The sequence below is a fragment of the Calonectris borealis genome, chromosome 3 (genome assembly GCF_964195595.1).
Source record: "Calonectris borealis chromosome 3, bCalBor7.hap1.2, whole genome shotgun sequence".
NCBI classification, from domain to species: Eukaryota; Metazoa; Chordata; class Aves; order Procellariiformes; family Procellariidae; genus Calonectris; species Calonectris borealis.
The window spans coordinates 111,170,204-111,314,382 of NC_134314.1; the positions used below are offsets into that span (position 1 = coordinate 111,170,204).

Below are 144,179 nucleotides of genomic sequence, written 5' to 3' on the forward strand. Positions count from 1 at the left end.
GATATCTATTTTGGTGGGGAAAACAACCGGTGACTGTTCTCTCAACAGCCAGTTGAATTGTGGGAGGGTGCTTAGCACCGAGCCAGTCCTCAGCCCAGTAATCCTATAAATCCAAAGAAGTTAATGGCATAAAGAGCTTTTTTTTATGACTTGGGAGCCCCCTGTGGCTGCAGATTTGGCAGCAGTGTCTGGCTTCATGTTCCAGAAATCTCACAAAAAGCTTTATGGTGGAAAAACGAGGCATATTAGATCTCTAAGCCTTTGACATGTATTTTTCATCATAAACCCTAGTATTTTTTTGTCCTCTTCTACGGGCTTGTGGATTAGTTTTGGATGTCTTACATAAAGACTCTGCAGCTTAGTTTTCCATATTATTGTGCCCTCAATGCATACTTGGTTTTATCTCCTACAGGCAGCATTGGCACCCCATAGGCAGTCAAAGCATCTGACATCGTGGGACGGCTTTTACACCAAGAAGGGAGGTGTCTTGTGCCAGCCCAATCCCTTTCCACTGGAGTTACTCATCGTTATTTATTCAGGAATCAGTACTTTTCAAATTGGCTTCCACAGTTATGAGCCTTTCCAGCACAATACAGCTTTGAGCTATCATTTGGACAGGACTGGTGACTCAGACAGGAGTGCGTCTTTCCTAATTCTCAGTTTATTCTGTATTTAAAAAAGCACCACAGAAGGGACTGCCACTGTCTCCAAGAAGGGACTTCTGAGACGTGACAGAAAGATTCACCCTTTATAGTGAAAATGAACATGATCAAACTACTCACTGTCATTCCATGACTTTCACACACAATCTCAGTAAAAGGCTTGTTCTCACCGCTATAAAATAAAGGCAACATGAGAAAACTCTAGACTGTGTCCAGCTCCCATGTGGGAACGCTGTGAAGGTAAGCAATTACCAACTCTATTCTCCTCCCTACTTGTAAACCCCCTTAGTCTGGTACCAAACCCACCCTGCGCTGGGGTGACGGCTCTACTAAGCTACTTTTAGTACCGTAGGAATTGACCAGCCCATACTTTACTGAAAATTAGGCATATAAGAATATAAAAACATCCCTCCTGGGTTCAGCTGTTAGGACCATCCAGACCAAAGCTTTGTCTCCAGCACTGGCAATAGGAGAGGCTGTGTCAGGAGAGCACCTGAGCCTGGCCACTTTCTGCAGCACGTTCCCTCAGTATCCACAGCTGTTGGACTGGGGATGTTAGAGGGTCTGTCCCTCTAGTGTCTGCTGATGGAGCTGATGACAGTTTGCCTGTGCTTTTTTTGAGCTTGCTGAGAGCATCAGAACCACAATGTCCTAGGGCAGCAAGTTCCAGAATTTCAGTCCTTGCTATGTAGAGCAGTACATCTTTCATCTCTCTTAAACCCATCTCCTACTAGTTTCGTTGAGTGACCCTCAGCTCTCACATTGCAAGCCTGGGTGAACAACCGTTCCCCATTCCCCTTATAGTGACTTTGTAAACTTCAGTTACATCCCGCTCCGCCTTCTCCTCTCCACATCAAACAGTCCCAGTCTTTTTGGTCTTTCCATGCAAGGCAATGGCTCCATCCTTTGAAAATTTCTTTGCCATCTCTAACGCCTCTCTGCCCACGTTGAGGTGCATGGGAGCAGATCTGCCTGCACGCAGGCTGCAAGCTGTGCGTTTGCCGCCGTCCTTTGCGGTGGCCCCAAGATGTCATCTGTTTTCTTGCCAGGACCCTTTCTGATGGTGCCCTGCTGGTGTTTTGTTGCTTTTCCAGCTGCCAATGATTTCGGTGACCTGCCAGCGATGGCTGCAGGGAGCCCTTTCCCGAGTGCTCTCACTGCCTGTTTTGAGCTCAATATCGTGTAAGCGTGACTTAGATATACTAACTATACTTTTACCTGCACTGAAGCATATCTGCCACCTTTTTGACCCCTCACTCAGTTCCCCATCATCAGTGCATCGTTTGACTGCTAATCTCCCGAACTCGGGGACTTTGCTGTCTGCCGCCCTCTCCAGGTCACTGGTGAAGATGTTGAATGAAACCCACCTCACATCTAGTTCCTGAGGGGCACTACTGTTGACCCTTCTCCGCCCTGAAAAGTTACACTTTCGCCGTTCCTTTTCCTTCTTATCCTGTAATCAGATTTCAGACCATGAAAGGACCTTTTCTCCAATTCCATGGAAATTTAATTTCTTTAATAGCTTTTCATGAGGAGTCTTGTCAAAGGCCTTTTGAAAATCCAAGTGTATTATGCCACGAGCAATCTTTCCTATAATTCATGAAATCCTCCTTGCCATTGTAAATCATCAACATATAGAGATACCACACAAGAACTAAGCACACTTATCATTTGGCTTCAGAATTAGAAGCACCTTTAAGTCGAATGCTTTCGTTCCTCAATTGCGTTGTGCAAGGAATAGTCCAGAATCCCCTCCCATGTGATGTATCTGCTAGCTAGAAGGTAAGCGATAGAGCCTAATTCAAGCTGCATTTTGTATATTGGTAGCTCAGAGCATTTTCTGAAATGAAATCTGAAGAAAGAAATATATCCTTCATTTAAATAATGTGATTTTTAAAAGCTAATTGTTTAAGGTCTACTCAAAAGAAAAGCCTGGGGTTTCATCCTGATCAAAATGGAAAGTAACAATGATTGCTAGGTCAAACGAAATAGTTTTGAAATCCAATATTATTATTTCATTAGATTTTAATATACTTTCACGCCACCTTAAATAGTTAATTCAATTTTGAAATAAAATATTACTTTAAAATGAAAAAGAGGCACACCTCATTATAAAATATTATATTAAACCAAACTGTTTCACATTTTAGGGGGTTTTCTATATTTGTTGGCTGAAGCTTACTGGCCAAATTCTGGTGCGAATTTGCAAGTAGTTCCAGTTGATCCAAAATTGCATTATCAGCAAATGAATTTTTTGTACGAAAAATTTCAGCTAACTTTATATATAAATCTCTCCATTTGCAATCGTAAAGAAAGTGATATGTACTACAATATCATGTGTTCTATTACTTGACTGAATATCAAAGTAGAACAGTGTAATTAATGCACAGAGAAGTCTAGTTTGAGAGTAAATCACACTTCTTCCTTCTAAACTGCATAAAGTCAGACTTTCAAACTGCTCGTCTCACATACTTACTGACATATCGCTCATGTTGTTTCCATACTATTAAACTGAACTAAACTAGAATCTAACTTGGTAATTTGTGGTAATTCTCTTTTAGATATCAATCCTCTTAAAAGCATAATTGTTTTGTGCCATACCTTTTTTCCTGTCCTTACATCTTAAAAGGCCTAGAGTGTCACCTCTGAATACGCCCCATATTGCATCCATCTTTTGATAATTTTTGCTTATAACCTCTTAGGTGTCCAAGTTCCGAAAGGTTATTGTCAACACGCAGACCAAAAAGTCAGTCAGAAGGGGGATTTGCACAGGATGTAAATCTGGTATGAAATCATGCTCAACTATGTATGAATCACTCTTTCAAAAGACAAATGCAGGTACTTAGTGATCTAACCACATGCCTCAGGGAAATTTACATGCCAGTGACGTACTCTTCAGAATTTAATAATGCACACGCATCGTTAATGTGCTACTTAGCAAACTTAGGGAATATCATTTATCAGTCAGGCAGAATCTCCTAGCTTCATTTTTTTCCTGATACCTTGCTCTACAATTCAAAATGAATAATCATCTAACTTTTACTTAAAAAAAATACATTTAAAAAAAGATCTTTAGTGTTGGTAGGGGAGCTCTTGTTTATCACACAGAATTTTGGAGATATGTTGAACAGTACAAATATTAACGGGCCTGCCTTTCGCTAGGAGCAATAAGACTAGGGAAAGTGGGGACAAAAAATTAAGGGTGTTAAAATGTATAAGCAGGGAAAAAGACAATTTCAGCACGGCAAAAATGAAAAACATTTATAAGAACCCACTACTGACCGTACTTACTGGCAGGATTTGAAAATACTATCAACTACACCAGGGATGCCCCCCCGCGCATATTTCTTTACAATACTATATAAACTTGGAGTTTTCCTAAAAAGTGATCTTGTATTAGAGCTTTGTCCAATTTTACAAATGATCCCAAAGGTTGCAAAATCTGCAATATTACTGGATTTTTTTTTGTTTGTTTTAACTTAACAAAAGCTCTGGATGAAGGGAAATAATGGGCAATCAGGCTAACCAGATTCTGTAGTCTCAATGTATTATGTAGGGGTATAAGAAAGTACAATTTATAAAATCATGTAAAGGATCTCAAAATCATAACATCTTTCTAGCAGTAATTTATTGTAAAAGTTAGGTTCAACATACAGGTAGTAACTATTTTTAAATTATAACAATGTCATCAGAATACAAGCAAACTCACAGTGTGACTCCCTGCAAAATCTGCAGTGTGACTCCCAGTGACTTAAGCTTTTTGTTTACATATCTGATATACCACCTAGGATACAGTTATAATCTGTTGGCTTAATTTAATTTTTAACAACAAATTATTTTCTTTTCCCTTTGAAAGTTAAATAACCATCCTGGGTCCAGTTTATCTAACTTTCAAGCATAAAACCCAGAAAGCTGAAGTAATCTGAATTCAATTATACTTTTAATGTTAGGCAAATATACTTCCTCCATCCCTTTGATACTGAAACAAATTAGTCCATCCTGTGCATTAAGCAAAAGTGAAAATTGAACAGCAGTGACATAAAATATTATAAAAACAACATAAAAAAATTAGGGAGTCTTGAAGCAATAACAGTCTGCAACCTGGTTTTAAAAGATGCTTATTTCCAGGCAATAAAAACAAACTCTAGTAAAACCACTTCAAGTACAATTTAAAAACATGTGAGTGACATGTAAGTCTATGTCCACAAGCGAGTGGGCAGCCTTAACAGAAGCCCTTTAAGAAACAGATACATACAGATATGAGAAAGCACCATTTGACCCTCCTGTCTGTATTCTTTGATCTTTAAATGCCTTTAGAAGTCTGGCTCTTGAACATTTAAAAAAAAAAACAAACAAAAAAGCCTTTTTCCCTGAAAAACCTATCAGGTCAAGATTCAACAGGTTACTATGTTAAACTTAATTTGCTCTGTCTGTTGTAACAAAGCCACGATTAATATTGTGTTAACCTGTCACAGTTGCATTCAAAGACAATAATGCCTGGTGGTGATGCTAAACCTTTAGCACCTGGAGTTAGGAATTGTTTTTCTAATTGGGTTATTTCTTTCAATTTATCTTACTGCTTGAAGGACATGGAGGTATCCAGTGTCCTAACACGCAGAACATCACATTACTGGAAGGTAAGAGATTAACAGAAAAATCACTACCATGAAACCAATACAAAGCATGCTATGTACTCTTGCAATTATTCCTTTTTCTTCAGAGCTTTGGTCATTACAGCAGACATGCATATTAGGTAAACACAACATTGCTGGAAGTAGTTGAAAAATGTATATCTAACCTATTAGCTGAGGCAAAATGACCCACAACCATCTAACAGAATAAATCCTTTTGAGCGGGGTTCTGTGTACTGACTTTCCTCTTTGATTATATTTCTTACTGGGACAGCTCTGATTTTGTATTGGTTAAATAAATTGGTTCTTTGTAGTGACGGAGGAGGCCTGAGCGTTCAGTACACATATTTCTTTCTATAGATCATTTTCTACCCAAGTAAGTGAGAGTTCACTTGGCTGACAGATGTTCACGGAGGAGCAAGGTAAGTGCAATGCACTTACATTATCGATTATGGATGGTGATGATGTGGCTCCCTCTACTGCAGTTTCCTAGATGGTGTTGCTGGTCCCTGTAGGGTTCTCTGGATTGGCTATGAGAAAAAAGAAACAGTCCTTTTAAATAAAAACAAACCAACCAGCCCCAAAGATTACACTAATAAATTTGGCTCACTAAGAAATAGCTTTTTGATTCTCTAGAGTAAGTCACGAAGATATACCTCATTTCAGATAGTAGAGCTGGCAGAAAGGCAAAACACTCCACCAAAAGAGATTCAGGTGCAGTTGGGGAGCCTTGTAGCTCCTTTTAAGGCAGGGAGGTGCCTTAGGGAGCTGGGGTGTTCCTCCAGAAGGGCTCCAGATACAGTCTCATGTCTCTTAGGGTTCCTTTTCCTCCTGCTTCCATTGATTACTCTTCTCCTTTTTCAAGTACTTTTCTTTTTCTCTCCTATGCCCTGATCCTTGTTATCTTCTTTTGTTTTTTTCTCCCCTTATTGTTTTAGGCTTATTTTCTGTTTTTGATCTTCTTTGCCTCACCACTTCTTTATAAGGCAAAATGCTTGAAAAGGAGTTGTTGTTTTTTTCTGACAGTAGCATTGACCGTTGTCACAAAATCCTTAAAGTGGAGAAAAAGGCACTGGCAGCCCAGAAAGAAACTGGTTCAGCACCCTGATGCTGCAGTTATTACCATACATATTACTATATTACTATACTACAGCGCACCAACACCATGCAAACTAAGCGTTAACCACCTTCTGCCACCCACACAGCCACGAGAGAAGTATGCTGGGGACCATGGGGCAGGTCTGCGTTTCTACATGTGCCCCGTCTCAGCGTGGTATGACAACAGCGTGACCTGTCATCCCTGTGCTACACAAAGCTGGTCTGCTCTCAATTACTCAAGAAGAAACAAATTACTGAGGACTGGGGACTACATTTAGAACTGATGTGGAAAATGGTTGAATGGCAATTTGCACGTATTCTAAGCACGCTTATTTGAAATCAAGATGTAAATTTACATCTACTTTGCAGACACCTGGAATGACTGTGGTGCTTGTGCAGGAGGTCACTACCTGGTCTCCCAGCAGCAGAGTAATGCTGTGTAAGTGTTATTCCTTTCTATCTTTGCAATATCAGTGATCACCTGTGATTTGACCTCATGTCTAACTTTGCAGTGGAATTAATTAGCACTGAAGTTTTCACACGGTCGCCTCCATCTGAAGCAGATGCAGAAGGTAATGTCCAGTGGTAGATGGCTGCGAGTACTTAGCTCTTGTGCCATTTTCAGCCACTCCAGCGAGGTCCATTAAAAGATGTACAGCTACCCCCTTAGACTCTCCCTGCTACTAACAGATACTTTCTCCTTCTCAGTGGACAGTTCATGAAAACGGACTATCCTTCACTGGAAAGATGATCACTTTGGGAAAGACAGCTTTCCGAATTTAGTACCACATGTGTCTGCGCACGTGTATACCCATACCCATGGGCACACGCACTAGATGCACTCTAGTCGGGGTGCAGAACTGCCCTGTTGTGTACCGTCAGCCGCACAGTTGCAAGTCCCAGGGTTTTTTTCTGTGAAATTCACAACACATGGTACCTTTTGTGAAACCCCAGTTTCCAAATCCCCAGGATTACATGAGAATTTAAGTTTTTATTTGAAAGGAAGGCAGGTTCTTAGCTTTCATCCTTCCAGAGAAATATTTGAAAATTAGACCACTTGGAGCTTGAAAAATCACAAGGCAAATTTAAAAGTTCATTACATTTTAAAAACTTGTTATTTTTTAATGCCTGAAGCTGGCAATATAGCATAAGTCCTATCCTGCTGTCAGCTCACAGATTTTACTTAAATTAGATACTAAAGGAGTTCAGCAGTCCTCACCAAAAAAATACGGGGCCATCTGTTTCCAAGAGTTTCTTCTAAAATTATGAATCCCCGTTGCGAGTGCTGCCCAGCTGTAATTGGCTGAGAGGTAAGTAAGCCACCGCCTGAGGGGAGAGAAGAAGACAGTGAACAGAAACTTTACCCAGAAAATTAACAAACTATACTTCAGCTATTTAGTAATTTTTCCAATACAAAAGAGTTTCAAAATAATAAAGTGTATTTCCCATTGACAGAAGAATAAATGTGTTTAAAAAGTGCACCAATTTGATGAGCCAGTTTAACCAGGAAGCAGGGTTTTCTTTAAGAGACCCTGTTTTAAGATTTAAGGAAGAATGTGGGAGGAGATAGCAGATGCTCCAAGACAAGTGAAAATTATTTAGGTGTACTTCTATTAGTACAAAAGCTGCACTGTATTATTACTGTGAACGCAGGATATTCAAGACACATGGTAATAGACAGGTCAGTGATGTGGCAGTCTTCCTGCTGAAGTTACCTTCCTGAAACTATGAAGAAAAAAGAATGTGTCAAACAGAAGATCATTAAATGTGAAACAAAAAAACAGCAATGAAAAGGTAGTGTGTAAAATGAGACGCTGTCTCCTGGTAACCCTGTGGAAAAGTCAAATTTAGTGATAGAGATTATACCTTAAATTATGCATGAATGAATGTCACAGCTAGAAGCTTTGACTTCTGAAGTTCAGGCACCACTGATAGCAGACTTGCCGTGCAAGTCGTCTAACCTCTCAACTGCTCAGTGTCAAATTTGTGAAAATGCCAGTGCCTACAGAATGAGCAATATAGATACTTTCTGTCTGGCACAGGCACATGAACTCACATTTCTGATGAAAATCACAGTTCACAGATTATAGAGTCACATAGGCCAGATACTTATCATTCATGGCTACAGCAGTTCTGTTCAGAGATGGATAATTATCCCACTACAATTTGACAAAAACCTCTAAAACCGTGCACTTTTCCAGTATGCCTTTAAAATCAGAACTGTTTACTTTGTATGTTTTTGACACCTGCGTTACACGTAAAATGAATACAGGTGGTGTCCATCACTTTTTAACACCCGTCAATGTTCTAACATAAGGGTTAGTTGGACTTGGTTCTGCAGAGCAATGTAGGAAGCCCATAGGCAACATAGGAAGCCCTTGGATAAGGAAGAGTACCACCACGGTCATCCAGTATTTGAGGAGGGGGACCAGCTACAGCCAGCCTGCATGTGCTCTGGATCACACAAAGGGTGACTGATGGTCAGTCTCACGATGAGCAGGCGAGAGCTGGCTGCACATCCTTTCCATGACTCCATGTAGCAGGCTACCTGCTCCATCCTGGCAAAAAGCCTTATGCACATCTCTTCCAAATTCTCCACAGGAAAACAGAGAAGAAAATACTGCAGTGATCTAAAAATGAAGCTTCAAATAACGTTCTTGCTCAGTGCAGACCACCAGGGTTGCATCAAGTCCCACTGCGATCAGCAATGCAGGACTGTGTAGCTCCATGGCAATACAGTTGTCACCGGATCGTGACTGAATTGTTGGCTTTAGCAGGCCATTAAAGAAAGGGTGGAGAAGGACATCTGTATATAGTAGCCTATTTTAGATATCAATAAATCTTAGGGTTTTTAAAATTAAAATAGAAATTTGCTTGAGAAAGGAAATAATTTTTAGAGCCTGATCAATGGAAAGAATTAGTATATTTGGCACTATCTCTGATTTGTGAAGATATACCTCTGTCTTTACCTGAAATGTGTTTAGTTTTAAATCCCCTGCCTCTCCAAGGTGCGGATGCCAGCTGCACAAATATATCTAATAATTCTGTGCTGTAGGCAAATTGCCCCTATATCACTCCTTGCCTGACTGGTTCCCCAGCTGCTTAATTGCTATATGGTGTCATGAAATAGTATGCCATTTAATGTATCTTTATTTTCTTTTAACAACTACAATAGGAGATTATTAAACTGATTGCAGGTTATATTATAATTTATCAGCAAATAAACTGTGTACCAAAACAATTATACTGGCAACTGATTTCAAGATAACTATTAGGTACCCACTAGAAGACCAGTACCGGTTGTATTATTTGATGCTTTGACAATATTTTGCCCTAACTTTAAAGCAGTATCAAAAAATAATGAACTGGACTTTATATCCAAATGTGGTGGTATTTGTCTGCAGGGTTTGCTGCTGTTTCTGTTCAGTTATGGTGGTCAAAACTTTGTAAAAACTAAGAGGGGAATGAGGACAGATTGATAACCGCCTACAGATCAACACCTTACAGCATAACATTGCCCTTACGTATGTCAGTTTTGAACAGCAGCTTGGTGGAGCATATAGTATTAGCACCCTGCATGGCTTCCTTCTCAAAGAGAAAGAAAAGAAAAACAGCACCAAGTGGAGCTCTTGGCAGGGATTGGAGATGCCTGTAGAGAAAAGGAAGGCTTACAGAAAAAAAAAAAAGAATGGGAAATCTTGTGTCCCCAGCATGTGAAGAGAGATATGGTACACACAGCAAAAAAAGCAGATAACCACAGAGAGGGTCCTGAGCTTGTAAGGGATGGCAAAAATGGTATGGAGAGGAGCAAGTGAGGTGACACACAGAGCCACTGCCACGTACGGGAAGGAGAACAGCATGGCACAGAGAATCTTTGCCATCAGGGCGATGAGTGGGATGAGAGCCCTGGTAACTTCAACGAGAGCTCCCAACCTCCGTGTTTCCCCAGGTTTATATTCCATCACACATACCAGGGAGTGATCCCTGCTCTACCTTGGGCCAAGTACGAGCTGTTTCTCCGAGTTTAAAGAGAGGTCATTACTGCCATCTCAGAGATCTCAAGCCCTGTCTCCCCGGAAGCTTCATGTTACGTGGCTCCCACGTCTGGCTGCTGAAATATAAAGTGATAGTGAAAACCAGGCTACATTAAAAAAGCAGTGTTCTAAAACTGAAGCATCTTACAGCGTGAACTACTAGGTTACAGGAATGTGTATTGAACCAGCTCTCTAGTGCAGCCACAAGCATACAGGCAGTGATTTTCATGAAAACGAACTCTTGTTAAATGTTTGAATTCATGTTTTGAGTCCCTCAGATCCTTTGTGCTACTTTACTAACCTGGCCGTTACAGGGAAAATTAATTTCTAGACTCACTTCAATCAATAAACTGTTGACTGTCACAAACTCAATGTATGCATACTTTAAAAATAAATCCACATAAATACAAAGCTGCTAACAAAACACAAACTTCAGGAAAGAGACCTCTCAGAGCATCTGTGTTAGGCAGTCTGCAGAAAAGGGCTCAGAGTAATAGTCCTAATAAGCTATTAATTCCCAGTAAGCTGACTGGTTATTATTTCCTAATAAAAGCATATTCATTCAGCAAAGGTTCATATTTAAACTACATCTCTCTCGCTAAGAAAACCAGTTGTCAGCTGAGGTCTGAGTCGGGGGATGGATCCAGCATGGACAGGGCTCAGTGGGCACAACCCTCCTCCAGTGCGAAACACACAGCACCGGGTCACAGCAGAACAGGCCACCTCGCTCCATGTCACCTCATCCTCGTCCCGATCTGCACCTTCATCAGAGAAACAATTTTTGGAAGACATTTCCCAGATTTAGTGCCAATGTCACTTGGCAGGAAATTAGCTCCCCATAGGGAAAAAAGTTATAGATTTAAGAAGGAAATCAAGAAGCCTCTTTTTTTCCCCCGCATTTTAATTAGTAGGAACCAATCTTCCTTTGGCTCTCCAGGCAGTATCTGGCATGGATGAAGAACTGAAACATTTAATTTTCCAAGCAGTGACCATACTTGTTCTTCATCACCAGGCTGCTTTCCCTTTGCCTCTCTCACCCATCATCAATGCTGACAGGTGATATCTCTGAAGTAAGAGAACATCAGTCACACAAAATACAAATACTTTCTTTTTGCAACACTGATTTGCTAATTCAGTGCTGGGAAAAAAAAAGGAACTTGCTTAACCCTATCCATCCAGCTCTAATTTATGTTCCCTGCCTCAACAGCTGCAAGTATCTCATGCTACTTTTTTTTATTAACAGACCATTGCCATGATCTGTCTTTGCAAACCTTTAAATCAAAGCTGTTTGTTTTCCACAAGAGATTATCTGATTTAAACAGGGATTGATTCAGGGAAATCCAATGCCCTGTGCTATGCGGGTCAGACTGTTTGATTACAGTTGTTTTTTTCTGGGTTTATGAGTTATTTTTTCTTTGCTTTTCTTTGCTTTTCTAATTGAAATTAGTAAACTGTATCATCGAAAAACCCACAAGCATTCATACTATTAATAGAAGCACAATAGAACAGAAGGCAGGAAGCAGGATAACTGTGGGTGGCTACTACACTTTCAAAAAGCAGGAGCATCTTGAACCCAACGAAATCAGCAGATGAATGTTCCTGCTCTGTGGGAGCAGGATGGAACCATGGAGAAGAGTTTGATCATCTTCAGCCCCGGCTCATTTTTCTTTTTTTTCCTGTGTTTTTTTCTTTCTATTTTTTAGCACATTCTATCATTATGCACGGATCTATACTGTATCACATGAGAAACATCTAAGTTGGAGATGCAGCTTGTTTGCGGTTTTGGTTGCGAATCAATTTCACAGATTACGTTTAGACTTTTCTTATGATTTTTGAACTCTTGGTTTTGGTAGTTCTGCTACATGCCACTCCGGCAGCTCTCATCTCACTTCAGACCTGCATCTAAAAGAAGGCACAGTGTAAACAAAACATCGTAAAATGTCATTTATTCAGAAATCTTACAGTTTCATCTCTTGTATTTGCTGCTTTGTCATGTAAGGAAAATAGTAAAAAGGTTTTAGTCACAGACTGTGTAATTAAAGGGAGCCCAAATAAACACGCATTTCTTACTTCATTTCTTGCTGCTATACAAGCTCTTCTAAAGCTCGTACAAGGAAGCTGCATGACTGCAGACATGCAAAAAACATGCAAAGAGGAAATGAATTCTCTTCTGTTACTAAAATAAAGATGGTTTCTCAACCTAACTATGGAACAATGAGCTACTGAATAAACAGCAGTCTCTGACTTATTTTCATACTCTTGCTTAGCCCTGTAAGTATGCTAGATGCTGAGGAAGAAACTGAGAAGTAGTAAACTTAGCACTGGGGAAAAAATGCCCTTTAAACACACTTTTACAACACCCTTACATATTCTTTTTTCCAAGCCTGCACAAAATTAGTATATTGGGATATCTGATTCTTACCAGCCTACTAGATCAATTATGTTTAGGTCAGAATGACCTCAGTACTCATTAACATTTTGTCATGGTCATATTTTTCTTAAAACTTCTCCTTTCACTGGTTACCTTATTTACAGCGTACATCTCATGCTTAAATTCTCCTTTGGGGGAATTTCTGAGAAAGGTCAACATTGTCTTCAGTCCTGTCTATATTAGCATGATGAAACTATTTCCGTAAATTGTTTCACCTCACAATCTAAGATTGGTCTAGCACCCTTTGTCACCAAGGTAAGGCCCATAAAGCATTTAGCACTGCTTTACGGTTATTTCTGATCATCTCCCTCTATGGGTATAGAAGCAGCTTAAGCCAACCTCAGAGAAAGGACACACATTAATCGAATGAAGCAGTGAACTCTTCTTTCCACTCCCCATTAAGCTATTTGCATGCCACAGTTATTTCACTTGGTTTTGATAGAGTTGCTGGATATTTGCAGCAGTCCTATAAAAACAGTTAAGACTCACGATCTTCCTCCATAGTCATGTCTTGTGCCAAAAAATAAAAATAAAAGATATTAAAAAATTTTCAGAGAATGTGTTTATACTAAAGGGGAAAAGTGAAAACTGTTACATTTGTCCCAATGGGACAACTGCAGAATATTGGGATGAGAAAATCTCAGAGTTTTGTTCAAAATGAAAAAATCCTACCTATAATAGCCAGGTTTTTTTTTTCTCACTTCAAGAGCTTTCTGTTAGCTCTGGAAGACAAATTTGTTACTTTGCTCAGCAGACACATAAAGAGGAGTAGCGCACATATCTTGTATTTCAAACACCCACCAAAGTGAAATTTCCTAGACTGCTCTTGACATTAACTATCATAGATATAGCTCTTTTGCTAATGGTTTAGCAACTTTTGCCTGAAGAGCTTTCAAAAGTTTGTTATCAACAATTTGCCCTGGTCACCCAGCCCCTGCCTGAGTGATGCTCACCGCAGGCATGCCTGCCTGCAGCCCTGCCTCCCGGAGGGACCCTGGATCTGACCCACCCCCTCGCCTTGTCTGGCGCTGTGGTGGTTACCAGCACCCTGCTCTGCCCACACAATCCAATGTCCAAGTGGAAACCAGTGATGAGCGGTATCCCTCAAGGGTCCGGACTGGGACCAGTAGTATTTAATATCTTCATCAATGACATAGACAGTGGGATCGAGTGCACCCTCAGCAAATTTGCAGATGACACCAAGCTGAGTGGTGCGGTTGACACGCCAGAGGGACGGGATGCCATCCAGAGGGACCTTGACAGGCTTGAGGAGTGGGCCCACGCGAACCTCATGAAGTTCAACAAGGCCAAGTGCAGGGTCCTGCACCTGGGTTGGGGCAACCCCTGGTATCAATAGAGGCTGGGGGATAAGGGATTGAGAGCAGCCCTGCAGAGAAGGACTTGGGGGTACTGGGGGACGAAAAATTGGACGTGAGCTGGCAACGTGCGCTCGCAGCCCAGAAAGCCAGTTGTATCCTCGGCTGCATCAAAAGAAGCGTGACCAGCAGGTTGAAGGAGGTGATTCTGCCCCTCTACTCTGCTCTGGTGAGACCCCACCTGCAGTACTGCATCCAGCTCTGGAACCCTCAGCACAAGAAAGACATGGACCTGTTGGAGCTGGTCCAGAGGAGGGCTATGCAAATGGTCAGAGGGCTGGAATGCCTCTCCTATGAAGAAAGGCTGAGAGAGTTGGGGTTGTTCAGCTTGGAGAAGAGAAGGCTCCAGGGAGACCTTATTGTGGCATTTCAATGTATAAAGGGGGCTTATAAGATGGAGCTAGACTTTTTACCAGGGCCTGTAGTGACAGGACAAGGGGCAACAGTTTTAAACTGAAAGAGGGTACATTTAGATTGGACATAAGGAAGAATTTTTTTACTATTATGCTGGTGAGCCACTGGAACAGATTGCCCTGAGAAGTTGTGGATGCTCCATCATCGGAAGTGTGCAAGGTTAGATGGGGCTTTGAGCAACCTGATCAAGTGGAAGATGTCCCTGCCCATGGCAGAGGGCTTAGACTAGATGATCTTTAAAGGCCCCTTCCAACCCAAACCATTCTGTGATTCTAGGATTCTATGATTCAGCTGCTGTGGGTCTGCATCATGGTCAGCGAGGGCACTGCCTGTGCCAGGAGCACCCTTGCTCCTGCTGCTCCCTAAGCCTCACCAGTTTGCTCTTGGCTGTACCTGGCAACTTCAGGAACAAGATCCCTCACCTGAGGAATGACTATTCCTTCCTGTCAAATGTTTCTTCCAAAGAATGTCAGAGTTAGCAAACACTACAAAAGATAAACAAGCAGGCACCTAACCTCAAGCGTACTTTGCTTTTCTGTTGTGGTTATTGTTCTAGATATCCTTCTTTATTTACATTATTTCATTTTTCCAGAAAGACCTCAAAATTACCTGGTTAGCATTTTCCTTATTCCAGCATCTAACAAGATAGAAACGATTAATTCCAAACTCTAGAGGAAAGCAGAGAGTCACTGCATTGCAAGCTAGCTCTTGGATCCACTATTAACACAGCAGTCCATCATCCTTTTCTGTATCAGCTGCAGAGAAGGTACTGTACAATCTAGTAAAGCAAGGTATATCCAAAGTTGTTTCAATTTCAAAAATTTTGAGACATTACCTTGAAAAAAGCCAAATCCTTGCCATTTCCAATGTTCCTAGAATGGAAATTGTTCAAAACCACTTAGGGAGCTAAAAAGCACAGTTGAAGGCTGTGTGGGAGTATTTGCGTATGCATTGGCAGGGGGAGAGGGAGGAAAAGAATTAAGATAAATACAGCACTTTTCGGTGTTCAGCTGAGCTTGGTGTAAAGTCTGCACTACAGTAACTTAACAATTCCCTCTGGTTCTCTCTTCAAAAGAGGATATTCAAAAAAAGGGGGAAGGACACAGCTGTTTATAATGTTTTCAATAATGTCATCTTTTATAGCCTCCTATCAAACAACTTCAAATACTTCCATGTTTTAATTATTCTATAACCTACCCTGCTGACACTGGTAGAAAAACAAGTAGAATTATATATTTTACCAGAGAGAAACTGAAGACCATGTCATAAAAGCCCCTTTTGTGTGAGTTTGTGTGAATGGCTCTACCAGGTATACATGGGGATGGAGAAATAGGTACCAGAAAACAGCAGGCTGAAGAGAGAGAAAGCGCGTGCCAAGCGGTAGCATGCAAAAGTCTGCCAAGAACTGATGAGCTCCAGAGACTAGCAGTCCTGCTGAATCCACAAAAACTGATAAACTCTGAACACTGAGCCTCTGCCGAGTCTCTCCAAATCCACTAGCATCAACCATGGGTCGTACAACCCAGGCTACATCCAAGAGGGCTGCTATATGCAAAACTACAAGATTATCTATCTATCTTCTATCTGTGTGTATAAATATATAAAATATACACACACATATATATACGATGAAACAAATCATCTGGAGGGACTTCCTGAACACCCACCTCACAGGCCCTGGCACATCAATACATGCCTCTTCTTTTAAGTAGACAGCTGGGGTTGGTCTCCCAAGTCTTGCTCCATCCGGGTACCTGTTAGTGTGCACGTTTGTGAAGTGCGTGAGGGAGTAAGTGAATGCAGTGTGCGATGAGTCCCTTGCTATTAATAACAGCATGATAAAAGGCTATCTGATAAATACTGGTCTGATCTGTGTCTCCCCCAGCCTGATCCCACCAGAGAAAAGGGGATGTACAATAATTCACTATTGCAAATTTTAACTCCTACATTTTTGTGGATATTAAAGTGCGGAGCTACCCCACCTTGGGGAGGGTGCCCGACATTGGATCCAGACTTTCTAAAATACAAACTTAGGTATGTTTCTAATGTGACATTTCTTAAGCGGCTGTCACCATGTTATGGAGGAATGCTCAGACCCAGACACGGGGACACCACAGGCCTGGAGAACTGGTATCATTGCATGGGACAAATTAAAAAGCTGCAAACCAAAGTATTAATCTTCTCACAGGTGCATACTCCAGGCCCCTCGCTCAAGCTTCTGGACCACGTGGTCCGTAAAAACACCAAAGTGACTTCTGTGGCGCTCATACCATGTTGGCTCAGGAGGCCACCAAATTCAGATGACCATTCATGTTTTTCTGTCATCTCCATTCCTCATAGGAACTGACAACAGTCGTCTCCAGGGAGAAGCTACCAGGATCTATCAGGACTCTGCTCAAAACAGGCTTCGTCTTTAAAGACTGGGCCTGCTTTCAGCATCCTCCCAAGTTTTTCTCCTCCCTGCCTCAGCCCATCTCCCTGCTTCTACCTGCCAGATGGATGATCAGAGTGCAATTTTCCAGACAGTTACAAATTTAAATAGGGTTGCCTATTTCCTGCAAACAATTGACAAAAATGTGCTGCCCAAACATTTGTGCAGGTACCAGTCCTCGTGAGTGTTTTTGATAGGAACAGCAACAGCTGCCGAGGGGGTTATCCTGCAGCGTGTTCCACTTCCAAGCACTCCACAGTCCACGTGCTTTGGAATCCCCTGGACTATTCTCAGGAAACTAAATGCAGTTGTTTTTCTACTTCAGTTTTAGGTGTGTGTAGCTGGGGACACATCAGATTGTTTATGAAAGCAATAGATGATAAGTTAAATGGAAATTATGCTTTGAAATTAAACGGAAATAATTTTTTTAGAAGGATAAAATCCTTCAGTACCGTTTGGGTTTGCGTGACCTCTTGTGGTGAAATCCCTACCTTGCAGTTCCACTTTTTCACTCGCGGTGGGAGCGCGCCTGGGACATTTCTGGCTACAGTTGTGCTGAACGGTAGCTGAGGTTTTGGCTTGCCATATTAAACGGCAATTTTAGTGAAAGACAAAGCTATGCTAACAGTTATCTAGTGACAGTAAGTAATTTTTCTCTGAATTCATGCTGATAAAAATAAGTTCTTATTTTTGCTGTGTAATACTACAGTATTAAGCACAACAGTTAAGAACCATGAAACGGACTGCCTTCTAATGACCAAAAAATTGCTTTTAAAGGACATAGCCTCACCTATGAATATGAAACAAAACATGTAGGAAGAGCAGACGAAGAGATCCTATGGTTTTAGCTGCCATTTCTTAGCTTGCATCTGCCAGTAAAGCCGGCTGAGAAGCACCATCTTGCCGCCCGGCAGCAGGGCCGGCAGCTGTCCGAGCTTCTCCTCTGGCCACGTACCGGCTTCTCCTCTTCCCACCAGGCCGCTGCTCTTGCCCTCCAGCGCGGAGGCGGGAAGGAAGTTCTCCAGTGTGGGTGCCACGGCTCCTCCTTCCCTGAGGATGTTTTTGTGGGAAGGCCCCAGCTCATCCCGTCTCAACATTAACGGTAGCACCCACCGTGCCTCACTGCAGGCTCAGACTCAGCAGGTCGGAAGGCCTGTGGTTAATACGGAGAGACCGAAGGCCCGCCCGCGGCGCAGCAGGCCGCGACGCTGCCACACGGCAGCCCCCGAGGCGCCCCAGCCCCTCTGCCGGCGGCGGGGAGAGGGAAGGCGGGACGAAGGCGGAGGCGCCGGCAGGGAGGGCTGGGGGAGCCCCTCCGGGTGCCGGAGTTCAGGCTGCCGGGGCGGGCGCGGGTGACGGAGGGGGGGCCGGGCGGGGGGGGGGGCCGGGCGGCACCGCGCGAGCACCGCAACGCCCACACGGCGGTTCCCGCCCGCGGCGGCTGGTAGCGCGCGCGCCGGGGGGCGGAGCCGGGGGCGGGGCGGGGCCGGCCACGCCCGGTGGCGGGTTTGGCGCGCGCTGGCGGCGGGCCGGGGTTCCCGCCGTGGCCATGTCTCGCCAGAGCACCCTGCTCCGCTTCTTCCCCAAGGCCTCCCCGGCACCGCCTCGGGCGGCGGCACCCGCCCCCGCCCCTCCGCAGGCCGGCGCGGGGACCCGCCGCCGCGCTTCGGGGGAGCGGAATGGCCGCGAGGCCGCCGCCGGCGCGGCGAGCAACGGCGCACCGGGCAGAGCTGCGGCCCGGCGCAAGGAGGCGGCGGAGAAGGGCGGAGGGGACGGCGCGGCCGCCAAGGCCCCCAGGTAACCGGCGGGGGGAGAGGAGGCCGCGGGACCGCGGCCTGCGTGAGGGAAAGGGAGGGGGGATGGGGCGGGAGCGGCAGCGCGCGCCGCGGGGAAGGCGGGGGGGGGCAGCGCGCGCGGACCGTTGCGGGAGGGGGGCGGGGCGGGCGCTGTCGCCGGTGGCTGTTGGAGCGGGACCCCTCGGGGCGCAGAGGCGCCGGTGTCACCCCCCGCACCCCGGGAGACGGTGGCCGCCCGCCGCCGCCTGGGCCGGCCTGGGCCTTCCCGGCGCGGGGAGCCGGTTTGCAGCGAGCCCCGCGCTTTTGGCCGCCTGAGGCAGCGGTCGCTGGCGGGAGCCGTGCCGCCCGGGGCGAGTGCGCGTTGGGGGGCGCGGGAGTGCCTGTGACCTCCGCGCTGGAGGCCGGGCGAGCGGCCGCTGAGCATGGAGCAGGCGCTCCCAGAAGCGGCGTGCGGTGATGCAGGCCAGCGGCCTTCTCCCCCAGGCGGGGTTTGGGGGGGCGGGATAGGGCTGCCGGCGGGGTAACGCCGACATCTGCAGAGAGGGGGTCTTATCTTCAGTTTTTCCTGTTTTGAAATACATTTTTTCACTCGTGCCTAGATTTCCTTGCTGTTCTCTATCAGGGGGGTAAGGGCCTCAAACGTCAGCTAATCGAATGTCGCAGATTGTTTGGCTACAGCCTACAGGAATACCCGCAGCCATCAGCGGTAGAGTGGCAGTGGCTGGGTTGAAAGCTCGGGGGAGAAGGAGACAGCGAATAAAAGCTGCATCAGGTGCTTTGCAGCAGAGACCGAGTTTTTATTTATTCATTTGGTTTTTTTGTAGCTTGAGGGTTTTTTGAAATCTTGCCCATTTCCTTTAGGTGCCCTGTTGAGAATTAGCCTCTATAGGAAAACTTGTCTTAGTTATGTAGGTTGACAATGCGTAATACGTAGTCTGCAATCTTTTTCTTTTAGTTAGTGTCTGGTTGGACGCAGTTACTCTCTCCCCTTCCCTTAAGAAACCCATTCAGAGTCTGGTTACACATAGCTCTAAATGGCTGTGCTTGTGCTAGGAGCCTTCCAAGACCTTCAGAGGGCAAGGTGCTCAGAAGCAGTGTCCAGTTATGTTTATGAAGAGAGCTGTTTTAAATGTTTATGTTCCTTAAATTACACATCTGTTGTCTTTGCAGTGTCTCCTGTGAGTATTCGCCTGGTGACTTGGTCTGGGCCAAGATGGAAGGTTATCCTTGGTGGCCGTGTCTCATATACAACCATCCGACTGAAAGAACAATAGTCAGAGGAAAAGGGAAATCCACTCGTGTCCATGTACAGTTTTTTGATGACAGCCCTACGAGGGGCTGGGTCAGTATTAAATACCTGAGGCCATATAAAGGTAAGAAATATAAATAAAACTTCTTGAAATGGAAATATGCCACTTGCTTTGGAAAAATAGGCATGGACTATAGGGTAGGGTATTCTCCATAGAGAAAGAGCAGCAAAACCAAGATTAGCGTTGAGTGGGAAAGCATGTTTTGTACTTTGTAAGTTAGAGAAAGCTTTTGAGGGTTACAGGTGCATTTATGGTTATACAGTTCATTAAACATAAACACTAAGCCCTCTTGTTTATTAGATTAGAACACAAACTTAAAGCTTGCTTATGTTTTAAACCTTTTTCCTTTATTTCTCCCATCAATACAAAAGATAAATCCACTATTTCAATTTTTAGCACTGAAATCCTTAAAATACTAGGAATGTCAAACCCAGTTTTTCAGCAGCTATTTGGGAACTGCAGTTTGTCCAGAAACAAAAGACTAGGCATAGGATGTTAGGTAACTAAAATTAATTCTACTGCGGTGTTATTTCTTTCAAGCAATTCAGTATCGTTTTGTTAATAAAATACATAACTTTAGAAGTCAGAGTGTTTGTTAGGGTAGTGCTTGTAGTTATAGAGCAGGGTTGGTGTTTGTCATCTTGAAGAAATGACTTGGCTAACTAATGAAAATGAAATTTAATCAAGAATTAAAACAACATTTTGCATAATAAATCTCACCGTACTAATAATGATCTGTTTTCCCCTTGTTTTGTAATTTTACTGTTGCTGAAAACTCTAAATCATTGGCTGTAAACTGTCATGTGTAAATCGTGTTGCTGTAAACTGTCTTGTTGTTAGTCAAACAAATACTTTGGGTGTAATACAGTATTTTTGATACACTGTAGAGTTTGCTTATGATGTTAGTGAAACAACTGACTTTAAACAGTTTCTTCCTTTTTACAAATCAGAGTTCCATCTCATGTGATCATGTTGTCATCTTTTTTTGGCTTGTTTATACTTAAATGTACTGCCCTTAAGCCATAGTTAGTTTTAAGTTAAAATGATAATGCTTTTACCATAAATGTTAGCATAACTTAACACAAGTGAATTGGTTCTTGGTTTATATGTATCTTTCCTGAAGGTATTTTAAAAGAATCAAATATATTTTAACAGCTTGAAGTTATACTTAGAAGCAAATACAGGAGTACAGGTAAGGAGAATTGATCTGTTTATCAAAAGAAAATTGCAGAAAAATAATAAGTGTTCAAAATGTTTTAAGCACAGAAACACTGGTCTATCTACAAGAAATGTGATCAGTGCAGAGCAGAGTAAAAATATTGAAAATACATGCTTTGCTTTTAAATTCAGACAAAAAGCATCTTTGTGTACAAAGTAAGTATTGGAGTCTTTGGGTAAGAAAATGGAGAAATTTCTTACATTTTGTTATTGTTTGTAACTGACAGCACAGGGCTAGACTTCTAACAGTTGGGCATGCAAGAAGTGGAGTTACATACAAGTTGGTTATGTGAATATGCAGGTGTTGCACACTTGAGTATGCAGTTAAATTATATGATAAGATTTTTCTCCTGCCATTGTTAAATTGTCAACATTAACCGCAAAATATTTTTAGATTGTCTCACTGCATTTGCAAAACTAAAATGGAGATCTGGTTTGTTAATGTGTTGCATCTGTGCTGTAGAAGCAGCTACTTGTAGCTCCATGCTTTGCTACTGCAAGCTCAAAGAAATGAATGTGAGAAAGAATTCTTTTTGGCTTATTTCTGAGATAGTTGGCCTCCTACAAGTCCGCTGCCTTTTGTCTACCATTGGCTTAGAGCTGAAGCTTCAGTTAATAGCAGCCTATGAAGGGATTCACAAGAGCGGCTGTAAGGACCTATTCAAGCAGATCCTACTGTCATATGCAGCCAGCTGAACTTCTAAGAGCAGAGAAGGGAATCGCCCTTCCCCATCTATAGCGTACTCTTATGTCCCCCTTCTTTCTTTCCCCAAGTTGAATATATAATATGTAATATATACCATGCGTTTCTTGAGCATGGCATTCAGATGTGTCTCAGCATCTTTGGGAACCCTTTCTAGAAATCAGTCTGTAGATTGGTTGGCTTTGTTTTTGTGTTTATGTGCAGCTAGTGGAAGGAGGAACTGTGGTGCTCAAGAGATACTAAAGAGGATGAGGGAATGGTGCAGTTATTAATAGTAGGCTTTGCTTGATACCCAGCAGCGTCAGGGTGAATTGCCAGCATGATTGATGGTCAGCTAATCTGGCTAATAGGTTGGTGTTGGGTGTGGACACCCTGCTGCGCTTACAGGAGCAGTTTGAACGGCCAGCAGAGCTTTAGCCAAGAGGTCTATGTCATAGATGACTGATGCTCATAACTTGAAGAGAACTTTATGGTTGAACTTAACCTATCATTGCTAAAATAGCCATGTGGTCTCAGTCAGGTCTGCTGTGCTGCTAGTATAAAGTGTTGCTTTTCAATAGTAACTATAATTAGTGTTTAGAGCTTAGCTTAGAAGTATTCAGATGTGGTAATGAGTTACAGAAATAGAAACAATTCTTCAAGTGTTCATGTACTAGGTAGGCATTTCATTTGTGAGTGTTTAGACTTTCTCTAGGGATAGTTTATAGCCTGAATGAGTGATGGGTTGCTATATTTAAGACGTGGTGGGAATGACTGGTAACAACATAGAATGTTAGATAATTACACTAGTTGTCTAAACACATCCAAAAGTGGAATATGAACACTAACTAAAGGACTGGCTAAATGCTAGACCAACTTGAGTTTCTGACAAATTATTTGTGGTTTTATAGGTTCATCAGATGGGGAGACGCTGAAGGGAGGTATGTTTTATAGTACAAAGCCTGAAATTAAAAGAGCAATGGTGCTAGCGGACGATGCAATGAGTAAAGATAAAACTAAGCGGCTTGAACTGGCAGTATGCAGTGAACCTTCAGACACAGAGGAGGAGGAGGAAGAGGAGGAAATGGAGGTAAAATTTTTCTTACTTACTGTCATATTCAGAAATAGTGCTAGAACTTAGAAGCTGTCTCTTGGAACTAAGCATGGAATATCCTGCAATTCTCTGGTACAGTAATCACAGCTTATCTGCTCTTTAATCATGCATGCATATGTATCCATATGTCTTTTTTTGTACTGCTTCTGTGTTGTCAGGTCATATGCTGGTCTCTCACCTTTTCTAGTTGGAAAATATCTCTTTGATGTTCTGTATGGTAAGGACTGACCTCAGAAATTACTTAATTTCTCTAACTCTCTTTGATCACTCCCTGGGTAACCCAGGTAACCCACTTTCTCACTCATAAAGTACTTCTTTTCTGGTGCATCTTTTTGTCTTCTGTATCTGCTATTCATGTTCCAAGTTCCTCTAAGTTCGATCTGAAGTTTTAATTTGTCATAATGTAGAAATGTCTAACTTTTTGAGTATTCATCTTAAGGCATTAAATTGGATTTTTGGAGTCTGCCCTTGTTTTGTGCAGTAGCACTAAAATACAAATTCTTGTACTGTTAACACCAGTCTGTTGGTGGGGTAACTAAAAAGAGATCTTTTATTGTATTGTATTCATGTTGTATTGTGAATGATTCAAATATTATTTCAGTACCATCATATGCATTGGAATAGATTTTGTTGGAAAGGAATGGTGCGAGGAAACTGTCAATGGGATAGTGGTTTTCTGTCAGCATGGCCCATCTGCTCTTTCTCCAGAGTGACATTGCCCTGAGGGACAGGTGCCACTCCAAGCATTGTGTTATGTTTGTGGCAACAGTGCAGTGGGCACTGGCGCTTCGTACTCATTACAGTCCCTCCACTGCTGTTTTTTTCCACCACTGGCGCTGGAGTTCTTGAAGTTTCAGGCTGAAAAGGCAAATAATGGAGTTTGTGCATATCTAGGAGAAAGAAAACAATCTTCTTGAAGGTTGTTATAAGGTAGTATGTTTGTAGGTGGAAATAGGTAGTTAACTCAAAAAAAAAAAAAAAAAAAAAAAAAAAAAAAAGGCAAAACTCACATAGGCTCGTACTGAAAGGCTGCAAAACCCAATCGCATTTCTGACATAGGCCAGTAGGAAAAAATTACAGCACAGAGTTGGCTTATGGAGGTGTTCCCCCTTTGTGCCGAATTTCATATACCATATGCCTTTTGTCCAGTTTAAATGTTTTGTTCAGCATCACTTACGCAAAGTAACAAATAAAGCTGTAAAGAATACAAAGAGGAGTAATTATGCCACTGGCCAGTAGCAGTTTGTTACCCAGAAAAAAATTAAATTCTGTGAAGGTAAGCGGAATTGGCTGTGGCTCAGCTTCTTGCTTGAAGTATCATAGCTACTGCATTATTGTACATTTTTGCACTTCTTTTTGCAGCAGGGATACTTTACTTTGTAGCCAGAATTTTCTATAGGTAAACCAGTTTATTTTTCCAGCAGATGAGTGAAAGTGCATCAGGCAACAGTGATGACTGCAATAGTGAGGAGGATGTGAAGAGTAATAAGCGAGTAGCGGGCAGGGAAAGTGCCATAAAAGCCAAAAGAAGAAGAGTGTTGGATTCTGACAGTGATCATGATGGCTCTGACGTAGAGTTCAAGCCTGATGTGAAAGAAGCGGCCAGCAGCGAGGAAGCTAGTAGTGGGGTGGATGAAAATGAATCTACTGACACAGAGACAGATGCAGAGAGTGTTGCAGAAAGTCCCATAAAAGTCCCTTCTAAACGAAAGAGAAAAGAGATAAACAAGCCTGCTAAAAGGAGTAGCTTAGAAAATGAACGTTCTGAAACGCCCAAAAGAGCAGCAACAGTTTCTTTAGAAGCCAAGTCTAAGCTGACATCATTTGCTGCACCTGAAAGTTTTGAATCTCAAGCAAATACTTGCAGTGGAGGCATCGGTGGCTTCGCAGTATGGGAACATGAAAAGCTTGATTGGCTGCAGGAAGGGAAAAAGAAAGATGCGCACAGGAAACGGCAGGGTGACCCCGATTATGACCCATGTACTCTGTATGTACCTGAGGACTATCTCAACAAGTGTACACCAGGAATGCGGAGGTGGTGGCAGCTGAAAAGTCAAAACTTTGATGCTGTGATTTTCTACAAAGTTGGAAAATTCTATGAGCTGTATCATATGGATGCAGTCACTGGCGTAAATGAGTTGGGCCTGATCTTTATGAAAGGTACTTGGGCCCATTCCGGTTTTCCAGAAACTGCGTTTGGCCGATTCTCTGATGTTCTAGTGCAGAAAGGCTACAAGGTAGCCCGTGTTGAGCAAACAGAAACTCCTGAAATGATGGAAACGCGCTACAAGTCAATGGCCCACCCAACAAAATTTGACAAGGTTGTACGCCGAGAAATATGCAGAATCATCACCAAAGGAACTCAGACTTACAGCGTTCTGGACTGTGATCCCTCTGAGAACCATAATAAATACCTTCTGTGCATTAAGGAAAAAGAAGACTCCTCTGGACAACGTGTTTATGGGGTCTGCTTTGTTGACACGTCGGTGGGGAAGTTTTATGTAGGCCAGTTCTCAGATGACCGGCACTGTTCGAGGTTTAGGACTTTAGTAGCGCATTACACTCCTGTGCAGGTACTGTATGAGAAGGGGAACCTGTCTGTGGACACACAGAAGATACTGAAGGGCTCACTAGTTTCTTGCATTCAGGAAGGGCTGATCTCTGGTTCTCAGTTCTGGAATGCATCTAAAACACTAAAAGTCCTTCTTGAAGAAGGCTATTTCAAGGAGAAACAGAACTCTGAAAATGGATGTTCTCTGCCGTCTGTAATCAAATCTCTGACTTCAGAGAGTGACTCGCTGGGATTAACTCCTGGTGAAAACGGTGAATTAGCTTTGTCAGCTCTTGGGGGATGTGTCTTCTATCTCAAAAAATGTCTGATTGATCAGGAGCTGTTATCGCTGGCAAACTTTGAGGAGTATGTCCCTGTGGATATTGATACTGCAAAAACTACGAGTTCAGGTAGTTTCTTTGCCAAAACTGACCAGCGGATGGTGCTGGATGGTGTCACCCTGATGAACTTGGAAGTCCTGCAGAACGGAACCAATGGGACCACAGAAGGTACTTTGTTGGAAAGGATTGATTCCTGTTGTACGCCATTTGGGAAGCGACTCCTGAAACAGTGGCTCTGCGCTCCACTTTGTAATCCTAAATCCATCAACGATCGTTTAGATGCTGTTGAGGACCTTCTGGCAGTGCCAGATAAAATGTCTGAAGTTAGTGAGCACCTGAAGAAACTCCCTGACCTTGAAAGGCTGCTCAGCAAAATCCACAGTATTGGATCGCCACTTAAAAGTCAGAACCATCCTGACAGCAGAGCCATCTTTTATGAAGAAATCAAATACAGCAAAAAAAAAATTGCTGACTTTTTGTCTGCACTGGAGGGGTTTAAGGTAATGAATGAAATTGTCGATGTCATGGAAGAAGTTGCCAGTGACTTCAAATCCAAAGTCCTTAAGCAGCTAGTCACGCGCAAAGCCAAAAATCCAGACGGCCGCTTCCCAGACTTGAGTGCAGAGCTTAAAAGATGGGATACTGCTTTTGATCATAACCAGGCTCGAAAGACAGGAGTGATTACTCCGAAGGCGGGTTTTGACCCCGATTATGATAAAGCACTACAGGATATTAAAGCTGTTGAGGAAGATCTTCACAAGTACCTGGATAAGCAACGCAAACTGCTTGGATTCAAATCCATGCTGTACTGGGGGGCAGGCAAAAACCGATACCAAATGGAAATACCGGAAAGTGCAATATCACGTAATTTGCCTGAGGAATACGAGTTGAAGTCAACCAGGAAGGGATATAAACGTTACTGGACCAAGGAGATCGAGAAGATGCTGGCCGCCATGGTTAATGCTGAAGAGCGCAGAGATGCAGCACTAAAAGACTGTATGCGGCGTTTGTTTTACAACTTCGACAAAAATAGCAAAGACTGGCAGACAGCTGTGGAATGCATTGCTGTGTTAGGTAAGAGGTTTTCTTCATTTTGACATATAGTAAAAATACTCTTGTATAGTAAATGATGAAATCTGCAAAAAAGCAAAAAAGGCTTGTTGCCAGCTCTTAATTTGTGGTTGAAAAACTCTGATTGTGATAACAGCATTGATAATTAATAGTGATCACCTGTTTCCTTCCTGTCAGTAAACGGCAGAACAGTTGCTGGGTCTTGATGTTTGCAAGCTCTTTCTTCATTCCTGTTGTGTGACTGTAGGTGTGCAGCTGAGTTTTTCTCACAGTTCAGTGTAGCCTGGTGGGTCTCTCACTGCTTCTAGGATTCTTGGGTGTGGATTAGTAGCTTCTTATTAAATGAAGGCAGTATAAAAATCTAACCTGCTTAGTCATCTCCTTTCCATCTGAGCAGGCTGCTTGCTCAGCAGCCTTTAAAAATAAAAAAGGGGTCATTGTCACTGCCTTGAAGAAGGTAGTCTAGTAGGAAGACTTCCCCAAATCTTCCTTAAATTTCTGGGGTAGAACGGTCTCCTGTATTCCCTTCTCAGGACTGGCGTACTCTTGTACTGTGAATTTTCTGCTAGCATGAGGCACTTTGGGATGTCTTTGTTCCAGGGAAAAATGAAAGCACTCTGTCAATGCCACTGGGGCAGAAAAGGGAGGACAGGCCGGCAGCGAGTGTTGTCTGGGAACAGATTCTCTGAGTGGGCCGGGAGAGCTGGGAAGCAGTCACATTAGCTACACCACACTACCAGGGCAAGTACTGAACTGATTTTCAGCAGAGAGGGAGACAGCTTTCAGGCTCAGCTGTAATATGTGTACATAAAGTCTCTAAAATCACATAACGTGGTCTCATTTTGCAGGTAATCAGCTTTTAGAACCTTAGAGCTAGGCTAATTGAGGGGGATTGTGCTGCTGCTTTCTGCTAGGCCAACAGAATTTTAATATATAAATTTATTCTGGCAACTTTCAAGCAGTATTATGATTCTTAACAAAGTAATTCACTGTCACAGAAGCTGATTTCCTCTTTACTTATCTTGTTCCAAATTAAAAACCAATGCAAGAAAGTAGTATCTTATACATGTACATTAATAAAATAGCTTTTGAAGTGAAATGATGCAGATTTTAAAGACTTTTAAACTGAAAACTAGAGGGGAGGATTTTTAATCTGACATCAGTAGAAATCTGGAAGGAATGAGGAAAGACATTGTGAATATCCCCACCTTTTACTTGTTCCTGTGGAGTACTTCTTGGGTGTTTCCCTTAACAGGAAAATGGAATGGAAATGGAAAATCGTGTTTAAAAAAATGCTATTCAATGAGTAAATGCATTCCAGTGAATGAGTAAAAAAAGGTGAAAGCGTGACTTACTGGAATTTCTCTTAATCTTATAGATGTCTTGATGTCCCTTGCTAACTACAGTCAAGATGGTGATGGACCACTGTGCCGACCTGTAATTCTACTGCCTGTGGATAGTGCTCCTCCCTTCCTGGAACTTAAAAATTCACGCCATCCATGCATTACAAAAACTTTCTTTGGGGATGATTTTATTCCTAATAACATCGTGATAGGCAGCAAAGATGAAGATAGCAGTAGTGAAGCCTCCTGTGTGTTAGTAACTGGCCCAAATATGGGTGGCAAATCTACGCTCATGAGACAGGTGATTGACTATCTACGTAAGATTAGATGTTCCAGAGTACCTCTGTGTTTTGCATAAAGAAATTACATGACTTGACTGTTTATAAATGTCAGAGGAGGTCCCAGCAGTGGTCTTCAGGGTGTGCAGCACAGTACAGCAATTACACTGTAAAGGCAAAATATAATCTGGTAGAAAATGCCTGTGATTAGATAGATTTTCTACTTTCACTTACTTTAGTGAGGAATAAGTTTTATTTCTCTTAATGAGAGATGGTTGGGAAAAAGTGATGGAGCATCTTTTATCTTTTTCAAGTGGCCTTATCCAGGACTTGGCATCATCTGGCAGAAGATGCTTCTGTAGATTGAACAAGATGAAAATAGAGATCAGCGGCAACTGGGAAAGCAAGAGGGAGTTTGCTTTATAAACACTGCTTGCTGTGATAACTTGTGTTTTGAAGGCTTTCAGAGTAGTTTAGCCCTACTTGAGATTATGATGCTGCAGCCTGGAGCAGTTAAGACAGTAGGAATCTTTATGTACTCTAGTCTTTGTTTTAGGGGAAACATAGTTTCATTCCCTCGTTCTCTGTGTGGAACTGAAGCTCCAAGCACATAGTAAAAGTTTAAATGTTATAATGTTTGTTCTGCAGGCTGGTCTCCTGGTTATAATGGCTCAACTGGGATGCTATGTACCTGCTGAAGTTTGCAGGCTTACACCGATTGACAGAGTATTTACGAGACTTGGCGCCTCAGACAGAATTATGTCAGGTGAGTTTCTGAGATCCAGCTGTCCAAAGTGCCTTTGCCACCGAGTGAGTTTCTTTTCTTGCTTTGAGTGGCAAGTTGGAAAGGGATAGTCTGTTCATTTTGCAGGGAGAGCTGGGCACCTGATTTGTTGTCTCTCATTGTTCAGAGCAGAAACAGAATTGTAGTTATGCTAGATTTGTTTGATCTGCTTGTCCTCCATTAGTTTTGACGGACACATAGAATCATTTTTTGATGAATTATAATATTAAAAGCCTGCCTTCCAGCCGGATGCAAGTCTGAGGAATATCTTTCTGGATATTGTACAGTTGATTGTGTTCTACTTACATAGGTATCTTCTTCTAAGTGTTTTGGAGTAGGACAGTGATGTTCAGGTAGCTGTTGTAGAGGAGTTGGTTTTGTACCTTCTCGCAAGGACTAACGGTCCCTTGTTTCAACCAGAATGCCTGCCTTATGTCTGAAATCCGATTTCTTCAGACAATGAAGAGAGAGGCAGGCTTCCTTCTTGGAAGCAGTAGTTGACAATTCTTGGAGTATTTTGTTTCTTCCGTGGAGAGGAAGACAGAAGTGGAGGATGACACAACTGGAATGGGGAAGTCTACCTGTGGTGGTAGGCAAAGTGTCATGGGGCTAGAAAAACAAAGTATTTTTTGTGGTAATAAGAGTAGTATCACAACTCATTTAAGGAGGGCGCAGCTTTTCTGTGATCTTTCTGCTGAAAAATGTGGGTCAGTGAATATGAAAGGAGTTAAGCCTCCTGAACTTGTTGCACATAAGGAATTTAGAAATGAATCATTCTGAGTTGTTAATTAAAAAAAATATTTATACTTCCCCAAATCAAGGGGGAATCTAGCTGCTTTCTTTGCAGCTAGAGAATTTTATTAAGGCTTTCCTTGCCCAGCTATTTTCCATTTTGTTTAATTTCAGTACAAAAAGAAATCTTAAGAATGGAAGAGTACTTAAGTGGTTATGGTAGAAATAAAAATTGCCCTTTCTGCAAGAGAGAGGTGGTCTAGAAAAATGTAGCATTTTCAACTTTTTTTTCTATCAACTGAGAGCTGTTCTTTTCTCTTCCAAATACATGCACAAATGTTTTAACATTTCGCATCATGAGGCTGAATGCTGCACAGCAGAGCTAGCTTTGAAATCTCTTCTTGACGCATTGGTTTCCACACTGTGTAGAAATGAAAGCACAGCCAAAGTTGTTCCATGGCAGTCATTTCATAATGGATGTCGGCAGGACTTCTGTGAAGTAAATTTTAAGTAATATTTTAAAATTGCCTATGTAATTTTAGAGGTTTATTTTCTAAAGTGAATAAATGGTTATTCCTAAACATTGTTAAAAACATATTAAATCCTGGAAATGTCTTTAAATAAATGCAGAAAATCAGGATTGCTGGACACTGCTTAAAAATTCATGTTGAAAAACTTAGGTTACGAGCACAGCAGTGCTCGTGCAGCATGAGTACAGGAAGTAAATACTTGCCTGCTCTGGAATTACGTTAATTGCTGCTGCATGTGATTATTTGGAATGAACCCTACAAAGAACTAGTAAATCTGGACTTTATACGTGTAGATTTATTGTGTGCAAGGGTCTGAACAATGGTGTACTTCTGCTTGTAATCTGCTAAACAATTTCAGGTCTAAATTTCAGGCCTCGTGTTATCTGGGTTGCTGGAACGCCTGTAAGATGTCCAGTCCTTAGCAGCAGTATATTTCTTTTGTCATACTTCACTCAAGCAGAGTACATAGGAGTATAGCCTTAATTATCCACATAATTCATTACCTTATGGCATCAACAACCAAACCAATAAGTCTAGTCTCTTAAGTATTTTTTAAGATTTTCGGCTTGCTTTTTCACGCTGAAAAGCCACACACCTTAGGCCTGCCTCGTGCATTTAAGAGCAAGAAGGGGCAAAAGATTCTCCCCATCTTGTATCCTTTGTGCCCCTCTTTTTGTCCAGCTGGTACATCTGACTAGTGCTATTAAAAGTAGACAGATAAGGTGGCCTAAAACTTATTTACTCAATTAATTGTGGTTGTGCCCATGTGGGTACTCTTAAGGAACCAAACCCTGCTTTTTCTGGCAAATGGAGGCCCACCATTTTTATGCTGGGAAAAAAGCTTTATTTTTTTGTTCATCTTCAATTTGCTGTCAAGTTTCAGTTTAGCTTGACCAAGACTCTAGTGCAGATTAAATGGGGGTTTAGTTGTGGTTTTCAGATCTTTGACTACTTCATGGCCTTTTTTTTTTTGTCATTTCTTTTAAAGGTGAAAGTACCTTCTTCGTTGAATTGAGCGAGACTTCCAGCATTCTCCAGCATGCAACAGAGCATTCCCTTGTTCTTGTGGATGAACTGGGTAATTAGTCTACTTTGTAATAGATGGAGATTAAATCTAAGAGTAAAGACTAGCTCTGAGGTTGTTGGGCTGTCTAAATGGCAACCAAGTACACAGGGGCAGTTTCATCACAATGCTGCTAGTGTTTAACTGGTCAGTATCTCTGTAGTTTTCTGTAAAACATGTATTTCTTAGGTGCCCTGGGAACTAATACACCACCTCCCACCACCCAGTCGTTATTAGCCTATTTCTAGCTGAGTTTTCCAGCTTTCCTTTGCATAACTGCTTGCAGCATCCCTTGAGCAAGCCAGTAGCGAGTCTCAAGAGAGGGGAAATGTCTTTTTGTGCGGTGCAGAAGAGACTGTGGTTGTCACAGGGCAAACACCCAGGTCCTTCACCCTGATGCTGGTGGCTGTCACTACTCGCAGCTGTTTGTCCATCTTCCACGCAGCCAGGAGGGAGAAAAACAAACAGCGCAAACTGATACATGGCAAACAATGCATTGCGTTTGTCCTTGCTTTTCCATTTCTTCTCCAGGCAGAGGCACAGCTACTTTTGATGGAACAGCTATCGCGAGTGCAGTTGTGAAAGAACTTGCAGAGAAAATCAAGTGTCGGACTCTGTTCTCCACACACTACCACTCGCTGGTGGAGGATTATTCGCACAACGCGGCTGTGCGGCTTGGTCACATGGTACGTGTAAGCGCAAGGCAGGAGGCGTGAGCGCTGACGTACAGGACTTCCCCTTGTGGCGGCAGATCTTGTGCTGCATGTGCTTTGCCCAGAGTCACAGAGGTGTCCTGAGAAAAGGATGCGATGTTTCACGCATTTATTAGTCTGTAAGTATTACATACACTGACTTGTAACTTACTCTTTCTAGGCATGTATGGTTGAAAACGAGAGTGAAGATCCAAGCCAGGAAACGATTACGTTCCTGTATAAGTTCATTGAAGGAGCGTGTCCAAAGAGCTATGGCTTCAATGCAGCAAGACTCGCTAATATTCCAGAGGAAGTTATTCAGAAGGGGCACAGAAAAGCGAAAGAATTTGAAAAAGCTACCATTTCACTGAGAATATTTAGGTAAGGCCTTTGTTTTCCAGTTTTAAGTTGCACATTGCTTAGTAGGCATCCATTTTAAAATTTGGGCAGTGGCTTTTGCTCGTAGTCTCATGGTAGAGGGGGAAGTGGAAACTATTTTTGCAAATACCAAATGTACTTCACAAGCAGCGAGGGAGGGAAGTACTAAAGCCTGACTACAGGATGGCGGATATGACGAGTAACGCAGTGTTTTAAGCCTTGGGTCACTGCGAGTCTCTAGGGCTAGGAGCTTAATTTGCACAGAGGTGCCAGGCTGGCTGCGAGCCGAACTGCAGGAATGCGTGAATAAGCCGATGGCTGCTGCGCCGTGCTGGGGGGGCACCGGGGGACGTCACAGTAGTACCGGAGCCCCCGTGGCTGCCTCTGCATCAGGCAGTGACGGCTGCTGGCAGCCTTTACACCAGACACGAAATGGCATCTGTCCCTTCTCAAGCTGTGCAGGCAACAGGACGTTTAGGCTCTGCCCCTCGGTGTCCATGTTAGTAATGCTGACTTCATTATCTCCCTTAGGTATCTCTGCCTGGTGGTGGATGGTGCTGCGGGTGATGCAAATGCTGTTCAGAAACTTACCACCATGATCGATCACCTTTAAGAACACAAGTGTTTTTGTACTGGCGGTTTGTCAAAAAGGTGGTATCAGACAACATTATGATCTAATAAACTTTATTTTTTAAAAATGACCATTTTTCCATTGTCTTTCCTAGGAAATTAAACCCTTTAATTCTTACCTACCCTCTACATAATGGTTATTGAGTACTCCACAATATATTAAGTCTAGATGTTATGGTACATGCATACACTTTCAGGCTGTTGATTACCCACTGTCACCAATACACATAAATGGAAAAAAGCTATGAAACTGTATAGGGCTGTATATATACTTGTCTCAGCTTCATTAGAGCAGGAAATTGCTGTGATTTCCAGCAGGTTATGTAAGTAATGTCCAGACTGTTCAAAAAAAACTATGAACAGAGTAAAGTACAAGACTGTTTTGAGGAGACTTTCTACTGCGTACTTTAAAACATAGTAAAATTTCATTCACAAAACTTAGTTACATGGGTACTTTGTTTTATAGTGCATTATAGTCTAGGAAGTCTCATTAAAACACTCGCTTTTTTTGTTAGGGTGGTTTGAGTACAGACTATTGCTGGGGCAGGGAAGGAGATTATTCTAACTTCAGAGGACACCAGAAAAATTGCTGGATATAATTTAAGATTAGTGTTTTCTCTTTCATAGAAAGAACGTACATACTGGGACATGAGTACAGTTACAGCAAGTCTAGGTGTGCTAACAAAACAGGACACATTCAAGTACAATAAGATTTTTTTGCTTGAAATTAGAAACAAACTACATGAGATTAAAGCATTAAAATCATATTTCTCAATCTGAATAAATGTTAAAAAATCAAAAGAAATGCAGAAGTGCTAGCTCACATTTTTTACCATGTTACAAAAGCAATTGGTACCCATGTCCATAAAGGCAGCAACAAAGAATGCTGCTTGTCTACAGAATAGTACTACTGCAAGTTGGACTGCGTTTCAATGCTACTTGTAAAAACACCAGCTTTCAGAAGTTGGTATCTGTACAAAATTGCAGCTTATTTTTCTTCACTTCTGTCCCTTCAAAGTCTTTGTTTACACAGTAATGCTAAAACGCCCAGTTCTGTTATCCTGAGTCAACATATTGCCACTTTCTTTTTTGGTAGGTTGAGCTCCATAGTGTCAACACCTCACACATCCGCTTTAATACAGTCTCTTTCTGCAGAAATGGGCAAGTATAACTTCCTCCAAAAAAAAAGTTTTAACAGTTACGATATTAGAATGGCAGGACTTTCTTTCTGAAAGGAATTCAGTTGTGCTGCAATGTATTCGATTCTATAGGTGGAGCAGAGTCATATAGTGTATCTGTATCATGTGTAGGCTCTCCAGCAAGCGTACAGGGATTAGACAGTGTTCCAGCACCACAGTCACAGAAAAACCTAGGAAGAAAGAGAGCTCTTTAGTTTCTACTTTACTTGCGTTGTCGAAATTGCTCAACGTACTCGTTTGAAACATACCTATCATGTCTAATGAATTCTACGTCATGTCCTTGATGGCACTTCTTAATGCAGTTCACACATATGGCATTACGGTCTGTGGTGTTGCAGGTGTGACATCTGAAGTAAAATACATCACGTTAGGCATGAATCAAAAACTGAGGGGCCGAGAAAAGCACTCGGGGAGGGTGTGGGGGCAGAACAGCACTGAAGAAAGGATGTGCACAGGGCTGTAAAACTTGAGAATTTTACATGAACTTGGATTTCATGGCATACTTTTGGTTGCTTGTTTCGAAAAAGCAGTTCTGCTGTATAATCCCTTAGGCTGGAGTTCACAGTAACAGTTCACAGTAATTTTCCTCAAGACAATGGGAACTTGTTTAATCCTTTTCTGTTGCACTTGAGGAAGAGCACACATTTGTGTGTTAACAGACATGGCAACTGTTTTAGGGGTCTTGCTAGAAGAGAAATTGTGTTTATTTGAACTGTGTTTATTTGTACTGTGGATGACAGAAAAGAACCCGTTACCTGTAGAAGTCATGCATCGGATAGCTGGTGTAACTTGATATCTTATATAAACACTGGCCTCTACTGACAGCTTTTTCTATGGCATCTTGATTGTTCATTATTTTGTTATCTGTTGGGGGGCAAAAAAAAAGCCAAGAACTAATCACACCTGGATCAATGACTTTTTTTTTCCTTGAGGTGTTAAAGCAGAGCCCCCCCCCCCCCCGCCTTCCTAAGAGCTAAAGCCATGAGGAACAGTTAGTTCTATGCCTGTATTTTAGTTTTGGCATTTAAGCATATCAAACCCTCAGTGCCAGATTACAAGGCAAATGCCCAGTCAGTGCAATGCACTCCTCAGACCAGAAAGACTGTTCCTCTTTGCACGCATTGCATCAAATACCTGATAAGCCTTCAGTTAAATACTGTTTGTGAACAAATAGTTAGAGAAACAAGCCTTCCATCAGGTTTAAGTTTTCTGTTGAGAAGTCTGAAACCCAAACATGTGAAAGTCTCTCGTCTACCATAAGGCCTTTCACACATCCCTTAGAAAGCAGAACAGCATGGCTCTTCCCCCCCAGGGGAGTTTAAGGCGCTTTCCAACACAATGGAAGTGGGAATTAGGTCTGACCACCTCCAGCATTTAAAAGATGTGTCCCAGGCACAGCAGATTTGATAATCCTCTCTGTTACTCAACTACTAGATCTTCTGTCAAGTCCCAAAGTGCACCTCAAACTAGTTTTGTCTGCTCCCAGTAGCATCACAGCACTGACGGATGCAGTCGGTAAGCCCAGGGGCTGTGAAGCTGGGAGCCAGAGCTTGTGTTTTAAGTGGTGTAAAGAACAGACAGGAAAAGGCATAAACAAGTACAGCCAAGCAGGCAGAAATTCTGCAAACTGAATCTTTTTCTTCTAGAATAACCTCCTGGAGCTGTCTGGCATTCAAACCATCACGCCAATCTCCTCCAAGAGGATCTTGTCTCATGCACACTTCCCCACTATACATAGGAATTTTATGTATGTAAACTGCTCCTATCTTCTGAAAAAAAGTGATTTGGGATTGTGAATATTCAATGCTTTTAGATCCTAAAAGCCAAGCGAGGCATGTTTCTTTACTGGACACTTGTTTTCAGATATGTTACAAAAGACTTTCCATTATACTAACTTAGAATTGGAATTTGAGCTAGGCCAAAGACCAGTAACCAGTTCGGAAACCATGTTGAGACAGAAGAGCTAATAACAGAGTTTTAATATGATAGGAAAACCTTAAGTTACCTTTGAAAGTGTCTGGCTGTCTAAAAATCTAAGATAGCTTAGCTTGGCTTATTACCTTCAGCTGAAACTCTTACTTACAACTTGGCTTAAGGTGGTAGCAAATCTGAGCCAAAAATGGAAAAACTGGTACGATAAACCCAAAACCCAGCACCAAATAAAAAAATGCAAAGTGAACAAACACAACCAACAAGGGCTCAAGCTCACCTTTCATCGTGACATTGACACCAGATGCTAGAAATAAACCTCCAAAGCGGTTGTTGAAAATCTGATTGCCTTCTAATGTTGCAGTTGCATGATTTGTTATTTCAATACCTTTATTGGGTCAGGGGAACAAAGAAGAGAAAAGAAAGTGGGAAAGTTAAATCCTTAGTGACTGTGCATTTGTACCTCTCTCACGATCTATAGTTTGTTCTTTTTTTTTTAAACCATCATAAAATCAGGGGAAAAAAGGAAAATGGCACAGCTAGAAATTGCACTGTAATTTGCTATAAAACTGAGGTTCAAATACTTCTGGTTGAATCCTTTCAAAGAGCTACAGCTGGCATGCATGGTTTCTGGTAGTAACAATACACTACTAGTTTATCTGATAATAAAATGGTACTATGATCATATATTTTCAAGGGGGATATGATTTTTGGGTGCTTAAAGCTGTCATCTGCACATAAATTTGAAAGTTCTTGTGCACATACCATACCTTACCCTTTTAAAATATCTTTCTAAAAAAGTTCTCGAGATGGGCACCTAAAATTCATTTCTTTAAATCTTAGCTTTTATCAGTAACCCATGTCTTCCAAGTCATTTGTCCAGGACTGCTCTTGACAGCAATCTAATCTTTCCCCCCCCACACACTGAAACAACACCTTTAGAGGCTCTTCTCAGAAAACTTGCTTCTTCTGAAAGAAAGATGGAAGAAAACTCAAGAATGCAATTTTAGTTGGAATGGAATGGAAAGCAAGACGTATGGAACTGCGATCATTAAACAGTAAATTGCACAAAAATCACTATTAAACATTCTTCGTCTCTTTTGGAGTAAGAAATGCTCATTTTAATAATTTTTCAAGTTTTTGGAGTGAGAAAGTTGAACTTGAGATGCAATTCAAATCACTTTAAAATGAATATTTGCTCTGTTTCCTAGGTTTTAAAGCAGTGATAAAATATTCAAACCAGCATCCAGCAGATCAGCTACAAATATGTCCTAGACAACTTTATCAATTACTTCTAAAATAAAATAATGAAAAAATATTTCACAGAAAAATGAGAAGGCAGAATCTGTGTTGTTTCTCAACATGCTAGTGATTCCAGACATTGCTGTGAAGATATTCTGGATACAATTCTGAATTCTGAAATGATTTCTAGAATACACTGAAGGATATCCCAATCTCTGTTAAAATGTCTAAATACTGTGGGGTAAAGAAACTCAGGAGTTAGCTTTGTGAAGAGCTTACTCTAAGCTCTAACACTTCAAAATTTGATTTGAACCACACAAACCTGCAGCAAATCCATCGAATATTCGATTTTTCCTTAGCACAGGGTGGCTATTGGTGCTGATAAGAACACCGGCTTGAGCATTCCTGAAAATATCATTCTCTTCCAGAAGACCTATGACAGACCAACAAACATGCCATTTGAGTTTGTTTACATTCCTTTCCTGTAACCATTCTGTGAAATATTTTCAAAAGATCTCACGTATCATCCTCCTGCTAATTCCCTTCATTTGAGGAATACCCACCAATAGCACTGAAGTTAGTGATACAAGTTTAAAGTAATTCTCAGGGTATAATCACGTAAGTGTATTTTTTCAGTATACAGAATAGAATTTGGGATCGTATGCATCATTACAGAAAACTCCATTTTATTTTTGAAGAAACACTAAGTCTTTTCACTTTCCAAATTTTTCTTCAATTTTTCTAACATCTTTCTGTTCTTGTCTTCTAAAACGAACAAAGCTTAACTTGCATTTTTGTTACCGCAGGACAGGATTACTTTACAATGCTTAACTTAAAATTAAAGCTCATTTACAGTAAGTGATTATCTACAAATACCAGAAGCTGGTATCAGGACACACAACAGTCAGGGGATTTCAGAGGAGAACCACTTCTAAATCTACAAGTATACAAGAGATTTCTTAAAGATCTGTCTTTTTTTCCCCTAAATCTTTGGCACTGGCAGAACCTGAACTGTTCAGATGCATGATTTTGGCTACATGACTTGAATTCAATACTGTCTTTCAGTCAAATGGCAAAGCATACAAAAGTGGATGGGATAAAAGGACTGTCCTAAGCAGCAATCTAACAGTCGTCTTGGATGAGATTAATTACCTCTCCACCTCCCACAGATTTGAGTATTACTGATGTAATTAAGGCTAAAAAGCACCAGTGTATGTTCGTTATAACTATTTTATTACTTCAGAAGACAAGAGCTAGGTTTCTAAAGAGCACTTTAAAAAGGACACTGCTTAATCTGAAACTAAACTCTTATCCAGAATATTCAGTATATGCCAGTAAGGGAAAAAACTACCTCTTCCCCCATTAAATATACAGATGCCTCCATCTCTTCCATCATGGATTTTATTTCTTCTTAGTGTAGGATTACTGTCTGTTTTAATCCATACACCAGCCATTGCATTATCAAAAATTTCATTGTCTTCTATAAATCCAAGCCCTAAAATCGAAGGAAGGGTGGAAAAAAATAAAATCAAAAAGGATAATAAATGGGAAGAGGTAATATTGCAGAACATAAACAATTCTGGATAAACATGAAAAACAAACCTACCAGAATTATAGACAAGAATACCACCATTCTGACCACCCCAGATCTTGTTGCGCCTAATTTTGGGGTTGCTTCCAGTTCTGGAGAGAAATGTAAGCAAAGAAGTAATTTAAAATAGTTTAGTATCTCCCAAGGGCAAACTTTTAAAACACCCCTATAGAAGAAGTGCCCCATAGATCTTGCTGCTTAAAAATCTTAGTAAAATACGGTTATTTGCAAACATGCCAAGCTTTACAGACTTCAAGGGCCACCCATTCTAGTCAATATCCAGGCTGTATTAGTAATAACTTTCTTGTAAGTTGAAGCAGAGGATATTCAGACATACCAGATTTCAAAAAGAAGTTATTTTTAGAAACAAAATTACAAGAACAGTTAAAAAGACACAAAAGAGCACAAAACAAGTATGTCTGTTTTGACATAAAATAGAATACATTTTTACCTTATCTGAACCCCTGAGTACATGTGATTATAGATGTCATTGTCTTCTAACACGCCATGTCCATTGTCATAAAAATAAACTCCAACCTAACACATCGAGAATTAAATTATTAGTTCCAAAGTAATTAAGTATAAAAACACAGAAGAACTTTCTTCTCTGTGGCCCCTTTGTAACCACAGAGCAAAACTCACCTGTTTCCCACTGTGTATTCTGTTTCTCCTCAAGACTGGAGTGCTCCCTGTTGTCACCCAGACTCCAGCCAAAGTATTGCTGTAAACTTCGTTTTCCTCAATCACACCTTGTCCTTTTTCATGCTAAATACAAGACAATTTAAGAGTTGAGAAAACCTGCTAACTGCCAATACTGTTTTTCTGGCTGTACTCATCCCTCCCCAACATGGCTTCTTTATTGTAGCAAGGTAATTCTTTTCTATTTGAGTAATTCTTTTCTATTTTCACTTTTTTTTTTTTAAGTAACAGTACATCATGATTTTGAATGTTTGCCATGAAATGAAGAACACACTGCACGTAAATCATTATGTTTCAAGGCTCTGCAGTAGTATTTGCAAATCTCTGCTAGCTGTTGGTAGAAGAGGTACCTCCCCAGTGCCACGCAATCAGATGAAAGCTGTAGCACTTGGCACTTAAACCTACACCCAGCCCTGTCCACCAGACAAAAAATTGGCATGTCTCTTAAGGTAACTATCTTTACCACGTGTTTGTGCTTAAAAGTAAAGCATCAGTATTCTTGGTCAGGGTAAGCTGTTCTGGTTAGATTTACAGAATGAATAGATCAAGCTGCACGCTTGCAGTATTAGCTGAACCTTAGGTAACTTTTGGCAGAAAGATACAGAAATATTTCTCAAAATCTGATATTGCTTAAGGGAACCTGACAGCTCTTTCAGTTCAATTAGCAGAGCCCTTGCACACGCTGGAAATTGCACTTTATTCCTCACTTTTACAATACACGACCGTACAGCAATTGCAATGTATATCATCCTGAAGGCAAAAAAAAAATATTTTCTGAGGTTAGTGGTAAACACATTACACTCCAACAAAGCTGAACAGATTTCTAATTTTTTTTTTTAATAATGACAAACTACTGTGAAAACGAAGCCTTTAAAAAGCTTTTAACCAAGAAATGGTGAAATTCTGTCATCTATCCCATTTTAAATTTTTTACTCTGTAATAGAAATAATTTTAGTGACATTCGTAAATGCCTTCATCTTCTAAATATCAGCACCAGCTTCAGTCTATTACAATTAACCTAGTTTATAAGTCTTTGTAAGTACAATCAAACATTTTACATAGAGTACCCTTTTCCAACGTTTGTATGAACAGCAAACAAGTTTGTATGCCTGTTTGTAGGTAATACTTACTACATAAATTCCACCATGTTGACCATCATGAATCTTGTTGTGTCGAACTATGGGACAACTGTTTGTTCGAATCTGTATTCCTGCTAATGCATTACCTGTTAACAAAAATGTTATTTAATACAACTTACATACTCTCTTTTCTCAGAATTCAAGACGCAATAAACAAATTAGCTTACCATAAATGTCATTTCCTTCAATAAGGCCTCTTCCATCACCAAAGATATAAACACCACCTTGATTCCCATTAAAAATTGCATTGCCCCTAAGAAACAAAAGTATCCACATTATGAAATGATTATAATACACTGTACAATACTGAACATGTATGTAGTGTCTAAGACTGTACAATATTCAGATTTCAAATAGAGAATTTATGTTCTGTTGCTTTGAGAAATACATACTTCCAAGTATACACGCAAATTAAAAATGCAGTTCAACCGAACAGACAGCAATTTCATTTTTAATATACAGGAGTATTTACAGTTCATTATAAATAAATGAAATAAAATTGCACTTTTCCCATCCCCATCAAATCTCTTATTCTAAGTAGTAAAATATCAATGAGGAAAACAATACCTTATTGTTGGGTCACTGTTTGAGGTAATCCAAACACCTGCAAAATTGTTTGCATAGATTTTGTTCTCTATGAATTGTCCTCTTCCTTTTTCATGAACATAGATTCCTCCAGTCTGGCCGTGATGGATTTCACACCGAACTACCGTAGGATTGGCGTATGCTTTCACTTCAAAACCTGCTATCCTGTTTCTATGTATGTTGCAGCTTTCAAAATAACCCTTAAGACACAAAACATACCGTTTCCTGTAAAAGTCCTTTTTAAAATGAAGGCTATTCCCTCCCCTCTAAATACAATCCTCATTTAGAAGGAAACAGTACCAAAATTGACAATATGTAAGTACTTATATAGCTAATTAAAACAGCTACTGACACTATATAATTTTTTTTCCCCCCAAAATAAAATACTGTTTCAAACACACTGTGCTTGCATTGCTATTTATTACTACCCATGGAATACCAAGAAAAAATGGCAAGTCTGGATATAGCACCTCGAAGAGGACCGACTATCAGGTTTCCTTAGCAACTCCTAAGGATCAGACTCCTTTCAAAGGCCATAAAGCCCACAGGTCCAATATAAAAAGGACAGTGCTATTGAGAAGACTACCTACTTATTTTCAGACCCAGAACCATATATATTTGGTAAGAATATGATTTATTTAGGAAGATGTGTCCTAAATTTCTTTGAAATAACTGGTCAGAATAAATACATATGGATGTGGGAGAGGAGGAATTTTTCCAGGGCTGGACTGGTCTGAGCGGCCAACTGGTAAACTTTTCCCCCCACTCCCCTTTTTTTAAATGGTGTCCATTTAAAACTTCCTTTCAGACACTGCCATAGTACTAGTAGGCCTACAACAAAACTGTATTTAAACAAATGCTTTATAAACAGCACAGCTGGGGGCGGGGGGAGACATTCCACAAAGCCATCCCAGGCATGCTCCTTCTGCTACGCCAACAACCACTTGCGTAGCAGCACGATGAACTGGTCCATCTGAAAATTCACCTGGCAAAATGGTTGTTTTCTGCCCAATTATTTCTCCAATTCTAGTTAATTCCAGGGCCATGCAAAGTAACCCTGTCAGTCCTTTTAGAGCGTTTTTCTGACATGCTTTTAGAACATTTTGATACTAAAATTCAACCTATTCTTTATGGTGAACTTTAGAACAGAAACTAAACAACTGAAAGAGAGGAAGCATCTCTTACTGGAGATGGTAGACAATCACCAAGTGATGTGTTTTAATTTGTGGCTGGCTTAGATGCAAGCTCTTTAAAGATCTAACCAAGACTATCTCCAGGGGGCATCTGCAGAGGGCAAGACTAAAAGCAGAGCACGTGACGTTCAGAGCAGTACTCTGCTGCTGACAGCCAAAACTGCACTGTCCCTTACACCCAAGAACACATGGTTGAAAGACAGTGTGAACCAATCTTAGTTCTTTCTTTTCTCCTAGATGTCTGCCTCTGCGCTCTGCAAAGTCATCTATAGTATAAACGATCTATGTGATTCCAGCTATAGTTTTAGCAGTATCAGTCCTCATCGTGCAAAAGATTACCCGTTTAATGAACTGATAACATGTATATAGGTAAAACATCTGACCTAAAAGGAAAGGGGCGCGATTTTCACTGATCTTTGTCACCCTCATAGGCACCTCACCCAAATACTGTTGTTCCTGTAGCCACTTAAGTTAGTTACTTAGCCTCGCTAATTGTGAGACTTGTTTTACTTGCCAACTACAAAAAAGCACAATTCCTCCTACTGCTCAGAGTAACTGGATTCCAGCATTCACATGACCTACTACCATGAGCACCTCAGTCCTGGAGCTTCTACTACCTACCACACGGAAACTACTGAAGTTACTGCCAACCTAGGTGGAAAGCACTCTGTTTCACTGTTGTATTACTTACGTGCTGTGAATTGCTAAGGGACTTCATCAAACATATTCTGATTACAAAAAAGCAGAAATACATATAGTTTAACAAGGAAATCAAGACAGCATGCACTTCTCCCTACTTGGAGGATTGCAGCCAGAAAAGGCACTGCATTGATTAAACATTCTCCAAAAAAGTACTATCAGTGTGCACAGCTTGGCTCCCCAGGTGCCTCTGGGTGACAAATAAACAAGTCAAATGGAAAAAGCCTACTTTCTGTAAATATTCAGAATATATTTTTTTCCAAGGACTTAGGATTAGATTTCTTCAGAGTGAGTCAAGATGTTTTCAGAGTTCTCAAGGAAGCTACAGACTAACAGACAGGGGAATCTAAAGGAGATCTCCTCAGAATATACCTTCATGCCAACAGGCAGTCTTTGGGACTCCTTATCCCAAAAGGAACCACTTTTTTTCCTCATTTTCACTTAAAATGAAGCCCTCAGAGAAACTTAAGCAAGATGACAATTTGGTATAAAGTAAAGCTTAATCCTCTTAATGGAATACATAATTTCAATTAAAATATTACTACACATTGTCTGGTATCTTTTTAATTACTTCACACGCTATCTTCCCTTTGAGTGCCAAACATGTTGCGACTACAGCAACACGATGAAGGAAAAGAAGTATTTCAGATGCACTTCATCACAGTCATTTCAGATACCACCTAGAAGGTGCAAACAAGCAGAGCCTTTATCATGTGGTCAGTAATATCTTTGCAAGCTTCAGCAAGCACTGTTACTTAATAGTAAGGAAATTTTGGTGTAAATACTTTTAATTCTTGAAAACAATACCATATACTCTGTAACTTTTAAACTTGCTCGGAAATGAAGTGAAAGGGAAAGCTCCTTCACTTCTGCTTGTGTCCCAGTGTATCTACATAATATGCAACTTCAGAGAGGAACAGAAGAGGCACCTGTAGACTAATTGTACTCTGCCCACTATGTCTAGAAAACCATAACATCACTTGACAGCAGAGTACAAGTGTCATTTCTTCAAAAAGTAGAAAACGGAGCCTTCAAAATGATTGCTCGTCTACCTTCTCGAAAAAAGTAGGACCGCTGATTCAGAAGAATCTGGTAATTTGCTGTAAGCCTCTGTGAAGGAAGCGCTCCTCAAAAGGGGGAGAAGGGGGGAAAAAAAAAAATCTCTCTCTCTTTAGAAGGCTGACTGCTGGGTCAGAAAGTCAAGGCTTTCTGCTATGTAAGATCCTATAACATTCAATATTCATAAAGAGCAATTGCATCAAAAAGTCCAGTCCACCTTAAGGAGAGTCAGCTTAAGCTGAACTGCTGACTTTGAAGTGATGCAGTAAACCCAGTGTATTTCTGCACTTGTTGAGACCATGTCTGAACACCACCTCGGTGCATAATTATTAAACTGAATTCAGTTAAACCAACAGAATTGCTGTTTGTGAGAGTCCTGAGCGACCACCTCATTCCCGGGCTGCCTATTTCCTATGCCATTCTCTGTTGAAACCAGCAACTTCTCTGGCCCAAATTCACCCCCTAGCGAGAAGGGCCAAACTTATCTCAGGCTTTAAGATGCCCCCCCGGCAACCCCTGGTATCTTTTCCAGCCACCACAGCTGCTCCCCTTCAAAAGGCATTGTTGTGCCTTTGAACTATATCCTCTCAAAGACATCTTCCTTTTTTTTTTTTTTTTTAAAAAAAAAAAAAAGGTGAACTTCTGGATCCCAAGAAATCACATACAGGTTCAGACAACATTTTCTTCTTGGAAAATTAACAAATATTTTGTTAACAAGGAAATAGTGTTTTTAAGTATGGAGTTAAATGATCTGTTATCCATAGGGCCCACTAATACCGTTTGCAAATCCAAAGCTTACTGCCAGCTCCAGGTATAACGAGTAACACCATTAGAAACAGCCTGTTCTTTTCTTACCGCTTCTCTCTAACAGCACATGCAGGCTGCCCAACCTGCAGCTCCTAAGCTCTGTCCAGCTGTTGGGCAGCTCAAGCCCAAATTCTTTATGGATACTCTGCCAGGCAGCTATTAAGGTCAGGAAGGTCAATACTCTTCCTCTGCATAAAGGGATTGCAAGCATTAAATAGCCTCTACCTCCTTCTAAGAACGATTTTCAAGTGTGCTGGGTATTTTACTTGTGTTTTGTGATGGTTTCTGGTTATAATTCATCAACTAGCAGTAGAAGAGCCTGGAGGACGCAGCACCTGGCAGTGCCAGGATTGCTTACTAAGAAAAAGAGGCCCCTGTGATTAATAAGGAAGAAGGAATAAGGGATGCATGTGGGAAAAAACATTACAATCTTACACAAAAATACCAAGTGTAGGGAGACTCAAAATACTTTAGCAGTAGCTTTCTGCTTGAAAAATCCTAAATATTAAAAAGTAGCTCTGTACACCAAATTTATTTATAATACCAGGCAAAGTATTAGCTGTGGGCACAAGATGACAGCTACAGTGACAGAAAGTGTGGGCAAGAACATACTGCTGCAGCCTGTTAAGACCTGAGCAGAGAAATCACGAACAGACAAACACAACAGTAATGGTAATGTTGATGTTTCCACACACTACTTAGCGTACAGAAAAAGTTGATGTGATGACAAAGAAGGGTTCCTGCACATCTGGACAAGCTCAGAAGACTTTTTACATCAAGACTAACTCAGTAATTGAACTTGGATTTTTTTTTTTTTTGCTTTCTGCGTTTTATCTAGTCTAACAAATACTGCTTTGAAATGCATTAAGGTTAAAACTTGTAACTGATGGGATTTTGTTCACTGCTTTTCTTCTCAGAGGAATTTTTCCCCATGTATTTCTGAAAGGGCTTTTTTCTTTCTCTGTCTCAAAGATCACAACATTACAGAAACACAGAGGTATATCATGTTATTGTTTGAACAATACAGGTTTGTTTTTTTTTTTTAAAAAAAAAAAAGGTAATTGTGCAAGCTTTAACACTTCCTAAATATTTACTGACACTTATATTCCCAACAGGGTAAGAAAAAAAAAACCAACACAGGAGACCAAGATAGAAAGAAATGAACTGCTAAAGAGTATCTGACTCTGCATCAACTTAAGTAAATAACAATAATAAGTGTGACTGACAGCACAAAAAATATGTTTATAAAAATTTGTCTCCCAAAGCCTGGAATGGTCTTTATTTGACAGTTGGTGGATTTTATAAAAACACAAAGGCAGCATAAAGAAACCACATTCAAGACGCAAAACAAACCCTTTATTTTTAGTGCATAGGAAAAATTTGCTATTGCAGCAAAAGACCAACTGAGTTTTTATGTAGTCTATATAGAAATTGGCATAAGCTTCATGTATTTTTTGGACTTTATATACACATTTCTTTAAAATTATCTGATTTGTAGTATTTAAAAGACTGAGCTGCCAACTAGTCACAATCACCCAACTTAGACACAAGCTAGTATACTTTTCTTTCATCAAAAAGAAAAAAACAAGCAATAGTGCTATATTTCTCATTTGGAAGCAACAAAAATGAAGATTGTTATGCCTAGATCTCAGCTTTGAACTATAAAATCATGCTTATTCTTACAGTAAGTCAGAACTTCTCTGTTGTTTGCATACAACTACTAAATATAATTTATGACAAATGTCTGGTAACTCATCTCGGGCAACTGGCAAGAGAGGTCAGCGTAAGGCACTGAGGGCTGCCAATGCCATGCTGCATTTTTAATGCCCGCTTGTTAAACATTTGGCACAAGCACTAAGGCAAACATCAGAATATTGCCAGTTTAGAAATAAGAGGTTAAGTTTCTACAAGTATTAAAACCACAAAGAACAGTCTGAGAGCATGAAACTGAAAAACAAAGCACACTTGAACCTTTTAGAGACAGCACTCCAGCACAGAAACCCACGGGAAAAGAACGTGTAGGGTAGGAATTCAGCACTGGAATGTACTCATCCCACTTCACAGTCACAAGCAATGAAAAAAAAAAAAAATACACACCCAAAGTAACAGAAGGGAAGCGAGGGAAGTGAACATAGAAAATCCATTAATTTGTTTAGGTATGTACGACTTGTATCTGAAAGATACCATGTCACTTAAAGAGTATGTAAATATTGCCAATGATGTCATTTCATCAACTCTATCACTACCATGATACAGAACAGAGGACACTGACAAAAGCAGACTTTGAGATGGAAGGAGGGGGGGAGAAAATCTTTCAAAGGAGTTTATGACTAAGAAAGATTTCAATAATATTTGCAGCTGAGATAAATATTATTCATATGTTCTCTTTAATGTGCTAGTGTTTTCTTTAAACAAAAAAAGAAAAATTTACTTCTGTTCCATTTTGCTTGTGGTATCACACTGATCACAGCATTGGAACAGGCATTCCACCGGTAAGAAAATAGATCAAATACACTTTTATTTAAAATGAATCAAGTGAATCCAGTCTGGCTTTTTAATTTTTTTAATATTTCAATACTCATATATTTAATATTTATACTTCAGTACTTAAACAAGCCAGACTTTCCAATTAACCCTCAAGCCTACATACAGACATCTCCCCTCCAGGAGTTACTGAAGCACTCTCCTTTACCAGCTCTTCTATGGCTGAAATCACTTCATTACATGTTTCCGAGCCTATTTAAGTCTTAGAGGGATGTATGGATATATGTATCCACTGAAGCGGATTAGGAGTGCTTATATAATATGTTAATACAGCTTAAATGAGGCAGTGTCAGTGTCCAAACAATGAGATAATATAAAACAAAGACATAGCATCTTAAGTTTGCCACCACTCTTTGCAAAATGGCCAAACAACTACATCTCTAGAGAATATAAAATGATGTAAAGAAATCTGTCAGAACACTGCTAGAAGGGCATTCTTCTGGGCTGGTATAATCTTGCCCAACACAGAACAAATATGCTCCTTAGGATGTAACTAAAAGAGTGGAGAAGAGGCACCTAACAGAGCAGAATCCCAGGACGTTTGACCTTCTACTGGCAAAGAGATTCTATGCCAGCAGCAAAAATAACAGCACTCTGTGACCTGTTTACCTTCCACTGAGACCAAGAAACTGCAAATCAAACAGCTACAACTAGTACTGCATTGCTCCTTTACCCCTACCTCCCCAGAAACTTGGGTGGAAAGGAGAAAGGCCTCACTAGTTTCTATCCACAATGGATCTTCTATTAGTTAATACTAATAGTTAATACTATTTCCAGACTGCCAACACTCATCAAGAACCCAACCAGATTTGGGTTAGAACTAAAGCAATAGAACAAGTACTTACAAGGGAAGGAAAATATCCTAACAAAGGGAAAAAAGATCTGCAATTTAGAGAGCCTAAAAACACCCAGTCAGGGATCAAAATACCGATTTTCAAAAACCACCTACTTCTCTTCTTCCTCCTACCCATGATAAAACTACATGGTTTTTCTCCCTGAAAGTTTGCTACGTTATGTATTAGCTATAATTGCATTAATCATTCATCAAAATTATGGAAATTTACTTCCCCCAAAAAAGGTCTTATTATCAGAGATTATTATTTTATTCAACAGTTATCTGAGACCTAGCCAACAGTTCCCAAACACGTAACACAGTGTAGAAAATTCTCATGTAGAAGTTCAGCAGGAAAGCTAAAGCAATTCAGTAGCTGAATTAATAAACATTTTATGTAGGAATAAGATTACTTTAAAATGGTGGACTATAGTTTCCTTGGAGCAAGTATCAAATAAGTCTAAGTTTAAAATTAATGTCTACTGTAGTTAGATCTCTGAACATACTAAATTGGGGGGGTGGTGGTGACAGCAAGATGAAATACATGAGGGATACGGAAGGAACCGTGGATGCAAAGGTCAGAAGATATAGTGAGAAAATTGAAATGAGAAAACAGGGGTCCAGTCTACAGCCAAGCTATGTCTGCAAAAGTGTGAAGTGGGACTCATCTTTCTCAGCTAGTCAAAGCCATTAGTGTCTAAAGCTTGCATTTTTACAAGTATTATTTATCTTTCTCAGGGATTAAATAAAACCTACCAACAAAACTACTACTTCGATGATAAAAGACATTTACTTACAAAAAATATCCGTGGATATAACATACCGGGTCTAGTTATGGTCTTCTTGCCAAAGAACAGGCTTAGCATATATTTAGCCATAGCTAGGCAAGAAGTGTGTCAGGTAGTCAGGCTAGGAGCAAAATGTATGGAGGGGAATATGCACTAGTATCCCAGAGTACATGAAACGTGCACTGATTTGGCTGACCTCATTCTTCAGCAGTGTTCTGAAATCAAGTCTGTTACAGTGAGGTTTTCATTACAGCAGCAGCACAGCACCAGCGAAGAAGTTCCTATTTATCTACAGCACCTTTAAAAATACAACTCCCAAAGCAACTGACTATATAGTTTATTATTCCCTATCACCAAAGTTATAGGCAATCCTTGTCCTGCAGTATCCAACGCCTACAGCAAGATAATCAAATTCTGTGGTATCCTTGTGAAGGCAAGAGGGAATCTGAAATCATGTTGATTTTGAACATTACACTTGACTTGACAGTGAGCAGTATTAACTTCAGCATCCGTTATTTAGTTTGACATTTTGTTCACCATACTCTGATCACATTTTGTAACTCTGATCACATTTTGTACTTTTTATGTGTGTAATTTTCACAGAAACATAAAAACATAGAATAGTTCGGGTTAAAGATCATCTAGTCCAACCCCCCCGGCAATAAGCAGGGACATCTTCAACTCGAACAGGTTGCTCAGAGCCCCGTCCAACCTGACCTTCAATATTTCCAGGGATGGGTCATCTACCACCTCTCTGGGCAACCTGTTCCAGTGTTTCACCACTCCTATCGTAAAAAATTTCTTCCTTTTATCTAGTCTAAATCTACCTTCTTTTATTTTAAAACCATTCCCCCTTGTCCCACCACAACAGGCTCTGCTAAAAAGTTTGTCCCCATCTTTCTTATAGGCCCACTTTAAGTACTGAAAGGCTGCAATAAGGTGTCTCCGAAGCCTTCTCTTCTCCAGGCTGAACAACCCCAACTCTCTCAGCCTTTTTTCATAGGAGAGGCATTCCAGTCCCCTGATCATTTTCATGGCCCTCCTCTGGACCCACTCCAACAGCTCCATGTCTTTCTTGTGCTGAGGGCTCCAGAGCTGGATGCAGCACTGCAGGTGGGGTCTCACCAGAGCAGAGTAGAGGGGCAGAATCACCTCCTTCGACCTGCTGGCCACGCTTCTTTTGATGCGGCTCAGGATACAATTGGCTTTCTGGGCTGCGAGCGCACATTGCTGGCTCATGTCCAGCGTTTCGTCCTCCAGTGCCCCCAAGTCCTTCTCTGCAGGGCTGCTCTCAATCCCTTATCCCCCAGCCTCTATTGATATCAGAGGTTGCCCCGAACCAGGTGCAGGACCCTGCATTTGGCCTTGTTGAACCTAATGAGGTTCACACGGGCCCACTTCTCACGCTTGTCCAGGTCCCTCTGGATGGCATCCTGTCCCTCAGCTGTGTCAACCGCACCACTCAGCTTGGCACTGTCTGCAAACTTGCTGAGCGTGCACTCAATCCCCCTGTCTATGTCTATGTCGTTGATGAAGATATTAAACAGTACTGGTCCCAATACGGACCCCACTTGTCTCTGATCTCCATCCAGACGTTGAGCCGTTGACCACTACCCTCTGGATGTGACCATCCAACTAATTCCTCATCCACCAAACAGTCCACCCATCAAATCCACATCTCTCCAATTCAGAGAAAAGGATGTTGTGGGGGACTGTGTCAAAGGCCTTAGAGAAGTCCAGACAGATGACATCCATAGCTCTTCCCTTGTCCACTGATGTAGTCACTCCATCATAGAAAGCCACTAGGTTGGTCAGGCAGGACTTGCCCTCGGCGAAGCCATGCTGGCTGTCTCAAATCACCTCCCTGTCCTCCACGTGCCTTAGCATAGCTTCTCGGAGGATCTATTCCATGATCTTCCCAGGCACAGAGGTGAGGCTGACAGGTCGGTAGTTCCCAGGGTCCTACTTTCTACCCTTTTTAAAAATGGGTGCAATGTTTCCCTTTTTCCAGTCACCAGGGACTTCACCTGTCTGCCATGACTTTTCAAGTATCACGGAGCGCGGCTTGGCAACTACATTAGCCAATTCCCTCAGGACACTGGGATGCATCTTGTCAGGTCCCATAAACTTCTGTACGTTCAGGTTCCTTAGATGGTCACAAACCTAATCTTCTCTTACAGTGGGAGGGATTTTGTTCCCCCAGTCCCCGTCTTGTGGTCCATCCACTCAAGAGGTGTGGGAAGAGAGGTTGCCAGTGAAGACTGAGGCAAAAAAGTTCAGAGTACCTCAGCCTTCTCCTCGTCTGTTGTTAACAGTTTGCCAGTCTTGCTCATCGCGGGGGGGAGGGAGGGTGTTACCCTTTCTTTGACCTTTCTTTTCTGGCTGACATACCTGTAGAAGTCCTTATTATTCTTTGCAAGTTCAGCTCCATCCACATGCCTTGGCCTTCCTGACCCCACCCCTACAGAACCGGGCAGCGTCCATATACTCTTCCAAGGATACCTGTCCCTGCTTCCACCGCCTGTGCATTTCCCTCTTGCCCTTTAGTCTGACCAGCAGGTCTTGACGCAGCCATGCCAGCCTCTTGCCTTCCTCTCCTGATTTCTTACACCTGGGGATCGAAAGCTCTTGCGCTCTATGGAAAGTGTCCTTAAAGATCTGCCATTTTAAGTGTGACTAGAAGAAAACTGCTCATTTTGCCAGCTAGGTGTGGGGAATTGGGACTTTGTCATTCAAGGGGGAAAAACAATGATTTGGCAAGACATGCAGAATATTTTTCTAAAACGAATCAGCAAATAATCATCTTTTATTTCAGTGGCAAAAATCCATTCTGTTTATTTCAAGGGCTATGCAAACTCATTACTCACTACTTTACATGTACTGTGTACTACTGTACATGTATCACCGTCATCCCACAGAAACAAACATTTTTATGAAAGAAGGCCTGAATTCTGAAACAAAATTCTGTGTTAAAATTCCACAATTCCATGCTAGAAAAGTCATCTTCCCAGAGAAGTAGGACATACCCTGTTTCAGAGGTTTAACATTAAATAAGACTAAGTCTCCACAGAGTATTTTATTTAAGTTTTAAATCTTCCAGTACCTTATTTTTTGTTCTGTTTCAAACGAAAAAGAATGAAGCGATAGTGTAAACGTAAGCCTACCATTTACACCCTATTTCAAGAGGTATTTTGTCACTGCAAAATAATTCAATGTAACAGGCTGCCAATCAACTGCAAAAAGCTTGCTTAAACCTCTTTCAGCTGAAATTGTCTTTAAAGTGAAGTTGCCCAGTGAAGAGCAAGAGAAGAACAATAGGCATATTTAAAAATATCTGTTCACATATAAAAGCGTGGTTTTTTAAACATTTCTTCAATGACAGGCAAAATTTGAAGACTTTAGCTATGCAACATCTGTATTTCTTTCTTCAAAAGAAAACGTATACATTACCATGCCATGGTCAAAAGTGAAAACGCCAACGTCACGTCCATGGTGAATGTGATTCCGTCTGATAATGGGATTTCCATGGTTTTTAACCCAAATCCCTGCTAACGCATTATTGGAGATCTCATTGTCCTCATATATTCCCTGGAAAATAAAAATGTAAATTAAGGCAGGAATCAAGAATAGTAAACAATTTTATCAAAGTAAAGAAATTAATAGTGAAAAATACCTGTGCATGGTCTGTAATATAAAGTCCAACATTTTCACAGTCGCTGATGTTACAGTGTTTAATAGTAGGACAAGCTCCCTGGCCACTAACACATACTGCAGAGCCAACTGGAAGAAAACAGTACAGTTACCATAGCTTCAAAGCACAGTGTATTTATAAATAGTCTGGCAGTGCTTTTGCAAGAAAAGTTAGTGTGAACTGATATTTTAAAAAGATTCGGCATGCACAGTGCCAAAGCACTGCAAGCCACAGGCAGCAAAACACTAATGTCATCATTTTGCAGATGCAAAAAAACGAGGTAGAAGTTCCTTTAAAATCACTCTGCCAAGGTTACGCAGCTGCGTAATGATTGCCAGAATAGACAACGGTTTATATAATAATTCATGCTTATGAAAGTTCTCACTCATTTATTTCCCTACATTAGGCCCACTATATACTGACTGTTCACAACAGACAAAGGACAACAGAAACATAATAAAATTCTAGGCTAATTACTGCCTTATTTTACTTCCCTTTACACTTTCATAACCCAGTACTTCCAAGAGCCCAAACAAATAATAACTTTGTAGCATACAAAGACACACTGTCTAACTAAAGATGAGCAGGAGACAAACAGCACAATCTCAAGTACAGAACTACAGTTCAGAAACCAACAGGTCTCTTCCCCGCCGAATTACAAAGCTCCTGCTGCAGCTGCTTGGATGATTTCAGCTACCATACCATTATCCAGAAGACAAACTCTTTTCAGGCAACTAGGATTCAAACCGCTCAGGACATCATCAGATCAGCTCAATTCCCTGAACTCCATGAAGTATGAAAACATAAAATTCTGCAGCCACTAAAAATCAATGGCAGATTCACAGTGACTTCAGAAAGGTAAGACCTCATCTCTGGGTATCTGGCCTATGTAACGCACACCTTCCCTGCAATTAAACATCACTAAATAAGTAAGCCAGTACATGCTCTATTAGTAAGTTTTCATATTACCTTCTAGCATAGTACCACAAAGGCTATACTTTAATAATTCATAGACTCATTTACAGGGCTTTTTTTTTTAAAAATCCTAAAGAAATTATTTTGATTGTCTAGTCTGACCTTATGAATAATACAGGCTATAATAATTCCCTGAATTAATTCCTGCTTCAATTCTAGTAGCAGGAACCTCAGCACATATCTTTTAGAAACACATTTAATTTTGATTTGAATTATTTCCAACAACTGAGAAACCACCATAAAGCTTGTTAGCTGGTTAGAGAGTTGTTACTCTGTTAATTTACACTTTAATTGCTCATCTGAATTCCACCAGCTTTAGCACCCAGTTACTGGATCTCTTTATACGAGTGTATGCCATACCCAATGCATGCATGTATTTAGTGCAAGCGATTTACTCCTTCAACCTTCTCCTTGATAAAGTAACAAACTGCAGTTAGTATGTTTTTCATTACAACTGAATTTTTCTGCCTTATCTTCTAGGACTTTTCATCGAACCGTTTCTAAATTTTCAACATGTTGCTACGGACACCAGGAAAGAGCACTTTATTCTGAAGCAGGACTAAGCAGAGGCCTAATACAAGCCTCTCTACTGCCTAATATTCCCACAGGTATAACTAAGGATCACATCAGTTCTTTTGGCCACTCGACTACACGAGGGGCTCATACTGTTTACCCACAATGACTCTCTAAGCTTTTCCCAGGAATCCAGCTTCCCAGGAGAGAGGTTTATCACTTAAAACTAGGAATAAAAGCAAGTTGTGTGTATAACTTCACGCTTGTCCACACTAAGGTGAATACTGTTTGAGAGCCCACCTTCCAAAAAGTGCATAGCAACCCATCCTCCTGGTTATTTATAGTACCCTAAAGTCTTCATCGTCCACAAGTCTCATCAATATGCATTTTATTTCTTCTCTGCAAGTCACTGATAAAGTGGCTTAAAGTCAAGAAGTCATCTTTGAAATAGCCACAAAAAAGCCATTTATAGTTACCCTGAAAGTTATTTTTCATCTATTTAATGTGTGCTCTGGTAATTCTGTAAAATTCTGATATTTTAAGGCACTATGCATTGAAGTCAAATATTTTTCAAGGATCTATGTAATTATACAGGAACTGCTACCTTCTTTTAGTCAAACAAAGTCATCAAAAATGCGAACAGTGTGATGCAACCATTATAACTTTCTGTAAATACACATTAATTTGCTTCAATCATAAATTTTAAATTCTTGATTGACCAAATCCCTGCATTTACTGCCTCGTTATTCTACCCAGGATCAATAGCCAGTACTACTTGCCATACTTCATCCTGTTTAGTCTCCCCCATGCTGCCCCCACCCCAGGACATACACCACCTCACCCAGGTTTCAAGTTACTGTTGATACATAATAGGAGCCCAGAAGATTTCTTGTCCAGTTCTTTTTAAAATCCTGCATGATTTTAGAACGTCTATTTTTACAGCTGTTTAACCTCATCCATGGTTACTGTCAAGAGTGGAACATATTTCATTATCCCTCTAGGGTATGAGCACATTTATCATTCTTGTCTATTCTCATTAAATATGGAACAAAAATTACACAACACTTTGCCATTCAAATTCTTCCATTCTATGATGGATCAGTATCACTGCTAAAACTCCCTTTGTTCCCCAAGTTAAAACACAAGCGCTGTCTCTTCTAGACAGATGCTGTACCTTGCCTTGTTTATCAAGTACTTCGGGGGGTAGGGGGCTATTTTGTTGGTGTGTTTGTATTTCAGGGGGGGTCCCCACAATTTCCTGCAATTCCTGGTTTCCTATTTATATTAATTACTAAAAACTTCTCATTTCTTGTATTTCATAATTGCTTTCACTCCCCTTTCCTCTGCCTCTTTTGGTGACACCAAGGAACTGTGGATTTTTGGGAACCCAGTGTGATGTTCTAAAAGCACACCTCTATCACATTTTGCTTATTTAAATGAAAGCAATCTTTATTCTGACTCACTTCACTGGACTTCATTACTGATTGTACGAAATTGGTCCTTTTAGAGTACCAAGCACATATTACTGGTTTAGGCTTTATTTTGTTTACTCAGAATATAATGATTGCACACACTTAAGCAACACTTAAAAAAAAGGCACATTGCCATCCGCTACTACTTTTATCTATCAAGGTGAGGACTAATACAGATTTCCTCTACAATGGATGCAATAGAACCTCTAGACTCAGGATCTGGCCATTTAAACTTTATTTAAAAATATTTCAAGATGCTTTGGACTGGCAGCAAGAGACCTCCAGCTTAAATCACTTACACTTACATAGCTCCATCTTTACATATTACATACATTAAGAACTTTACATATGACATAATGTAGAAATATGCTTTAATGCAATTAGGAGATCTACAGAAAGGGTATCAAGCATGTGCTAGGAAAGAGATTTTGAATGCTTGTGGATCAATATTTCAAAGATATGTCGTTGACTTGGAAACAGTAAATGCCTTTTCTGGCAGACTGCCATTCTTCCTCCCTTTTTACACACACTCAGTACTTCTGAGTAGGTTATAGCAAGGCTTGGCAGGATTAAGAGAGTCAATAAAAATTAATAATCAATAAGTGATGATAGTACAGCCTATACACAGCCTTCAAAATTGACCAGAAACTTTAACTTTGGAGAAGAGAAGCAACAATTCAATGCAGCAAACATTCAGGAATCCAAAGTATTAAAGAGGGCAAAAGTCCAAAATTCTCAGAAATAGTCTTCTATAATGAAAAGTGATCATGAAAAAAATTATCAAAGCTTAATTTTAATAAACAATTTTCACAAAAACATCAAGACCTACTAGCTTATCTATAAGCACACGTTTCCATATGAAGCCATGCAGCTCTTCAAACTACTTCTATAACCAAGCTGAATGTGGTCCAAGAAACAAATTTAATTCCTCTCATTTGTTATCAGGGTCCCCAATATTGGTATATAGGAATTTCCAGAACAAATTTTCTTTGTATACTTCAATTAAACAAAGTAATCAAGATACTGAGAGCAGCTAGCTGTCCTTTGTTCCTTTTTTCATTTTAACACTTCCACATATTAGCTGCTATGTCTCCAATAAAACAAATGGTGATGCGAAGCGTAGAGCTGCCTTGACCAGAAGTGAAGTAGTGTTTTATAGCCTGAAACCTCCAAGAAAGACCGTATCTTCCTCTACAGGGCACAGACAAGGAATCCTTCCACCGTTCTTATTACAGTTCCCTGCAGAATTCCTTCCTTCATAGTTCGTACCAGAGAAGTGTAGTTTTTATACCTAGCTGAAAACCTCGTTTCCTTATGTTGAGCTGAGCAACCTTTATGCACAGCCTGCTGCGTAGATCCATTCCATTTCACTAACTGAACTTAGGTATATACAGTTCATATTGCCATTTCCATGCAAACACTTCGTATCTTAATTCTCCTGTACCTCTTCTTTCTGACACTCCAACTCCATTTCATCTGGTTGCGTTCAAACACATTAAACTTGCCATGTCTTGTGTCTAGTGACTGCGAACTCCCATGTCTTCCTGCCGACGACTGTGAACTGCCATCCAGCCTCTCATCTCTACTGCCTCTGACCCTTTCTTCCCGAATCTAGACTACCAATGTTTCCCAAATCAGGTGGTATAAATTCCTCATTATCTCCGATGGTGAAATGAGTCTAACTTTCCACACTATGCATTTCTTCTGCCTGTATAGCTAGGAACTCATACTTTGAGTATGTCAAATCATTCCACTCTTGACAGGAAAGTGAACGTAGCTTAGCAGTTACAGCTCATGACTGTTTTAATGCCATCAATCCCAATACTGCGTATCGCAATGAACCTAACGTAAAAGTCCCATGTGTGTCCCCTTCAAATGCCCTCTCCTGCCAGCTACAACTGTATATACCAAAACCAGGTAAACTTATATAAACGGTCACTTTTGAGGTTTTAAACTGATTCAAATACAGAGACCAGAGAGTCCAAACTGATTCAAATAGAAGACCAAGTATACATTATCACAAACATCTTGGACACAAAGAAGTCACTGTAATAACGCCATTTCAAAGCAAATAAGGCTTGCAGACCTGTATTAAACACCTGCAGCAAAAAATGAAACATGCCAATAGTGATCATAATCAATTTGTGTGCTGCTTCTGTGTGCCCTGGTTAGTTTAGTAATTTTAAACACAGTGTTAATTTCAAACAATAAAAAGCCCACTAACCCGTACAAGTACTTCGAATAATACAGTGATCTATAATTGGACTGCAGTTCACGGTAATCTCTAAGCAGTGGTGTGCATTGTGGTGCTGAGCAGATTTGTCATCAGGGTTGAACTGAAAAAGGAAGACAACACAGAAATGTAGTATTTATTTAATTGCCTAGGCATTAAAATGAAATTATTAAAAGCTCAGCTGAAGGTTGAGATTCTTACCCTGATTGTCATATATCCAACATAGGCATCTTCAGAACCCTCCATAAAAACGAAGGTGGAATCTCTAGTGTTTTCTATTATAACTTTATCTGCTACTTTTCCAGGTGCTGTAAAGAAGACATTTATTAAGTCTTAGCTTATGCCACTGAAAAAAAAAAAAATCCTAAAAGACTGGCAGAATTCTGTTCAAAGCCACAAATGAAAATGAACACTATTCTTGGCACGTAAATAGTCTTCATGTCAGAAGAATCTTAAAACAGAAAGTTTCAAAGACAATGAAGAAACTAGTCTTTAACTAAGACAATCTTGCACCAATTTAATATCTAGTACCATGAGAAAAATCTTCACTTACACAGAGCTATTTTTTGACTACTACTTATCACAAAACAGAATTAACAGTTTAAACATGGATACCACTCTAGAGGCACTGTAATTCTATTACTAAGTACAATTTATTTTGGTATTCTAAACCCTTTTATTAAAGCTAAATACATACATTCCATCACTAATTTGAACCAATTTAAATAACTACTTAGTAATCTGCTCATGACCTCCGAGTGACCTCCCCACACTTCTCAAATGTAAGATTAGGAGTTTTGAATTGATATCCTCATTATTCTTTAGGAGAAAATCTTATAAAATTAGATTGAACTATACTTCTGAAAGTATGTATAGAAGGTTGTAAAATGGTTCATTTGCAAGTTCCCATAATCTGCAATTTGATTTCCTGTGTTGACAAGGCTCTGCTCTATTCTTTATCCTTAATCCAAAGGAAGGAAATGTTTACATTGGTATGGCAACAGCCAGCAGAGGGAGCACAAGTTAACAAGTCTTACATTGGTGTAAATTCAATGATACTCGTTCACAAGCAAGATAGTTTGTCTGATTCAAAATTGCACATTAAATATGCAAGCTAGAAGAAGCCTTCCTCAATACACAATATGGAAGTTTCGCATATTATAGCGGATAACTTATCTGATAGCAATTTCAAACCATTCCCAACTCGAGACACACAAATGTGACCAGGTATTTGCCCTAAATTCTGCATTTTATCAGAGAGCCTACGCACAGGGTTTCTCACGAGCAGATCTTTTTCTGTTGTCTGTTGACACTAGTACAGACAAGTGGTATGTCCTGTTCTTTATCACTCAGGCAGAAAGGTGCCAGTCAGAATGAAGTAACATTTACATCATTATCCAGCTTGTTCTCACTATCTGAAAGCTGGATCTCTGCTTTCATTACTGCAGAGCTGCAAATATTTTAAGGTAGTCTAGCTCTTCTTCATATCACTATTCACTTAGTACTAGATAACAACTAAAAGAGGCTTTGATGAGGACCTGTGTCATCCTACAAAATATTTTTCCGTGGCCTGGTAACATTTCTATATATTTACCATGGTGCAAATGCACTGGCATACGCACATCGGTATACTTCAGCATCTGAGAAAGAATGGCACCACGGTATTGCAGGTGAACCAAAACCAGAAAATAAATGGAGCCCTTAACAGGAAATAAGCAAGCCATGAATTAATATCAGAATTGTGCTCCCTCTTAGGGGAGCAAGGAAAAATTGCATTTTACATTGGATGCTTTGAAACACTATCGAACAAAGTAGAGAGATTTGTGGAATTGTGCTTGGAGGTGTTTGCCATGCACTTAGATGATGTTCTCTACAGACATCTCTTTCCTCTCAGCACATGAGTTACTTTACAGGTCTCTTGAGTTTGGGAGGTCCCAGAATGCCCATTATGGAACATGCTAATTAGTAAGACCACTGCATTTAGATCCCCCCCCAGCAAAAGGCTGAAGAAGGAAGGGGACTTGCTCAAGCATCGGTTTCATTCTAAATGCATCAAAGAAATTCTCTGCAACATCCTATTGAATCTTTGCAAAAGAATTATTCGGAGAAATATCCATATCTCAGCTTTTGGCTTAGACCACTTTAGAAGACAGAAACCAGTATAAGAAAGGCAAAAGAAAGAAAAAGGCCACTAATTTTGTAATCAAGCAAAACATAGCTCCCAAGAAGGCGATTTGCTGAAGTCTGAGGGAGTCATGTTCCATGGGATCAGAATTCACGCTCAGTTTAAGGACCAAGATGAGACCATTTAGAAATAATTTAACAGAAAGCCTACAATAAGGGACTGCCTAAAGAATTACAAATTAACTGGATGTTGCCTCAGAATTCTTTTATTCCTCAAAAAGAATAAAACAATTTCACTTTGCAGTGCATTAATAGAAAAATAACTAGATTCTGCAGGAAATAATTGTGACCCTGTTCAATCATATCAGGGGAAAAAATGCAGAGGCCCTTTAGATCTTGCAGTCTGTAAAATCTACAGCAAAGAACACAGCTCTAAACTAGTCTAAAATATAATTTTCAATTCAAAGATGCAGAATGGGTATTTAAAGAAGAGTTCAGGCATGTGAAAGTTCTCTTGCATTGAAAAAATACCTAATTATGACAGTCTTTATCATTTCAGATTTTTCTACCCTTAAAATTACAATAATTATTCTTCTTATTGTTTTTACTAATTTTTTTCTTGATTGGAAAATCCTTTGATAATCCTTTTTTCACTTACTTGCACATTATTTAAGTCAAATGGAAAATAAAGGGAAAAAAATAAAAGCTGTATGTCGTAAAATACAGAAGAAACATATGCAGTGAAGATTCTCAGATCAGGACATGTGTCTGCACAACTGCTGGAACTCAGCTATTAAGACGAGAGACTTTGTGTCTTGAGTGAGATGAGCACTCCATGGAAGGCTTGTATTCCTGCAGTAATCTTACACCCCCTCCCCAACCCTGGAAAATAGAATTCTTCTAAGAAATTCATAGGTATTTCTGTCCACTAAACCAGATGCATCAATTTCCTTACAGGACCTCTACTCTTGCTTCTTACTTGACAGTTCAGATAAGCCACAGTACTCGTAAAACCTTACAAAGGCTTCCTTCTGAACCTGACTCCTTCCCCTAGATTTAAGGAAAGAATTAAATAAACCCAAAATTAAACAGAACAACGAACCTAGAATACGAGGCATTATTCTGTAAGAACATTCTGCTTATATGAGAAAGCAGAAGCTTCTTGAAAGCTTGAGGTATGTAAAGCTGCCTTTCTAATAATGTTGTGCTTCTTCAGAAGTCAGCAGAAGAAACTATTAAAGAAATTTGAGTAGAACTGCGGAGAGATTTGGTGCTGCCTTAATCCTACCATTCTGAAAAGCATGCCAGACTGAACAGAGAAAAGATAGTTCTCCAAGGCTTAGTGGTTCACTTTAATTTGTTTTCTTTTCCAGACAAATGAAAATTGACTCCCTCTACAATGTCACTGACCATTCAGTGGAGAAAGTCTGAGGAAGTGAAGAGTCAGCAGTGCCAGAAACTGAAATATAAATACATCTAGCATTTCTGGATTCATCTTGGAGGTTTTCTTCCCCAAGACAGCTATTCTGTTACAAAAATACACAATGCAGATCCCTTGCTTTTAAAGAACTGTAGTTAAGATAACTGCTTTTCTGAATAACTTCGATTAATTCCAGTGGAAGGGAAAGGAGAGGACCTTTCAACACTCAAAAGAAGCCAGAGAACATGCATAGGTTTAACCAGATATCAAAGATGTTGCTTCAAGTTTCATGAAGTAATGGAGAAATTTTGTATCTTAGGACAGTGCTGACCCACTTTCTTCTGGATTTTAAACCCTTCACGAATATGACTTGCCCTATTTGTACTGGCATCTATTACCATAATCCCCTATCTGAAACAGAAGCCGGGGGTATTTTGTCATTTGTCTAAGGCTATGTCTGCATTAGCAAGCACAGCCGCATAACAGGAGTGGTACTACAGAGTGAAATAGTGCTGAGGATCAGACATCCACACCACACGCGTGGCAGGACAGGGAGGGTAGAAAAGACTGTGACTTTGGACTAGTCTTCGCCTGGTCCCTCTGACTGAAGGCACACCAACTACTAGAGTGCAGTAAGAGTATTCCAGGAACATGTCTCTTAGATTAGTCTTACCCAAAAGGAATCCAGTTTGTGCTCCAAAACCCTCTCCACAACACAAACCAAAGCACTGTCAGTGGGGATGTTAGCTTCAGAAATGTAGGCAAGAACTGACAAACTAACACACTAACGCAGCTGCATCTTGCAGGTCTGCAGGGACAAGTTTTAACACTAACACTGGAACAATCTGACTGCATTGCTCAGAACCATTCTCACTGCCAAGGCTGCAAAACCCAGGCAAGAAGTGCCAGAATAGGCTCACTCAGGAACAAAACAGTTGGTATGCAGAACAGAAGAACAGATACCTGAAAAGACGGATGTTAGAAAAACAAAACAAAACAAAAACAAAAACAAACACACACCAAAACAACAACCAAAAAATGCAAAACCAGAAACCCAACACCAAAAAAACCAAAAAACCCCCACCCAAAAATCCCAACCAACCAACAAAACCAACCCATTCAGATAGTATCTCAGAAAAAGCAGGCAGCAGGCAATTCACTTCTGGGTCATCACAGGAGCAAGAGGTCTGAGACCTTAACCAAGATCTCTACCAGACATTAAGACAATCTAAATTCTTACCACGCTATTGTGCTACTGGGCATTAGCATGCTCACATGGACAGGAAAAGCAAACAGCTCCACGAGCACCACAATTTGCAGCCAGGTGTATTATCTTATGTTAACTTCCTAAACCTTTCCTATTCTGAAAGTCTTATTTCCTTCTCCATAAAGGTTCTCCTTTAGAGGAACAGTTGGGAGACGAATAGAGAAAGAACCTCCAGTCTCAGAATCTTTCTGCTAGATGCTCTCATTTACTTCCTCGAGATGGAATTATGATGCTGAAGAAAATGGGACAGATACTAATTTGGGCTTGCTCCCACTGCTGGATTCTACTCTGGAGATAGGTTATATATAAACAAATTTCATAAGAACCACCTGAAAATTTCAACTGCAGTCATGTAACTGAGTATACTTTCTGACAAATTCAATTTTTTTCTCCTAATGAAATAAAAAGATAAATAAGTTATTCCAAGAACTAACAAGCCAGACAATGGTCCTTCAGTCTGAAGCATCAGCTACTTTTTAGTTAGTGACACTTGTACAGAAAATACTTATTTACGAGGCTGATGACGAAAGACGGGCATTTATACTCGATATTTAATACACCAGAATATCTTTGTAATTAAGGTGGTAATTAACACAAGTCATACTTTGAGACAAAGATGTTCTCAGTTTAAATACCTGCACCGATCATGGTGATTGGAGATTCTATATATATCCATTCATCAGTATATATACCAGAGTGAACAAAGATAAGTCCATCAAAATGAGCTTCTTGAACTCCACCAAGAGCGTCCTCAATGGTATCATAATACTAGAAGAAAACGGACAAGTTTAGAGAGAAATATCCATGCAAAGATATATAAATATTCTTAAGAACTGCTTTAGAAACATACCAACATATTTTCTCTTCCTTTGTATCTTGCAGGATTACTGTAGAAGTGTTCAGCAAAACCTGGCTTTACATGTGCTCCTTTGTACTGAAACAAGGAAAATAGTTTATGATAAGCTTGCAGATAGGGGGATCTGAACGCACAGACAAGAGATCTACTACTCCCCTAATTAACAAGCCATTTGCTGATACCAGTTTGTTCCAGGAAGTAAGGATCATATTCTGACCTTCCATATTAGGCACCCAATTTGAAATGGCAACAAAAAAAGTCTGAGCGATCAACTAAACCAAGAGGCTAATCTATTTACACAGCCAGAAGCCTCTAAGTGACTGAAAAGCTTCATGTACCTTATCCACTCCACAACAGATGTTCTTATTTCCATCTTTTGATATTCTAGCAGCTTGCCACAAAACAAACTGCATTTATATGGTGAGGAAAAAAAGAATCCCATACCTTCACTTTTGATTGAGTACTGAACAAAGAAGCCAAATCAAGTATTTGTCCTCAACAAGCTTCAGAATTTCATTAACCAATTACATACAGCATTGTATAATGCACTCACCTTGATATTTATTTGCCTTATGTTTTCCAAATATCATGCCCAGCCATTCTTACAATACCTTCTACACTTTGGATTAGAGGTTCAATCACATGCCTTAAAGGTAACTTGTTTAGCTCCAGTCACGTCAGCTGTAAATCACTATTTAAGCCCCAGTGGTATTACCAGTATACTGTTTGGTTTAGAAGAGGAAGATGCATACGAATCTGATAACCAGCACGCACACTGGTTTAATGATATATGACAACAACAATATATTTGAAGTTTATCTATGAGCCACAGACCATGACAATCTCTTCCACAGAATTTCAGTGATGCAAAACACGAGGAAAACCTAAGACAGAAGAGCTGGATGCTCAAGCACTCCACTTTACCATGACGTGTCTCCCTGAAGTGTGCCTCAAAACAGGAAACAACTTCAGATATCCCCTATTGCATAACACAATACAAGGATCTCTCCACACCTCCCCCGTCCCATCATCTTATTTAAAGTCTAAAACTAAAATAATTACTATTGTCAGGCACATTTCAGAAGTTGGGGTTTTTACTTTTATAAACCATCTTTAAATTGGAATATGAATGAATACTACTGTTACCAGTTGCTGAAAGCTTTCTTTCCAGGGATTTGGATGTTCATATTCTTCTGGATTAATCTGATAAAATTTACCAGGTTCAGGATGCATCATTGGACGAGTGTACTCAAATACTTCCATATATAATCTTTTCCTGAGCAGAAGCATCAAGCAGAAAAGAAAATGAATGTATTTCTGATAACTCTTCCATTTTAATATAACACAGCAAATATTAAAACCTGGGGTTTTCCAACAGCATTTGCCAGTCTGTGACAGTGAATTTGACCAAGATCAGTACCAACCACTTTAAAACACTTCCAAAACAGTTTTTGTGTTGGACTGACTGTGTTCTTTTAAGAAAAATTTTGACACGTGTTTCACGATCCAAGCAAAAGAATTCTCAACATGTAATTTCCATGAAGAAATTTAAGCAGTTAGTTACACTGTTTGTGGAATCAGAGTCTAACTGTATATTAACTACAGCATTGCTTTAACACTGACGAAAGCTAGTAGCATAAGAATAACAAAATTTAAGACAAAGTGTGCCACTACCTCTTCCTCATCTTGCCAAAAAAAGGCTGAAAAAAAATGCAGTCACAGAGAACAAATGATGCACTGTATTTCAAAGAGACTTCATCAGTGGACAGATTAAAAAGAAGAAAATAGCACACGAAGCACACAACAATTGGATTCTTTTGGTTAGTGCCAGAATACAAATAATTGCAGTGTCTGAGCCTGCTGATATTAAGCCCAAAACTTACGGGATGCCACCGAATCCCAGAATTCATCTGACAAAATATCCCCAATACTGTCTTTGGGGGGGGGGAAGGGGGGGAGGCATTTTCATGATGTTTTATTCAAATTTTGTTCTTTTTCTTTAAGTCTTAATCTTTATTTAAAAAAAACAGCCCACGAAACATAACGTTATTTTTCCCCTTATAAAAATTATAAATTTAGATTCCATTTATCCAAGCTCTCAATAACCCAGGGGTAGGGTGGCTTCATATGGGGGAAAACAGCCTGAGTATCCAAACATTAAACAAAACAAACAAAAACCAAACCAACCAACCAACCAAAAACTCTAAGTAACACCAGACAAAACTTGCATCTAACATTAAGAAATGTGTCATTTCTTTTGCGTCAAGTAACAATCCCCACAGAAGCCTGAAAAAAGTTAAAGAGAGGAAGAAGGAAAGAGGCGGCTACTGAAGGAATACCTCACTGATTTTTTAAAACAGCCATTATTTAACTAGTATCTACACTACTAGAGAATCAAAGGTTTTACTGTTTAACACATATAATCAGATATTCATAAGTAACAAATAATGCTTAAGTAAACCAGACATTAAAACACAATTGGTTTTAATTCAACTAATTGCAACCAACATTCCAATTTTTCTACTGGCATCTTGTGCAGCACTTCTAATATTTCTGAAGATAATGAGGAATAGCTTTTCACTTACCACAAAATTGGATCATTAGCCAGCTCACTGAAGCGTTTACACACACAAGCTGCTCTACACAGATCCTGCTCCAGCAGGTAGGAGAAGATCTTTAGAACCACTTCATCTGGCAACTTCTCCTGAAGATATTGTTCTGCAGGTGCTGCTATTAAACAGTAATCTATATAAGATTATTGACATATTTAACCAGCCAAAATTCTGACCAAAATAGATCACCAACTTGCCATTTGAAAGATTCCCCATTTAAAACGCCAAGGATCTCAAAGCAGCTTTTTTTTTTTTTTTGAAGTACATTTCATCTAAATCTAAAGGCAAAAAAAAGAGGTAAATTTTTGACTCTGGAGTCAGGTAGAAGTTATAGACTTCAAGTCCTCTTTCAAAACTTTTTAGTTCACCTTTTCTGTCGGAGGAATCAATCTGCATACAATTGCAGACATTAAGTAGGCTACTGTGCATGTTCCAGATATACTGGCTCCTCACTGCTATTAGCTTCATTGTCGTTCAATTAACCCATATTATCCACATGATGATAATAATAATAATAATAATCCAGTCCCAAAGTAAAAATCTCTGCAAACGTTTTCAAACACTAAAGAATTTACTCAGAAATAGTCACTGTCTGGAAAAACTACTAGTAAAACTTCCTTGTTCTCCCACAGTGAATACATTAGAAAAAAGGACGTCTGGGATGCAGGAAACCAGTAGCCAGCAATAATTCCAGTGCCTCCTCCTTCCACTTACTCCCACTTATACTCTTTCTTTTAAATGAAAAATCTAAGCCAGAAGAAGTGTTGTAGCCTTGCCAGATGTTGTATTTCTTGAGGGAGGTTTGAGAAAGTGGCATTGTCGTATGATTGTGTGGACGTGAGTGCTCTTTGTTAAACCCCTGCTCTTGGGCGCATGCGCTCTCTACATAGACAGTTCATACAGGAAGCCCCCACCTGTAGTTTGTGTTCTCAGGAGACCTTTCTGTGGCAGGTATCCCCACAGCAGGGGAGTTCTGTTTGCACAGGTCACTTGTTTAGTTATTGTCTCTAGGATCCTTTCTCAGGCAGAACTGTACAGAACAGCTTTCAAAATTTAGAGGACTTGTATGCAAGGCATTAAAAGCTCCTGCTACATTCATAATGCAGTTACATCCATGTAATGCCCCTTGCATTATTCATTTTCTCCTAGAAATCTGAACCTAGGGAGCAATAGGATCGTGATTTTGGCTACTACAGGAAGACTACTAAAGTGACCCTCAGAAAGATGACCTCCTAAATTTGAGGGAATAACATTCTGAAAAATAGTTTCCATGTGAGGATTACACACACACACAAAAAAGAAAAAGATAAGCCCCAAGTCTTCCCTGGGCAAAGCAGCACAAATAACTACGTTATTTCCAGCTAGAAGAGTGAGAAGACGTAAACTGCAAGGACCAGAACTGCAGCTTTTATGAAGATGCTAAACTGTGGTCTACAGACCACATCACCAGAACCTGTGTACTATGAGAGAACTCACTAAAGCTGTTTTTCTAGTGTGTCATGCCCACATCTGTGGTCAGACCAGTTAGCAGAAATTCTGAAATATTACTGACTTTGCAGTGACTTTCCCTGAACCTGTTCCTTGTTGCACCATTGTATGAATGTCACCTTGGTGATTCACAAACACCGATTTCCTCTAAGATGCTAGGAGGGCATTTATCCAATTGACTGATGGCTGCTCTCAACAGTAACACAGCTTACAGTCATAAGCCATAGGTACATGCCACTTTAATCCAACAAAAATCTGTGCTGTACAAAAGGGATGCGTCTCACCACTCCACATGCCCACAGCTATTTGCTCCCAAAGTATCCTTTATGTTGGTAGTACTGACCGTGGACAGAATAAACCAGATTTTTTTTTTCTTCATCCTTACCCATCCTCCTCCAAACTAAACTTTTTTATGGATCAGCTCCTTTTTGTAGTTCATTGCAAGCTACCGAAGCGCTAGCAGGGGCACAAGGAAGGGGACAGGCATAAATGTCCAGAAGCTGGCCAAGACAGTTCCCTTCAGCAGCAGTGTTATTAATGCCAGATAAAAAAATTATTTTTATTCAGAAAACAAAACAAAACCAGAATAACCTTGTGAGCCAGGCTGAAGCCAGTAAATTAGCAAAACTAATAAAAAGCAAGTAGTCTGGAAAGGCCTTATGCTCAAGAGACACTTGGAGAGCCCAAAGCATATATCAGCAGTCCGTAAGGCGAGTATGGTTGGGCATCACCAAAAAACGTTACATGCATGATCAATATTGGTTTTTAAAAAGGTCCTTTTCCACTGGAGATATAAAGGTTCCTTCCTGTGTCAAACAGGCCGCAGCAATTCATTCTACAGTCCTAATTACCCTTGAAACGCATCACAGGATAATTGGACATTGCTTCTGAATTCATCTTTTTCTGGTAGCTTTCCAGTTAGATCTGGAGATACTGCCTTGCATTCACAACATCGCATTTCAGCTTGTAATACAGCAGAAAACTGTAAATCCTCACAAGCCCTCCACAACCTTCTTCTCCTTTTAACACACAAATCCCTGAGGCATACGATTTGATCTTCTTCCCAAGACCATCAGTTACTTCCCTAAAGAACCTGCAGAATTTTTTCTTCCTTTAGGTTTATATATGTTAGGACCTTGATTAATTTTTTATTGAAGAGGAGAGTTCATTAGTGTAGTGCCTCCCATTGCTCAACAGTTCATACTCCCATTTTCCTCCCTAGGCTCTATCTCAAAATGAAAATTGAAATCCAAATGCGTTTCCTTACTGCAAGGGGCAGGGATCAACTTTGAAAGCATCAAAAAACTTCTTGCAATTAAAAAAAAAAAAGCCACAATAAACCCACCCCCTGCAATTTTTCAAGTTGTATTTACTTGGAAACTTAGGCACTGCTTGCAAAATGAAGATGATGATTTTACAGGTGTTTGCTATCCTCACCCACCTTTATTCAAAATCCTGTAGAAGTGAGAGATTTAATTTAAATTGCCCTTCTGTTCAATTAAGGAGGGGTTGATTTAAGATTTCTCCACTCAAATCAGTGATAGAGTGATTAAGTGGAATTCTCCAGTATAATTTGAAAAAGCTAATTCACTTCTTAATGTGAAGACTTAAATATCCTCTGGTCCAAGACAGAACTCCATGCTTTTATTTTATAACTTCACACTTCACATATTGGGTATCTTTTAGTAATCTGTCAAAGCAAGGATGCATTCAATATGTTCTTCCTCCCAGTTTACAAAAATAAGCCGAAACAGTTTTAAAGATTTGCCTGGCCACCAAATCAGAAACTCGTGTGCTGCTACTCCTGACAGTTTTATGCCTATTGACAGAGTGAAAGGTTAAGTACAAAATGCATACTCTTACAAAGAAAAAAAAAATCGACAGTTTTCCAAGTAAGTGTTAAAAATAGAAAAGAATAAAAATAAAAACAAAGTGCAAGAGGTCATCACCAACCTTTGTCTTTGCCCTAACATAAGTTGACAGTTGAACTATTTATGATTTTAATAAAGTGTTAATAAAGTGTTAATATATGAGACAACTGAAAATTAGAAACACAGCTGGTTATGTTGTTCTCTTTCCACAGGATATGCGTGAAGCTAATTCAGTTTCAATTTTGATCATTTAGTAGACAGAAACTAGTATAGTAATACCAAGACAAAGGGCAGGGAAAGCTGCCTGAAAGTGAATTACCTTTTGCACAAAGACCAAGAATGCCATCCCATGAATCCCGAATTGTAAATTATGTCTTGTATGGATACCTTTTTTGTCTATTTTGGTGGAGAAGATGGAGACAAATAGCTTTTGTTCCATAAGGAGGCATTTAGTAAAAATATTTTCTTGTTAAGAAATAGAAATATGTCAGAAAACATAGCATGCAGTGTTCCTGGAAAAATATCTTATAAATCAAGAGGAAAAGTAAAAAATAAATTTAAAAAGGCAGTAAGTTCTGTGAACTATGAAATGTGCATGTACCTAATGTACGGAACAATCAACGAGTGATCCAGCAACCTAGAGTCTCAGTATCTACTGCAACTCCGTAGTTCAGTGAAAAGAAAGAAATTACTTGTCTCTGAACTGAAGTCTTCTGAAGATGGTTAAAAGTCAGCAAGAACTGCCCGGTATAAAACAGATATGCAAATGTAGTGATCTTAAAGCAAGAAAGGAAAAAACCTACGCAGTAATAAACAAAAAGGAAGAGTATGTCAAATGATTAAAACCCTGGATTAAAATGACATGACGAGACAAGTGGTACTGACGACTGTGAAATACCCCGATAAGCAGCAGCACACATTTATAGTTGAGGTAACGTATGGAAACAGTCAGAATATACTACATTTAAATCTTTCTGTAAATCAAGAAATATTATATTAGCATATGATACAAATACTTGGATCAATAATATCTAAAAGCTGAAAATGTTTTCTACAGATGTCAAACAAGTGCTGAATTTGTATGTTCACCAGTCATTTCTGATGTAAGCAGCACAGCTTCATCATACCTTTTTCTTATCTAAATTTTTGGTTTCTTCATTTTTTGTATTCTACTTAAGAGTTTAAGTGAAAAATTATTTACATATTTTCTATAATGTGTTGCTTTCTCATCAAGATTCTTGTATATTCATTAATCTTTCTGCCTCAGGATTGAAGAAGTCATTGTCCACTGCAGAGACCACTGGAGGACAGTGTTGCAAATAACAGAAAAAACCCATATCAATATTTCAAAATTCTAATGTGTTCTTCTTGACAGTATCTGAGACGGATTTTTTTTTCCCCTTACAATTTGAAATGGCAACTCCCTCTCAGCAGCACTAATTCTGAAATCAGTATTAAAACAAGGAATAGTCTTCTGTTTTTCCAACTACTGGCTCCAGTCCAGTTGGAAGCTCTAACTGACTGGCGTTTCTCGTTTCATCTCTGCCAAATTTTCCTCAACTCAGAGTCCATACAAGAAGGAAGGGTTCTCCACCACGACATTTTCCTATGTTTCCAGTCCCACGCCTTTATTTCATCTATAGTTCTAAATTAAACAGCTATATGTTCCAGATGACAATATACAATCTCCACTGATGACAATCCAGAAAGTCTCATGCATACAACTCAGTCACAACAGCTATCATTATCTGTGCTAACAAAAACCAGGGGAAGAAAGAAAGAAAAAAAAAATCTCACCGTAATCAATACTTGCACAAATTTAGAGGAGTATCTCAAAAACTCAATAGGGAAAATAAAAAATAACCATCATCCATACTGGGAAAAAGGTTAATAGAAAATGGGTTGAGAAGGACACTCCCTTGTTAGATTGAGACTGGTTTGAATACAATCTTAAAAGTACAATTATAAAATCATTGTTTACAATTCCTCTCATAATTCCATGCTCGAGAAGCCTCCACAATCCCCGTACTTTCCCCACATGTGCTCAAGAATGTAACAAAAGGAATGCGCAGCAAAAGTGTGGAGAATTCCTTTGGAAATTAGTGTCATTCATGCTGTAATCTGTACTATAGGACTCGAGTGAAATTACATACCTTCACTAAAGTGAGGAGGTGAGTTACATACCTTCACTAAAGCAAGGAGGTGAGTAAAAGTGTAATGAAGAACACATCAAAAGTGAATGACCTTGGAAAAAACCTAAAAACTGGCAAGAGAAACCGAGTCTATGACAAGATGACTTTGCACAAGGCTTCAGATATCAAAGCAGGAAATGAAACTGGAATTAGAATGACATAGGTTGGTATTTAGTTGGTCCTGGCTATTTCAAGAATATAAATCTGAGGTTAAATGATTCTTAAACAGTTGCTGAAAATAAAAGAGTTAATCAAGGGGGGGCGTGGGGGTGGGTGGGGAGAATAAGACAGGGAAAGAGACAGAGGGTTTGAAAGATAAAATCTACACTATGGAGAAGGTGAGAAGCCAAAAAGAACAGAATTCAAAGCAGCAATGAAAACGGACCAAAGCTTTGCGCCAGCTGCTCAGTTTTAATTCACAATGTTAAGGGAGACATGGACTAAAAAAACCCCAAGAAAAGCAACAGAAACCACATCAATGGGAGCTGGCAAGTGTTGGTGTTGATTTTCCAGGGAAAAGTGAGAGCAGATCTCCTGGAACTAAAGAGTGTGTCAGGAGACAAAAAGGGGTAGAAGCAGAGAGACTGAAAAATGACGTAGAAAAAAGAACAAGTAGGATATGTGTGCCTATATATGTGTATGTGTGTGTACACAAATAAAAATACACACACACACACAATATACTTATATACACATGTATTGCACGTATGTGTTTATTATATAATGTACATATACTGTATATGTGCGTGAAATATGTACCTATATGTATGTAGGTGTATTTTTTATTTATAAACACACACAAACTCTCTCCCTCTCTCCAAAATGAAGTGCTACAATGACATACCAAAACTACCTCTAAACAATATACTAGAATAATACCATCAATATGAGAAATGGTAAATAAGCCTCGTCAGAGTGTTGCACCACTGCAGCATTACTGCTTCTAACAGCAGCTTGGATACAACTACACAGCTCTTTGAAGAGAATAAAAAACAAACAAAACCAAAATAAACCCCAAAAAACCCCAAACAACCCCAAACCAACATGTCTGCAGTAAAGCAGGTAGACTAAAGGACCAGATTCTAAAAATCAGATTAAAATCATGCTTCTAAATTTGAAGTTCAGCATAACTTTATAGGTTTTTTTTCACTACTGTTTCTTAGGTGGAGAACAGACAGGAAAAATAAGTTCGGCATGGTGTGTGGGGGTGTGTGCGTGAAGTCAAAATGTCTCCACCCCTTCTCCCCCACCTCCTTTTTTGTACAAAAAGTTATTACCTGATAAATCCTGGGATTTTCCAGATACTCTAGCACGCTTAGCTCGGTGACCAAAGTTTTCTGTAGCTGAAGTGGAGGCACCCTTTAATGAAATAACTAAGAATTAGTTCAGTCATTAGGTAACTTATGAAAAGTACTAATTAGCTTCCTATTCTTGAAACAGTAAGATTTACTTTACAATTAAAAGCAAACAAACAAAAGTTACCTCCATACTGCTCTTTGTAGGGCAAGCTGTTCTTTTAGGTAGAAGAGTTTTTCTGCGAAGTTGGTATGGACTATTTTGTGCACCAGGACCTGATTCTTCTGCAACCATATCTGCAGGTACATCATCATCTGTCAACAAAAAAGGAAATTTGCTAATTAGAATTGTAGTTTTGTAGCATTTAGAAAAATGCTACTGAAATTTTCAGATAAATACATCCAGTCAGGAGGGTGGGGAGGAAGTGCTAGAGCACAGAGAACTTTTAGTGAAAAATCAGAATATACACAGCATACATAAAATTACATGAGAAAGTACACATGAACTAACTTATGTTCTCCATATGTACACAGCACCTATACCAAAAGCTGCTTTAAAAAAACCAACAAAACCCCAGAAACTTAGGCTGTCAGTTTTTCTGCAAGCATGTAAATCACTGTGCTAATTCCATCACCTCATTACCTCAAATTTTTCACCTAACACTATCAGCATAACAAGGAACACTGGAGTTTCAATTATTAACCAGATGTTATCAAGAAATCCTTTAGTAAACATAGCATTTAGTACAAAACTCAAGGCAGAATTTTCCCCAAACATTTCAGGAATAGCCCAGGCCAGCATACAAATCCTTCCGTAAAATGGAGGTAGCTTTAAATACATAGATTCTGTTTTCCTAAATTAATTAATTTAGGAAATTAATAAATGAATTAATAAAATTCCTATCATTATTCTATATTATAGAAAAGTAAGAGTATATTTTCTCCCTGCCCTTTAAAAAAAAAAAAAAAATGTAGAGAGTGTGTGGAGTATAATTTTAACAGTTTTTGATTCATTAGTTTCAATTTTCCATGTTCATAGATTTATGGAACATACTTGAAACAAGCAAGGAATAATTACTTATCACTGCACGCCCTACAACTAACATCACATAATAAAGTCACAAGAATTTTTAAAAGGCCAGAACAAAAACCATATAGAAAATAAATTAAAGCACAGCTCCACTTAAGTAAAAGGTATACTTTCTGCAGATGCTTAACTGTGAGAAAAGGATTTTGGACTTCCTTTTCGTTTTAACTGCTTTTTCATTTTTAAACAGGGTAAAACATGACGTAAAAGTGATAGTCAGAAAAGGAATACTGTAGAGTAAGCAGTTTTCCTGAATATATTGGGGTGAAGAGAGACTGATATCAAAAAAAACACCACTATAAAAACGCCCTACCCTTCAAATATTAAACCAGTCTGTTAAAACACAAAGAAAAGCCATTTTAAACGTTCTAAAGATTCCCTTACATTTCAAAATTTTAATCTCATGCTTTTCCTAAGGGTTTTTTGTTTCGGGTTTTTTTGACATAAATTACAGAACATTGCATTTATACAGGATTATGCATGCCATCATAGTCCAAGCTGCTACATCGATGACAACTAACCAACAAAACTCTGAAGAAAAAGCTATTTCAGTGTCCTCCTGCTCTATTCTGGTCCCAATTTTTCCTCTACTTTAGCAGGTATTTATAAACTGCAAACTTTGCCATGTATCATAAACATCATTGTTTATGATCACAACATTGCCAGGACATCTAAATAGAGGACAGAAGCTGGCAAAAAGCTTAAGTTAGCTGGTGGTATGTGTGCAACTTCACACAGTCAGCTCAGGTCAATGTAGGAGACTGTCATCAGCTCATTAATCCACCTGAAAACTAACCCTGCAAGAAGTACCTCCATGATTCTGCCAGCCCAGCAGCTGGTCCGGCTCAGCGTAGCCACAAGGAGGGGACAAGACCCACATGACTGGGAAGAACCACCACCCCTTTTGCAGCAACAGCACAGGTTTTTAAGGACAGAAGTGAACTGTGAAGCTTCTACCAAAAAACCACTACATTTTAAAAGAGAGCAACCTCCGTAACTTCGGCTAGAAGCTAGCTCACTTCTCTCTCTCCCCGTCTGCTATTTACATGACACACCTCTACCCATAAAGGCTAAGTATTTATGCATTATGCAAAAAACCTAAAGGACATCGATAGATGAACTGCAGCGCATTTTCCTGTGAAGGAGTGTCTGGCCTGGTGTTGGCATCGTGCGCTTGTGGAAGGTTGCTGACCCCAGAGCAGATCCACTGCATGCTCACAATTCAGTCGCCTAATTTTACTTGTTTCTTTTCATCTCTGATCAAAAAAGCCCTACCAATTTAACAAGATATCAGCAGGCGGAAGAGAGGAGCTGCTACAGGGGAGTTCCCAGCCCTCCCTCGCACACCAGAGCAGAAAAGGAGCTGTGGGTCTGAAGTGGGCCCTGCCAGGAGGAATTCAGGCAGCCACCGCCAGCAGCAAGGCTCTCTCTTCGCAAAACACCCAAACGTTCTCAAACACTGCAGCATACATCTACTTCGCACCCCTTATTTCTACTTACGACCTGATACAGTAATTATGATTTCTGTTGCTAACATCCCCCAGAAGCATGCTTCTCAGGGATTTTGAGTGTCTTGTCTTAAGCCTGTTCCCCTCTTTTGCATGGAAGACACAAAATGACTGTCAGAACGGCGGGGTTTTTCCTCCTGTTCTGGATGGTCAGTACAATAGTTCAAAATTGCCACATGAAACACAGCAAAAGCATAATAAGCAAATAGGAAAAAAGAAAAATAAAAATCAAAGCACAGAATTTTGATCCGTCGCTAGGTGATGAAAAGGGCAGAGACAAACCCCAATCAGCTCCTTAGAAGTAAACCCGTGGAGGCCACTAAGGACAAAACGTATTACTGCTGGAAAGAGAAGGCAGAAGCCTGTGGGGGAAAACGGAAGTAAAGGTCAGTTTGGCTGAAACACTGAAGGACTGGCTAAGCAGCAAAGAAATGTATTCATTTTCTTGCAGTGGATTTAGGAGGATGGCAGGAGTCCCGCTCGAAGATCACTTTTCTAGCACAAATGACATTAGGGGATATGCACGCATTCACTCAGATTCACAGCAGGTATCACAAGAATTAAAATCTTCCTGTTTTCCATCCGAGCGGCAAGGAAGATGAGAGAAGGGCACCAGGGGAAAGCACGAATCCAGGCAGCATGTGGGAAGCAGAAGAGTGCCCAGGGCGCATGCGTGCCAAGGTGCCCGAGGCTGCCGAGCAATGCCAGCCTGGAGGCACCAGTCCATGCGGCAGTGCACATGGAACATATCGCGACAGCGGCTCACATATTGCGAGAGCAGCTCAGGGGGAGGAGAGTGCTTCAGAAACCAAGAGCCTCCAACCTGGCCCTGCCACAAACCTGCTAATTGTGCACAGGTAATTTGCTGGCTATAGAAGGATAATGAGAGTCAGGTGAGTTAGATGACTGACTTCTCACCAGCAGTTTTTGTCACACTTCTGAGGAGCTGACCAGCTTCTGCATAGATTTCTAACATTTCAGGAACAATAAAAACTGATAATATTTTTCCAAATGCGGCCTGTGTAGTTACTGTCAAGTGAAACACTATCAGGAAACCTGAAAGTCTTAAGTGATCTGTTATGGTGCTTGTTTTTAGCCTTCCAAATGCTCTGCTGTAAGCTCTGAACAGACTAAACCAGCTACTGTGCTAGCTTTCAGACAAACACTTCTCAGCAAGTAGTATTTCCTGAAGACTGCACATTACCCTTCCCTGAGCAAGCAACATGACAACACTCATAATACAGACTGAGAACTCCAAGAGCTGTATTTTGAAAATCCTCCCCTAAAAACACACTCACATAACAGACATACTTTAAAGGGGAAAAATCAACTTTAAAATACAGAACCTCAGTGACTCCAAAATATTTTGAAAAACCCTATTTTAAAGCATAACAGTATCAGCTACTGCACCTAATAACATAAATAAAAGGCATTATAATCGCATTTGTTGATGGTAGAAGTATAAAAGTCAATAAACAAATCTGAGGGAGTGTGTGTGTAATATTAATATCCTCATACAAACACCTGCTGAAATGACTGCCAGATGCTGTCACAGTTTTAATCAAGTCAATACATTTGCAGTTTTTAAGAGATTAAATTAAGCTGAGTCTGCTCTCAAATAAACATTTACCTGAATATTTTGCACCAATTATATCATATGGTACCATAAAATAATTTCAAACAAAATCATGCTTATTGCAAATTAAAAACTTAGTGACACTGACAGGTCAAAACCTAAATTTAAATTGAGAAGTATCTTACCTGATAGTTCAAAATGGCTCATGAAACCTGAACCATAGCACTACAAGCTTTAACACCCACAAAAGACCAGTAAGCACAAATACTTCCAGGAGGAAAATAAAAATAAAATTAATCTGCCACTCTGTCAACTGCTATAATCAATCAAGACTGTCTTGCATTTACACAAATGCTATGGAAGTGTGTACTTTAAAGTGTACTTTTAAGTGTGTACTTTAAAGAGTACACCATAAACATTTTTTTTGCTTCATGAAGACATTGTAAGTTACAGAAAGGTGACAAAGGATTGTCAAAATAGTTTATTTAAAAAAAAAAAAAAAAACAAAAAAAAACCAAAAAAACCAAAAACACACAGATCACTGTTAGAGAAAGTTTGTCATGTCCATACCATCTTCTCTACAAAAGCATGTGCATGAGGTTTCACTTCTACCTTACACGTGTTCAGATAATACTTTCAAGAGTCATCTTAAATATTGACAACTGTTGTGAAGACAGTAAGGCTGATAAAAGCTTTTTTTTTTAAAAAAAAACCCAACCAACCAAAAAACAAGCACCACCACCCCCCCCCAAAAAAAACGTATTTAAACCCCCCAAAATACACTCTTACCAGAAAAAAAAGAATAAAGGGGGGTTTCAAGGGAGGAAGCTCATACACTGATCTCTGTGTTTAATCACTTAGTTTTAACATTGCAATTTTACTTTTTTTGCTGTTTTTCTGTATATTCCCAAAATGGGGTGCAGGGGGGAACAAAACAAAACAAAAAGATTTGTAGTCAAGAGAGGCAAAATGCGGGGGGTGGCAGGTATTCCCAAACAGACACAGCATTGAAATTGTTCCTGCAGACTGGGGGAAGAAAATGGTGAGACACATAACCAACTAGTTTTAAAATAGAGAAATCCATATCAAATTCGGAGTAGGCCCCAGAAGAACACCTCTGAAAAATAAAGTTAACCCATACTGAACCTGTTTGAATGAAGTGATGATTCATTTTGCCTATCAAACAAATTTCAACAGTAACAACAGTTCATCATACAGTGTTTTAAGTAGAATGGGTGCCATTTCAGAATGAAATAATAAGCAATATATTAAGACAAAAATCCCAACACTGTCCATCTTAATAATTAGAAGAAAATCTGAGAAATGCAACTAAAATGTGAACTGATACAGCTCAGTTGCTTTAGTAGAGCAAATCTTGCCATATATTTGGCAAAACGTGGATAAGGCATACTGCCAACCTGTGAGGTGACAGCTCCAACTACCTCACTGCTGGATTAGCTTAAAATTGCAACAGAGAAGAAAAGACGACACAAGCTTAGGGGAGTAGAAAAGGAAGGTACACACAAAAGAGATAGCAATAAAGGCAAAATGACTTACAGAACAGAAATACAAGGCAGGAGTTCTGTATTTGCACAGACAATAACTGCAAAACATGAGCATCTCCATAACAAATTGTCAACCCAAAAAACAAGAACACACCCACCCACCATTTTTCTTTAAGCAGCAGAATCTCTAGGAGTGAGCTGTTAAATAAATGTATGTATCAATAGTGTGACTGACACTCATCCTATGTCCTTGCAAACACTCCCAACAAGCGGCTGACACTTAAAAGCAGATACAGTATAGAAATGGTACGTTCTACTCCGTATCTCAGAGCAAAAGTTTCTCACACCAGTAGAAGCTTTCCCATTGATTCAGGGCAGCATTTAAGGGTTAGTTTAAATTATGGATGGCCGGTTGCTTTTGAAATGGAGATCATTTTCTTTTGAGAGCTATTTGAATATCTCTCTGAAGAGAAAGCCACTAGCTAGGAATACCACCACAAAACAAACAAAACCAAACAACTCAAAAACTGAGAAAGATAACATGCAAAGTTCACTGACCTCAGATCCAACATGTCCTAAAGGCAAGAGCATTTTGGTGTTCTTTCACTGTCAAGTTCCACTTCTTCAAAGTGGACTTAAAAAAAAAAAACAAAAAAAAAAACCAACAAACAAACCCACAAAAAAACCCAACCCTAAAAGAAACAGAAGGCACTATACAGCAATTCCCTTCATTTTATGTTTAATTAAAAAAAAAAATTGATATTAAAATAAGAAGTAGCTGCAAACTCATCTACTACTAACACGAAAGAGACTTTAATAAATACTGTAATATATTTTAATTTTCATTATGGAAAGAAACCCTGCAGTATTTTCCAAGCAATATCCAAAGCAGCCTGACTCACATAAAGATAAAATCTAAGAGGTGGTATTTTTGTAAGGTTCTAATGGCACAGGTCAACAAGAAGGATTAATCTCTGACAGGAGTCAAGGCTGTTTGGAACTGGAAGAGACTCAGCAAGAAAAAGATTCAGAGAGATCTCCACTCAGAGTAGCAGGCTTTCAGTTTGGAAAGGGGACAGACCTAACATTAAAAATGTATGCTTTCTCAAAGACTACAGAAAGATCAGACTTACTGAACACCATATGGATTAGAGAGATTCTGTCTTCTGGGAAGCAACAACTAGACACAATAACTATTACTAACTACTAGAATATTTTAAATATACATACAATTTCTTACTGATAATAAACCAAAGATATATTATATAACAATATACAAACTTATTGTAACTTGTAATGGTTTATTTGATAAACAAAAAGTATGTGGACTACCTAGAATTTTTTTTTCCTGTATGGAAATTATTTCTTAAATTGAGAGAGAAAAAAAATTCTGCTTTAAGCTAAAAGTCTCGGTATTTGTACAGAGCAAAATAAAAACACACACCACACCACCCCCCATCCCAAGGATTAAACAGCACCTTTTTGGATTTTATATTTTAAGCTTTGAAACATCGATACCCAAATGAGATAGCTTATTACTCTTTGGAAATAGGTCGTACAGTCACGATGGCCTAAAAAGAATAAGAATAGATCAGATGCTCAACTCCATGTGTATTTGCTCAAAAGCTCATATTAGTTTTACAACACATTTAAACGTGTTTTCTACAAGGAGAAAAGTAACTACTGCTTCTATCTACATACAGAGTTTCTTAAGGCTCAGATTATTTTTTGTGTTACTCTCTGTATCTAATGGAAATTAACTTTTCTCTAAGGATCGGATGTTTCTTCTCCTCAGCGCATTGTGAAGCTCACTACAGCAATCCTTACACAGGTCACTCAAATCAGACAGGAGAGAAAACACTCCCTCAAAGGCCTGTTAGGTCAACTAGCACCCTCAAAATAAAATACAGCTTATATACACAAGGCAAAAACTTAAGTTCTTAGAGCTGGCACAAAGCAGACGGAAAGTGAAAGGAGACAACTGGGAAAGATAAACTGGCTGCAAGCCCAAAACTTGTCCCCAACTATATTTCTTTAAAAATTATCAACCATCAAACAGCTACTCACATCTCTGAACCTCGTCCACTAGGGAGTTCATAGTCTAAAACCATCTAGCACAAAAACCATGTGTGAACCCTAGTTAAAAATCCCTCCAGGCACTATGAAGAATATTTTCCTTTTCAGAAGCCAGGAGCAGAAAGTGGTAACTAGGATTTGATGAAAAATTCTAGTTTCTTTCCACAAGCACCCCCTCAAAAGAGATATTTAATACCAGGTTAAAGACTGAATTTCTAAAAAAATACATTAACATGCACTTTTTTATTAGACATACAGAATAATTGTGCAAGTACCTGCATACTTGAGCTGCTTGTTAGGTAACTCATTTTAGAGAGGGAAGAAAATCTTCTTCGCAGAACAAGCAGCTCTAATAATCAGCACTAGCATGTTTCAAACAGTAGTACCAACAAACTAGAATAAGATTTTTCCTTAGGTATTTTTTTAAATTATACTGTTTTCCCAAACTGATGATAATTGTATTACAGCATCGTCTATAACATTTAGCAAACTAATAAACAAGTCTCCAGGTGGCTGCTTTGCAAGTTTTTTATTAAGAGAACTTCCCTTCCTGCTTAATAGGCAGCTTGACTCCTGCTCTGACAAGCTTTCATTGAGAAGGGACACGGATCCCTTTTTTGGGTGCATTTCTCATTAATAAAGCAATACTTTCAAAGCGGTGGCCTTGCTGCATGGTTCCTTGATGCTAGAGCGAAAAAGCTGACCAAGTAGATTTTAAAGGTTCGGGAATATACAGTGTTTAAGAGCCTTCCTACGTAGTGCTTAACAGCCCTTCCTCATTATATTTCTGAGTGATGCTAAAGAAAACAGACTTTATTACTCAAGCTGATTTTTTTCCTGTCTATCCTGACTACTGACTCGAGTTTCCAACTAGTACCAATTTAATTAAAATTTATACCTGGTCATATCACTTCATTTGTTAGAGTAGTCAAGTTACCACTGTCAAAGGTCATCCCTCTCTTTGGCTGAAATACAGCAACTTTCATCTCACTAGAAAAGCATAGCCAGCGACAACAATAAAAACACACTGAAAGAGGTTCAAGTATTCCCATTGTGTTCTGCAACACAATTGACCAGAAAGATGTTTCTGATCAACCACCATACTTTTAACTGCAGGCAGTACTTCAAGGTGCCTGAACAGAGGCGAGAATGCAACCCTGTGAGCGCACCCTTGGAGTGACAGAAAATTACACCAAACAAAAATCCAAACACAACCCCCCCTTCTTCCTCTTCCTCCCTGCAAAAATCCCACCTTACCAGGAGATGGTATCTCAGACAGGAAGAAATGATAGCTCCTCCAATAGCAACACCAAAGTGACCACAACATGTGCACTTTGGTGGCACAGAGGAATTGTTGAACCAAGCAGTCACCAGTACTTAAAAAAAAACCAAAACCCAACAGAGAACTCACTTCCCTGAAGTGAGAAGAAGGTTAGTAAAATCGCTGGACATTGATAGGATGAAAACTAGCCTCCAAAACTTAGGTATTGGGAAGCGGGCAGACTCTGGCTGGGGTCAGCTGGGACAATTAAGTAAATTTGTTTTATGGAATGGCCATTAAGGCAAAACAGTATTTCCATCTTGCCTGACAGCCTGGCTCAGGCTAGATAACATTTTTCTGAGAAAAATGTTATAGCTAGCATATGTAAAATAAGAGGTATTTGTGAGGATAGATTATTTCTAATAAGCAGAGAGTAGCTGAGCTATGAAGCAGAAAGCTTACATTCTTTAATTAGAGTAAGTCTGGATATTCTTGATACCCATAAACCCCAAAAAGAATTAATTAGAAATTTGTAAATTCCTGGGCTTTTTTAACTTCCGGTGGCAATTATTTCCAGCCTAATCTCATCCTGCATGAGTAACTGCCTTTAGCACTGCTGGAACTAAAGAATGAGCATGACACTATTAATTTTTAATCCATTTGAGTTTCTGGTATCTTTGAAAAAAATGGAGGGAAACCCACAGTATAGGAATGAGTAAATTCATTGAGAATGCAGAGATCTCACTTAATGCATCTACAATTTACACTTCAAATTTTCTATGGCCCGTAACTGATTGCAGAGATGTTTTGTGATGCATGGGAAGCTAAGAGAAACCTTGCTCACAGAAACATGGCTCCCCTTGAAAGGGCAGGCAAGTTTATGTGTAATAAAACAATCCACATAGCTACAAGTCTCATTATGACTAAACACTATTGCAACTATTCAAGCATAACTCCCGTAAAACATAATCTCAGGGCACCATCATTTCACCAAATTTTCAGGAAATGAAAGCCTCCCACAGATTTCTCTGCCATAAGCCACATCTGCAGAGCACTGTAACATAGGCAAGGCAAAGGGAAAAAAAAAAAAGTAAGTATCTCCTGCTACTAAGAGTAGTAGCAGATTTGGAGATACTTGCCATGCAAAGCCATCTGCCTTATATGGACTCTACATCAGAAGTGACTGACATCTATCAATACATTGGCCCAGCTGGATCCTAGTTATGTCAAGAAGCAGTTTTGATATACTAAACTAGGAATTTCCTAAGGTTCTTCAGAATGAAAAAGAGTTTCTGAACTTCCTATCATGACAAGGAAAGGCAGTCATGGATCTGCCTTGCAGTGGCAAAAATCCTAAGGAAAAAAAAAAGGCAACCAAGATGAAAGGCCAGACAATTCTTTCTGTATGCTGGGGGGGGTACAGTCAGTATTATTTCCTCCAAGAAAAAGCAATAGGAGGAAAAAAATACATTAATAGTACTCTAAAGCTTACTGGGTTTGGCTGTCATTCTTCTCTTTCTGTATCCTACTATTATGTTACATCAAAGGAAGACAATAATAATAATCAAGAACCAGGAACCATCAACTTAAGCACTTTATATGATTTAATGTAACTAGGAAAACAGAGGGTCACCAAGAAAATCTTAGTTTGATTCTTGACTTTTTATAGATTCCAGATTAACACTTTGACATAACCCTGAGAAACAATACAAGCCAACAGACTATGAAGAGTAGTTTTCTGGAGAAATCCCTACTGGTATAGATGGGCAAATACATACTGTACCAAGCAAAGTTTCCAAGTCATGTTCAGCTGCGGTGGCAATTTACACCAACCATTAGTCTAGGAAGAAGCAGAGGAACACCAAACGGTCCAGAGGCAAAAGCTGGACCTTGTCACTTTGACAGATAGCTGGGAGGAAAAAACACCTTGAGCTAATAATACTCACAGTTTTGAATATCCAAGAGCATGTCACTAGAAAAAGATAACTGTGTGAACTGCAAAAGGTAAAATATGAATTCTGCTACCTCTTTCAGCTATTTCCCCTAACTTACTATTACAATGATATTAAACATACATGCTACTTTCTCCTCCTGCCGAAGAATTACAATCAACACTTACACAAGTATTTCAAGCGTTACAGCTGAAATGGGCAGGGGGGAGAGGGGGAAATAAAAACAAAACAAACAAAACCAAACCAAACAAAAAAATCCAACAAAAAAACCCCACACCACCCCCCCACACACAAAAAAACCAAACCAAAAAAACCCTATGAAATGCCACCATATGAACAACATAACTAGCAAAACTTAAATGCAGTACAAACTGGGGAGGGGGAAAAAAAAAAAAATCACTAGGTCCCCCCAAATTATTGTTCTTTTATTCACCAAAAAGACAGACCTCCTATTACAGTATATAGTTATTTTAAACCTGACTTTCAGCAAGGCTATTCAATGATAATTATGCCAGAAACATGCACACACAAAAAAAGAAAGCAAGCATTTGTTATCGTTGGATCAGTCAAAAGTATGTTGTTTCTAATGTACTTTGTAATAAGGCTGAATTTTACAAGACTAACTGTGGCAAGGTTTGCATGCACCGAGTCAGACTTATCTGATCATTACTTACTCTGACAACTTTTCTAAATGGCTGTTCCTATTATTCTATTACTTGAATTACAAACTCCAAAGTGCCTGACAAGACCAGAAAAGCATGGCTCTGTTTAGCTTCAGGGAAATGACTGTGAGAAAACAGTATGTGGAACTATAGTAAAACCAAGCATCGTCAGGGCGCGGGAAGAAAATGCTTTGTTACTCATTACTTATTTGCCAGCATATATGTTATTAAGATGGGTTAAGAGAACTGTCATCAAACTATAAAACACCAGTCTAGTAGGCAACTTCCAATTCAAATCTAAATTTGTTAAGAGCTACAGTAAAAATAAAAAACTTTATCAACACCAAATACCATAGTACTAAGGGCCAACAGTCTACCTAAACCCAAGCTGCTTTGAGAAAGACAGGAAAGTAAACCCTGTACAGAGAACAACTATCCACATTCAAACCTTCTACTCTGGGAGATAAGACTAAATAGGTTTTCTACCAAGTTTTACAATATTAATACATTATATAAATACAAATTGGAAGAACATGACTTGACTGTTTTCCATTGCCAAAATGTGCTGCAAAACAAACATCAGGAAAGCTCGAAACAAGGTTTTGTATTATACGTGCAAGGAAATTGCAGCACAGGGAGGACACTCTGTTCTTCCTTGCCCTCTAGAGTAAGGATCTCCTAAGCACTCCAGTCCAGCAGTTACTACTCTTGGACATCTGGAGGGGTAAAAAAAAAAAAAAAATCCTGATTTTTTATTATAAAACCAAGTGGCATAGTTTTGATATATTAATCCAAGTTTCTACCTTTGTTGTTTGTTTTCTCTCCTTCTAAACAGAACTTTTTTTAAGCCACGTTTATTTTTAAAGACACATACTTCCTTTTTTTAAACCTAAACACTCTATACACGTTAGTTATCCAGCCCATTCCACAGCACTTCATAACCAATCACTCTACAACGCTCACCTAGTTTAAACTTTCCCCTGTTTTCAACTGCAATGGAAACATGCTTTCAGATGCAGACTGATCATGTATTTTTACCATTAAAAGCAGTATCATGCATGAAATGCTGCATCAATGAACTTCTAAAAGCTTTTTCTAAGTAGCTATTAAATTTCCATTAGTATCTTCTATTAACACTGTCATCTCACATTGTGAGTAGCTCTTACACATGGGTTTATATATATATTTAAATGTATTCGAACTTCAGAAAAAACCACATTTTTAATACATAATACAACTGATTTTGATACAGAAACTCAGTTTTCAGTAAAACTTCAGAGACTGAAACACCAGCAGCTGCAACTGCTAACGTGTGCATGGAGGTGGAGGGCAAAAATCAGTGTATTTGGCTGTTAATTATGTCTTTTGGCTGCTAATTACACTAATTGCAGAAACATTTTTTCCTGAGAAATTCTGAAGTAAAATGTAATGGCAGCTTAATTTAAGAGTTTCCAAATTGAGATGTGTTTGCAGTGAATGCTCTCAAGTTCAAAACTCTGCAGATGATGCCCTGTATCCCGACAAACTACTTTCAACTACTGACAATTTCATTTAAAAAACCCCCCCAAAAACCCCAAAAAACAAAAAACTATTGAGTTTCTTTTCTCAGCATCTCTCAACTGTTTTTCTCATGGTCCCAATTTGCCTAAAGCTCTGTTATACTAAACAATATAGAAACACCATCTAAAAAAAAAAAAAACAAAAACCCCCAAACAACCAAAAAACCTTTTAGATTCCCACCCCCTGCAAGTAAAGGAGATGCTTGCTATTTGCATTTCAAGTTTATTCTTAACACCATTAAGAAACAATAAAGTTCAAGTGGGCAGTGTAAGCTTGGTTACCTGAGAGCAAGCATAAGTCACAAAACAGAGGGGAATTACTAATTTTTCATATTGTCTAAAACATCCAGAACTAAGTGCTGAAAGTTTTCAACAGGGTTTTTTTTCTTCCCTCCACTGCCCTTTATATCTAGCCTTTCTGTATACCTAGAGCAGAATCCTGAAGTTTTCCTTTTCTTAAACAGGTCCTCCTTCTCATGCACCTAAACTCCCATTTTGTTTCATTTCCATAGTTCTGGGTATTCACCCATTTTAAGACCAGACAGAATGGCGCTCTGTCATTTATTCCATATCCATTTTCAAGTCCTGACCCACCACACTTCCTACAAACTCCCTATAATTTGTCATGCCTCAGTATGATAAATTTCTATTTTAAAAAACTGTTTTAAAATAATGTGCATTAACTGTAAAAGCTGTTTGAACATATGCAACAAAAAGCAATCTGGAAATGGTATGGTTGGAGGAACAGTCCAATACCACAGCCCCTTCCAGACTCTCAAAGCCCTTCACTATACACAGTAATCCCGTGTTGTGAGCCATTAAAATACAGATTGAAACAGCCATTAAAAATAACCCTTATGTTACAAGGCCACAAGGACCTAAAGAGGCTTTAAGAGGAAGAAGTGTTCTTTATCATCATGCCAAAAAATTAAAGATTATCTAGAAAAATGACCATCTTAGTATGCACCTTCTCCTTTCATGTCTGGATAGTTCCATCACTATCCATCTGCCTCATGTATTTTCTCTCAGGCATATACGCAAAGCAGGGTATTTAGAGACCAAGACACTCTGGAGAGTCAATGGACAAAAGATACATGCAGAAAAAACCTGAATCATTAAACTCCTTTTCTGATTATTTTATCTACATTTCCTGATTTTTTTTCCAGAGAAAGAATGGGGAAAAAAAAGGAAGAAGACTGAGTAGAGAGTATTAAAAGATGTCAAGATTTCCCATGGCAGCTGGCCCATGGGGAGGTTCCCCTCCATCCCATGAGTACTGCCGACTCCCTCTCTACCCCGATATTCCCAACAAGCCCATGCAGTTTGATTCTGTCCCTTTTAGTACTTCTTAGTGTTGATGAAAAGTTAAACAAATACATACAGAACAGAAATGCAGCTGTTTGCATATGCATAGCTGTCGAGGCATTCTTCTGCAGACAATTTTGATATCTACACAAAAATACATCGTAAGAGAAGAGTCACATTGGAACAGTTCCAAACATGCTGATCCACCAGAAAAGAGAAACACCTCTCATTTAGCCAAACTAATTTTACTTAGTACGTCAACAGACTGGGTCAGTCGCAATACCTCAGTTGAGGAGGGCTGCCACTTCATAGTATTAATTTATTGTGGTTGTCAGGTCATCTGACTATATCCTTAAAAGGTTGCAGGAATAAAGAGTATTAACATTAAGAAGGAACATCATACTACAGACAAGATAGATGGCTAACACACCTTCAGATAAGTTCTGTATGACAAATAATCTTATAGATAATTATCTCTTCTGGAGGACAAACTGCTCAAATACTATTTAAAATAAAAACAAAGACTTCTTTGGCCCAAAGCACTGCAGAAGTTCACTCAGCTTACAGCTCTACACAAATAAGGTGAGAAAGTATTTAAGCACTGGAAGGACATTATAAAAAGAAAATTTCCATCTGAACATAAGGAGACTTTTTTTTTTTTTTTTTTTTTTTTTTTTTTTTTACTGTGAGGGTGACTGAGCACTGGCACAGGTTGCCTGGAGAGTTTGTGGAGTCTCCAAGCTCTGTGAGCCCTTTCCAAGGCAGCCATAGCTTTGCTAATATGGCTTATTTGAGCTAAAACAAGATAATGAGCAAAAGATGAGCTCAAAAGGCTGTTCCATCCATTTTTGAAGGATGACCTAAGTTAGGAGCCCAGACTCCCCACGTAGTCAGCAAACAGAGAAGGCACCATCAGAGAACGATTCATTCATTGCTTGACTCCAGCATTCTCATCAGGCAGATAACAGCTCTCCCACTCCTCCTGAACATATCAAGGCTTTAAGTATTTACCCTCTAGATTTCCTATTACATGGCCTCACTAGTACACTGAAGCTCCAATTCAACTGCTTTTACCCAAGGAATGCTTTTTTGTAAAACATAACTTAATAGTACATTAGCATCTCGAAAACCTCATCCCATTTTCACTCTGCTGAGTACTCCACACATCCAAAAATCCCAGACATCGTGACATTAGGATAGGAAGAGAGACCATAGTATTTTCAACCATACACATGTAAAACTACACAGCTTCACATAGCTTACGCTGCTACATAAACACTGGTATTTTCTACACTGGCAAGTGTTACTTTACAAACACACTATGCTTATTTAATAACAAACAGTTAAAGGGCTAGCAACTGATGAGGTATTTGTAACAAAGAGCTATTTTAGAGTAATAGCAACGTTTTTACAAAATTGAATGCTGATGAGTAACTGATCAAAACATGACTTTCAATTTCTTTAATTATATCTACAGAAAAATACAGAAGAGGTCAATCTCAAAGGTGATCTGCAGAAGTTTTAGACAGGAGGACTCAAGCTGCTTCCCTCCTCACCTTTCCACATTAAAGACTTTTCCAACAGGTAAAGAGATATTTGTGTTTACCCTGGAAGGCAGGCATGAAGACAGCCACGCAGAAATAAAGACACTACTGCCTGCCCATGTGACCTCATTTACACTTCTCAAACTCGGTTACAACAAAAATAAAAGCTTTGATTACAGAGGTATAGGAAAAGATTTATCCCTTACCACTAGAGATGAGAAAGAAAGCGAGACAAAGTCCAAGACATCCAACAGATCTTCCTTAAGAGAACTAAGATTTCAAAATTAAATGCGAGGGTGGGAACAGAGCAGTGATAACCTCCCATCTCTGTTCAGAAGTAAAGCCCTCTCGGGCACAGCAACCTGAGCAGAGGCTCACAGTCCCGCCAGGCACATACCACTGCACTGTGCACGCTGAGCTCCCCACAGCTCAGAAAGGATGGGTGTCCAGCAGCAAGCTCCGCTCCCTGTGCTCTCCTCCTATCCTTCTCGTGCTCTTCCAGTCATTTCTGTTTGTGCCAGGATGGATGACATATTTGACTAGAAGTACCACCTACTTAAGGGTGATCTTCAAAATAATATCTTCTTCCCCTGCTGTATCTTTCATCTGGAATGAAATACTTACACTACTACTGTACACCATCTTTGTACAAATCTAACTATCCTCCTGGTACAAAAAGAGATAATTCATTCTTTTTCCATATTATTGTTTTAGGCTCTCAGTGTTTAAAAAAAAAAAAATTAAATTTAAAAAAAAAAAAAAAAAAATCAAGAAGTGCTACTGTGCCAACTCATGGTTTCAAGGATCTTTGCAACTGTAAATTGAAGTACGCTAGAACCCATGCTGGCTGAACACACTGAAAAACTCACCTGCTAGACAAGATCACACCAGCTAGAAAACCAGAGTAATAATATATTCAACCTCCTACATCTTCACTCTAAATTACAGTCAATTTGCTAAAAGTGAAGCCACACGCAATCACTCTCCCTTACAAGGTATGTTCTCAAACTAATGAATCTACAGGCTGCACTAAGATGGTTACATAACATCAGCAAATTGAACTTATTTTCCTAGCCCTATTTTCTGTCAGTCTTCATAATCATCATCTCAGTTTCAGTTTTCTTCATCAAGTCTTCCTGTCAGTTTCACCTGTTCTGAACTGACCAATCTGACACACCTCAGTTGTGTCAATCTGAACTACTCAGTTGTTCCACTGTTATTAATTTGCAGTAGCACCTGGAGACGCAGCCAAGTTAGTCACTTCAAACACTTAAAGCAGGGGGGGAAAACCCAAACTTACCCTTGAAGAGCTCATGGACAAGGTTGCAAGCAAGACTAGAACAGGAGGAAGTAAGACACAAAAAGTAATCATACTGAGTTTGTTTTCACACAGGCTTGTACCTGCATATTGACTCTGCAGTGTTTTGGGGTTATATGAACAACGTTCACATCTCTCTGTCACTGCTGGCTTGCTTACAGCCATCTCTTCTAGTTGATCATCTGGGATGATGGCCACATAGTTTAAGAACTCTGCCCTCAAAGATTTGCCTGAAACTGATGGAGCCAATCCAGAACTGGCTGCTGCCATCTCCAGATACTCTACCTGATTCATGAGCACATAAATGATTAATGTCTTCCAAAAGTAAGTGGGGAGGGTTTAAAAGACATTACTGCTTATATTCTTTCAACTGCTGCTTCTTTCAGACATCACTGATACACAGCAGGGGTAGAATAAATATTTTCTATGAACTCCTTTGAATTTAAATACCACTGAAAACTGCTGATGACAATAAAGGAGTACCTAGTGGACTACAATTTCCAATGTTTGATCTGAATTACTTTACCTTGTGCTAACGCTTAGGAGATCAATTCAGTACCAAAAGTCCTTAATTTCTTTAACTGCATTTATCCTACGTTTTTCTTTACTGAACTTGCAAACTATACAGCTGTGCTCATCACTGTGCAATTGAAATGTTGATGGAATGACCACCTCTTCCCTCCACCCCAAAGATAACAAAAGCATGTTGATGCCATCAAGCATGCATGTGTTTCAGAAACACACCACCCCCAAAAGGTCTTCGGGCAGCAGTTAAACTTGTGAAGAAAATACACATGGCTTCTCTATGCTCCCAACTAAGAGCTGGACAAGTGGGCATTATTCAAACCCTATGAAACCTAAAGTTTCCAGCCAGCAAAGCTAGAAGGCAGGCTACTTTGAAATACAGATTATACCTTGAAGAACCCTGTCATTGTACAGTAGCTGGCTTGACAATATTTTTTTTCCCCTAGATGTCAGAGCATATGCCACCACTGATGACTAACAAGTAAGGAGCACAAAGAAACTTTGGTGTATCAGTCAAACCATGGCTGAAAAAACTATGAAGCCTGACATCAAATCAGGCTGCTATCGTTGAAGTGTAATACTTAACAGTCAGTGAATTATTTCATGTCAGTGCTGTGTGGATTTCTGATACTGGTACAAGATGAGAAACAGGCCAGAGCCTAAACTATGACGGAATGAATCTTTATTTCCAGTTGATAGGCACAATGGACACTAGTGGCAGACAGATGCTCTGCACTATCTATAGTGATATTCTGGGAAAATATTATGGTAGTTGGAAGTGTCCAGTTATAACCAGAAATGAACAAGTAAACAAAACAGAAACATCACCATAGAGATTTATTTCCATTAACAGACACCACTCAGATATGTTTTCAAAGTATATAAAAATATTTCCAAAAACATTTCCAGAAAAAAAAAATATTCCACTTTGTATCTCAGACGCTCAAAGGACTACAGGAGGTTGTGTCTTTGGTGGAGGAAAGTTCAAGACCTCTGTCACAAAGTAAGAGCTATGCATGTATGCATACAGATACCAGATAATAAAAAAGAAAGAATCTTAAATACTGAGAAGAGTCAGAGCCCGCTTCATTCTGCTCCTGTCCTTTCACGTTGATACTAGATAATAAAGAATCCTAAATACTGAGAAGAGTCAGAACCCACTTCATTCTGCTCCTGTCCTTTCCCCTTTCCTGCATAATTGCAAATTGCAGAGAACTGCAATGTTTCAGGGAACACGGGTTAATGCCAACAAGTCAGCCCCAATCCAGTACTAACCATCACGTCTAGAGACAGGAGGTTTTTTGACCATCTAGGATCTTCACCTCGAAGAGAGCCTCTCTAGAGTGTCTAAGTCTTCCTAGAGGAAAATCTTGCATACAAAGCATCTACATACTGATGATACTATCTTTTACACAGCCACTCCATATGCCACATCCACCTTCTCAGCAGACCAATGCCTATCATAGGATAGCGAGAGTATAGAGTCCAACCTCAGTACAATGGATCACAGTAAGTTTCAAATCCTATGCATGCAGAACATATAGGACACTGTCCATTTGGAAGCATAAAAAGCCCCCACTACACAACTACATTCATCCAGTCTGTTATGTTATATTTGAAGTGCAAGCATAGCCACAAGCAGATTCAGTATCGCTAAATACTCAAAAGAAAAGAATCCTTCATGAGTTGTTCTTAAATCACGAGCATTCAGAACATTTTTAGCAAGTGAAATATACTTTGTGCACTCAATTTAAAGTATGCCACGTGGGTCACGAACACAGTTAAATCCAGCCTACTGAATAAGTGGATGTTTTCCTCCACTGAACTGAAATATACAATACTTGTCAACTATTAATTATACTCCATCCAGAACAGCATCCTTAGATCTCTGTTCATTGTTTGTTTTTCTACCAGCAAAACTGGGATATTATAAGTGTTCTAATATGTACCAAGGATATTTTACAAGAGCACTGAGCTTTGCAGTGTTCCCCCCTGTACTTTAGTTGAGCATATGGAATATTAGCCATCTTTGTTATATTCATGCTCAACATAGCCACAAAAAAAAGTCTTAAGATGTATTCTAAACAACCATCAGATTGAATTCTTGACATGTTTATTCCCAAACCATGGTTAATTTAAAAAAGAAACTGTTCATATTCTATAGACTGAATAAATAAACATTTTATATTAAAAATGCCAGTATATTTATTGAAGTAATTTGTTCACACATAATTTTTAAGACTATTTTACACAGAATACAGATTTTAAGAATAATTATTTAAAATACTAACTTTCAGCATGCATCATGTCTCACCATTCTGAAGTTAATCCAGAAGTTTTCCACAGCAATCTTTTTCCTCCACATATATCAATATTCATCCTATATCCAGATGCTATAAATATGCCATTTGGGTTAGTTTTTTGGAGTTTAGTTGATTACTGGGGTTTTTTGTTCCCAACTTCAAAAATTAGTATATTGGTAGGAACAAGTATTTCTTCTAAGAACTTTCTACCTCTGTTAAGGAGGTAGTATTAATTTACCAAGAACCATAAATCCCTTTCCAGAAGACTCTTCATTTTTTGCAACATGAAAAACAAAGAATTCCACCACCATCTTGCCTCTTCCACATTTTCTTCATCTTTTGCTTACTTTCTCCTCACATACCCTAACAGAAAGCTGCGAGAAGCAACCTGTCCTTTGTTTTAGAAATCTGAAATATTTTTTCCATCTGATCTTTAAATACTGTACCAGTGCAAATTTATTAATACAGATAAGATTAGATTATACAAAGCTTCTGTAAAAGTTAAGGTTTCACTGTTTTGGACTACAAATTTCACTTGCAGAAAAAGCCACAGAAGGCAGCAAAGGAGGATTCCAAACCTACGAATCTGTACACAAAGTGACCAGCCACAGAGGCTGGTCCCCAAATACTTCAAATTTGAAGTTTAAGGCATAAAGCACAAATAAGAGGATGAAGACTTCACAGCACAATATTCCAGTATATGCTACCTCTTTAAACATGACTTGCTTTTATGATCATTGTCACAAAGAAATAAACATGCTCCAGAATACATCCAACCATTTCTAAGATTCTCTCCCTTCAATTCCTTCTCATGGAAGCTGAATATATTTAGCCTTCACCCACCCATCAGTAACAATATAAAACACTGCTAAGATCTTCTCTGCCTTTTCCTCTTAATCAAATTGCGTTTGCATCCCTGTCCCCCACTAGAATGCACCCAACCACTGAGTTACCTCCACTTTTTGACCACAAAGCAGACTTCTCCAAGTGAGGTTGAGATTCCTACATTTAGTCATTCAGTTTTAAGGACTAAGAGAGGCTGCAGGACAAGACACCTGCCCTGAGTCAGGACACTTACCTGCACTTGATTCTCCTCTACTCCTACCATCCTTAATTGCAAAATTATAAATGTCTCCCTCCTTCTAGTCGCTGACTAGTCTCTGTAGACACAGCTGGGAATATATACCATAAGTCTTTTTTCAGCAGAAAAATCATCTGCCTCGCTTACATGGAATATTCAAAGTTTTGAGTTTCCAAATATCCTCATCCACATACTTTTTATTTTCTGAGTGTGCACATATGGTACATGAAAAATAAGATAGCTATAACAATAAAGACAGCAAAACCAAATACAATAGCATGGGGGTGGGAATATGAAACAGGAGGGACACCAACCAAGTAAGCAACCCAACACAGTCAAGGAAACCCATAATCAATAGAAGTGCTGTGACATTTCCTCTTCTACTGAGGAGCAAGCAAGACATAAATTCTTGTGCAAGACTAATACCAGACATAATAAGTTGGAAATGGAAGAGAAAAAAACCAAACAACCAAGCAGTAACCATTCAGAGTTCAGGTTATAATAATGAAAAAAATTATATTGGACCTCTACACCTATTGCAATTAAAAATAAAGTTCTGTAAAGAAGAAAAAAAAATATCACTTTTCTTTGTTCAGTACACCCTCCAATTCTCCTGAATGGGGGATGAAAGGAGAAGAATTACTCAATACAAACTTATAAATTCCTATTTTCTAGTAACTTCTCCTGTAGTTTCAGCTAAATAAACTGCTATTCATTCCTTCCTCCTAACACCAACCTTCCTACCCCCAAAGAAAGAGCTCTGCTGGTGCTAGGTAACAGCTGCATGTCATACTAATATCTTAATTGAGATGTGGGCAATATAGCAGCCCATACCACTCAACAAAAAAAAATACATAGGCACTATGTATGAGAAACAGTCCACAAGCAACTCTAGGCCTTGCATACAGGCAAGAGGCTGACAGCTCCTTTAAGCAATATATACCTATTACTTTTAATTAAACATATAGAGAAGCAATTCACATATATCGGGGCTCCCATCTGGTACCAAGTAAAGCATACAGCAATAACATATTAGATACTTTCTGCATCAAGTGCACCGGTCAAATGCAGTTACCAGAATGAAAAAAATTTAACATTAAACATCTATAACAACCTAAACTGGGAGAGTAAAAGTTATATTCAGAGCTCAGACTAGATTTACTGCCAGGCAGTAAACTGTTGAATATGTATAATTAAGCATACACAAAACAGTATTATGCTGACAAGACCTTAAGAGCAGCAGTTAGGTAAAAGACTAAAACCATTGCAGCAAACTCTTCTATATTCCAAGGGTAAGAACCATTCACGCTATACGTGATGCCATCTATTAGTCAGAAAATGTCAGCATTCCTGCAAAGTGAAGAGCTGTGAGATAACGTAACAGGTTTTGAAAAATTTGTTAATCACGTTTCACACTTGAGAGCTAGTGCCCTCAAACTTAAAAAGCAAGATAAAAGAAGTCACATGTATTCAAAAAAAAAAAAAAAATCCAGTTTGGCTACTTCAGCTTAGATTTTTAGGCAAAAGAAAAAAGCTTTTTTAAAACATCTTTTGTGTTCTTTAGAAAACAAATGGGAAAGGAGAGAAGCTTTCCTTTAAAGAAAAGGAATGGATTGTGGCTGGAGATCTGCAAACCTTCAGCTATGACAGTGTTGGGAATGGAAGAAAATCATACAAAGGGAAAACTTCTAGAACCAACACAGCAACAAAATTGCCAATGACTCAAGTGCCAAAAAAGATCTAGTTTGGTGCCTTTAGTGGACAAAGAGCTGCAGACATCTTGAGTAAAGAGCAGTTAAAAATGAATTTTCATCTTCTATAAAGCCAAACCTTACTGTGAACTAGTTGCTCACTGTAAATACGGAGCATTTCTGGATTCCCAACAAAGAAGAGACTTGAGATAAAAAGAAGGGGAGGAAAGTCCTACCACCACCACATTCTCCCCACTCATCACCACAAATAACATTGGAGACAGGAGACCAATGTGTATTGAAACACAAGTTAAAAACCATTAAAAAAAAAAAAACAAAACCAAAAATAGGACTCCACAGCCTCTCCCTGCTGCAATGGGACAGCCTCAGACAAGACAGCATGGTTGCCAACATAAAGCTGTCTCTAATGTATCTATTAGGAAGAATGGTGTCAGAGTAAAGATCAAAATCAAGGCAACTAAGTCATGGACTTGAACATCTCAAAATCCAGACAATATCAGGCAAATCCTTTATCAGAAATAATTACACTGGAAGTAATTTTGAAAGTGCCACTGAACTTCGTTTTGCCAGTATAAATGAGTACAGTAGTTTGTCAGTGCCCTTTTTGGTACTTACAATTGTAACTTTTTATTCCGAGTGATTATATTTTTTTTTTAAAATCAACTGTATTTTTCAGATTGCACAGAGAACTAAATATAATTCCCTGGAAATTTGAAGCAATTATTAAAGACAAATGCTTCCACCACATCTGAAAGCAAAAAAAGGTTTCCCATCAAAAATTTACTTTCACCTAGCAAGTGACATAATTTAGTAGGACACCTCTACAGAAAATTTTAATTCCAGACTGTTCTCTGAGCTACATGTAGCAATGAGGAGATGCTTCAGACATGTCCTACTGCATGTTCATAAGACTCCAACCTTAACAGCCTAGGGCCCTACCAATTATTTCTAAACATTGGAAAGGCACAATCAACACTGAGACAGATTCTGCGACCAAACCAGTGTCTTTTACCACCACAAAGATGATAAATTCATGTTGCGCATACTCCCTTTAATGGTCTCTGCTCAACTGGACGTGCTAGAAGAGTGGAGAAGTGGACAGAGCACACATATGCCAGCTATCATCATCTTTATAAAGGTCCTTTTAGAGCAGCCAGCAGCTGGTTGAAGTTAGAGCAGAATATCATCTGCACCAGTCCAGATTACGACTGAGGACTAAGAATCCATTATTAATTAATTAAAGTTATGCTGTTTCCTATCCTTTACTCTCAGCATATTAGCTGGCTGTATGGGATGAAGAAATAATAGCAATTAGACTTATGCAAGAGCCGATGTAAAATGCTATCCTGGGCTCCCTGAGACTTCCCGAAGCCATCAACTCATTCCTGGTCTTGAAAAAACAAAACCAAAAAAAGCCAACCAGCCAACCAAAAGGAGAGAGAGAACAATACCCCCTCTTCTGATAAAAATATTCAAAGCATTTCAAATTAAAAGCCATATATTGTTTGACTGCCAACTGCAATGTTTTATCCAACTACTTATTTTTCCAACAATTACTTTTCATAAACCCACGTAGTCTTCCTCAGATAAAATGATGTTATCAGTGTTTTTTCTCTCTCTGCTCACAGCAATGTGTCCGTATGATCAATGCCATTAAGAGCTCCCACGTCCTTACTCAAGAGCCTGTAAGATAAAGTTTCTGAAGAACTAGTGCAAAATCTAAATGTTTGAATCTTCCACACGATCCTTTCTGTAGGTTGTCTCTCAATGCATTTCTTTCAGTATTTGTGCTTTCACAATATAACACTGCATTTTAGTAAGAATGTATAATTTTCTTGTGCCATATGTATGGTTCAGTGCACCCACAGGCACACCTATGGCTTCACAACTGCCACATTATTGTTATATTTCAAAACCGTAAGAAATAGTCTATAAGGACACAGAATGCAAATTATATGAACGTAATTTATTCTCACAGAAATGCCCACTGTTCCTCTTGGGATTTTTTAAGTTAATTGCACAAACAATTAAGGCAACCCCTACTCTCTTCCTCACCCACAAATAAGGGCTCTGACTGACATGCAGTGGCAAATTAAAAAAAAAAAAAAAAAAAAAAAAGAAAGGCTGCCAGCTGAAGCCTCAACCCTGCCAGCTGCCCCTTGGAATACAAGTTGTTGCCCCAATGACAGATGGCCGTTCAGCTCACGTGGCAATTCAAGAGCGGCTCCCGTTTTCAGCCTAGCATAATTAAGCCAGCCAACTGCAATTCCCGTTTACCTTAATATGCTGCCCTGAAAGATTAAAGCACCACCACAACTGTATTTTGAGCCGTTCAGTGATCCTTGCCTTGAACAGGGATCAGCTGGGAGCACAGGACAAATGACGACTGAGAGCAACAACTCCCAGTTCAACCATCCAGTTTTTATCGTGGGCCAAGCTGAGCACTAAAGTAAGTCCAGAAACAAGACAGGTATACCAAGAGAGACTGTATAGTTCAAAACTAGACTACTAACCACAGGAACCCAAGAGCATCATGTTCAATTCTGTGCTTTGCCACAGATGTGGTTCCATGATAAACCAATTTAAGAGTATACTACTGACCGAAAGGAGAGTACAGACCTTTTCCCACCAGCTCCTTCACACAACAGCCAGTGATTGCACAGGTGCACTGTCACTGAAACGAACAAAGGAAGGAAGAAGAAAAGCACCGAGAAAATCCCTTTTGGTGGCCATCTGCAATTACATTGCTTAAACCAATGGTGAAACTGTGCCTACAGACTTCCTTGGTGACTCTGGGCAAGTTAGGTCATTTCTTTATGCTTTCATTTCCCACTGCTGAAGTCAGAACAATGGTACTTCACTACATCCCAGGTGTGCAATGAGGACAGATACAGACATCACTGAAAGCCTAAAAGACACAAGAGTACTGCAAGACAAATATCCAAATTAGTAAAAAAAAGAGGGATCCTGTACCAGTACCTGAAATTACTCTAGGCCATCACTAGAATAACTGTAAGAAATCGTGGGGTAAGAGACATTTCCCCACATTTACTGTAACCCCAACGCAAAACCTTCAGGCAGAAGGGAAGGATTAAAGTTGAGTGCACTGATTAGTATCTTTTTACATCACTGAATGCTTGAACAGCTCTTTCCCAAGTAAACTCTTAGCATATACAAAAACAAGGATTTCTGTGAAGAGATCAGTAAGTCAGGAACCTTCTGGACTAGAAACTGCTTCTTAGCCTCACTCCACCCACTGCATTACTGTTACTAGAAATACTGAAAGAGGAAACAAAGAACCACTGAATTACTCCTCTCACTTTAAAGAAAAAAAGTTAAATATGCACACATACATGTGTCTTTTCTTAAAAGAAAAAAGTCACTAAAAAAAGGAATTTTTTGTAATTTCTTATTTAATTTAAACTCCTAAGATCATTAAGTCTTTTACAGAGACTCTCACTAACAAAAGTTTTATCTAGGTGGGGAGACTTTGCCAGCTACATTTGGAGAAGGGGATACTTAAGAATTTTGTCTCCACATACGTGAAAAATATCTGATGGGGGGGAGGAAGAGGCATGCCTTAGGAGGAAGTGTATCATTTATCTGTATTAATAAAAAAGGAACAGGCTGGGGTTTTTTTTAAATTGATCTACAAAACCAACACAAGCAGGATTTGTGGATTCCAAGTTCTCAAATCTTGCTATTCTGACCTATCCCTCTTTGCCCCTTTCTCAAACCATATTTTGATTTCACAAACTAGAGGTATTAAAATTCATTTTCTGTAATACATTCTGCCACTTCTGCAGTACTAAAGAATTTTGGCAAAAGACAAAATATATATCCCAGAAATCTTACAAAAGAAAACTTAACCAGGCTCAAGCAGTTCCCCCAGCCACCATAATGCACACATAGTTATTTATATTACTGAAAAATATAACCTTTCTACCCACAGGACCCTACACACAAATATTAAGAAAAAGCACAGTGAATGTTTAACACACAGTATATACACATAATTGTGATGTTTTGATGCAGATGTAGGTCACTAAAAAGATACTAGAACAGACCACTTCTTCAGTTTTTCTTACTATTTAAAACTTGCTCATTAAACTTGCTCATTACGAAAGTGGTAATTATTTCACTCAAGTGACAGAAACAGTCGAAAATTTCTGCCCTCCCTAGCCATTACAGTACTACTTCAACAGACTATCTGTTTGCTAATAGTGGTACCCCAGAGGAATGCTGGAGGTCCAACCTTGCTGCTAAGGAAGAAACATTGGGGTGGCACCCAAAGTATATTTAGTCTGAAAATCACTGTGCCCAACTCACTAGGATTTCAGCATGCTCAGTGTTTCAGCTACTGTTCTTGATTTCACACGATTGTATAACATTTGTAAATGTTACACGCACACAAAAAAACCCCAACATTGGCAGCTCATGGCGCTCTTTGTGACCTTGGTCATTAAGATGACTGAAATAAATGAAACAAACTATGCAGTCAGTCTGTTGGGATTTACCCAAGAACATGGTAATGAATCCACTCTTACAGCATCAGTGGATAGCAGGTATTGCTTGGCAGGCCTTTCAAATAAGGAGGTTAAAAATCATGATTTTTCCATATGCTACCTATTTTTAACTTCCACCGTATTAATCAGCATAAAAGCAACCCACAGCAGAGTGCACGCTCAAATTTTCTTGAAAAAGTTAGCCGGAAAACCATAGGCTGAAAAATTAATGAAGTGAATGTGAAAACTGATCTTAAACTGGACTACCATATAATATCAATATTGAAAATTTCAAATAGAATTGTTTAAAATTAATTTTCCATTGTTCTTTCTCCCACACTATACACATTTTTACAAATAAGTTAACACTTTCTTTATACTCACTTTTTATTTTCAGCCCAATTATGGAAACTATAGCTAATAGCTATACTAAAGCAAGAAGCCCCTAAAAGATAAAGAAGATAAAGTGTTTATTTCAACATTAGCATGACCAATATATTTTCCTTTAAAATTTCATATTAAGGTTATTTTGTCTATAACTGAAAATCAGAATAATTTCACCTCTTCTTCTTTTTCCTCTGGCATTTAAAAAATAGGTTTAGATGAGACAGAGCTGTCAGAAAACATTATTTCCTGTTAACACTTTTAACATTAACAAGCTCAGATGTTCAAACATTACTTAGACAAAATGGGAAATCCAGCATCACGTCGACAGGTACTATGACGACTTTATCTTCGGAACAGAGCTTCATTAGACACCCACTGAACCTACTCAGGTATGCCTTTTTCAGTTACTTAAACCTTTTAAATTAAGGTAAAATTTGGCAATGGCAAGCATCCATACTGATACTGTCAAGTGTATCAGCAGATTATTGATCACAAGCTGCTGATCAATGACCAGCTGCTGCTAAGAAATTCAGCAAGATATGAAAGGGTCTAAACTCGTTATCAAATGCCACCTGAAGTCATTCAGATATTACCCATTGTCACAATCACACCCATTCTTCTTCTAATCATCCAGACAGCAACATTAGCCCAAAGCATTTATCTCCTGTCTTCGCACTGATGCTTAGCTAGCCAAACGACTGCACAACTTGTGTTGAAGGAGGTTCTCTCAACAACAATCTGAAGCATATGCCTTAGAGGCTCAATTACTATACAGCTTTGCAGGGAGTTAAAAATGGAGCCGGAGAGGAAGCTCCAAATGGATCTGAATAAAATGGTTCTTCTGTGATGGAAAACCTGCTACTCATTTTCATACACTGCAACCACCCTAGACCTTCAGTCTTGCAACTTCCAAGGTCATAAAGGATGAAGCTCAGCTGTCTCCTGCCCCATCCGTGCTCTCAACTTGGGCAGTTGCAGCCAATACAGGTCAAAATGGAGCCAGTGAAATTCCAGAATACCCTCTGGTGTATTTTGAATAACTGATCTTCAATGACTGTTGAAGAAGGTGAAGGGGCAGAACTGTTCTACCAAAAAAAGATGGTCACAGATCTTACCATCTTCAGAGAAAAGCGATGTGTCACATCTTGCCAAAGACTAATACAACAACCATGTAAACAAAGTTGCTGTCCTTCCTCCTTCAAGACAGCAACAACTTAAGGAAATAGCAAACATTAATTTGAACAGCTACTACACACAATTTAAATTAATGACCCAACAGCATTTGGGTCATCTTTCTGGTCTCTTGCTTTCCCAATAGTCAGGAAAGGCTTATTTAGCCAAAAAGCATCCATTTTCTCCTCAGCTCTTTCTCCTCATAGAAAAATTATTAAAATCGGAAGTTTTCCTATGCTTCTGCAGCATAAAGTTTTCTCTAAAGGTATGCTGACAAACTTTCACAACTATTTATTTCTCAGAGGATTACAGCAAGTCTGCACCAAGGCCTATGTCTTAAGAAGACTGAATTCCAAGTAAAGAGAAAAAAAAAAAAAAACACACAAAACCCGAAACACACACACCACACTTTTCCACTCACTTTCCCAAGTACAAGCAGCTTGGGAACTGTAAATATTACCCAATACCTTCTAAGAAACTCTCATTGGCCAAATAAGAATGAAAAATGGGGAGGAACCTTTATTTATTTGTCATATACACATACGATCAGTAGTGCAGTAATTAAATAACCAGATTCATCTGTGGGAGATGGGGAAATGAGGTAGATTCAAGAGGCAGTTCTAAGTTTCTCTTCGGGAGCCTTAGAAGTTCAGTAAGGCAGCAATATCTGACTACTGAAAAGTATTTCTCCATATGCATTTAAGTAGTATTTTAGTTTTTTAATAATTATTGATGAACCAGACTGGATAGCTATGTATTTACTGTTGCAAAATCAAATCTCAAATAAGAACTAAGCACTAAAAAGAAAATCAATTGTTTTACCTTTCACGTCATTTCAGATCAAATTCAAGTGCCATTTGTGGTCAATGGGAATCTTTCAGCTAGCCAGGATTTCAGTGGGCTTTGAATCAGAACATCCAAAAGCATTACTGCAGTGTTAAAATGATTTCAATTACCAAGCATCTTCTGAAAGAACTCAAAGTAAAACCTACCTCTTTAAAAACAAGAAAGAAGTATACCAAGATACTGTGAAATAAATGACTTATTTGTGGTGTTTTAAAATGCACTAATAAAGCTTTCGTAAGTTTTGCTAAAGAAAAACACACCCGGTAATTATAACATCTGACTGATATTCAGGGTAGCATCTTTGTAGTATTCACTCCTTCAGCAAGGTATGGTCTCAAAACAGCAACACCACAGGAAACTGTGGCGAAGCCCTCATCTTACTGTTGCATAGATACACCCAAACTAGCTTGGGGACAGAAACTGCATTATTGTTTTAGCCAAGGCACTCCAGCAGGTCTAACAATCCACGTGGAGAAGGGAGTGCCTTGAAAGAGTGTAATGAAAGAGGGTCAAGCTAACTCAAATTACCATCCATTTGCCACAGGCTAAGAGCATACACATGAACAATTACTGTGAATCAGATACCACAGATCAGCTGACATATGGTAACCTGTCATCCTACAATAACCTGTCCAAATACAAAGATAGCTTGAAATTTAGACTGGCTGTAGAGCTACAACTCACCCCTATTCAGAAAGCAAGAGGCTAAACCCTCAAAACTTTGCTTCTAGATGCATAAACTGCAAACAAGCAACAGAAGAGAACCCACAAATCAGAGCCCTTAAGGCAAAGAGGCTGTTACCAAACACTACAAACTGGGATTACCAAAAGGAAATAGTTACTGTAACACGACCTATTCATGCTAACCAGTCTTTTGGTATAAAAGCATGCACACAGTGTGATGACCATGAGACTGCAAATTCAGCTCTTCTGCTGGTCTGGACAGTGGTTATTTAAAACAAGTGTAATAATTCCAAGTACAGTTGTTAATTTTGCCTTGTAATGGCAATTCACAGTAGGACAAAACCCAAGCTTTTGCTTCCTAACCTCATTCCCAGGAGTGCTTGTTTCTCTACGCTGTGTTCGGGAGCTAGGAACTAAAGAGTTCTCTGGAACATAAGGAAGACTATCCTTCCAGGGGCCTACAGCTAAAATAACCCACAGGTACTCTTACTGTTCACCCCCCGTATTTTTCCATCCCAAGAGTAATGTCTGGTAAGAGGTTTAGTTCATTTTTAAAATCAGTTTTCACTAATAATTGCAAAAACCATCAGCAAACAAACAACCCTAATCCAAACACCTACCAAGCTCAATGAAGTCAAGCAGGACAGAGAAACTGAGGAAAAACTTTATATACTCTATCAACACTAGACTGGCACTCACATGGTAGAGCTCTACAGCTGAATCAGGTTTTTGCAATACAGAACCAGTTGCGCAAGATAAACACTACTATTATTTTGATATTGGAATACCAGTAATATCTGGTATGTATTGGAATGACATTTCTACACACTTTTGCTAAATAAACTAAGCAGAATCAAGAAAATATAGCTGCTTATCAGAAACAAACAGCCTTAGTGACAATGTTTCTAGGCAGAAAACAACTATGCAGCAGTTCGAGCTCCTAGAACAAAGCAGTGCCTGAACTCTCACATTTAAGACATCAGACCTGACAAACCTAGCAATGGAGTGGAAACTGCAGGTTTCTGTTACAACGAACAGTAGGTTTCATTGTATGTATGATAGCACGTATCGTAGAACAGAGCCACAGGAGCATTTCGACAGCTCAAATGGACAGGACCATCGCCAGTCACTGTGCAAGGCTCCAGCCTCACATGGCAGCTAAACTGATCTAACGGTTCTGCGAGGACGAGGGGCAGTCCCACTTCCTTCCTCCCGCTCCCAACTGCGTACCTGCTGACCACCTCTCTTACACACTCACTGAACTCTGCAGCTAGTTAGTTCCAAGAGCTAAACCAGTTGACAGCTATTCAGGGTGTTTTGGAGGCTTAGTTTCTGTGGTGATCTGGTTCAGGGAGCTACAAATGCCGACGCAAGGTAGGGGATAAGAACATGGAGCTAGAAACAGGAATAATGGGATAACCCCTTGCTCTCGCAACCAGGCTCTAAAATTACTTAGTTACCTTGTCAAAATGCAACTAAAGGAAGTATCTCAGAGGAGAGCATAAAAAATAGTCCCTAAAAGCCTGCTGAAAGAACAGTATGTTTTACGAGTGTTCATTTGTTGCTTGTCTGTGTCCTCCCAGCTTCTACGTATGGATGAACAACATTTTAAGAACAGGCAGCAGTATAACCAGCAGAACTCAGTTATTGAGAAGAACCACAATAACCGCTATGCAAGTTATCTTTTAAGAAGTATTCCTGATTCAGAGATTTTAATTACCTCGAAAAAAGTTCACTAAACTTTCTAATAGGAAGTACAATTTAAATGATAGGAGATTCTTCTAGAGTGTCTTCTTTACTTCAGAATCTACATTTAGATCTTGCTCTCCTCTTTTACAACAATTTAAAAGTCTTTTTTAAAAGCAATATATTATAAAAGCAGAATTTTGATAGATGTTCTGTAATTTCACTGTAGGTTTCAGTTTGCTTTCTCCCACCCCCCATTTCATCAAGAATTGAAGGACTCAGCCTAAAATTCTGGACTATATTCAGATACTGCAGTTTAGTACCATGAACAATAATAAAAAATCACCAGGTATGCTTCCCCTCCTATTCAAGTGCTGAACAGAGAAACACCACATAACCAAGAAACAGAAGTACTTAACAACCAGAAAACATGAGAGGATTAGGTAATGACAAAGTCAACTGAACAAACCTTTCATTTTCTCGATTCCTGTTAGTTCAGTCATGTTTTTTTCTCTTCTTTGCTTTTATTATCCACACATTGAACAGTTCTGATTTACTTTTCCTACACCATCTGTTATAATATATGAGGCTAAATATATTTAATCAGCACAATTTAGAAATCTTAGAGAAGCACGCTACCTCCTCTTCCGAGCAGACCAAATAGTTCACAGCCACAAGCTGTAAGAGGAAGTTCAAGCTCTGTCACAGGTGACCCACGTTACAACACACCTGGGGTATACTCACTGCCTTTACAGAAGTGACCCAGACCAGAGGGTGGGCCAAACAAGTTGTCCCCACTGCAGTGGCAGCCCCCTCTGGCTGCCACCTGCCCTCCTCGATGGTACCATGTGCAGAGTAAGTGTGCTTAATGTGCCAAATAAACACAGGCACACAGCTGTCCCTCTGTAGAGGCACTGCAAATTCAGCACTTGCCGGGCACACCAGATTTACCATGCTGGTGAGGAAACTGCCAATGTAAAGCAAGCTGCAAGCCTGACGTTCTCAGGCAGCTGCTGGGCTGACAAAGTGTTCACAGTGCTCCAATTCTATGCATATACATTAAATCCTCCATATCCAGTGCAGGTAATGTTTATTATGCTTAATGCCCTGCACACCTGCAATAAAAGCCTGACACATATTGGACAGCTTCGGTCTACTCCATAACTGTGATTCTCCCAGGAAGCACCAGAGCAGGAGTGGGGCACAAAGCATAACCTTCCCCCAAAGCAGAAAGATATCAAATACATCAATGTAGGAGACCTCATTACTTCTTTACTTAAACCATTGGGCTCAAAGTTTTTGTAACACAGAAACTAAATAAGAGAAGATTTGGTATTTCTGGGAAACTATAACAGATGTTAGTGGTCTTACGAATGACCAAAATACACCAAAACTATGGGCAATGAACATTACTGTGTATTCCAAGAACATATACACTTGATTTTGATCTCTCCAAAACAGATAGAAAGCTTTAGCATAAATTTAGGCACTTGTCCTACATGAAGGACAACAGAGGTACCCAGACACTCCTTTTTACTCATGATGCAGAATCAGGCTTTGGTAAACAGAAGTTGTACTTGAAGTACCCAATTTATAGATTCTAACCTTTTATCTGTAAGGTAGACTTTGGAAACTTTTCATTGCAGAAACAAGGATTACACATGCAGATGTAAATACATCTTTTCACAGCCCAGGACTCTCTTTTAGGGAATATGGAAAATCCTGTATTAGATTTCTTTCCACCTGGAGCAACTGATGCCTGATGACTTGACTTCTTGCCATAAGGGATGATCCTACAAAAACTGAAACCAATTTAGTTATTTTGATGCAAGTCCGGGCATTTGCTTCAGAATAAGAGTCATTTAATTCAGTTACTGTTACAGCCCAGCACACACCAATATAAGCCTTTTGGTGCATATATTAAAAAAAAAAAAAACGCACATGCTTACACACATGCACTTGAAATAGGGCCAAATAAAGACTCCTTAACTTTCCCAAGATATTTATCTCAGCATTACAAAATTCAAGCTTTGTGAGCAAGAAATCTACTGGAGCTTAGTTTCTACATGTTTGTGTCTTACACAGCTTAACCTACTCTTTCTCCCAGTACTTCAAACCCTCACGTCCCCTATACAGACAAATGACTAATTCAATTACCTTGTGCGCTGACAGGCCAGCTGGTTGCTGCTTCTTGGCATGGGCAGAGAGGGTAAGTTATAAACGTCTTTCCCTCATTGTCTTCTTCCTCTGGCCAGTCAATAATTTCCACAAAACTTAAGAACTTCAGACCCCTTTGTCAAATCTAGTTGAAATGAGTTAACAAGTTCAGAAGTTGCTGAGTGACAGACAAACTGACTGTATGGGTGTATAAGTCTTGTTTTGTTTGGAAAATAGATTGGGGGGAGGCGGGGGAGCAAACTTGCAAGGTAGGTTTACAGGCTGTATGTATTAAATATGCCTCAACTCCAAAAGTATTGACCCAGCTTAACCCAATCTAAATCAGAGCTGCCACAGTCCCACCACACCCACAGTGTTATGCCTTCCCTTGTACCGGCACTTGTGCCAAAAATCAACACGGGGAAAAAAAACCCCAGCAGTTAGCGTTTGGCGCAGGCAGCTCCAGAGCCAGCTCACTGCCTTGTCACATGGACACCGCTATCACGTAAAAGGAACGCGCAGGATTGTGGCAGACGCAGCTGCCATGGTGCTACACATTTGGTACTTTACAGTATACAGGATCCAGTCCTAAAAGCACTTAATACTGGACATAAAGTTCAGAACCTCATTGGTCAGTAATGTGCTGATGTTATAAAGAAGCACACATATGCACTAATGTAGTTATTATTTTGAGAAAAACAGAAAAAAGAAAAAAAAATCCTATGTGATAGCTCTGAGGTTGAGAGTTTTAGCTGCATTCTGGACAAGATTTTCTTTTTTTTTTTTTAAGTGTCTAACCTTGTCTTCTTCCTAAAACTGTAGCCAAACCTATACCCTCAAGGAAAAAAAAATAGCACTATAAGCAAACACAGCAATATTTAAACACAGACATCACCCAGTCCAGATTTCCTTTTGGGTTGACCATTGTCCTAAGGAAAATGAAAGGACCCATCTATTCTGTATCCTTCATGCAGAATTCCAAAACCACAGAATAAACCACTGGCAACCCCATTGGTGACTGGGGAGAGATCAGGAGGGAGAAGGTAAAAGAGAAGCAGCATAGTGTAGCCAGAGTGGCTAATTTAGATGGAGGGAGGTGTGAACAGCAGAACATAAGGCAAAACATCTTGGGAAGTATATCCTGATGACATCTTATCTTGGCTGTACAACACAGTGAGTTTGGGGGAGAAAAATTTTTTATCTGCAATCATTTATGATCTCCCTTCCACACTAATCAGAATACAGGTACACAATCATTGTTTATCAATGTATAATATAGATAGCATGATTATGCATTCATTAGATCTATTCACACTACATATATAAAATACATTAAAACAAGAATCGCTTCACAGTATAAAACACAGCTTTGTATGATTTTTAAACCCTTACAAGAAACCTTTGATGGGGGATTTTTATAAAACCATTTTTTTCTAGTGATCTATTTATTAATAACAGGAGTCACAACTTTATTTTTACCCAGTGGTAAAAAGCTCACAGTTGCAAAACACTGTCTACTTACACAGCATTAAATAATAAATAAAGCTCAAGACCTAGTACACGTTTTACCAAGCAATCTAATGATATGAAACAACAAGAAGTTCCAAAGATTAACTTTGTGCTACATTATCAACTCTGTTCCATGATATTTGTACTTGTAAGTACTGTGCTGTAATACAACGGAGGAAAGAAATTAATAATAACAAAGAATAATCTTCATTTAATCACAGCCGCACTCACATTATCTAATAACAATTTTTTTAAACAAATTTGAATCTGAGTTTAAAAAAAAACCCTTTCCTAATAACTTACACTGCTTCTTTTGTACAGCCTTTTTTAAGATGACCTACATTGCTTGGGAATAAAGGTGAAAAAAGTCACCACTGACTTGTGTGGTATACTTTAACCCTAGTATATGGGCTTATAATTTAGTAGCATTATTCAACATCCTTTGCAGTAACAGCCCTGCACAAAGCTATCAAAGTCACAGGTAAAACTGGCATTAGCTTCCAGAGATAGTGGATCAGACCTTGCAAGTTCTGAGATAGGAATAGGAACTACACCCAAATGTAGATATAAAACTAGTAACAAAAGACCCCAACATTCTCGATACATTTTTGGGCAAGTCAGACTAGTGCAACTGACCTTCAAAAATGGAAGGAAAAAGCTAGCAGTGATCCATATGGAACAGTAATTTCAGCAAACTGTGAAACTTGATTTTGTTACAATTTTATCACCACTAAGTGGTAAACACCAATGAACAACGTGAAAAAAAAAAGAATTAGGTGAATGTAGAGTTCTACAAAACGGCAGAGTAATACAAATAAATTGCAGCCTCATATTTTAAGAGAAAAAGTTTCTGCCTGTATCTTTAGCAAATTAATAGCATATGAACGGTTTGAGACAGGTAGTCCAATGTAAAACTGAATAATCACAGCATTTAATCCATAAGCACACCTTTCCGGATGCCTTTCAGAAGTTATATTTTCATCTGTTTAAAAGAAAAAGTAAACTGCGGGGCTGAAAAAATTCTATATTCTGCATATGGAACATCGATGATGAAAATCCTCAGTACATGTCATTGAGAGCAGGAAGTTCTTTTCGTGGTTTTTTTTTTGTTGTTTTTTTTTAAATGTCAGTATACCAGAGAAGTCATTTTAATTATATAATTATTAAAGATTTTGGAAGGTTTACACAAGACCCATAATTGGGCATAAGACATCACATCCTCTGGTTATATACACAGCAATCTGGTCTGGGTAACATTCTTCGCTCTGACCAATGTGTGCGAGGAGGGGCGGGGGAAGGAAGGGGAGGGAAGGGAGGGGGGAGGAATGGAGAATTAAAAATACTTCCTCCGATTAAATTTTCTTTACTTCATTTGCTTAAAATGTTTTGATTGTATAAAACGCACTAAAATATTTATCACGATGCATCTCCGTAGTTAAAATACCTTGTTCTCGATGTAATATCCTAGATACTCAAACAAAAGACATTCAGATGACAATGAAGGCTTTTTTTTTTATTTTAAAAAGACATTTGTACATCTAAAACTGCACCACGGATCAGTCTCCTTTATCATGCCAGAGTTGTGACAGCCAATGCATAAAAAATTAAAATCCAATCCACCAGATAAGACATGCAAAATGTCTCCTCCAATCCCACCCCCATCTCGCCTTCAAAAAAAAAAAAAAAAACCAGCCCTGCACATACGGAGCACACGCACACTCGCACCCCGAGAGCCATCACTGGGGCGACAGTGCCAGGGCCGGGGGACCGCCACCCCCTCGCCCCCACCCCCCTACCCCAGCACTAGCGACCCCGCTCCGGGCTCCATCAGGGGAGGAATCCCACCTCGCCGCTTCCCCATCCCCTCAGACAATGGTGCTTTCCCCCATTAGCTCCAAATTGTCAACATTTTTACGCTAGGCCCCGGCCCCACCGGCGCGGGCGGACCCGCCGGGCAGGGCTGAGGCGCGGGGGGCCGGAGCCCCCGTTCCGTTCCGGCCGGCTCGGGGCCGCCGGGTGCCGCGGCGGGGGCGGGCGCGGGGTTGGGGGAGAGGGGGGCGGTGTGGCTGAGGTAAATAAATGGCCGATCGGCCGCGGCCCGCGCCCCCCCGCCGGGCGCTGTAACCGAAGCCCGGGCGCCGAACTGCGCAGCAAACATTGCACGGCGGCGGCGGGCCGCGGAGGCTCGGCGAGACCCGGGCCGCCGCCCCCGGACACCATTTCGCCGACGGCGGCGGGGAAGGTGTCGGCGCAAGTTGCCCGGCACCAGCCCCCCGCCCCCTCCGCCCCGCAGCCCCCCCGGGCGCCGCTCCCCCCGCGCCCCGCGGCTTCCCGCGTCACCTCTCCCCTTCGCCGGCCCGGGGGCCCAGCCCGCCGCTCCCCGCGGGGAGGCACCGGCTCTCCCGGGCGAAGCCTCCCCGCAGCCCCCGGGGACGGGGCGGGGGGGCGTTCGCCCCGTTCCGTCCCGAGAGGCCGGCGGCGATCGGCTCCCCCCTCCCCGGCGGGCGTGGGAGAGCGGCCGGGAAAGGGGCCGAGCCCCCGCCTCCCTCCCGCTCGGCGGCAGGGCCCAGCGGCCCCGAGTCGGGGCAGAGCCCAAGCCAAACAAAGCGCGGCCTGAGCGGGAGCCAAGGGTGAAGCAGCCTGGGCTTTTCCTGCCGGTGCCCGGCCGGGCGCGGCGGGGCCCAGCGCCGCCGGCGAACCCCGCGCAGGCCCCCGCTCGGCGCGGCGGCGCCTGGCTTACCCCGATCCCCGGCGGCGGCGGCGGCGTTGTTCCTCTCCTGCTGCTGCTGCACCGGGCGCGGCCTGGACACTCGCCTGGGTCTCCTGTTGGCGGCTCGGACCGAGTTCATTTGCCGACTCGTGTGGGTGGCGGGAGGGGAGGGGGGGAATCCTCCGGCAACCGGTGCCTCGTCGGGGAGGGGGGGAAGGAGGGAGCCCCGGGGCGGCCGCCTCGCAGCAGCGGGCAGCAGGGAAGGAGGGGGGGGTCTCCAGGCGCGGGTCCCGCCGCCGCTGCCGCCTCCTCGCCGGCTCGCTCGAGAGGCAGAGGAGCCGCCGGCCGCTGGCTCTCCCGAGCGCTGGCTGTGGGGGACGTTCGCGCCGCGGCCCCCCTCCCCGGCCCCCCCGAAAATCCCTCTCTTAAAGGAGCCCCGCGGTCCTGCCCGTCTCAAGCCCGTCGCTGCTCCGTGGCAGGAGGAGCCATTGACACTGCCAGAGACACACACTCGCGGGGAGGCAGCCGCTGGCGGCCGCGCTCCGCCAATCGCCGCCTCCCACACAGCCGGCCGGCGGCGGCGCGGCCAATCCCCGCGCCGCTTCTATGGGGCGCGGGGTGGGGAGGGGCGGGCGAGCGGCGCGGCGCGGGGTGGGGTGGCGGAGCAGGATATAAGGGTCGGGGCGGCAGGCGCGGGGGGGGTGGCGGCCGCGCGGGGCTGGGCCGGGCCGGGCCGCGCAGCGCCTCGCGCGGCAATGGCGGGGCCGAGGCCCAGGCTCGGCAGTGGCGGGCGCCGCCGCCGCCGCCACGGCGTGAGGAGAGGGCGCGGGAGCCGGCCACAGGCGCGGGACCAGGGCCTGGCAGGGCCTTGCGCAGGGCCTTGCTGCGCCGTCCCGTCCCACCGGATCCGCCTGAGTCCGGTGGGCCAGGGAGGGGGCGGGCCGGTGGGAGGGGGCTCTGTGAGGGCGGCCCGGGTGCCTGTCACCGGCCGGCCCGCACCACGGGTGCCGCCGGGACCTCCGCGGAGCCTGCCCGCGGGCAGCCAGGTGGGAGCGCAGCAGGAGAGGGAGATTGGAGGGGCCCGAGTGCCCGCGGCCCGGCGCTGAGGCCGTGTGTGACACGGGAGCGAGGGAGGCTGGCGGCGGCAGCCGAGACTGCCTCGTGTGTGCTGTGTGCCTTGGTAACCCTGCCTTGGGTGTGGGCTTAGCCGTGGTGCGGCTGGGGCTGGGGGTGCCGTCTCCATGTACTGGCTGCTTATTCCCCCACTGGTTGTTAACAACTTTTTCACTCGGGGAACGTGTCTATTCCTCGGTCAGCGTGCACACTCGCGTTTGCGTTAGCTTTTGCTAATACAACAATATGCTATTTATCTTGGGCTGGCAGTTTAGGCAGTGTATGAGGCTTCTCCTGCTTTATTATATTTGTCATGTTGGTGCTCAGCTGGTGGCCTGAGAGCAGAAAAAAAATGATTGAAGTTAGCTGTGCTTTTTTTCCTTTTCAGAAATCACTTAATAAAATGGATGGCAAAATCCGAGCAGTAAGGAAGATACCTGCTCTTTGCAGGGTTGCTCAGGAGTCTCCTTCTGATGCTGCAAAGGTGGGTTTGTGTGTAGTCCTGCTTAAACTAAGCACTTAGAGTCAGCGGAATCAGGGCCCATGTCTGCGCCTGAAAAGCAAAAGCTCTCTGGTATAAAATGTAAACAGTGGTTGTAATTAAAAACACGTTAGGCAGGAGCTTGTCAAAGCTGACAAATGAAGGTATAACTTTAGCAAATGACAGCTTTAAAATAAAAAAAAAAGCTTTAAAAATGTTTATACTTGTGCTTCTAAAGTAGATGGGAGTAAAATTGTACTTTTAAGTTCATATCAGACCAGAAATTTTACAGTAGCTGTTAAGGAGCATTTCTTAGACTTAGCATTTTGTTGCCTTGAGGAATGACTAGAGAAGCAGTGGAGGATTGTTTTCCATGCCTGAGAAAAGTAATTCTTGCCACCTTCTCTAAAGTAGGGGAAGAAATAAAGTTAAGCTCTTGTGAAAAGAACTTCATAGGGAAAGAGAGTAAGTGTCACTCTGGGGCCAGTTTCTGTCATAACAGTTAGCAGGCTAGTGTACTAAACATTCAGTAGAGCTACACAATTACATGTACATATCCTAAAAATATTTTTTCTTCTGCTAGCAGCAGTGTGAAACTGTGCTTTAACTCTTGAAGGGGAAGAATGACCATACCCACGAACTGTGGCGAACTTACTGTAACATGGTTAAAGATTTTCACATCCTTAAAAACCTATGATCTTTAAAACATAGTATTTTAATAGTTTAACTGCCTTTCTGTTCAACTGTTCTAGTTGTGCTCTCTTCACCAAGATCTAGCAAATGAATTCTTAGTGTTGCAAGGTTACCTGCAATTGCTCAATATTGGTGTACCCCAAACTTTTGGTACTCGTGTCTAAATCTTTGAAAACCTGTTGAAGGGTCAAGATGGATGACAAACTAGTTTTCACCTAAAGGATACAAGAATCTAAATCTTCTTACATTACAATAAAACTTTATTGAAAACTTGAATCAGAGCAGGCTTTAGACTTTCTTAAAAAGTCTTGAACTTGAACTAGTTTGAAACCCAATGATATCTTGGCCTAAAAAACACTTTTTGTAATTAGCTTCTCAAGGTGGTAACTCGTGTTAGGGACATGGTGGTGGGAGTCTCACAAAACCTACTGTAAATGGGAAGAATGTGAGTGTGCGTATAAGCAGTTCCAATATGTAGTCTCACCGACTTAGACAAAATACATATGAGGGCAATATATAGAACGTTATGCAAAAGTTTGTGAAAAATGCTCCGAGTTGATATGATGAGAACCTCATATGCTGAGTAAGGCAAACTTGATGAAGTTACTGAATAAATTACTGGTGCAAAAAGTGATACCTGTAAGCTTACAAGGCATGGAGTAGGGAAGTAGTTACAGTGCTCTTGTCTAATATTCTTGGCTCCGCTTTAGAAGGCCAGACGTTAGAAAACCTGAAAACTCATCAAAACAGTTTTGACTAGAAGTCTCTCTCTTCTCATAACAAAATTAAATCTATCCTGTCTGATTTGTGATGACTGGGACTTGATCATCATACTTCCAGTTTTGTAGGTCAATCTTTAAAATGTTATACTTAGCCATCCTGTGCCTCCATTGCTGCTGTATAGCCTCTGAGAGGAAAAACACTGTTCTGTGGTGAAAATGATACTGGAAGTCCAAACTAATATTAAGGCTTCATTGTATTGACCATTGTGGAGATGCTTTAAGCCATCCTGTATGATGTGCTAATAAACCATTCCTGAATGTGGGTGCAATTTATACTGGCAAGATAATTTTGCCTTTGTCAAGACAGCTTTTTCTTTATTTAAATTGCGAAGAAAGGCAATGGAAAGTGGAACTAAACTATGCTGTGATTTTTTTTGCATAATTGTCTACAACATAAGTGCTTGCTAGACTGGTTATGTTGACCACAAATCACCTTTTGGTGACCCACGAACAACTTCACATTATGAACAGAAAGGCTTAAGACCTGGGTGAAGAGTTTACTTGGACCATTTACAGCATAAGCAATTTGGGCAGAGTTGTCAAGTTGCTAGCTCGTCATACGAGACTATCTTCTAAGCTGCACTGAATTTCAAATGTATATGTATTTAAACATTAATGATATTTGGTTCTCTGTATGTATATGAAGAGTTGGCTGCTGCTTTGAAGAGATCACCTTCCTTCCTGCATGGAGGAAGGGATGCCACAGAGAGCTTAGTGATAATAACAGTAACTTGTTAATTATGCGTTAACATAGAATAGTTAGAGCTTTGTAGCTGATGAGGCAGCTTCATAGAGAGGAGTAGTGCAAGTTGTAATGAAGGAGATACAGATAATAGGGCTTCCTATTTGTTTGTGAGGGTGACTTGCAGAGACAGAAGAGCAACTTTGATTCAGCTGACTTCTTCTAAAGTGAAGAAGACAGTTAAAACAACTTGAAGATCTGATCAAGATAATGGAACAGTTAAGTATTCCTTTTCTAGAATCTCAGTAGAGAATAGATGAGGCACTAGAGATGGTGGGGCCACAGAATAAGCAGAATTGGGAAATGGGTGTGGGGCAGTGTAAACTGTTAAGTCAGCAAGGCTGATTCAGGCCAGGGTGATCCGCAGGAATCACCACTATTTTATTCCCTTTAACGTACATATCTACCAGCAACCTGAAAAGCCTTGCTTCAGAGACTGTTAGAAATGCTTTGAATGTGGGACAGATTTGTGTAAGTTGTTATGATCCTTAGTTGCCCTGAGGATGTGAGTATTGCTTTAACAGTTGATCAAAACAAGTCTAGGATAATAGATTTTGGTGAATGGTGATCTGTGGATTACTTCTGAGGGGTTCACAAAAGATAAGAACAGACTTCAACTTTTACAGGATGGCCTAAAGCTCTACTTAAAAATTGTTCAGAAACTATAAATCGAAAAAAAAAAACCCACCAAATTGCTGGCTTGCAATTAAGTAGAAAATGCACAGTATTGTCACTACCTTTTGCTCTCTAATATTTGAGAGAGAACAAGAAATATTTTGAGTTGCAGTTTGTTACACAAAGCCCACCGCAGAGCCTTTAGCTACAGCTCATGGATTTGAACAAGAAATACAAGAAGTCAGTTTTTATCGTGTTAAAACTGGTTCAGATGGCTTTGCAAAGGAGCCACAGGTCTATCCCTCTCCTTACAGATGAAAGTGAAGCAAAAATGGCTGAAATGACTTGCCCAAGAGCATTTACAGGCTATTAACAGGACCAGGAATAGAACTCAGGGTACAGGAGTCCTTATCTAAGGCTTTCTCCACAGTGTCACATTACTGCTTTCAGAAGCATAAGACTTTTGCCTATTATTTCCAACAATCTCATAAGCTGTTAATATATCCCTGGACTAAAAATACTGCATTGAAGATTTGGGACTAACCCACTGTGGACCACTGACTTTAAATTCTTTAAACCTAGAGGGCTGTTTCTTACAAGCTTGGAGGAAGTGAGCCTTTCAGAAATAGTGATGCCTACAACTGGTTGAACCTGCTTGCTGTGCAGCTCAAAAATATTAATGCCATTTTGTTGTGATTTCTCTGACCCTCAGTTCCTCTTAGTTGTGTTTTACATCCCATCTGATGCAGCTAAATCTTCCCACTCTTACAGAAGAAGACTCTTAAATCTACCCTCCATTTACCTGGAATTCACGTCTCCTGAAATGTAGCTTGATGTTAGCTGACCTTAGTGGGTTGCCTTCTGGGTGAATGTCTGTGGGTGGTATGTTTTCTGTTGCTGTACCAACCTGGTTTCTGCAGGAAGAATAAAGACTTCAGGGTAGGGAAATGTGTGCTCTTTCCTATAAGCTGACATGGCTGTTGCAACATGCTTATCTAATGTGTTAATTTTGATTCTGCCCTAACAAAAGCTCTCTGGAAGCCTGAATGGTACTTCAGTTCTCATTAATTTTTTTAATAAAAGTAACTGCTGAAAAAAGTCCTGGAGGGATGATGTCTGAGTTTTAAAGCATTATCGGTTGTCCCGGTAGAAATTTCATAACCAGATAGATATATACAAACCACTTGCCCTCTGGATTTTTTGGGAGTATTTTGAGGGGAGGGAGAAGGGGTATGAAGCTGTTTCCATCTGAGAGATGTCAGCTGATGGGGAAAAGCACTCAGTTTTATATTGTTGGGTCACTAGGAAGGAGGGAGGCACGGGGTGGGGGGTGATGATCCTGTGGGCTGCTACCACAGAGCTCTGGGTGCTGGCCTCTGGCAGGGCTCTCGCACAGGGACTAACCTGTTGGCCCATGAGAGTTGGAAGCAGGCTTGCAGCGAGGCTGGGTACCATGCTTGCTTGTGCAGCTTGATGTGCTGCATGTGGGAAGTGGGCTCAATAGCTACCTTTGTGTCAATGAAATTTTGAGAAAATTATATGTTCAATCCCAGCTATAAATCAGGAGTGTAAGAGGTCTAGAGCTCAGAGTGAAAGGAGCAACAGCTTACGCTACAGATGAAGCCTGAATGACAATTTTAAGGTAGCATTGGGGCAGAGATGTCACTGTGCAGACCAGCCGATAGTCAATGACAGGAATTTATGTTGAGGAGGTAGAGTGGATGACATCTGTTGCATGTGAAGGTGGAACTGTCTCAAGCATCCAATCTACATTTTAAGCCTTGTTTTCCCAGTGACGCCCACTGCCCTCCACTGAAGTCTCCAAGCTTGGTCCTCTGGATTGTGCTGAATTTAGATGTTTCGGGTAGTCTGAACTGATACAAAACTTCATTGCTAAAATTAATTAAAATACATTGGGTATAAATCACATAATTTTACAGGTGGCCTGTCAAAATAGCATGATTCTCCTGAATGATCTGTGTAGACACTTAATATAATACTGAGATAGCTAATATTTTGATTCTGTGGTTGTCATTCAGTCAAGGTTTGCTTCTCACTACTCCTTTTCAAACATGCATGTACAGAGATAAAAAAGTATGGACTACACCTTATACTTGTAGTTCCTCTCAAGTCTGTGGCTCAGATTTAAGGTATTTCCCTAGATCTTGCTGTTAATTTCTAGTTTCAAATTTGCCTTGGACTCAATTTTTATTTCTTGGAGTCTACTTTTTTTTTGCTCATTGCATCAGCAACGTGTCCATATGACAAACTCTGTCTTTAGAGCTGGGGTTTCCCCAAATATGGCCGGTATGTCTGTTGTTTATATTGCCTTGGAGAAGATACAGCCTGAACAAATCTTTCAACATAATGAATTGAGTCAGGCCCCAAACAAGAAAGGTTTACAAGAAGTACCTCCAATACCACCAACTGGAAAAATCAATCATTTAATATCAAGAGACTGGAGTTGTATGCGGGCTTGCCTCCAGATTTAGACCTACCAAAGAAAAAAATGGCTTCTTTAGGGAAGTTTTTTCTGGTTTGTGGGGATAGTTCTTGCTCCCAAATCTCTCAGTGGGATTCTGAACTCCTCATTTTTACAAAGCAGTCACGCTCCCTGATGCTTATCCAAGACAGGCCTAGAGTGGCAGGAGCCGTTGAGGACACTTTGCTTCATCTTCATTATGAGCAGCTAAATCTGAAATAAGCACATTGAAAATGAAGACTGGCATTTCTAGTATCAAACTGTTGGCAGCATTGCAGAGCATCCAAAGGGTGCTTCTTAGATGGGATTCGGTATCTCCATGCAGAGGAGGGTCAGCAGTGAGAAGTGATACTTCTTTCAGTCTGGAGACAAGAAACTGAAAGCGTCTGTAGTCTCGCCATCAGCACGTGAATACATGTGGTATAATTGCCTTCACTTCAGATCCTGAGAGCAGGTGGGTGTGGGTGCTATTAGTATCATCTGTCAATTCTACCCTACCAACAACTGATTTTGTTTACTGGTGGGAACAAGTTCTTGCTAAAAAGGGAGAATATTGAGGAATCTTGCAGTTTTTCACTTTGCCTAGTAGACCGATGTCATTTTAAATGTCCTGCTCCAAAACTGTATCCTTTTCTACGGAGGAGTTCTTTAAATATAGAAAGGTTGTGAAATTAATTCCCATGAACCCATCCAGGGAGAAAAAAAAAAGGTGTAGCACGTCATATGTGTATGTCTTGCTGGTTTGCTCCTTCTCTAGGTTGGTCAGCTAGAAAAGAGGAGTCTATGTCTTTTTTCTCCATCTCGCAGTCTCAGTTGGATCTCTTAGTCATGCCTTATCTGATGAGTGGGGGGGAAAAGATCTAGTTATTCTTGTGACTGAAAGATACTTTCCCAGAAAGGGTTTTTGAATGTCCGGAAGAGCGTTTTGCAGTTAGGGTCTAAACTGTCATTGCCATTAAGAAGCAATCCTGCTCTTCACAGGCACCTCTTTACTAGCCCTACCTGTCCCCTGTTCTGTCAGCTAGCATTTATGCAGCAGCACAGTTAGGCAGATCAAGGAGGTAATCTGACTGAAAACTAATCCAGCTGAAAGTGCAGCTATTTTTCAGGCACCTGTGCAAGTGTTAGCACAGAGAAGTGTTGGGAAAGGGTGGCCCCTGTGTGGTGAAGGAAGTTTGCATGCAGACTGGCTTGCTGTGATCCTGGAAACATGCCTTTAGCACTTCCCTGGGCCTTCGGGTGAAAGTCACCTTTAATTAGATATGTTTTACGGGAATGCTCTCAGATGTAGCTGCTCTGCTGTAGGATCTGTTTGGGCTGCTGATGAAGCACCACATTATGTTTCTTGATTGAGCTATCCATTTAAGCAGGTGGCAACGTGTACTTAAAAGATGACCAACTTGGGATCACACAGTGAGTATAGACGTTAAGCTATGTAATGATTTTAAGCAGTTTGTTTCTTTTCATTGCCACGTGGTGGTGATGTTGATTGTTGCCTTCAAGGAGCTTTGGACTTCCACTGCTGAGGGTAAGTGGCAGATAAGTTGGCAAGGAATACCTACAGGTCAATACCTACGATGACTGTTTTCCAGTGCTGCATGGTTTTTCCAGTTATCCACATGGTGGGGACATTCGTGCTCCTATTTGTGTTCCATTTTACATGTAAACATTTCTATACCTCAACAGGGTCAGCTAATTAACAGCAGAAAGTATTTTGCTAAGGATAATTTTGGCAAAATACAATAGATTTTCAGGGTAGCATGCTGCAGTTATCTCCGTTTGAATCCTTGTTCAGCTGTCATCCTAAGTTATTCGAGATGTAGAAGGTTTTCCTATCCCATCCTTACCACATCAGTCAAAGGCTTGGTTGTGATCTTTTTGTCTTCCAGTGATGATGTTTCTCTGGTGAGATCTGAACTCTGTCCCCTTGTCCTCAGTGGGTCAGCTCTCACCTTCTCCGAACGTACCGTTCTTGATGCCTTTCACTATGGTGTTGCTGGTTGAAGCACAGTCCTTTAATCTCTGTCCATCTTGAGACTCCAGGACTTTGAGTAAAGGCTGTTTTGTGTGGAATATTGATTTGTTTCACTTTCAGGGTGACAATCTTTGTAATGAGTCTTGAATGCTTATTTGCCACTAACTAGCTGATCTGGAGATGATGGGTGTTCATGCTTCCCAAGGCGAGTGGTGGAGTGGTAGGTTGCATCCCTGGAAGACTCAAGGATTTTGCAGTTGAAGGGAACTGAGTGCTTGCATTGCTTCCTTAGCAGAGTGTGTGGTATATGCTGTATAGGTGTGTATCCTCTAGTCTTGACTATATGTCACCCAGCATGTGAACATAAATACCAAAAGATACATGACCTTTTCATTATGCAAAGGACGTAAAACCAGGAATTCACCCAAATTAACTGATAAGGTATAACTGTGCTGTATATGGAAAATATTCTCCTCTCTCTCAGTTGCCTATAACTAATGTCTAGGGATCTCATCAGTTTTATGCTGACAAGCAGCGATGGAGAAGAGATCGTCTATTCAGAAGAATGTGTGTGGAAATGAGATCAATAGCAGTGTAAAATCCTCTCCACTGACTATTGGTGAGGATCATCAGTGTGATCTAGACCTTGAAGAAACTTGCATAGTCTAGGTAAATGCATATTCACTGTAAGGACAGCTTACAAAACAACTGGTTTAAATATGTTAAATAAAGTCTGTTTTTCCTCCACTTGTCTGTGTCCAGTAATACAAACTCAGATTTACTGAGTCACTGAAAGTGTTATATCTTCTCATTCCTCGGCTTAAGTTTTTACGGTTTTCTTCACAGCAAAGCAGAAGAGGAAAATGGAAAATCAAGATTATCATGTATTTTCAAGTCTTAGTTAGCTAAGATGAGAGGGAAAACTTGAGTAAGACAAGACTAATCTAATATTTTAGAGAATTTTCCTATTAGGAATGGAATGAAGGGAAGTGATGTGTTTATGGTGCTTTGAGAATACAGGTTATTGACAGTCACTGCAAGTGCATGTTTGAGATAGGTAAACTAGCTGTTGCTCTAGAAGCTTATAAATGTTCAACCCTTATTGTTTGTTTTGTAATCTTCATTTCTTAACAGCTGATCTTTGTCTTCCCTTTTTATCAAACTGGTGATCTTATTACTGTGTGTGATTAAATGGATGACTTTGTCTTGTAATGTTGCTTGGCAAAACCAGGCGCATTTTGTTGCAAGTTGGTTTTTTTTTAGATCTGCATCTATGTAGATATCATTACTTTTGTGAACCACTTTCAGTATGGACTAGCATAATACTTGTTCACAACAAAAAATGGAGTTGGGCATTTTACTTCGTTTTTTTCAGTGATACGTGATGCAGAAAACAACTGAGGAAAAGGAAAAGCATCAAATCAAATTTTCTTTATATAAACTCTGTTCCAACATGACATTAGTTGCAGTAGTCAGTGCTGGGCTGTGGCAGCCCAGTGCTGGGATTTTGCATAGCTCTGAACATATTTGGGTGGATAGGGGAGGTCCAGCTATCACAATCATAGAGTTTCCACAGCCTGCATGAGCATCTTGACAGCTAACTACATTCTATTGCAAGACACTGTGTCGGACTATGTATATGTAGTATTTCCATACTCAATCTGTGAGGTGTGGGAGAAAGAAGGTAGCAGTCTGATTTATGAGTCAAATTTTTTGGAGGTGTGGAAGAGTAGTCGGTGAAGGAACATAAAAAGATGAAGATTAGGGAATGGAATGTTTGGCGTTGGTTTTAATTAGAATCATCCTGTTCATCACTCATATTGTGAGATAAAAGGGGAAAAATATCCATTGGTATAGCAGACTCAAAGAAGAAATACTTGTATTATAGTTAGTGAGCGATTCTAATTGACCTGCCAGATACAATTGAATTGAAATACAGACCTTATTCTAACGATATTTCCCTTATTGTAGTGTATGAGAGAGACACAACTGGCATTATATTTATCCCTAATCTGTCTGCAATCTAATGACTTTTGTCTAAAATTCATACTGCTATTAATTCAGTATTGAACTTAGCAAATATCTGTGTCAGCCAAAAAATTAATAAAGCCCAACCTTTCTCTCATGAACACAAGCCTTCTTGTGCCTCTCCCCTTAAAAAGGTAAAAAGACGGCACTCGTATTGTGGCCTGGAAGGGCGACTGTTGTAAACCAGAGAAGGAAGTTGATCGTTGACTTTGAGAGTTCAGAGCTGAAGGTTCTTCTGGTTTTGGGGGGACTTTGTTTTTGCCAAGGAGGAACCAGCCATTGAACTCCTCTGCTCGTCTTCTCCTAGGTGTGGTGCTGACATGACAAGAGAGGTATGTGCTACATGTGACTGCAGCTAGTCATGTAGAGTCACCTATGGACTAATCTCCCTTCCAGCAGTGCAAACCAACTGAAGTGACCAGTGCTGTTACTTCACATGTTACTGTAACTTAGATTAGAATCTGCTGCTCCTGAATTTGTTTCATTAGCTGGCAATATCTTTAAAATACTTTCTAGAGTGTTTGGACTGTGATGTGAAAGGTGCATAATTTTTAAGGCTTAAACCTTTCTAAAGTAAAACAGTCTGAGATCCTTCCACATGTCAAGGGGGCAAGTTTGAGGTTTAAATTCAGATCGTTCTACATTTTAAAACCAGAATAAGTGGGTACAAGTAGCCCTTTCACCCCTCAATTGATACAAAAGACTTTTCTCACTTTACATGAATGTCTCTATGTAGACTGTAGCTTCCTCTGAACCAATTTTTTTTGGCTTCTGTCAAAAAAACATGCAAAGAGATGTTCCCAGGGTAAGTACTTTGAATTACTATTGAACTGCCAGATGCCTTACCTAAAAATAGTGGTAGAGAAAAGAAAAATCTTAATTGATTGCTTTCCTTTTCTAAAATACACAGTAAGGCAGTTTTGACATTATTCCATTCAGGTCATCAAATTCATATCAGCTATTGTACTACAATGTAAGACATACATTTTAGAAGAATGAAAAGTGCAGGAAGTTTGAATGATGCGTGAACATAAATTTACTCATCTTTTATATAATGCCTTCTTGAGGTGCTGACGTTTTCAGTACATTAATTGTTCATAATTAATACTCTTGCATAAAGCATTTCAAAGGTAATTTTCCGAGGCCAAAGAATGACTAAAAAGTTATTCACTAAAGAGCAGTCAATAATCTGTATCCAAAAGGAGACTTACGGGGTGTGAAATAAACTGACGTAACAGGCAAGAAGTTTGAAAGAATCTGCCCTTTCACAGGTTTGATGCCCTAAAACAGAAGCCACAGAAGAGGTGTTGGCTGGTGCAGAGGCAAAATCATTATGTTCTAATCATGTGCCATTGAAGGAAAGGAAAAACCCAGCTTTGGGCAAAACATCCATACCTCTTGTAGCAGAAGTCCAGGAGGTAGTCACCTCTGCTGGAGGTAATATGCGATCACTTTTGTGCTATATACTTCAGGATGCATAATACTAATAAGTGAAGGTAAAGTATATTTAAAGAATATACTTAAAAATAAGGAAAATAAATTATTCGATTTATCAGACTCCTTCCAGGCAGTAGATTTTAAACAACTTGTCAAATATTTCTTGGCTGTTACAGCCTCGCATAAGAGCTTTTCCTGGTTCATAAATAAAATTAATGTGAAATCAATAATGGTATTTAAAAATTCACCAAACATTTCCCATCGAGAGAAAGTCTCACTTTCAGAGTGCCACTTATGCAACAGGCACAGTGGGAAAAACACACAGACTTGACCTTAATGGTAAACGAGAGTGCAGATGGAAAGTGTAGTGAAGAAAGATGCTTCCAGAAGCAACCAGGAGGAAGACCTGCCTGCTCCCCCACAAGAGCAAACCTCTGAACAGAGCCGCTGTGGACATCAGCTTGCAAAAGTCCTTTGCTTGAAGGTGTAGTCTACATGCTATGCTGACTTCCAGCTGAAGGATACAACTGTTGAACAGCAACAAAAAATTCACATAATGGTGAAAACACCAACAGAAACACAGGAAAATAAATTTCCTATAGAATATTACAACCATATGACCTGCCGGACTTCAGAAAATGAAGAGGAAACATTTGCTACTTCAGGTTGCTTCATTCTACTATCCCAGAAAACCTGGGATCATTGTGGAAATGGGAAGAAACAAGCTATATAATTAGATTTGTTTATTAGTTTATATTTTTAATACAAGCACAAAGAGGAGTATTACAGTACATGGTGATCTTGCGGCTGTATATACATTCAGGCTACTTCTCTGCTGAAGAAGATGCATTGTAGTTACAAGTTGAACAAGTTAATACAACTGTAATTACCTGCAGTTGCCACATTTGATCTGTGAAAATAAATAGGATTTGTCAGTATCCCCTCTCCTCCCCCTTCCTCCCCAAAGTAATGCAGAACTGTTTTTCAACCTCTTGCGGCACAGGGCTGTTCAGAAATAGCAGAAGGCAGCAGCAGAAGAGCAAGCCTGTAGAGTTTGGGTGCGGTGGTCTTTCCTGAAAGGCTGATTTCCTGAGCTGCCGCACCCAAGAGCGAGGTTCAGAGAGTTTGCTCAGTTTTGTCATCTCCAGAGACCCATGCCCACGCTCTCTCAGTGGCATTCAAACAGATTTTAAAATATGCTACTTTATTACTCATGGTGATTTCTAGTTTTGGGGGTTCATGTGTCTCGCACGTCCCCAAGCTTTTTCTCTGAACTTCAGAGTTAGAAATTCATGTTTCTTTTTAGGTTAAAATTCAGATTCACATGGAAGCACTTGACTCCAGAAGCTGCAGCTTCAACCAGCAGATAGGAGATTCATGATAAAATTGGCAGAATTGTACTGCTCTAAGCACTTTCGGAGACATATGCTGCTTTTCCTACTCCTGGAAGTAGTCCCACAAATGTCTCATGATTATTCACTTGAGTCATGGTTGCAGAATTGAGTTTTTGGTGTTTTGGATTCCCAGATTCCTACACTGCATATTTACGGTGTTTAAAGTGCAAATTCTAATAGAAAACCTGCCTGTTTTAAAACATAGAGGATATGTTTTACCAAAACCCAATGTTTTGAACTTAAACTAAATTGCCTCTTGACTTACAACAATATTTGGTCAAAGTGAGGCCTCTCCAAGGACAAAGAGACGAAAAATGAACTGGATATGGCACAGTGCTATTAAAAGTTCTGTGTTTGTTTTTCTTCCTCTTGTGGTTTTTCACCAGATATTATTGTGGTATTAGTCACTAGGTGGTGCTCTCCTACATGGTCTTCTACATTCCTGTTTCCAGGGTGTGAGTGGCCTAGCCTGTAAGTTTTCAGCTGGAGTTTAATTTGGAAGGAAAGTATGGGAGTTCTAAAGCTATACAGCAACATCTCATGCCCGTTTGGACCGGAGTGAATTTTTAGAGTAAAATTGCTCCGGGGAGACTGGGTATTGGTTTTTTGGCTGAGATTCCTGAAATGAGAGATTGCCTGTGTGCCATTTATGACCATCTTTGCTCCCAGGTTAATGTACTCTGTAAGAAACGTGGTAGCGCAAAGCCTGTGCTTACAAGAAGTTTAACTCTGTGCTGCAAGGCTTTAATATCTAATGTATCAACACAATAATAGCTTTTTTCCCCAGGTGTGCTTTTACTGTTAAACAACTGAATTTATTATATTTATTTGTATATGCTGTACCATGAACAGATGTTAGGCAACCTGAGAAAACTTTTCTTTCATTTGCTTTGTCTTTTTAAAATTGCATTTCAGATTCGTTCCATCAGGGTTTTTTTTATAGAAAAGGAAAACAAATTCTGCCTGCGACAGTCCTTTACAGAGTTCAAGATCTTAGATACGTCCTGATAAGAGAGATTTACAGATTTTTTGAATACTAGAGACGGTCTGAAAATGGTAAACATTTCTCAGTGCTTTCTCTAAATTTTCCACAAAGCTTCTGGAATATTTGAATTTACTGACTCTAAGTCAGTTCAGTTGTCAGGCAGCGAAAGTTGTTTTCTTTTTCCTCACTTGTAGTATTTTTACAAGAACTGAGGACAAGATCAGGCAGATGGAAGGAAAAAAAGTGTGAAGGAGTTGCAACATCAAAATCTTTAAAACTGCATTATTGGTTTGAAAAATGAAAACATTAATTGTGTAGCTTCTACATCTAAATTTCAGGAAGTTTTTAAAATGCCATTTTAGTTTTTAAAAATGCTGCATTTATTCAAAGACGACCGAGAATGAAAAATATTGATAAGCTCTACTAAGCGTTTTCATATGGAGTCTATTTTCAGCCACATACCAGAAAATGTCTTTGTTTTTTTTTTGAATGAGACCCTAATCTTGGAATGACTTTTCATTTATCAGAGCCTTGTAAGTTTGCTATTGTGTTTCCAGCCAGATCACTTCCACTCACTTCTTTTTTCCTGTGTCAGCCTCTTGCAAACTCACCATAGGGCAAAGTTCGCGGTTATTTTCCACAGGCACAAGGATTTCTCCTCTCAGGGGTGCACTTGGGCTTTATGCAGTGGAAGCCAAGCACAAATTAGTGCCAACTCTAATCGTTTGTGATAAAGTTTCTTGTGGTATATTATATTTAATAGCGAAACCTACAATTTGCCATTTAACTTGTTAGCAATTCAAAGACCTTTGTTTCTTACCCTGTTTAGTCAGATGAAATGGCTTAGTGGTTTTTTGCATCACCAGCATTGGCATTTGTCTCAGTGTTGGTGTTTTTACTAAGCTTCCCACTTCAACAATAATTTAATAATGTTAAAATGTGGCTTTCCAGAAAAAAAGTAAGTTCTGGTATCTGCAGTTGAGAAGTTGGAAAACACGAGTGCAGTGTGCCAAAAAAGCCCCAAAGAAAAATAATTGGCTCCTCTTAAAAATTCACGATTTTTCTGTTTTTTGGGGGTTAACAATATTGTAGCATTTAGATTCTCTGAAATATATCTATTTTAACTTGTACCAGGGTGTTCAAGTTTATTTCCATTTATTTTATAGGCAAGAAACAGCTGAAATTCTCTAGAGGGATTCAAAAAACCACAAAACCTGTTTGTCCTCCTCTGATTCACTATTACAGATTTTATGACCCTTGGTAGCAACAAGGATTTGCGTTCATATCCTTGATCGAAATTTCCACCTCCCCATCCTTCTGCGGTGAGGATGTGCCAGTTGTCAGCCTGGCTGCCGTCTCCCAGCCTCCTGCAGCTGAGTGGAGCTTTTAATTGGTCTCGGAAAATGCTTTGCGATCCCTTCAGATGAAAGGCTGATGTTCAGACTGTAGTTCCTCTTAACAAACATGGTTTTCTATTTCTCACTGGACGTTCGTTGCCTTCAGCTGGAGCTGAGGAGACCAACAGTTATTTGCCTGTGTCAGATAACTAGCTGTAACAAGAGAGAAGCAAGGATGCATGGGTCAAAACGAGACAAAGCTATTCTCTTAACCGATAATGGTGCCATGGGCTCAAATTGCTCAGTAATGTTTTACCAGGTACCAGCGTAAAAAATTAATCAGGTTGTTTAGCTAACCTATGCTACCTGTTGGAGGCCAATAAACATCTGCATCACAAAAGGAAAGCACGGGCAAGAAATCTGGGGATTTTGTGCAAGTTTTGTTTTGAAAGAGCCAGCCTCGTCAGAGTCGGGTCTCTGGAAACGTATCACCGAGGTACCAGTGCAAATCAACCAGGGTTCGGGAGGCTGCTGCTAGCACAGGCTGGCACTGGCAACCACCCAGCCCAGCGCCTCATTTTGCTTTTCCTTCTGACGTTGAGATGTGACCTTTGGCTGATTCTCTCCCCGTTCTGGTCTCCTCCTATCTTTTGATTGCTTTGTCTTTTTAGAGTTGAGCTCCCGGGCAGGGAGAGGCTGCAAGCTCCATCTTATTAGCTGTTTGCAAAGTACGTAGCACAGTAGGACTGATCTCGGTTAAGATCTCTAGGCACTACTGCAGTACCAGTAATTGTTACTATTAATAACAAAAACAACTAGTCGTAATAGAGTGTGGAAAGGGGAATAGCTTGGCATTATTAATGTCAAGTTTAAAGAGCAAAAGCTCCATTTGTGTTATTACCTGTCATCCTCTGGAGAACTATAAGCATCTCCCTGAATAGGGATCCGGTTCCTGCCCTTACCCTATATAACCTCATCGGTTTCAAAACAAGATTTAATGTCGTTAGAGCAAATTGGCACGAAATCAAGGCATTTTGTCCAAGGAATTCAGGTTGCCTTTACTTATTTTTGGAAGCTCAATGGCATCAGAAGGATCACTGAGAAACTTACCCCTACCAGCCTTTCTTCCCAGCTATCTCAGGTCCAGCCTGTACCACCAGCCCTTTTGCTTATGCTGCTTTCCATTCCACAGCGTGGTGAACATCTTTCGAACATCTTAGCATCCTTCAGGATATTTTATACTCCTCTTGCTCTGTCTCACCCAGGCACAAGGGATAATTGTGTGGTCTGGTCGTTATATAGGAACTTGGTCAGCCCTCCTCATGTTCTCAAGATTGGTTATAGAGTAATAATCCTCTCTGGTGTTGCTGTGGGTTAATTACCGTAACTCATCAATGGGCTAATGTATATGGCTAGCATTTAGTTTTACTCATTCCTCTTCCTTTTCTGCAACATTTTTCTTTCCTGCTGTTTTGTATGAGAGCACCTACTTCCATGATAGATTGCATCTGGAAAGCCAGAATTAGTGATTTAGGCTATCCTACTATTGTTGGTTTTGCTCACACTTTAGAAATCACTTTGCACTTTGAAATTTCTGCATTTCAAGAAAAGGAAGAAAATTCCCTCCAATATGGAACCGCTTAGATTTCTTTGGTAGTTTTTTAGTGTATCAGTCAGCGCTTTGTTTCCTAGTAGGTACAACTCCTCTATAAATGTCTCTCTAAAATCCTTCAGGTACCTCCTAAAGGAACGTGGAGTCATGAATATGGCTCACAAATTGTTTTAAATGATTTGTTTATTGGATAGCCCGTGCGTAGTTCATTCTCCTTTACAAAATGCAATCAGTTGCTTTGCATCAATCCTCGTAAGCTACAGTTCGAATCTTCTTTTGTTTTCCCAGAGAAGGATCTGAACCCTGACCCCACCACTGCTTTGAAGTCTTCCCTGACAGACAAAGATGAAGTTTGAGGTATCAAAATGTCCTGGGAGGGGTGTGACCCTGAAGTAAACGAGGACCCGATGGGGTGGGCTTGTTGCATAGGGCAGGGCTAGAGATGGGAAAGAGCGTGACTGCCTGGAAGCATGGCTGCTCTGGAGCCCCTGTAATTGCAAAATGTAGCTGAAAGCTGGAGAGAAGCCAGGAGGCTGTGCTGGGCAGTGCACGATTTCCCGGTGTCATTCAGGGGATTAGGAAACATGCTTTAATGGGGTAAGGGGTTTTTATCTTTGGAAATTGATGCCCACATGGATCTACAAGAGAATGAGTTGGAGATTTTCACTACGGTATTTTGATTCCAAGACAGACAGTGGCCTTCATAAGCAGTAAAGAAACAAGACTTACGGTGATTCTCAAGGAAGCTCTTTCAGCAGAAGAAATAGAAAGTATGGAAAGGCAAATTAGAGGTATAAGAGAGGATTAATTCAGATCACATAGCAGGTAAGGGTATTCCCAAAGTATGAGATACTCCTTTAGGAACATCCCCACATAAAAAGGAAGTGTCGGATGCCTTAAATAAATCAATCTTCATGACATGACACGTCTGTGGGCATTTAACCTCCTTGCTGTAGCACCTCTGTAACTGCACTCTCCTGTCATATAGATGTGTTCCAGACGTAAAAGTTGAAGACGTAAACATTTCATCTTTATTGAAGAGTAGGCTGGATGAAAGATGTTCAAAACAACCCTGGGATTTTTTTCAGAGGGCCAGAATTCATGAGATAATGAGATGTAAAGAAAAAATCTGAAATTTGCAATGAGAATATTTCAGGTGAAATGTTTCCTTCTGAACCTGAGAGAAAGACAGAGGAATGATACCAGCTGATTTCTTGTCATAGATCAGCTGTCAGAATGTGCAGATAATACTTACTTAATGGCATCCAAAATAGAGATCCTCCCGATCAATCTGCACAGCCCCTGTAAAAATAACAAAGGGAAAAATAATTTTGGAGTAGTTAAGCATTTGAGAGGTATACAGTGACAAAATGCAAGATAAGAGAAAGCTCTCAGAGAATAACTGGTACAGAACAGTTATTTTGCCTTTTCTCTGATAATTTTCCTTCCACTTTCCTGCCTCTTCCTTTCACTTTTTCTAATACATATGCCAAGAACTCTGTTTCCAGTGAGCCAATTCAGACAGAGGTTGAGCAGATATCTAGGGGAGCAGCCTTTGGTTAATCAGGTAGGAACGTATAGGTAGAACTAGAAATGAGTGGCACAGGCTAAACGTGCCTGTATAACTAAAAGGTTTTAGTTATTCAGTTCCACAGATGCAGCATGGCAACAGGGATGTGACATATTGCTTATTTAGGGGGATGTGCCAGAAACTGTGAGGTGCAGATCAAGACTTGTGAAAGAAAATCAGACCAATTGGAATCTTGTCTAATGTTTTTAATTAACTTAAACCTCAAGCTCTTATTTCTAGAAAGGAGTGCTTGAGGGAATGGAGGCATTTGGATACAAAACCATCTTCCAAACCATTTGGAATTCACTCTGATAAGAGTGATTTTTGACTGCGCTTTATTTCCAGCTAAATTTTAAAGCAAGATGCCAGGCAATACAAACTTGTATGAACTGAAAATAAAGACGAAAATCCTACTGGTTTCTGATAGCTATATATTGTACCAGTCAGTCCAGTTACTACAATATCTGAGCATCTCAGTCTTTAATGTGTGTAGCTTCAAAACTTCTATACAACTAAAATTGGTTTTAAAGGTCAAAATCAACTTCTTAAAAGCCAGAGAGAGGCCGTTCCTAATAACAGTTTGCCTACGTATAACAAGTGAAGTTATATTGTAATATGCTGGGTTTTTCTGATTTTTTTATTTATGAAATATATCTTTCCCAGGCATACAACCAGCACAAAACCAAATATAAAATTCACATAATAAGCTGGTAAAAAGCAGAACATGTTCCATGACCCTTCAATATGCCAGGTCTTATATTTTTCACCCACTTACGCTGTTCTCAATACGTCCTTTTGCCTAGGGAAAAATGCAGGATTTATAATGTACCAAGAGAGCAAAAAATCTCAATCCTTGCCACACTAAGGTGAAAGTTTCATGTAAAAGGATCATCTCCCAACGCATCCTCGTCCATGTTTATTTTACTCTAATCTACTCAGATTTTCTATATTTTTAGATTATCTTCATCATCATAGTATTTAAGCATTACCTCCTACAGACTCCATATGGAAAGAAATACTCTTGTGTATGGCTGGTAGGTATTCAGGAACAAATGGGAATCCAAGAGGAATAGCTTGAATGACTAATGACATCTTTAACACTCGCAAGCATTTGCTCAAGATGCATCAAGTTCTGGTCTTGCATCAGTAAGGTCCACACCTTAAGTTTGGAGTGCTGCTGAATGGTAAGTGAGGAGCAAAATGCACACACGTTTTCAGTTCCCCTAAAGCTATAGCGGAAACTTCTAGCTGATCTTACATGGCATCATGGGATGACTTTGGGGAGAGTCAGGGAGGAAGAAGGGCAGATTATGTGATACAAACCCCATTCACTTATGTGTTTAATAAAGTAAGTATAAGGAACATCTGTGCTTTGGCTGCAGAAATGCCTGTGAGGCAGCTATGAGGATGCTCAGCAGCAGGGTGGGACTTTGCTCAGTCCCACTCACAGAATGGGCTACATGGAAAAGTTATGTCCAGTTAGGACGAGGGGGAGAGATGTAAAATACAAATCCATAGGAACTTCCATTGTTCATGGAATAATTTTTAGGCCTTGCATGTTATCAGCATGCAAATACTGGAGTGAATGTATCCTGCCTTTTTAATAGGCTGCATAGGTCTGAAAAGAAGCAGCCCTATCCAGTCATTTGCTTAATGAAACCTGAAAAAAAGATGAGTTTGGGCTCTATAATGCCATGCTGACAAGCAATATAATATTCTTATTCATCTTTTAATCCTCTTCTTTCAGGTGTCTAATTTGGTGCTTCCCCTATTAACTTTCTGATTTCTTTCTGTGCAGTACATCAGAGGCCACCGTACCTCTTGTCGTAATATTTCCAGTTTATAAGAGGGCAGAGGGAGCAGAAAGTAACTACAAGGTAGTTCTGAATCTTTCATCTTCATTTCTAAATCCTGTAATTTCTTTAAAGTACACACACTCTTTCTTTCTTGCCACCAGAAACAAGAACTTATTTGAATGTCAAACAGGGCCTTAATGAATCCCACAAGATAATCAGAGCAGCAGCTGTCCAAGTTAGTTTCTATAAATAATTCTATATGATCTTTACTTAAGTTTTTAAGTGCTAACTCGAGAGTCTGCCTTTTTCTTCCTCTCACACACCCATTTGAAAACAGGGATGTTAATTTACTAGTTAAGGCCTTTTAAATGCTTCACCTGAGGCTCAGATTGTGATACTGAACACTGAGCTCCTCAAATGTAATTTTGAGGAGTGAGGAACTCCTGAGTAGCCAATATCGCAGTCATGAAATTGTTGATACAAATATTTAGAAATGTCTTGAAATAACGTTAGTTACCATTTAGGAAAGGTCGGCACCGCTAGAATGGTGGTAACTAAATTTCTTACGCTTTACTAACTTGGTTCAACAGAGTATGTGTCTTTAGGGTTTATTACCGTCCTCTAAGGAAGCACTGAGTATATACAGTGTTTTTTTTGTACTCTACCCTTTAAAAGTCTCTCATACAAAGAAGGGCAAATGACAGTAAATGGCAGTTTTGTTGCCTTGACTTCTAACATCTGTGTGCTCTATCCATCACTAGCAGATGCTTGTGCCTTCCTTTTGGGCATAAAAGAAGTCTGAGGGTATTCTAAATTCGAATCGCTTTATTCGCACACATATACCAGTCCCAAAATGAGGATGTGCAGCCAACATGCAAGGCAGTTCCTTCATGTAGCCCAACATCTCTGTCTGGTTCCCAGGAGACAACTCTTAACACCAGAATTGATTTAACAAGAGTCAAGGCAGACAGCCAATTTTCAGGCTGTTCGCGTTGCCTCCTCTTCTTCGGAGTCTGCCAAGGTACAAAGTCCTTGCATAACCCAAAGACTGAACAGCAAGACAGCAGGTCTCCCCCAGAGATTAAAACCTGCTCGCACACTGTAAAGGTAACATTAGAAGATTTTGTAGTGATGCTACATGGTGATGCTTCCCATAACGATATGCCTGCTTATCTGTTAACAGAAAAGGTAACTGCAAAGCTTTAGAGCTTCACTTTTGACCAGCATTTCTGCAGTTGGGTTCTTATCCAAATTATTTGTGTCTGCAAAACAAGGATAGGAATCAGCTTTCTCATAATACACTGATACTGTTTCCATTCATCTTTAAAAAGTTTTCAGTGTGTTTAGTGACAGGCTTGTTCTCAACAATTTTCATTCCCAGCCTGATCAGTTACGCAAACGGGGACATTTTTACTTTGTGAACCTCATTTTTCTTCCATCAATTACTGTAGCTTCATGCTGACGTCTTGCAGGGCATCCCTGAAGAGTACTGTGTTTCACACATGCTTTTCTCAGAAGAAAAGAAGGATTTGCGTTTTTTTTAGTAGCTCGGAGCTGGCTGTCTCCAATTCTCTCCACCTTTTCCCTTCGGTTGTTTCAGATTTGCAAGTAAGATGCCACTAGTAACATAGGAAGGCTGCAGTCACTTCCAGCCTGTTCTCAGCACTGCCTACAGACTGATGCAAATTGGCACATTCAAAGCCCAGGCAGACAGCAGCTGTGTAATCCAGCGGCATTTCCTTCTAAAATTTTCTGCAGAGAAGAGGAGCTTGAAAGGAACATGAAATGAAGTAACAGTTTGGGGAGAAATCCAATTCCAACCCCAGAGGCAATACTATACTAAGCAATAAATCTTCTTGTCTGTATCTACAGAAAGAATAAGACACTCCTGACGTGCTAGCTCTGTCTCTACAGCCGGGCAGGTGCCTGCAGACCTGCTGCCCCCCTCGTCTGTATCAGGGACTCATTTGACCGTGCTGCAATTCCCTTTCAGCCTATGCTCCAGGTTTTCTTTTCCATGGAAACCAGGACACTGTCGAAGAAGGAGGATGGGAGAGATGCTGTGTACCTTATTTCAACCTGACGTGGCTTTAGGACATGAGCAGAAAACACCACCGGAGCCAGACACAGCTCTCTTTTTTTAGCTTGCTAGGTATCCAATAGTTTCAGGCAGTCAGACAGTGTCTGATGTGAAAAACAAGCTTAAAAAATCTGGGAGCATCTAATTCATACAGAAAAGTACCTACTAAACTGGGGGGAAATAGAGACTTAAAACTAGTTGCTGTTGCAAAGTCACAGACAGTTACATAGCTTCAAGGTAGCGATGCCTCCCATCTAATTCCAGCACAATCTGTCACTTGGCTTTGAAAAAGGCAGAGTGAACAATAGTCGTTCAGTGGCAGAAAACATTGGTATCTATTGTGCCGGCACATCAGTATTGGAAGGATGATTTCTGCATGATTTCATTCCTGAGATCCCAGTGGGGGTTTTTTTGGACTATTCAGTAAAAATAGGCCTGCTTCTAAATTTCCCGTGAAAACAATGGTTTTGATCAAAAATGCAGTTTCTGCCACATGAACAACTCTAACACACTCACAAGTCTTTCATCGGGAGACGTAAAAAAATGGTTTGCTTTTAGGGTTGCCTAACCTAAGTTTACTGTCCGTCAGTGCGTTGAGCTAACCCAAAAGGTTGAAGGCTGAGTTGCTTCCCTGCGAGGCCAGTTGCTTCCCTGCCCCCACCGCCCTCCAGCATCCCTGTCCCAAATATTGCTCCAGTAGCAAAATGTGCTTTTCTGGACGGGCTGGGATGAGGAGCCCGCTGTACGCGGCACGTGGCCGTGACATTTTAGGAGAAGGAGTCCAACGCAGGAGGCCAGACCGGAGGGGAGAGACAAAAACCCAAGCTGCAGCTCTCAGGGGACACAGTTTCCCGGCGCAGCGAGATGAAATAAAAGACTGAAGGATTTTTCTTTCCCACCTCCCTTTCACATCACACGGGTGTTCTTCTCTTTACCAGTATCTTTAGGCTTTCAGTTCCTCTAGCCAACTACAGTCTGTTCTGCTTCTGGGAAGATTTGGGGAAAGGAACTGCAAACGGAAAATACGTCCCCTTGTTTCTATCCACCTCTTCCCCCACGCACTTTGGTGAAAAACCAAAAAGTGCAGATCTTATATCTCCTTTTCTTTAAGCCCAGATTGCTTCCCTTAATGCTTTCTCTTGTGATTTCAGCTATGCTTTTTTGCTCAAGAAGAAATAAACCACTTCATATTTAAAAGCCACAAATTGTTGCTTCCATTTTGTCAAAAAGGCTGGGCTCCTTCCAGGTTTAGAAATACACTCAAATCTGCCAAGTTTTGTCAAACATTACCTTCTTGTAACAAGAAATATTCATACTTTTTGGATTAAAGAGAAAGAGGAAAAGCAACCATTCAAACGCCTTCTATAAGAGGGAAGGTTCTGTATTTTCTCGGGTGCAGACATGGGGGAGGAGGAATATGGAAAGACAGAATAGAAAAGAAAAAAGCAGACAGAAATACCCGGCTGAGGGCCCATCGGAGTTTAAAATTGGTATCAGATTCTGCCAGTCTTACTCGTGTAGCGCAATCCCTATTGATTTCTGGAGGTTCCTCACAGGGTAAGCTAATGTTTAACATAAATAAGGGTTACTGAATCTTATCCTTGAGAAGTAGGGGTCAGGAAGCTTTTATCAATTCAACTGCTGTATTCCTGACCGGCAAGCCTGCTCGATTCAGGGTTAATTAGCTGATTCCTTCGAGCGGAAGTGTTGTGGAGGAGCATGATCATTACCATTTATATTCATTCTAATATGATGTATTTCAACTCCCCCTCCATCATGTCTTACAGAGAGCGATCTGGTGAAGGAGGATGACAAGTCTTTGCGAAATGATCTCGAATTCTGCCAGATACTCGTAGTTTAAGTTGTATAGCAGTGCAAGATCAGACACAGTGAAATAATGCACACATTCTTTATTCCAGACTATTTTCTAACCTTGCATGACACAAAACCTCATCGTTACTGGGCAGCTCGCTCACTTTTCATGTCAACCTTTGCTACCTAGCCCACTCCAAAGTGCAGGAAAGAAACGTTGATTTGAATTCTGCCATGGTGCCATGCATCTTAATAACACTCTGGAGTGATTGGCACGGAGTTTGGATTCTGGGGTTGGATCCAGTCTCGCTGCCAGGAGGCAATGTTGCGGTCTCTGAAGGGACCTGGCTACTCTATCTATGTATTCTTTCCCTGTGTCTCGCAGTGCTTGAAGATGCTGATTTGTTCACATTTTCCTCTGTTCATTAATGTATTCTGTCCTTGAAAATTCAGCTTTTTAAAATAGTAATGTGTATTATCTATGTGAAAGATTAATCACAAGGAGGTGCTTGAGGTGGGAAGGCTTTTCCGGAGAGGTTCCACATGTTGTCAGCTAGTCACTCTGAATGGCAGTTTCCAGTTAGGTCCCTTAGCTTTTGGAAGTGACATTTCGTCTGACATGTGCCAGCCGCGCAATCTACCTAGCCCTGCAAAGTGCAAATATTAACATAAATGCATATTAAGATACTGTGTGTTAGCTCCTTAACTGAAATAAAGAGTGGGTGTTCCAGTGGAGGCAAGCAAATGGTGTTGATTTACGCTGGCTTGACGATATGGCCTGTTACCACTTCTTTATACACTTTTTAGAGGAACTGCAAATTGGATAGTGAAGGCTTTTCCTGGAACATGGCAAGTAATTGTATGTTTAGGCTGAGTAGTAGTTAATGTTGGGGAATCTTTCTCAGAAATTGTTCTGCTGGATAGCCCATTCCTCAGGTAAGAGCTACTTACAGTGCAATCCTCCACCCTAGGCCTGCGCCTCAGGTACGTCCTCCTTCTCTCAGCAATCTCCTCTGAGCAGATTTTGAAGAACAGCTCTGATGATCCAGGATATCTGTGTGTCTGACCAGTCTGTCGTTCGAAGGAGGTCCCGGACCAGCTGCATCCACGCTGTGCCGAGCAGAGCCCTGGGCAGCAGCTCTGCACCTCGCTCCCACGGCAAAGGTACAAAAGTCACTCCGATACTTTCTGGAAAACTCTAGTGTGACTGCACAAATGCAAAGCGATGGCAATGCACGTGAAATAACGCCAATGCTTCCAGAAAATGTCGAGCTTCCCGCTCAAGGATGGCGTACCTCCTCTGCAGCCGCAGTGCGCTGGGCTGCGGGCCGCGTGCTGAGCACCCTGTGTGCGGTGGTTGCCCCAGCAGCTCCCGAGAGGCTCCTGCAGCACCGCTGATGGTATCGTTCTGGTGGCTGTCTTTGTTTAGAAAGCTGATTTTGTTTATAGCGTAATTTGATCGCGGTTTTCTTGGGCGTTTTCGCCTCTCTGATAAGTATGCTGTGAGTACATCTGCAAGCATTCATATGTCGAGATGAAATTACTGGTGGTGCTCATCTTCCCCCGTGCTGCTGCTGCTACCTCCAGTGAATGATGGTGTGCCTGCATGCCCACGTACAGACACAGATGCGTGCGCGCAGCACCTGATCCTGCTGCTTAATTATTTTTAGCCCCATTCCCTGAGTTGTTCTGCTTCCTGCTGATGAATGGAAAACTGTAGTCGTGCTGTTTCATTTCACCAGCCTCTCAAGTGTAGAAATTATGGTAAATTTGAGAACAAGTGAGATTAGATTAATAGTTAACACCTCCTTCTTTAATTAGCCAACCACAGGATCTGTGGAGACAAGGGAGGGGAATAAGATTTTACCATGACGAGAGTGCTGGAGGTTCTTTCTTGTCTGTTATTGCTTGTCCGTCTGTTCTCACTGAGAATGAACCCTTTCATGGTGTGTGTTTTATTTACAACTGCCCTGACTATGCTGCATCGATGGTTTCCCTGACCTTGGCTCAATGATTATGCAACAGAGCGCTGTAAATTATCTTGTCACCAGAATCTCCATTTAGGCAAGTATAATCACTTCCTTGTAAGAACCCAGGCCTGGGGTACAGAAACAAAAAATCTACTGCATAATAATGAGAGCAACGTGCTCTCATTATGGAAAAGCCCCTCTGCCATATGGAAAACCACCACATACGCGTGCTTGGAACCTGAACATCATTAATTTGTGCAAAGTGCTTAGCAATCCTTGGCAAAAAGGTGATAAAGTGTAAAATTTTATTTTTAGCTGCATTATGAAATGCAGCATGCCCCATCCTTTATTTAACGCAGTATTGAGTCTCTCTGTGCCTCGCTGCGGTGACGCTTGGCAGTGCCGCGATCGCTGCTTGGCAATGCTTCCGCAGGCTCCATATTGCAGGCAGCGCTCTTCGCCTTACTGGCTCTCTGATCAATGTGACTTGGAGTCTGGTTTTTCTATACCCACGGTAATAAAACATGTAATGCTCGTTCCTTGCAATGCATCAGAGGAGCGAAGGGGAGCAATTGCATTCTGCTTGCTACAAGCGAATCCTATTATGGAGATGAGGAATCAAATGGCCGTGTGTCTGCAGGTGTGTATGTGCACACATGTGCATACTGATTCCGTCAAGGATATGTATCCTCGCTTGGCTTTGCTAGCTGGACTAGGGGAGACGTGGAAGGGATTGGCTATGATAGCGATGATTGTGTCCAGTGAGCTAGAATCAATTTAAGATGTAGCATATTTGCTAATACCAAATCTGTTCTCGTGTTTGTTTCACTTCAGCTGAGAATTACGCTTTCCCTTCTTGTATCTCTGAATGATGGAAAATGTCCCTCTGTCGTGGTTTAACAACCCTTCGGTACGTCTCTGGACCAACTCATCAGCAACTTTTCATTTTTCTCTCCAAAACCTTGAATGTAAAACCTCAGGCTGCTAAATTATTATTACTGTATATGAGGGAATGACACTATCTTGTTCTTACTCCAGAGATTTTACAATTAGTCCTCAAGCACAGTGCTTTCTCCTCTGCCTCTCCATAGTAACAGGGGAACTGTTATTTTGGTATATTTGTTAGGAATGTAGTTAGTATTCAGTGAATAAACTCAGAAAGCAGTATTTCACACAGAATAATTATGAATATGTATTTATTTGAATAAGCTGTTGATTTTGCATGAATTCTGCACTCTGTTTCTTAGGCAAATATGCTAATGATTGATGTGTGAAAATTTACTTTATTTTGGGCTTGTCAGACTAACTAACATAGTGATCCAAATCCAGAAAATTATTTCCTTACGCCTAAAGAACCACAACAATTATAGGAATATTCCAAGGAAGTTGATTACTAATACATCAAACCCTTCTCTATGGATATGATGACTTTGCAGCAATATTTTCAAACAAAATTTATTTTGCAGTTGTCTCTTGGCATTGGTATTCAATCAAGTCCTCATAGCTATATTAGCTGTACCAGGAAACCAATTTAATTAGGATTCTTTCACTTGGTCTCTGTGACAAACACTGTGGGCAATGATGCCAATGGGCAGCGACATTGGGCACTGGGCAGTGAAATGGGCAGTGCCAGTGAGCAATGGCTATCTCAGCAGGCAATGGGGAGCAGTGGATGTCATCTACCTGAACTTTGACAGGGCTTTTGATAGCCTCCAGTAGTATCCTGGGTGCTGAGATGGATACATGAGGACTGATTGGGAGAATGATAAGATGAATGGAAAACTGGCTGGACGACAGGGCTCAAGGAATAGCGTGCAGCAGGTCCAAGTTGAACTAGTGAGTGGTTACTAGTGGTGTTCCTCAGGGGTCACTACTCCGTCTGATACTATTTAATGTCTTCATTAAACCTGGACAATGGAATAGGATGGACCTCCACCAAGTTCACTGATGACCCAAAATTGGGGGAACAATGGATACACTGAAGGGTAGGCCATTGAAGAGGGATCTCAACAGACTGGAGAAATGTGTTTACAGAAACTTCATGAGGTTCAACAAAGGCAAATGCAAAATCCTGCACCTACTAAGGAATAATGCCCTGCAACAGCACAGGCTGGGGTCCAGCTGGCTAGAAAGCAGCTTTAAGGGAAGGCCCGGGGGTCCTGGTAGACAACAAGTTGAACAGGAGTCCACAGTGTGGCCTCGTGGCCAAGAAGGCCAGCAGCATACTGGCTTTATTAGCACGAGTGCAGCCAGCAGCTCAGGGGAAGTGATTACTTCCCCCAACTCAACACAGGGCCAGTGGCCAGTTTTGGGCTCCCCACTACAAGGAAGACGTGGACATTTTTACCGTGAGGGTGGAGAGACACTGGAACAGGTTGCCCAGAGAAGTTGTGGATGCCCCCTCCCTGGAAGTGTTCAAGGCCAGGTTGAACAACCTGGTCTAGTGGAAGGTGTCCCTTCCTAGATGATCGTTAAGGTCCCTTCCAACTCAAGCCATTCTATGATTCTATACTGGAGCAAGTTCAGCAACAGCCACCAGGATGCTCAGGGAGCTGGAGCGTATGGTGTACAAGGACAGGTTGAGAAAGTTGTTCTTCCTGGAGAAGAGATGGCTAAGGGGGTATCTTACTGCTCTCTGTAACTACCTAATAAGTGATTATAGAGAAGCTAGAGCCGGACTCTCCTTGGGAGTGCACAAAACAAGGGCAAGGGGCAGTGAATACCAGCTGCAGCAAGATAAATCCCAATTAGATATAAGATGATCTTCACCATGAAGATGATCAAGCACTAGAACAGGTGCTCAGAGAGGTTGTAGACTCTCCATGCTTGAATATATTCAAAACCTACACGGATAAGGCCCTGAGTAACCTCATCTCACTGCAAAGCTGACCCTATTTTGAAGAGGGGTATGGACCAGAGGCATGAAAGCTCCCTTCCAGCTTATTTTCAAGTTATGGCAAACACTTGTAGTGAATTTTGTACTTGGAAAAGTACTCCTTTTATCTGTATTTTGGATATCTTTCATGTCACAGTAAATTCCACCAGAAAGGCATCCAAAGAATGGGAGTTTTGCCAAAGAAATGAGTGCTGAGACTAATTTGTATCATGACAGTCTGGCTATGAATTTATAATTGTATCACTCTAAAAACTGACTGGTTTCATACCTACAGATATCTCTAGCCGAACATTGATCAGCTGCTTCTAGGGATGAAATCCTTCTGGTGCTTTAATCTCCAAGTTGCGGTGGATGCCACCTCTGCCCTTCACTGGCCAGCCACACACGCTGGCTCTGTGTTTCCAGCCTGCCTGACTGCACGGAGCAGGCTGTGCAACCCCACGTAGGTATGAAGAGACGTGACTGCTTTTCAACGCAACCGTCAAAGAGCCAAATGTACCACCTAAGTGTCTCCCACATGACTTGAATGTGGAGAAGTATGCGGAGAAGTTCCAAGCTGACCTGAGTTTGAGTCAATGGGAATTGTGCCATTGGTATCAATGACAGCAAGATTTCACAGTTCCCCTCCCTTAAACATGTGCATACAAATCCTAGAGGCAACGTTAAATGCAAAAATAAGCTAGGCAACCAGATTTACACAAAAACACTAATTGTTTCTTATGTTTTTCTTCTTCTTTTTTTGAAATGTGAATGGGACATTGCTTGCAAACTGAATTTAATAGTTTGTTCCTGATGACGAACCAGAATCAACCATTTGATGTGAGTTTGTATATGGAGGAGTATGCTTTGCACTTTGCTTGGGCATTTCAGTGGCAGGGCATCTATTCTTCTAATTTTCTGACTGATGTGCTCAATAAAGCGTGCACAGAAAACTGTTTAAGAAGCTTTCTTAAGCCCTCAAAGAGTATTTTAATTTCTGCTTTTATGGAAAATAAATGTATAAGAAGAATTAAACTTGGGGGTAGCTACATGGTGCAAGATTTTTCAGCATTGCTTTACTAATGTAACTGATTGAGTACAAGATGTGTTGCTTGCCATTTCCCGGAATAAAAAAATGAGCTGTTGAGTCTTAATGTGCTATTCCAATTATGGTTATAAAATACTGAATCAAGTCTTTCTTTAAAAAAAAAAAAACCACTTGGAATTAAACAGTTCAACAGAATTAACAATGATTCCAGATGGGCCTGTATTTGGCACTAGGAAGTGTGTGAAAGGAAACATTTTCAACCAGAAGTTTGAATGATTTATAAAAGTCCTTGAGAGATTTTTCACTAGTAAAGATGCCCTTTCAACCTCTGCACATTTGGAGCTAATGACGGAAGTGACACTCACTGAGTGAAAATCTTGGCATTGGTGAAAAACACACATACGTTCACGAGCAGAAGTGCCTGAAATAGTACAATTAAAAGCCCTAGCAAAGCCAGGTTTTCAACACAATCTCTGTGCCTTATTTCCCTATTAGTAAAAGAGGAAGAGTAGCAGTTCCTCACCTTGAAAAGGTACTGAAAATAGGAAATCTTGTGATTGTGGAGTAGATAGATATCATAGTACTGATAGCTATAGCAGTATGTTGAGAATAAAAGCAGCTTCTGCTTGCAAGTTAAACCTTTCCTTAGGTCTGGGAGAGACAAGACACTGGGCCAAAAAGAGAGAGTTCTGTGTTTTACAACAATTATTTTAGTATCTCATGTTGGGCAGACTTGGAACTACTGGAAATAGCAGAAGGCAGAGTTATAAACTCTTATCCAAAAGTGAACATTATCTTACTCCACTGACTAATTGT

The 144,179-nt window shown here is 40.3% G+C and overlaps 2 protein-coding genes across 5 annotated transcripts; one reads left to right on the forward strand and one right to left on the reverse strand.

Annotated features, from left to right (window-relative positions):
• The first annotated feature begins 18,605 nt into the window (after nucleotides 1-18,605).
• MSH6 (mutS homolog 6) lies at nucleotides 18,606-33,661 on the forward strand. Of its 2 annotated transcripts, none has more exons than XM_075147321.1 (10): nucleotides 18,606-18,874; nucleotides 20,044-20,246; nucleotides 22,995-23,173; nucleotides 24,619-27,163; nucleotides 28,539-28,804; nucleotides 29,430-29,547; nucleotides 31,816-31,905; nucleotides 32,422-32,576; nucleotides 32,764-32,963; nucleotides 33,492-33,661. In XM_075147321.1, exons 1-10 carry the CDS (start codon nucleotides 18,627-18,629, stop codon nucleotides 33,571-33,573), a joined length of 4,086 nt encoding a protein of 1,361 aa, XP_075003422.1. In that variant the 5' UTR covers nucleotides 18,606-18,626; the 3' UTR covers nucleotides 33,574-33,661. The 2 variants fall into 2 exon arrangements, with proteins under 2 accessions (XP_075003422.1, XP_075003423.1); XM_075147322.1 differs by having other exon boundaries at nucleotides 24,622-27,163.
• On the reverse strand, nucleotides 33,628-113,059 carry FBXO11 (F-box protein 11). Of its 3 annotated transcripts, none has more exons than XM_075147325.1 (23): nucleotides 112,567-113,059; nucleotides 74,093-74,220; nucleotides 73,888-73,969; nucleotides 67,033-67,192; nucleotides 65,594-65,723; nucleotides 64,442-64,525; nucleotides 64,227-64,359; nucleotides 58,982-59,088; nucleotides 58,772-58,883; nucleotides 53,570-53,676; nucleotides 53,347-53,484; nucleotides 41,957-42,174; nucleotides 41,557-41,642; nucleotides 41,381-41,475; nucleotides 40,194-40,316; nucleotides 40,003-40,088; nucleotides 39,567-39,643; nucleotides 39,312-39,455; nucleotides 38,283-38,393; nucleotides 36,999-37,106; nucleotides 35,545-35,653; nucleotides 35,038-35,136; nucleotides 33,628-34,959 (listed from the first exon to the last, which is right to left on the reverse strand). In XM_075147325.1, exons 1-23 carry the CDS (start codon nucleotides 112,673-112,675, stop codon nucleotides 34,830-34,832), a joined length of 2,676 nt encoding a protein of 891 aa, XP_075003426.1. In that variant the 5' UTR covers nucleotides 112,676-113,059; the 3' UTR covers nucleotides 33,628-34,829. The 3 variants fall into 3 exon arrangements, with proteins under 3 accessions (XP_075003426.1, XP_075003424.1, XP_075003425.1); XM_075147323.1 differs by having other exon boundaries at nucleotides 67,033-67,177; nucleotides 112,567-113,037; XM_075147324.1 differs by having other exon boundaries at nucleotides 67,033-67,174; nucleotides 112,567-112,939.
• Nucleotides 113,060-144,179: the final 31,120 nt, after the last annotated feature.

Bases quoted from the DNA above. Each gene is read 5' to 3' on its own strand.
- MSH6 (XM_075147321.1), top strand. From the start codon at position 18,627: ATGTCTCGCCAGAGCACCCTGCTCCGCTTCTTCCCCAAGGCCTCCCCG. The intron at 27,164-28,538 runs GTAAGAGGTTTT...TTAATCTTATAG, and splicing joins GGAATGCATTGCTGTGTTAG to ATGTCTTGATGTCCCTTGCT. The intron at 28,805-29,429 runs GTGATTGACTAT...TTTGTTCTGCAG, and splicing joins AATCTACGCTCATGAGACAG to GCTGGTCTCCTGGTTATAAT.
- FBXO11 (XM_075147325.1), bottom strand. From the start codon at position 112,675: ATGAACTCGGTCCGAGCCGCCAACAGGAGACCCAGGCGAGTGTCCAGG. The intron at 67,193-73,887 runs GTAATAACTTTT...AATCTTATATAG, and splicing joins AAAATCCCAGGATTTATCAG to ATTACTGTTTAATAGCAGCA. The intron at 37,107-38,282 runs GTTTGTGTGGTT...GACCCAATAAAG, and splicing joins ATTCGATGGATTTGCTGCAG to GTATTGAAATAACAAATCAT.